This window comes from Notothenia rossii (genome assembly GCF_949606895.1).
Source record: "Notothenia rossii genome assembly, chromosome: 7".
NCBI classification, from domain to species: domain Eukaryota; kingdom Metazoa; phylum Chordata; class Actinopteri; order Perciformes; family Nototheniidae; genus Notothenia; species Notothenia rossii.
Genome location: NC_136905.1, coordinates 26957414 through 27101592, shown reverse-complemented (window position 1 = coordinate 27101592; position 144179 = coordinate 26957414). Strand labels below are relative to the sequence as shown.

Sequence of the window (144179 nt, the reverse complement as noted above, 5' to 3'; positions counted from 1 at the left end):
TGACGAAGCGATATTCACTCTTCATCTTTTTGAGTTTTTCCCTACACTGCACGACAGTCCTCGAGTAACCGCTTGTGAACATTAGTGTAGAGACCTCCTGAAACACTTTTAAAATTGCGAGTTGTCCCGTCGAGCTCCCGCTGGATCTTCTTCTTTTTTCTTTAATGGCGAATCGCTTCCCTCCCGCTTGATCTTATCATCTGCAATATAATGTAGGAACGTCGTCACTTCGTAGACCGACCATGGCATGCTTTTCTTTGCCATTTGTGTAGCTCCTCTGTTAAAAAACATGCTGTTTATAAAAATGCTGCAAGCTTCGCTATGTATATGCGACGCTAGGGATTGTGACGATTCTCTCTGACCAATCGGCAGTCAAGAGTGTTGACGTCACATACTCAGCCTGGTTGTTCCTGGCCCTAGAACCACGATTTTATGGGGCCAGAAAAACTGTGAATTAGGACCCGCTAGACGGTACTAGGCCAAGTGGAAACGCAACCTTTAACGGGCCGCTGACGTCACTGCCCTCTTAAACCCGGCTCCGCGCCGCAGTGGAAATGCGCCATTAGTGGACATGGTTACACAGGGCTCGACATTAAGGGCTGCCCGATGGCCCGGGGCCATCTAGTATTTAGCTCGGGCAATGAAGCCTCACCTGCTGGTTGCCCGATCGGGCAATCTATTATGCCAGTATCATGCAGATCGCGGATCCAGTAATGAGTGACCCGACAGTAAAACTAAACATATCTATAACTAGTTACGGTAGTTTGAGAGGTAATTAAAATAGCTATGTGTGATATTCTAACCTGAGGTGTGTGTTTTAGCTAATTCTAGGAGTAACTGCTTATTAAAAGACACCTAAACAATAAGTGTCGCTATGCAACTGGGTGAGGCCACAAAGTATAGCGCAGCATTATGCATTTGTTTACATGCCCACCGGAACCCCGAGGCATTACCAACAGATCAACGCACAATCAACCCATACAGGACATCTCTTTCTCCACATTAAGTGTTAGACATTAGAATTGACTATTCTTGTCTGTCACATACTCTTCTTGTCTGTCACATAAGTGGCGCAACTGAAGCGGTATTGTGCTAAAGGGAAATTATTGTGACCGAAGAGATTTAGATTTTGCCGGCCAACGGGATCTCGGTTATGGCTAGAAAGGATCCGTCTTGTGTAAAACTCTCGCGAGAGTTTGGCTGAATGTCACGTGGCTGAATGTTTACGTTTGGCAGGCAGCCTTTCAGTTACGATCGTTAACATCAGTTGGCCACAGCAAATGATGGTGAGAAGCTAAACTATCTATTAATTATGTCAATGACAGGGAGTGTGATTATTGAAATAGGGTGTTAGCAGTCTTTTTGGTGTTCAAAGAAGAATGACAACACTGTAGATCACCAACACTATGGTTTATTTTGTATTCACAGGCAAGTCAATGTTGTCGCAGTAAAAGTCCCAAGATAGCTCCTGGTACAATACAATGTTCCCTTGCAGTGTTTTACTATTAAGTCTGATGTTTCTCTATTAATATTGCTGCTGCATTAATGTGTATGTTGCATCATGTTACTGCTGTAGATGTGTTTCCGAGCCGCTCCGATTACAACGAGAGTTACAACGAGAACGTGACGCCATATTTACACTAGACGGATCCTTTCTAGCCATAACCCGGGAACTCTGACGTCGCCATTTTGTATGCTTCGCGGATGCGCTCTGCTCCTCTCGACTGCTGCTCGGGTCTGCTCGGTCAGCTTCCGGATGAGGAGGCATTCGTTCGACCAACTTACAGTAGATAACATTACAAACATTTTTAACAGGGGCCATAATAGTGTAAATAATGTTTGTTTTGGCAGTTACAACTGAATGTAATGTTTTCTACTTTTTTACCAACAACTTAAGTATTTCTTATAGCTATGCAGGGCATGCAAGCGAGCAAACACAAACAAGAACAAACAAACAAGTGAAATGAAGAATAAAATTGAAATTGTACAATATAATATTGTGCTGGTTCATCTTATAATTCAGTCTAGAGAATGCACCAGACAGCATAGATCTAAGACCTGCAAAAATCGAAATGCTCTAGGGGGAGGCCCCCCAAACCCTCCGTGGCATTTCGTCCGCACGCATTTTTCAGGGCAATCTCTATTGGGCTCAGGGCCATCTGTAAATTAGCTTAGATGGCCCACATGTCATGCACTGTTACATCACTTACGCGACTCTGGGATTTAGTCTTTCTAGTTGCGTATTTTTCATAGTCTTATATTTCAACAGTCTTACGACAAACTGTGACTTTTTTGACATGGAAATTATTTTTTAAGATTGACAAACATCATATGTGTAATTCATGGCACAATTCAAAGGGAATCGAAAGATAAGTTTTCTCTCTCCATTGACTTCAATACATTATTTTTCCGAAATAAGGTCCCATGGACCGGAAGTAGATGGGCGTGACTTCGCAACTCATATTTGCTCATATTCCACTAAGCTGTGGTCAATGCCCCTTCAATTTGCCACAACAGGTGGCAAAGCAACGTGAAGACCACCGCCAAAACCACAGACAATAGAGTAGTGCAGTGACTTCACCTCCCTCTGCTCCACACACATTAGGTCTCCCTTGTAAATGAGATCGATGATCTCAAGGGACCAATCTGTCTAAATAAAGGTTTGAAATGAAATGAAATGAAAGCAACACGGATACACGCTAGGCTAACGCGTTAGCAACGGTTAGCCGCGGCTAATTTAGCATCGATAATTTCATTAAAATACATATTTAACATCCGTATTTTCTCATGCAACTCACCAAGGGTATCATAAAAGAGGCAATGCTCTTGGGGAAAAGTAGCAAAGTCGGTCAATCTACGTCAAAAGTTGTCCAAATAACTACAATCAAAATCCACAGTGCTAATGCTACTGAGTCATCTTCCAAAAGGATGAACGGCGCATCTTACTTCCTCGTAGACGGGCAGACACGGGGGCGGGTCTAAACTTTGATTTGATTTGATTTATCTAATCACACTAATTTAAATGTTTTCATGAAGAATTGTCTCAATTATGTTGTCCTAAATTGCATATTGTGTATATTGTTTCTATTTTAGTTTCAAATAATTTATATTGTTTGTGCATTGCTATGCCTTAAAATAAATTTGACATGTTACTCAGTGTTAGGCTATTTCTCAGTGTCTTAGTAACCGGGGGTTACACAATGGTTTGGAAACCCTTAAAAAAGCTATAAAATGTAACAAGTACACTGCAGGTCTGTTAAGTGACAGAGCGATGAAAAGACAAAGACAGGGACGTGCTCTGTGAACAGTAGCATGCAGAGAAGCTTTCAGTGGCCTCTCCTGTATGCTGACTAATGAGTGAATAATTGAGTGCAGTGCGTCGGCCCTGCGGCTCCCTGATTAGAGCCAGACTGCGCCCCTGAAAAGACAGAAAGGCAGGAGTCAGGTCTTTCTTTCTTTCCGTTTTATCTTCCAATCTCCGCTATACTCTCTACTCTCCACCGCACAGATACTCATCACATCAGATAATAAATTACAAGCATACACGCATAGACACAATCCCTTACACATACAGCCACACAGTGGTACTGATTGCTGAAACAATATGTAGCTCGATCAGACAATACACGCTGCATAATTGGCCCAGAGGACAGTGACAATGTCATGAGCAGCACAGAGCGCGGAGAGAACGAACGCACCAAGAGCAGGACTCGTGGTTTTTGTTTTGGAAATTAGGCTTGAGCAGCAAAACCCCGTCTTGGTGGATCAGCAAACTGCGTCCTCAAAGGTTGAAAATAATGGCGTAGGGACTTTTAAAGCCTGGAGCTGAACTGGTAGTTGAAAAACAGAGAAGCTGTCAGCTGAGGTAAACCAAAAAAAAATGATCGCCTAGGATGGACAAACTCAAAAACATTCTGCAGATATAAGATAATAATAATGTTAAAATAACTAATTACTATTGTAAAACATTGTCATATACTGTAATTATTCTGTTTACCAAAAGATCGTTGTGAGAAAAGATTGCTGCCATGATAATTTGTTGTAACATCTTGTGTTATAGTGTACCAGTGTTTTGGCCTTGGTTTTTGTATATCTTATCATATTAAACTATTAGATCAACATGCTCTCATCAGTGGTTTGACTCTGAACACACATTTACCTAAATCAGGTTCATCCTCTTCTCAGTACTGATGAATGCGTGGCGATAAGCAACTTTGTTCAACTGCATTATCATCTGTAAAAACATTCCTTAAGGCAGCATTTGACAGAATTAAGAAACTCTTCTTTCTGCATGTCATTGTTTTTCCAAGTTACTGCTTGTCCACGCCAAGGCTGCAACCATGGACAGGAGGGGAGAAAATATCTCTATACAAAACAACCATGTGTGAAAAGAATGGAAATGAAATGTAGCAGCGTGAACCACAACCATACACAGATATCTGAAGTTAGCAATGTTCAATTTCTCTGTGTGGAAAGGACTGCTATGTCTTTCTCATGCTCCCAATTCTTCTGCAGTCGTTTATTGTAGTCTGTACACACACACACACACACACACACACATACAGACAGACAGACAGACAGACAGACAGACAGACAGACAGACAGACAGACAGACAGACAGACAGACAGACAGACAGACAGACAGACAGACAGACAGACAGACAGACAGACAGACAGACAGACAGACAGACAGACAGACAGACAGACAGACAGACAGACAGACAGACAGACAGACAGACAGACAGACAGACAGACAGACAGACAGACAGACAGACAGACAGACAGACAGACAGACAGACAGACAGACAGACAGACAGACAGACAGACAGACAGACAGACAGACAGACAGACAGACAGACACACACACACACACACACACACACACACACACACACACACACACACACACACACACACACACACACACACACACACACACACACACACACACACACACACACACACACTGCAGTGCCTGCAGCCAAAGTGTAAAAGAAGTGTGTGTGTGGGACTAGTGCCAGTTTTGGCATGGCTGGATGCCTGTGTGTGAGCCTCCTGAGAGGGGACAAGGGGCACAACAAATTGGCACACTACACTTCTTAGTCCCACCTGCGTGTGTTTATGTGTTTATGTGTGTGTCTGTGTAGAGAAGAGGCTAATATGTGAGTGAGCATATGTGCATAGCCAAGGCTACTTTGTGTGTTTTTCTATAACCCTCTGGCTGAGAGTAGCATCAGTCTTCTTCTTATTCTTCTTCTTCTTATTGTTTACTCAAATTACAACTTAAAGTATAATGCCTCTATATTTATCTAACCGTCAAAATAACTTATCAAAACACAAAAAAAGTTAGTATATATTTCCGGACTACCCCCCCAGTATATTTGATGCTCGTGCCCTAATAATGTGTTCTTCTAAAGATTCAAAACACTTTTTTTTTTTGTTTATATTACCATTTCATAAAACTTTTGTGCTTTTTGTTAAAGCATGGGCAAAGGGAGAACCCCTTCAACTTAAGAGCGGGTTTGAAACACAAGGAGGACACACACATTATATTTAACTTATGGATCAGCCTTGTGCACAAGCAGCAGGAGAGAGAGTGGGTAACAGGGATTGAATCCTCGGGGCAGAAAGAGAACACATGTGGTTGCAGAAGCAGGAGTCACGACCACTCGTCTATCTTTTAGCACCCATGTCAGTAACTTTTACAATCACTTACTGAGTCAGTGCCAGCAGAACAATAACATCTCAGTAGAAAATACATTTACAAAAAAAATCACTTTAGATCCCTTTCACCCGTAAACCTTTTGACCTGTAAAATGGTGGGTATGGTTTTGGTCTCGTCTGACTTGAGGTCTGTAAGGTTTTTGGATCAAATTTAGATATTCACTGGGGGAAAAGACAGTCTTTTCTGTTGTTTTGATTATCATGGAGTCATGTGGGAAACGTCAAGAGGAACACCTTTAATTCAGAGACAATAAAAATCAACCAGCAGCACTTGTCAGCAGGCCAGTGTTTGCCAAATACATTACTATAATACCTTTAGCTTGCAGTAAGTGCATTGTTTGCACACATCTACACAATTTCATCAACAGAATATGGCAAAACATATTTTAGATGGCCTCACTTAACTTCTTTAAAAAAGTTTGGACAAACTCTTCTGAAATTGTTGTGACTGAGGCACACAGGAAGACAAATAGTAGAAAAGCAGAATGAAGGAGACGACCAGAGTGTAGAAGAGAGAAAGCTTAGCAGGCAGAGAGAAAGACTTTTGGACAGGCAGGCAGACAGATAATCTGTGGACTCAAAGGAGGGGAATGTCATTGATCTCCCAGAGGATAATACAATACCAAGCCCTCTGCAATGCTACCCGACACACACACACTATCAGACACACACGCACCGGGTCAGACCTTTTGGGTGTGGTGGTGAATGGAGTCTAATTTCTATTCAGTCAGATGGAAGATAGAGAGTCCTTGTCAAGATGCATTACCCAGCATGCCACACACCACATCAGGCTACATAACCACTATGCGTTACTCAGACTTTTAAAAGCCCCAACTTTCATGACTTTTTCATAAAATACACAGCACGTTTCGAAAATGTCTGCATCCAACCATAAGCCAGTGTTTAATTATATAATAGGGGAAAGTTAAATCAACCACGAAGCACAGTTCTGTAGGAAAGCTAAACAAAAAGATCAGATTATTCACTTTTCATCTTTAAAAAATTCAAATCCAGAGTTAAAGACAATTATGGTAAATAATATGTTCCAACAAACAACGCATAATCAAGCGGACAATATCAGTGCTTCCAACTTTACTTCCTCATACACCAATTTAAACACATAGCCTATGTTGAGTATACAGACTGTGTAGAAATTGAGAGACATGTCAACAGCCAAGAATCAGAATACCTTTATTAGTCCCACAGAGGCGACATTTACATTGTTACAGCAGAAAAGAGCCAAAGACAGCTTAATGTTACCTAAGAAGCATGCATAAAAAAGTGTTAAAGATAAAACTAATTATAATAAAGAAAGTTAAGCAATTTACAAAACACACATCCTGTAACAGTTCTGAGGATTTAGCAGTCAGGTATATATTTCACAGTTATTGACGGCATATATATATATATATATATATATATATATATATATATATTGTACATAGTTGGTTGGTATTAATATTCACACTTAGGTGGGAGTATGTTAACAACAAATTATAAGTAAGAACGTTTTTAATTATTTTGGAAAACCTACAAACCCTGTTAGACCCATGCAAAGTGTTTTAATTGTTTTACTTGTTGTCAAGGTTCATCACATGGCAAGTCCCAATATTATAAATTATACATGAGTAAAAAAAACCTGTGGGGGTAAAACCTCTTTAGTGAACTGAAGTGTGCCATGTAAATATGTTTACTATCTATGACATGACTGAACATGCTTTATAAAATGGCAAAAGAATATACATCTGCAGTTGGAACAGAGACATCTAAAGCAGCTCTCTAGGCCTACTGCATGTTTTCTGCCATGGGATTCCAAAAATACCCTAAAACAAGAGAGAAAAACTGAATCCTCTCTTGACAAGGCATGTTCCCATGCATTATCAATGGTTAAGCCCGGCCCCATGGTGATAACACATTCTCTACACAAGAGACACAATGTTGGCTGTCAGTTGCTTAAGAGAAATGTTAAAATTGCAGCCATGGTTCTTGGAAACACAGACAATAAATAATGAACAACGGCTGGAAAAAAAAGGAGAGCAAATTACAGAGAAGCTGTGAATTCGACTGATCTCCGTCGATTTGAGAAAGAAATGGAAACATATCGATGGACGGGGCTACAGAACATATTTACAGGCTGACGAGTCAATACAGTGAGAAGAGGAGAGAGTGAATTTAAGGCCGAACAGAAGGACGAAAACATGGCGAAACAAGGACTGACAGGAATGTAATTCCACCTCACACTGAGACACACACACCCAATAATGCGCAACACACTGTGATAATGGTGACATTTGCAGGCTGCCAGTGGTTGTGTGCGGCTGGCTGATGGCCCACAGCGATGGCCTTTAGAAGAGTGGCAGGCCAAAATTACCATTAAGAGGCAGCAGTATTACCCCTCCATTATACATCCACCACACACTCTCACACACACGCACGGCCCATTGCCATCTATTACCGCTTTCTATGACTTCAATAGCCTAATAACGTCCGTGTTGGAACGATGTGATTGCTCCCTCTTTCTCCTCTGCTTACCTATCTATCCCCCTCTCATCTGCTCCTGCCTCCATTTTCTGCTCCAAGCAGCCGCAGCTCTCCACCTCCGTCTCCACCTCCTCTGCTTTTATCAATCCTGCCATCTCTCCTCTTCGCTTATCTATTTCCTTTCCCATCTTGCTCTCTTTCCAACTTTTTTTTTATTCTTTCATGGTTTGAAAACACAAAATACACATCAAATCATGTACAAACAACCGTTTCATTCACAGCAATTCACACCATATCTTTTAATATATAGAAGTACGACAGAAATAAATCAGCTACTTTCTTTTGACTAAGAAATGTTAACTCATATTTATGTATGTGTGTGTTCTACTTTCAGAACGCCAAGTAAAGAAAAAAAAGAAAATAACTGCCTTTGCTTTGGTTAAACCTGGTGTGCCAAGTTTTAGCCTTTACATTCTATTTGCTCAACCCCAAACCTACTGCAGCACAAAGTTTCACTGCCTACGCTACTGTTCTAATGGACTGACAGAGAGACAGACAGAGAGACAGTCAGACACAGTATTTACTGGTCTGTAAAGTTAGGGTGGAAGAGGGAGGCTGTGCATGCCCTTGGTTCGTGTGTGTATTTGTGTGTGTGTGTGTGTGTGTGTGTGTGTGTGTGTGTGTGTGTGTGTGTGTGTGTGTGTGTGTGTGTGTGTGTGTGTGTGTGTGTGTGTGGTGTGTGTGTGTGTGAATCTAACAGTGTGAGAGAAAGCTACTTGTATCTGAGACTTTGTGTGTGTATGCAATGTGCATCTGTGTGTTATCAGGGTAGTGCAGACTGTGCTGTCCAGCGGTGTGTGAGATGAGACAGAATGAACGATTTACCACCATGAAACACTAAGCAGACTATTAAACACACACAAACACACACACACACACACACACACACACACACACACACACACACACACACACACACACACACACACACACACACACACACACACACACACGCACATCAGTCATACTTTCCAACTACAGACACACACTTTCACTCTTATCTGTAATTGAACACACACACAAACACACACACATGCACGCAGACACACATACTCATATTTAGCAGCGATGTTATCAGAGGTCACCATTGGTCCATATCTTGGCCGGGGGCAAGCACTTGGGCCTGTATGATGTCAGGCATATCTGCAGATGGAAAACTAACCAGCCAGAGCCCCACCACTCAGCCTTACACAGAACACACACAGCACTTTGCTAATACCGAATTGGGGTTCAACGATGGCTCTGTGAAGAAACTCTTTTAGCTCACACCCTTCAACAGGCAGGCAGGTCAGGGCCGGGTCGGCAGCAGACAGAACCGTGAGCTGCAGCCAGCGTCCAGCCCAAGAAGGAGAGCACAACTGATTTTATGATACTTACAGAGTAAAGTGAGAAATCAATTTATTTAAACCCATTGCACCCTTAGCTGTCGTTTCTTCTTAATTTTTTATTCCTTTCTATCAAAAGTTAATTATTGGCTTTGCACACATTATTTATACTAAGCGCGGGTTGTGCAGCACATCTGCAGCTCCCTTTGAGTGGTTTTGTTCAGCATTAATGGGAGAAGCAAAGTGGGCCTTTTCATTCTGTATGATGCAAACTCAACATGTTATTAACTATGAATCAGAGAACCGCACAGGGAACACAAGCAAGAACTCAGCGATGTTCATCAGAAGTGGCACGACTTGAACAAAAACAAGGCCAACGTGACCACAAAAAGACGGGGGGGGGGGGGGGGAAGTTTGAAAGACAAGGGCATTTTCCGTTACGGAGGGCCATTGAGGGAAACATTCTTATTTGCACCATGGGAAGTGTAGGATCCACTTGTTATATAAAGGCACTCGGAAAGTGCAGGGCCCCTAAAAGGCCAGATCCATCAACTTGCAACGTAAACAAAAAATAAATAACTTGTGTATCTGTCCCATGGTTTGGATTCACTCCAAAAATTAAAGGGTTCTTCAGTGGCCCTTTTCCACGAGTTTCATGAAAATCGGGCCAGTCGTTTTTTCCGCAATCCTGCTGACAGACAAACAAGCCGACCACATAAACTCCTTGGCGGAGGTAATACGTGTCAGCCAGCTTCAGACGGCTTGGCAGAAACACTGATGGAGAAAAAAAACACATACAAATAATGAGGCTGAATCTGTACAGTATATCTGGGTTGGAGGCTATTTGGCTGGCTGCTTATATTGGCACTATCAGCAACGCCTCTGTTACAATCCCAGCAGAAACGCACTGATACAATAGGCTGAGATAACAAAACAATCCGAGCAGGGGAATAGATCCATTATGATAAACCATTATGGCCTAAAGTGGTGTTCCACTTTCCTTTATAGGTTCAAGGCACTGTAGGTGACACAATTTAACCAGATTGCAAATCTAAATAATTTTTCCTCTCACATCAACCACGCCAAAGTCCCAAATGGAAAAATAATATCATCAGTTCTGCTTTCTTACCAGTTAATCAGATAGATATCCTGAAGAACCAATTTTATTATGCATTTTATTTGGGTGATGTTTCAACTCGTGGAACTGAATAAATCAACGGCAGCTTTTAAATTGGCTGCATGAAACACATTAAATCCCTATTCCCAAAAAGTTTCACATGACAAACTCCTGGCAACACAAGGGTTTTGTTTATTATCAGTATGTTGGCAAAAATATGAGCTAGATACTTCTACACAGCTCAAGTTGGAATATTATTCAAGTGAACTTCCTAATCTCAAGTGACTTGTCTTACGCAAATTTTAAACATACACTTTCTAGACAAATTTAAAACAGTGCTTTTCTTGTTGGCAGTTCCAATCACACAGACTGCTGCTCCAGGCAACAGCTCACCTTTATCGTGCGCTCCGCATCCAAATGTTGAACCGTACAGTAGGTATTCGTTAGTACCAGAAACATTAGGTACTATTGATCGAAAGGCTTTAATTGATCAATTTGTGGATTTTATCACATACACAAACCAGCTCTACAGACGCAGATATAAAAACACACAGCTAAATCGAAAATAATTAGCATGATTACCAACAATGAAGAGCAGCTAAGGAAAGGGGTTGTTAAATTATTGAACAAAAAGAGCAGTTAAAAATCTATTTGGGTCTCCAGAGAAAGTAGTCGCCTGCTGATATTTGTTTTGTTCCTTTCGTTCAGTTTTTATTGTTTAACTACCCCAGGCCAAACCATCACAAGTGTCTAGCAGGGGGGTTGGGGAAGCAGCCAAGTTGAAGAAAGACTCTGCTGCTGCTGCTGCTTTCCCAGATTTATATTCAGGAGCCATTTTCTGATACCCAGAACGCAGTCCGGGCAGGTCTGTCTTTTCTCTCTGTCTCACTCTCCCATCTCTATCACTCCCTTCATTATCACTGTCCACTCCACAAGAGAGTAAAGGGAGAGGAGCAGGGGGGTGGGTGGTGGTGGTGGAGGGTTAAGAGGGAGGGAAGTGGAGAGACAGAAAAGGTGAGAGACCGATTGAGAGAGGGAGAGAGAGGGAGAGAGAGGGAGAGAGGGGTACAGAGAGCTGTAGCGATCTGCTGAAATATTCATGTTGGTGCCAGCAGCTTTTCCATTCCCCGCTCAGCAGGGGGCTGCTGTTTGATACATCCATCGCTCTCTCTCTCTCTCTCTCTCTCCATCTTTGCTCGCCCCCTCCCTCCTCTCCCTCTCCCTCTCTTAACTAGTGAGGTTCGTAGATAGTAAATACTCATCGAGAAATGGAGGGCCGATCCCTCCTCAACTTGGACGATGCCTTCTGCCTTCACACTAGAATGAGAATTTGTCATGTTCTACGATTTTACCAAAAACATTCACCTTGAAAAAAAAACATTAATTGACCCAAAATTATCGAAATTTAGATCAAGTGAAAAAAACACTATTACCAGATTGGATTATTCTGTTTGTACAAGGCTTCAATATCTTTGGGTGTATGCTGAACATTGGAGGCAATCAATGACCTAGACTGCTGTGAGGAAATACTGCATTTGATATGGTTTCTGCATCAATGTGTTGAATAGTGAGGAAGTTGATTTGTTTGCTTTTTGATACACTTGGCTGGACAGACATGGATCTTGTTAATTTATCCATTAAAAGTGTCTCTATAGTCTTAATGACATACAGATATATCACGATATAGAAGGAAATATAACATGATTTGGGATTTTATAAATGTCACCAATGTTACAGCTGTCAGATAAAAAAACATCAATAAATACATTTAAAAAAAGTAATGAAATCCTGCCATTTCAGGTCCCATATAAAAATCACAAGCTGAATTTGTCAATATCAGAAGACTAAAATAATATATATTTAGTTTGAACATACAATAGATTAATGATCTTAAAATAATTAAAGATTCAATCCATTTTAACTTTAGCTAAACACATTTGGGGGCGGCAGTGGCTCAGTCTGTAGGGACTTGGCCCTGGGACCGATTGGATTGGTAGCTGGAGAGGTACCAGTTCGACTCTTATAGGCACTGCCGAGGTGCCCTTGAGCAAGGCACCAAACCCCTAACGGCAGGCAGCCTCTTCGCTCTGGCTGCGTGTGTATAACTTTGTGTGTATTGCATTTGCATGTGTGTTTATTAAAACAAAAAGTACATGACAGAGTGAAAAACTGAATTACCCTAGGGGGATTAATAAAAGGTTAATCTCTCTTCATCTCTTATAGGTAGCATCACAAGTTACATAAAACAAGCTAACCAGGCTGATGGTGAAAAATAAGCTGAAGTGGAGTAAACGACAAGGTGAGTATGATAAGTGAAGAGGAAAGAGCAACATAGGAAGACATTTAAAGTTCTGATATAAGACTGAACAAATGTTTTTGGTTTAAAAGATTATATGTTGTGTTCTACACCTCACAGTAGGGCTGTGACTAATGATTATATTTTATTATTGATTATTATATTATTCTCACAGTCTTGTTGTTAGATACAAAAGTTCAGACAATGGTGAAAGTATTTACAAAAGCCCAATATATTGCCAACAAACACTTGTTTTGCCCACAATTCAAACATATGCAGTTGATCGTAGGGGAGCAATAGAAACAGAACATATTATGATTTTAGATCCTTAATCAGATTCATATCTTCTTAAGAAAAATAATCAATTCATCTTTGATCCTTATCCACATATTTCAAGACATAACTTTATATATGTTGGTGTCACAAAAAAATATGTATTCCCTCGAACACAGAAATGTTTAGAGTCACATGATTCACACACTGCTCCTGAGGCCTCTCCACACAGCATAGGCAACAATCCAAGGGAAACACTGCTAAAGGAAAAAAAAAACAGCAGCTGGATCTCGGAGGGCGAGGTTGTGCCTTTCGGTGAACAACCACATCATTTTATTTAGAACTGATGTCAGGGCTGGTGGTTAAACAGGGAGGGGTTGCCTGCATGGTTACACTGTACGTGCATGACGCATGTGTGTGTGTGTTTGTGGCTGCATCCAACCAGCACATGTGTTGGGGGATGTGGCCAGATGTTGCAGAGGCAAGGATTAGCGTGTGTGTGCGTGTGCGTGTGTGTGTGTGTGTGTGTGTGTGTGTGTGTTTGTTTAAGTGTGCATTACAAATATCTTCTCCACAGCAGGAAGCCACAGCAGCCAATTACAGTGCAGCATCTGGGCTTGCACACATTTCTGTGTGTGTGTGTGTGTGTGTGTGTGTGTGTGTGTGTGTGTGTGTGTGTGTGTGTGTGTGTGTGTGTGTGTGTGTGTGTGTGTGTGTGTCACAGCAGCGGAATCTTAACACTCACCATGAAAAAGAAGACAGAAAAGGGGAGAGAGAATTAGAAGGAAGGAAATATGAGTAAATGCAGTGTAGCAATGAAGACAATGCTGAGAAAAAAATCTTTAAGGAAGGTAGGTCAGGGGAGAAAACTCACTAACAGCTCTGTTATTTCCAGCAGAGATGTGATACTGCAATCGTATTCCTCTACACACTTTCAGAAAGTAAGGTATAGAGTGAAAGCACATCCCAAGCAGCAAAATGTACAACTGCACCTTTTTGGTCTATTGCATAATTCTCTCTCGAGTCAGTGGCCTTGTGGTCAAGTTAATTTTTATTTTGAACGACTGTTTTGAATTATTGCTAGATACTGGTATGCCTGGGTTCATTTGAATTATATTGAAATTAAATAAGTCAACACAGAAAGTGAAATGCTACAGCATAAAGTTCAGATAATGTGATAATCTTTCAAATACATATTTAGTATTCTCATTTTCCATTATTTCACATTGTTTGATTTGAAGTTTAGTCATAGTTGTGGCACTAAATACATTTTAATTCCTGTCCTGATAGTTTCGATAACATTATAATAACACAAAAAGCTGCTGTTAACAATAACATGAATAGACTACTTTCTATAATTATAACAAACTATGATCAAATATCTCATGCATGGTCAAGTTAATCAGCATGTGTGTGCAAACACACAACATGATCTAAATCCAGGAAATAACCATTAATCACCTGTGTACTTTTAAGCCTTTATGGTATCTCATGGAATTAAAGGAGAACCAAATCGAGAAAATAGAGCATTATAATAACTGGAGAAGTAAGTGGAAAATACAAGCACTTGGGTGGAAAAGCCTCCTGTTTTATTATATTAGACTGTGAGATTATGCTGGCTACATCCAACAGATATTTATTTGTTTGATCCATCCCCCAAATACCTGCTTGTTCATGATGAGAGGATCTTTGGGTATGAAAAAATGCTTTCCTACAATTCACTGGGACATGTTTTAATCTGGACTCATAATGTTATGAAGGCTGCGATAGGAAACCAGAGGATAAGAGGTGTAAGTAGAGGAGTCATTGAACTTTAGGTGGAGCCAGTAACAAAGAGGAGAAAGGAGTAATAGAGGACGATGGATGTAGATGGAGATGAATGAGCAAGAAAGTTTACAAAAAACTTTGAAGCAACTCCTTTTGAATATGTCGTTAATCAAGGTTTTTCGGTGAAAATAGTCTATTCTATTGAAAGCACATCGGCAAAACTTGCTAAGTGCACTTTGTTGGACAGTCTAAACAAGTGTGATAATTTTCCCCCTGTAATTCTGTTCAGTGAAAACACAAATACATCCAAGTAATTATGTCAGGCAAAAACATAATATTATAATATACTAATTCTAAGATCATAAAAGCAACTGATGATGTCCAGCAAAATATTTCACAAAAATGTGCAACAGATGAGGATTATCCTATAATAAAACACACACATTATATAGTCTGCAACCTACACATGTGGACAAATGTAAATTCTGAATGAGTCAAACCAAAAACGTTATTAAGTTGGACATGTTCAATCTGCCGCGAAATAATTAAAAATATGCTCTGACATTAGTTAATGACATTGAGATTGCGTTTCAGTTTTTAACTAATAATATGAAAGTAAAAATGACCCCGGTCCTGCTGTGATAATTACCTGTTAATACAGCTCATATAGGAAAAAACGATTGGTCCCAAAGAAAGAATGTTTCAGGGTGCAAGCCTTTTTATTTTTATTGTATCGGCTACATGTACCCACTAGCCAGCCAGGGAAGACAAACGTTGGTTGAAGGAAATGGAGAGAGAGAGAGTAATGCAGGATATAGATTGCTGCAGTGGATATAAGCAGAATGTGCTCAGCAGGGCAGAATTAGTCGATCAAGTAGCATAAGATAAAATACCACACAGATAATGCATGGCCCAGGCTAACTGCATCAGAGCCCCACAAAGCATCTTAAACGTCCCATGTCATGCTTTTCCAGTTATTACCCGTCCCTTTGTGTGTTATGAAGGTTCTTCTGCATGTAAACAGTCTGCAAAGTCACAAACCCTCAAAGTACACCCTGTAGCGAGTAAAACTCTAACAAAGAAAATACCTGTATGCTGGCGTGCCTACACTGTAGGTGCACCGCGTTTGGGCATGCAGGGACGGGGACGGGGACGGGGACGGGGGGACGGGGGACCCCACGGAGAAAGCAGGAAATGAACCCAGCTCACACTGTCCGCTCCTCGCAGCAGCGAGTCACGCAACGTCCCGCCAACACGGCACCCAGACCCCACGCAGCATTTTCATCAGTTTGTCATTGCTGGTGTCATTTTCTGGTTGCTAACTCCATTGTAACACATAATCACTGTCTGATGTTCCGCTGTAACGGTTGTGGACTCATCAGAACAGAGTTGGCTATAGCTGACCAGTGGTGGAGCTGGGGGGTGGCTGTGTCCAACCTCAGCTGAATCCTGGCCACCCTATTGGCCACCCCAAACACCCTCAGGTACCTCATTCACACCAACGTAACTCCGGTTCAAGCTCCGTGCTAGAGCTTTTTAGGTTCAGAACCGGTTCTTCGGTTTAGCTGCGGCTCTTTTCACACTGCCCAGAGTCCGACTGGTGCTGCATCATTGCGTCATCGTTTGCATCATGACGTAACCGTTAGCGTGCCTGCTTCATAAAGCCAAACCGCGGAAACCCCTCACAGCTGACACCGACAACAACAACAATGGCCGATTGTGCTCCAGCTTCCTCTGTACCTCTTCAGAAGACCAGATTCCAGTAGCTGGTCTCTTCAGTGGACCACTGCTACTTGTTAAGTTTCTCCATCGTTGTGTACAAACTGGATAAAACGTGGGCTTTTTGTTGTTGTTCAGGAGTTGATCCCGCCCCTGCCCCTGCCCCCGCCTCGACGTAAGCGTGACGTATGTGGTGCTTTTGCTCTGGCCGGACAATTTTTTGGTGCTTGAAACGAACCGGATTCCGGAGCTAAGAGGCTGCTCCACTGTGGTGTGAAAAGGAAAACATTGTGCCTTTCAAGCTCCAGCTCCGAACCGGCCCTAAAACACAGTTGGTGTGAATGAGGAGACCAAGGGGGCCCAAACTATTTTAGAACATTAAGAAAAAAATGTTTAAGTAACCTTTCATCATTCATCAAGAATTAACATTAATAGGACGTTATATATCGATAATGTAATCACTGAACTTACAATTCATTGAACTTATTTTCTTCCAAAAGTTAATTATCCACTTTCTGCCAGAGAGTGATAGCATGTGAGGAGCAGGGATGGTAGTACTTACGTGTGAACGATCTCTCAACGACTCACAAAGTTAGGCTTTCAAAAGAGAAAATAAAGGAGAGAAAGACAAGAGAGAGGGACTAAAGGGCGACAGTATGTCACCCAGTTTTTCAAAGAATAGGTGGGTGTGGTCTATGAGTGGTGGAAATGTGTCTGTTAGTTACAAGCGTAGTCCATTGTAAATAATAATTGTTATGTTTTTTTTTACTAAGCTGACATTAAGTACTGTTAATATCTATACAGGTTTTTCATTTCACTCCTCTTTTAGCTGACATTTAACAAATGCAGGTAGATTTTTAGCAGCTATTCATACTAAATCAGTTGTCCCTCCCCCTGGTGCCAGGACCAACAGACCCATCTCTAGACTTAGCAGCCTTGTCCCCCCATAAGTGTTATATTTTCACAGCTCAGTGTCAGTAAATAGTGTGCGGTTAGTATTGGACTACAAGATAGATGCAAGCCTGTACAGGTAGTAGGAGTTATTTAAAGCATAAATTAGGCGTGTGGCGCAGTGGATAGAGCCTTGGTGTGGAGATCAGGGGGTCACAGGTTCAAACCCAACTGCAGTCAGCATGTCGTTGTGTCCCTGGGCAAGACACTTATTGAGTAGTCCACAGTATTGAGTATGTTAGTCGCTTTGGATAAAAGCTTCTAACAAGTACAGATGTAGCGATTCATTTCAGACAGTTTGAAACGCGAGGGCTGTGAATGGTACGTGATCTGCCCTCGCTCAAGGGAAAACCTCCAGCTTGACTTGAGACCGCCCCCGTGATAGATAAATGTAATTATAATGAAGCCAGCTGCAATGGATCATTGATCCACCAGGGGGTGCAGTGGGGTTCCACACTGGAGCTCATGTGAAATAAAGTGAGATACAGTATGCTCGATGTACACCGGAACTTTGTTAAGATCCATATGTCACGGATATCATACTACTGTGCTAAATAAGAGACATGTAATCATTTACAAAACATCACCATGTTGTTATTTAACAAAATAATTTTGTTATTCGAAAAAAAACGAACGGGAGGAAATGCAGCCCGGCTCCCGATTTTTAATCCTAATTTAATCATCATCTTCACCACGATCATTTATGTTTATGTTCGCCGAATTGACATGAAATCACTGACACATATGAATATACTGTATTCAACTTCATTAAAACGTTATTAACGTGCCTAAACTCAGTAATTCACCAAAAATATGTATATTTTAATGGAGCTTCGTCGGTCGATCAGAATCCCAAAGTGTAGCGGAGGGATCCTCATCTGGATGAAGGGTGTTATTTTCTCCATAAGGAACAAGTCGCTGCAAATAACCCACTTATTACATGGCCACATTCTCAACAAAGTAACGACATGACTCCCAATATTAATTTAAATGCTTTTATGGATTTAGAAAATGTTTTTATTGATTTAAAAAATAGTTGTATGTATTGATTTAAATTGACATGCATCCGCTAAGAAAAATAGTCCGTTGTTACAGTTTTTTGAAAAGTCTGAATGAAACGGCAGCTCTCAGCTGTGTATTTACACAACAAATGGCCCATCAACCACAGCTCTCTCCCCCCTTCCCCCCCTGATCTTTCTTCTCCAGCAGCTAAATTAACAGTAGGTTACTCTGAGTGACCATAGACTGTATGTGACAAGTTTACAGTTAGTGACGTAACAACACCATAAAAGCTGGTCGGTTGAAAGCAATACGGGAGGTAAAAATAACTAGAATAATTGTGATTTATTTATTGTGGCTTTTATGTTTTTAGGTATAAAATGTTATGTAATTCAGGCTTATAGTTCACCCTTCTCTAAAAGCCTTCAACAATGACAATATTCATTGTAATTTAATAAATCCTTCCAACACACATTGTAAAAAATAGCCTACTGTAAGTTAAGAAATCATTTCAATATGTACATCTTCTGATGTAACAACAATAACATTATAAATAGTAACATAGCTGAACATGGTATTGCACATTTAGCTTTGAGTGTTACTGACCTGAGATGTTTTTATTACATGAATTAAGGTGACTGAGGCTTTTTAACATACAGGGATGCAAACTCATCAGGTATGAAAAAGGTGACAAGGATCCGAGCCCCCGGCTCCCCCACCCCACGGAATGACAGAGGATTTTAGCAGTCAGAACAACTAAAGCAGCAGTGTTAATAATAACAGAAACGCCAAAGAGTCACATCTAATAGAAATATATAAAAGCATTTATTTTAAATTGTGTAGCAGTCAGTTTATAATTTTGGCAGCACTGTTGAGCATTTTGAAAATGTATTTTCGTGCCTCTGTGCAAGGCTTAGTCTTTCTATCTTTATAGCCACATGGTGTAAAGTAACTAAGTTCATAAACTCAACAAGTACTATACTTGGGCACAATTTTGAGATACTTGTACTTTATTTAAGTATTTAAATGTTTTGCTACTTTGTTCTTCTACTCCACTACAGTTCAGAGGTACATGGTGTACTTTGACTCCACTACATGTATTTAAAGAGCCTGTGACACGATTTCCCCCCATAATCCAAACCCATCAATTTGAGTAAATATTGTCCCCTTGAAAACCGTTACTGAACTGATTTTGGATATTTGTACTTTGATAACCATTAATCTGCCCTTCAATGTTGACCATTTCCTGGATCTTCTCGGGGATTCTTCAAGTCCCGCCAAATTATGGGTGACGTCAATGCGGGCACAGCGCTCCAGCTGCACCGTTCAGGATCCCAGCATCTGCATGTAAACGCACGATGGCGCACACAGCAGCAAGCTCAGACAGCGATGACAGTTTAATTTTGAACGTGTCTGAGAGCTCATATGAGGCTGAAGGATCGGTGTATTTTGTATCTGTTAGAAGTTTAGGAATTAGGTGCGTCAATATGGGCGATCATACGGTCATGTAGCCAGTGGTGGACTGGGACTAAAAATCAGCCCGGGACTCTCGACCGGCCCACTTCGGTACCACTAGTAAATTGTCAACTGGGGGAGTGGGGGATGTGCTAGTGACTTATCCGACCGGCCCACTTCGGTACCGGTGGCCAGTCCGCCACTGCACCCAGCCCAGCCCACGTAAACTGTCAACGGGGGGAGCCTCGCTGCGGGGAAACGGTGGACCTAGTGTCCCGATCGGAGTGGGAATAATAATAATAATAATAATAATAATAATAATAATAATAATAATAATAATAATAATAATAATAATAATCCGTGCATTTTATCCATTAATTTCCCCAACATTGTGGTAAAAAAAAACACACGTTTAATCCATGTTGGTGTACTACTACAACCAGTGGTGTAGTGGGGATGTTTTTACTGGGTGGACGGGGTGGTGGGTGGACGGGAGACACTATGGACGCGCTCGTGAACTGTCAACGGGGGGGGGGGGGGGCTTGGGGACCTCTGTGTCGCCTGTCAGCGCAACTTACATGATGCCGTTTAGACAATATAATAATAAAGGGCGGTGCCGGCTGTCAGCGAACCGATCCGGCCTTTCTGCGCGACTATCACTCAAATGCGGGACATAGTCTCAATGTGTGGGACGCGGGACAAATAATAAAAATGCTGTGTGTGCAGTCCTGCACAGTGCGGGACACCTGGTCACCCTACACACACAGTTCTGCCCCTCACACACACACGCTTCAAATCAAGTTGCATAAATGCTTGAGCTACGTTTCTATTATAATTACTGTAAAATCTGCCTATTATGTTTTCGACATTATTACAACAAACACACACTTGCAACTGATAACACTGGCAACGATTTTAGATGTATTAGACTATTAAAAAAAGAAATCATGCTTCAAATAAGTGGGGGTACGGCGTACCCCCGCGTCCTACGCCCACTACACCACTTACTGCAACTACAAAAAGCTAAGGTTTGTTTTCTCATCAGGAAATGCAGACCGGCTCAAACAAAAGATTTTTAAATCATCAGCCTCACGATCATTTAATGTATCATATGTTTGCCGAATTGACATGAAAGCACTAATAAATGTAGTTTCATCCACTTGAGTTTACAAAAATAATCGATTTGTTTTTATATCACATCCGACGGGAGGAAATTCAGCAGCTCTCACTACCGATTTTTAATCCTAATTTAATCATCATCTTCACCACGATCATTTATGTTTATGTTCGCCGAATTGACATGAAAGCACTGACAAATATTAATATACTGTAGTCAACTTCATTAAAACGTTATTAACGTGCCTAAACTCAGTAATTCACCATTTCTACGCATGACAACACACTTTGTCCGTGTTTGGCTCTCTCGCCGCACAGTGAAGCGTTCCCGCATTGACGTCACTTCCGGCTTCCCCCAAAACCTCAAAATGAGTCGAAGGAATTTTCCCGCGATGTTCGAAATGATTGATATTTATCGGAACGGTATCGCTTTTTCTTTTTTTAAACTGACGGTTCGAGATTACTAGTAGCCCACTATTTCATTGCACAACAGTTGTTGGGTTCGTGTCACAGGCTCTTTAATACCTTTAGTTACTTCACAGATCTGGATTAATTAAGTGAAATATAATCAAGTGTTAAATCAGACTTTAGTTCCACCTGGAGTAAATCCACAAGCTACCCTGCAGTATACAAAGTCATTCAAACTAGCTGCACCTTTACCAGCTTTGAGAACACTTTCATGATCAATCATTATAAGACATATCATATCTATTATTCTGAAATGGACCAATCTGCACAATTACTACTTTTACTATATTTTGATGATAATACTTTTCTACTTTTACTTGAGGAAAATTTTGAATGCAGGACTTTTACTGTAACAGAGTATTCCTACACTCTGGGACTATTACTTTTACTCAATTACAAGATCTGAGCAGTGCTTGAATTGGAATAAAAAATGTGCCAGTACTCTAAATCAGCAACAAGTATTTGGCACAAAGTCATAGTATATCCTATAATGCTGGTGGGTTTGTCTCTTTACTGTATATTTTTAGAAAGGCTCACTGTACTTAAACAAAATGACTCAGGGTGCATCTAAGATTAGAGGGGGTGCAGTGGTAAAGTGCTATTTTTATAAGTGGGGAGTGGACCTGACACCCTCTAGTCTAGGGGGGTCCAGGGGCATGTTCTCCCGGGAACATTTTTTTTTTAAATATTGAAGTTAGATGCATCAATCTGGTGCACTTTGAGAGCAAAATGAAGAGATATATGGATACCTCTCAACATCCATATGAAACAACTGTAAACAGATTTACTTTTTCTTTATGGATATAAAAGAAAGTAAAGCTTGACTCCTACTGGCTGGTTAAATGACTCCTCGTCCCTCAGGCCACTACCAGTTTTTTGTGCCATTTTGCTGGATTTATTTGTCAATAGCGTTGCTGCATAAAGTGATAGCCCTCTAGTTTAAATCTACTACCCAAAAAGAAACATATGGAGATGGGTTACTATTTAAAAAAAATTGCAAATCTATTTGGGAACAGTGGGGCCGGGCCTCAAATCCTATAGGGGGGTCCGGGGGCATGCTCCCCCGGTAAGATGTTTTTTTAAATGTTGGACTTAAATGCATCAATCTGGTGCATTTTGAGGGGGAAATAAAGAGACTACACCCATATGAAACAAAAATGTATACATTTAAATAATCATAAAATCATAAGTACATGGCCATAACCAATAACATACAATATCCAATATGAAAAAACATTGAAACTTGTTTATTTATTTGTTTTTGGTTCATTTATAGTTGTGAGTGTGTCTGGGCTCCTGAATCGGCCTCTCCTGTCTCCCTCCTCTCCCCCCTGCTCCTCTTTGAGGCAACAGCAAAGACTAGTTTTAGCTCTCAAAAAGTTTATCTTACCTTTTTTCACCTAGTTAACATTTTGTTTGTATTATTCATGCATATTTTACTAATCACTACCCCCTCAAATGGAAATATGTGTTTACATAAATGGTGACCGAACCGTTTGAGACCCACTGAGATAACTTAAACTAAGTTAACTATCTAAAGACTCAGAGAGTAATTTACCTCACCAGAGCTGTAGTTCTATTTCATATATGGCTTCGCCCTCTAAGGCTATCGCTATTGGGTAATCCCCCTGCGCCCCCGCGCAGCACTGAAACACTTGTAGTCCACGCCCACCCGCAAGGTGGGCCCCACCCTCGGGCCTCCTTCCGGTATAAATAGGAAGGTGGCCCGGCAATCTGCTCCCTCTTTTTTTCAGCAAACCAGCAAAGTTACTGAAGCACAGCAATTGAGAATCATCATGAGCAACAACTGCGTCTGTGGTTGTCCCTCATGTGGCTCTGGGTTCATAATGAGTTATGACCTGCAGAGATAAAAGCAGTATGCGAATCCTGCCGGGGGTCAGAGCACGCGTACGCGGCTCTAAACCAGCAGGTAGCATGCACTGCGCTCGTCTCCCCTCGGGCGACAGGAAGCGGAGAGCGGACACTCTTGCTGCTGTGGCCGAGGAGGACGATTGGCCCGTCCAGGCTTACGAGCCCGCGGACGGGGCCTCGTGTCCCTGGGGCAGAGTGCCGAGCAGGAGTCCGAAGCAACTCCTGGCCCGCCTCCCTCCACGGTTCACCGTTCGGTTCTCCCCTCCCTCCTCTCCCCCGGACGGGGGAGACAGAGTCGGAGCAGGGTGCCAGCTTTGCGGCCGAACATGCTTTCCCCCTCTCCGTCACCACAGCGCGGCGGCGTCTGTTACGGAGACGGCCAGAAAAGTGCTACTGGACGCTCCAATCAGCCCGGACGGGCTTTTCGGACCCCAGTTCATGAAGACGGCCGCGGAACAGGTGGACGGCATTCGCCAGCATGTACAGCTGGCTCCAGTCGGCTGAGCTGCCACAGCGGCACCAACGCCCGCAGCAGCCGCGGCATCCACGCCGGCCACAGGAGGCCGCAAGCGGAGAGACGCCCACAGCAACCGCCCCGGCGGCTGCAGGGGCTCCATCCCACGTCTCCGCACCCCCGCCACCCCAGAGACAGGGTCTCCCGGCGGCGAGTCAAATGGGAGTGAGGCTCCCCCGCTCCTGGTCGGCTCCGCGAGAGCCTCCGAGGAAGCGGAGCCGGTAATTAAGCCGGCTGCCACTAATCTGTTGATTAAGTAGGCAGCAGGGCTCCCTGCAGAAGCCTGCTAGTTTTAACCTATCGGTTAATAAACCTGCAGAGCTCGCGGAATTCCTCTGTCCGAGATACGCCTCCTACACACGGTCATAACCCATGAGCGCCGGTATAACGCCTCATGTGGACAGCACTGCACACACCTCCACTCATCCCCTGAGCGTGTACACGCCTCATGATGACAGCCGGAGTGAAACGCAGCGTGTGGAGGTTTCCTCGCAGCCCTTTCGCCTCACGGGCAGCGGCGGCGAGGGCAATGCCCCGCCTCCCTCCACGGTTCACCGTTCGGTTCTCCCCTCCCTCTTCTCCCCCGGACGGGGCAGACAGAGTCGGAGCAGGGTGCCAGCTTGGCGGCCGAACATGCTTTCCCCCTCTCCGTCACCACAGCGCGGCGGCGTCTGTTACGGAGACGGCCAGAAAAGTGCTACTGGACACTCCAATCAGCCCGGACGGGCTGTTCGGACCCCAGTTCATGAAGACGGCCGCGGAACAGGTGGACGGCATTCGCCAGCATGTACAGCTGGCTCCAGTCGGCTGATCTGCCACAGCGGCACCAACGCCCGCAGCAGTCGCGGCGTCCACGCCGGCCACAGGAGGCCGCAAGCGGAGAGACGCCCACAGCAACCGCCCCGGCGGCTGCAGGGGCTCCGTCCCACGTCTCCGCTCCCCCGCCACCCCAGAGACAGGGTCTCCCGGCGGCGAGTCAAAGGGGAGTGAAGCTCCCCCGCTCCTGGTCTGCTCTGCGAGAGCCTCCGAGGAAGCGGAGCCGGTAATTAAGCCGGCTGCCACTAATCTGTTGATTAGACAGCAGGGCTCCCTGCAGAAGCCTGCTGGTTTTAACCTATCGGTTAATAAACCTGCAGAGCTCGCGGCATTCCCCTGTCCGAGATACGCCTCCTACATACGGTCATAATAACCCATGAGCGCCGGTATAACGCCTCATGGGGACAGCACTGCACACACCTCCACTCATCCCCTGAGCGTGTACACGCCTCATGACAGCCGGAGTGAAACGCAGCGTGTGGAGGTTTCCTCGCAGCCCTTTCGCCTCACGGGCAGCGGCGGCGAGGGCAATGGCGTGGCTCTTCACCATGACGACCATTACAGCACATCACAGAGAAGCCAGAACGGGGGAATGAGCAGTATTCCAGGCTGAGTGCCCCCAGCGGAAGCGCCCGCAGCGCCACATCGCCAGGGCTCGCTGCAGAAGCCTGCTGGTTTTAACCTATTGGTTAATTAATTGCAGAGCTCGCTAATTAAGCCGGCTGCCACTAATCTGTTGATTACCAGCAGGGCTCGCTGCAGAAGCCGGCCCGTTTTAACCTTGGTTAATAAACCTGCAGAGCTCGCGGCATTCCTCTGTCCGAAATACGCCTCGTACACACGGCCTTAATAAACCCATGAGCGCCGTTATAACGCCTCATGTGGGCAGCACTGCAGACACCTCCATCCATCCCCTGAGCGTGTACGCGCCTCATGACGAGAGTCGGAGTGAAACGCAGCGTGTGGAGGCTTCCTCGCAGCCCTTTCGCCTCACAGTGGCGGCGAGGGCAATGGCATCACAGAGAAGCCAGAACGGGGGAATGAGCAGTATTCCAGGCTGAGTGCCCCCAGCGGCAGCGCCCGCAGCGCCACGCCGCCAGGTCTCGCTGCAAGAAGCCTGCTGGTTTTAACCTATCGGTTAATAACCTGCAGAGCTCGCTAATTAAACCGGCTGCCACTAATCTGTTGATTAAGTAGACAGCAGGGCTCGCTGCAGAAGCCTGCCGGTTTTAACCTCGGTTAATAACCTGCAGAGCTCGCGGCATTCCTCTGTCCGAGATACGCCTCCTACACACGGTCATAATAAACCCATGAGCGCTGTTATAACGCCTCGTGTGGACAGCACTGCACACACCTCCATTCATCCCCTGAGCGTGTACACGCCTCATGATGAGAGCCGGAGTGAAACGCAGCGTGTGGAGACTCCCTGGCGTGGCTCGTTGCCATGACGACCACAGAACATCTCGAGCATGTGCGCCCGCTCTTAGAGTGTTTCTCAGAGTGGCAGTGCGTGTGTCTGATAGACAGATGGATGAGCAGGCTGATCAGCAGAGGATACGTCCTGCAGTTCGCCTCTCCCCCACCCCCACAGTTCAATGGGATACAGGAAACACTCCTGTCCTCCCAGAAGCTATGTCTTGCGCTCCAATCCGAGCTGCTGGAACTCCTGTTGAAAGAGGATATTTCCAGGTTTCCTCAAAGGGAGGAAAATCAGGGGTTTTCACTCCCGTTATTTTTCTAATCCCGAAAAAGACTGGGGGAATGAGACATCCTCGATCTGTCAGTATTCCACATGCTGACGATCAAACAGGTGCTGGAATGTTTTCACCAGGACGACTGGTTCACTTCCACCTGAAGGATGCATACTTCCACGTACCCATCATCCCGAAACACAGGAAATTCCTGCGTTTTCCATTCAGGGAATATCAGACCAGACAATCGTCTGCCGTTCGGATATTTCCTGGCTCCTCGCATTTGTGTAGAGAAGGCTGGAGCCACTACACAGAGGAGGGATGAGAGTGTGGTTTTCCTCTGGACGACCTGCTATTTAATGGCTCCCCCCAGGGAGGAAGTCGCTTTACAGACGGTACATCTCGTATCGCATCTGTCAAAGCCTGGGTTTCATAATAAATTGGAAGAAGAGCTGTCCTCTTCCCTTTCAGACAATCGTTTATCTGGGAGTGGAGTTAAACTCAGCCAGCATGAGAGCGCGACTCTCGCGGCAGCGAGGGGAAGAACTGACAGCTAACCTCCGGCGTGTCACAACCCACACAGCCCTCTCCGTGACGCAGCTGCTCGGCGTTGGCGTCAGCTGGTCACGTGATGATCCCCCTGAGTCTCTTCCAACAGGGGGACACTCCAGAGGCGGTTCATTCGCTGCAGAAGCCTGCTGTTTTAACCTATTGGTTTATAAACTGCAGAACTCGCGGCATTCCTCTGTCCCAGATATGCCTCCTACACATGGTCATAATAACCACGAGCACCGTTATAACGCCTCGTGTGGACAGCATGCACAAACCTCTCATCCCCTGGGCGTGTACGCGCCTCATGAGGAGAGACGGAGTGAAAGGCAGCGTGTGGAAACTCCCTCGCAGCCCTTTTGCCTCACGGGCAGCGGCGGCGATGGCGTGGCTCGTCACCATGAAGACCATTACGGCACTTCACAGAGAAGCCTCTCCCCCCAGCAGTTACATGGGATACAAGAAACACTCCTGTCATCCCAGGAACAGTGTCTTGCGCGGTTTTTACCCCCGCTATTATTCTAAATCTCCTCTGTCCGGTGCGCGTGCTGTCCTGCTATGTGTCGCGCACGGCGGCCTGGCGCCGTTCTCAGCCCCTGTTCGTGCACTATAGAGAGAGCTCGATCGGGCAACCTCTGTCTGCACAACGGCTGTCACACTGGCTGTGTGAGGCTGTGTCACAGGCATATGTCTCCTCTGGGGTGGAGCCCCCGGAGAACATCAAGGCGCACTCCACCAGAGGAATTTCCTCCTCCGCGGCTTTGCACGGAGGAATGTCAGTGGAAGATATTTACACGGCTGCCTCTTGGTCTTCCCCCTGTTCATTTATTCCTTTTTATTTGAGGGATGTCTCCCATTCCTCTCTGACACACCCTGTACTGGGTGTCCTGTCGGGGTGAGTGACGTCAGGGAGCCAGCTGTGCGCCTCTCTCCTGCCTTTTGGCACGCGGAGAGCGGCCCATTTCCCCTCTTATAGGAGGGATGTTCCTTTTTCCTCTAACACACTTTGTACGGAGTGCCTGGTCAGAGTGAGTGACGTCAGGGATCCAGCTGTGCGCTCTCCTGCCTGTCTGCACGCAGAGAGCTGCTGTTCCCCCACTACGATCGCAGGACAAGGTGGGACTTTCGTCTCTACTTTCTCACAGCGGCCGGTATGTATTGTTCCCAGCCTTCACCCCGTCGGGAAGATAGGCATGTTTTGCTATGTTCCAGGTACGGTGATGAGCCATTACGCATGGCACATCAGGCAGGGGGGTGTTATTGAGCAGGTATGTCTGTGCTTCTAGTGCCGGGCGGACCCAGTGGGGCGCAGACTACATCATGCTTCGCCCTTAACCCAATAGCGATAGCCTTAGAGGGCGAAGCCATATACGAAATAGAACTGAGGTTACCTACTGTAACCCCAGCTTCTATGAGTAAATGGCGCAGCCCTCTAAGTGCGGGGCCCCACTGGCTCTACGAATAGCTGAAGAAAAGTTATGTTGTATGGGAGCAGATTGCCGGGCCACCCTCCTATTTATACCGGAAGGAGGCCCGAGGGTGGGGCCCACCTTGCGGGTGGGCGTGGACTACAAGTGTTTCAGTGCTGCGCGGGGGCGCAGGGGGATTACCCAATAGCGATAGCCTTAGAGGGCTGCGCCATTTACTCATAGAAGCTGGGGTTACAGTAGGTAACCTCAGTTATCAGTCTCTCAGTCTGACAGCAAAGGACCCTCCACCTTGTTGTTGAAACAGCTGCTTATATCCGTTAGCGCAGCTAGCTAGCACCAGATGCTAATAACAATACACGTAACCGGTGCGTGCGCTTTCTCGCTCGCTCGCGCCACACATACACCAACACACACCCTCCCGAGCTTGAATGACACACAGAGACCAATCGAGGGCATTAGTATGATCTGTATGAAAGTGGCAATGTCGGCAGGCCACGTCATGTAGACAGCCAGTCACCCTAGTGAGGCAGAGTCAGACCCACATTTGCGCTGCGTTGCGTTGACAATATATACGTATATTGCAGGCGGCTGAGTACCGGCATTTTACTGAGTACCGGCACCTTGCCGGTACTCAGTAAGAAGTGCCGGTACCACATGGGTAAAAATCAGAAGTGCTGGTACTGCGTACCGGTGAGTACCGGCCCAATTCAAGCACTGGATCTGAGTACTTCTACTTTTACTGAAGTACAAGACCTGAGTACTTCTACTTTTACTCTAGTACAAGATCTGTGTGCTTCTACTTTTACTCAAGTACAAGACCTGAGTGCTTCTACTTTTACTCAAGTACAAGATTTGAGTACTTCTACTTTTACTCTAGTACAAGATCTGTGTGCTTCTACTTTTACTCAAGTACAAGATCTGAGTACTTCTACTTTTACTCAAGTACAATATATATATATATATATATATACTTATACCACCTCTGTTTATAGCCTATAAAAAAACTATTAGAAATAGAAGGCTAAAGCTAACGTTAGCAGATAGTGACAATGTATGCTAGCTAGCTAGCTCAACGATTCCTTAAATAATATTGCCACAGAAAAACTTTTCAGTTCACATCACGCTCTGCCGCTCCGACAGGGAGCTCTGCTCTGAACACCTGAACGGCCCGTTCTAACAGCTGTTCACCAGCGATCCAGTCTGTGCCACAGTGACTCCGGACGCACAGTTAATATTAACGAACGCACCCGTAGGTAATATAGCTGCTGAAGCTAGACCATCATCTCGGAGCAGCAGAGCCTTATTATACATCCATGAGCAGAGCCGACAGGCAGGAAGACTCGAGCACACAGCTCGTACTTCATTATAATATATAAAAAAAGAACACCATGCGTGTCATGATGGCACATAACAGCTCACGGCCGCAGATTACTCCGGGTCCCAGCCCCCCCCATACCCCAAAAATATTTGTATTGCAGATCTACATGAATCACACAAACGACTTATTTTGGATTCAAAACCGCGAATTTCGCCGAAAGGTGACAAGTTTGCATCACTGAACATAGACAGAGCACAACTGAAACATAACATCTGAGATGTAACAACATATTACACTTTTCGGTGATGCTTGGAATGTGAGGAGTGAGGGACACGGCTTAGAACGGGCGTGTCGCCTAGCAGGACAGGAGAGTGTGTGCACCAGTCTGCCTTGATCTATGAATTCATGTCCGTGACACTCAATGCTGCCCACAGCTGTTTTATAGAAGGAAATTCCTTCACTTCATGAATGTGTTTTAACCACACACACCTCTACACACACATGACGGGTGTTATTTTCCCCATAAGGAACAAGTCGCTGCAAATTATCCCGCTTATTACACGGCCACATTCTCAACAAAGTAACAACATGACTCCCAATATTAATTGAAATGCTTTTATGAATTTAGAAAATGTTTTTATGGATTTAAAAAATGGTTTTATGTATTGATTTAAAAAATAGTTGTATGTATTGATTTAAATTGACATGCATCCGCTAAGAAAAATAGTCCGTTGTTACAGTTTTTTAAACAGTCTGAATGAAACGGCAGCTCTCAGCTGTGTATTTACACAACTAATGGCCCATCAACCACAGCTCTCTCCCCCCTCCCCCCTTGATCTTTCTTCTCCAGCAGCTAAATTAACGGTAGGTTACTCTGAGTGACAAGCTTACAGTTAGACACAACACTGTCATTGCAAGTGACCCTCATTTGTACTTTTATGTTCAACTGCTAAATTCGTTACTGATAAAAAAGGGCTTCTACTGTACCTAATTACCTTAACACTAGAACCGCCAGAGGTTTTTGTATAGGCCTACCTAAACCCGTCAAATCCCGCTATTAGAATGCAATTTTTTAACAACATAGGGTGCAACATAACACACTTTCAGGAAAAGTCACGGAGTGGGAGACTATAATATTTTATTGAAAAAAAGTTACATTGCACACACACAACACACATCACACAAATTGACCCGATTGGCGGTTCTAGTGTTAAATAAACTCACTAATGAATTAAACCAGTTCAATACGCATTATTCTTATTCTTATCATTCTTTATGAGTGCAGAAATAGTTTTAAAATCAGATCTGTTTTTTAAATGAAATCTGACAGCAGGCAGTTAGCTCTGATCACCTATGATAAATGCGCTGCACCTAATCGCTGGCCATTCAGCCACAGACACTGTTCGAAATGGGGGGGAGCTAGGGGGAGCTTGGCTCCCCCGAAGAGGGAGGGAGCTCCCCTGATGGCTGACTTTGAGATAAATAGGGGGAGCCCAAAACAATCGTGCATATTTGTGTCACACAGATTAAAATGTTGAGTTTCTGTAAATAAAAGTTCTTGAAATAAATAATAGTTATTGTTCATTACAGTTTCTGAATATTTGTTTTATATTTGTGAATATGTCTGGGTGTTGCCATCTGCACGTGGCGGCGCTGCATTCTTACTTACGTTGCTATGGTTATGGCGGTGATGCCGGCGCGGTATTTGAAATGTTCATATTGATATTTTTTTAACTCTGGCTGTGTAATAAAAAAATATGGCAAAACGAAAACAGCCAAGCGTCACAGCTTTTGGATTCACAAGCAAAGAAGCGAAGGAGTCTAAAAATGACAACGTGAACGGAAAACAACTTTTAGTTGGCCGGCTGTAAGCGGCGTTAGGGTCGAGCTTGACAGCTCCACACCGAGGGAGAGGCCTGCCGATGCGGAGCCTGAAGAGGCTTCAACAACGGCCACATCCGCCGCCATAGTGACACCGTCTGTATTAGTAGAAGAGTGTTTTTATAGCAATTGATCGCATCCGCGCTGCTGCGCCAGTCAACAGAGCGTGCGTGTGACATATTTAGTAGCAGGATGTGCTCTGAAAAATAGGGCTCCCCGAAAGCAAATGGGTAATTCGAAAACTGACAGAGCTCCCTCTATACAAATCAAACTGTAGACGGTGTGAAAGCACCTATTGTTTTAAATAATGGTCGGAATGTGACCTGTGAGCCTTCTGAATTACCGTGGGACAGCACATTCTAAACTAAAATGTTCAATCAATAAAGTAACATCTTATCTTATCTTAATAATATCTTCATATTAATAATAAATCATACAGTATGTGTCCGAAAGGGAGCAGGAGGAAGCAAACACCAAAATATACTGCATATTAAAGCAAACGATTGTAAAGGTTAAAGTATGAGCATAACAAATAAAGAAGTGTAATGTAAACATTTACATTATGATTATTTAATATATAAAGACTATATATTATTGAATTACAAGATTAGATATACTTTAGTTGATCTAAAATATTGATGTGTTCAAATGCTCTTCAAAACACAACTGAAAGTCCATGAAACTTGTCTTTCTGTATTTGTGAATGAAGCGCCATCTCCTGGTTAAAACCTGAAATTGAAAATCTGGCAACGCCCTCTTGGAAAATAGTGGGAGGGCTTAACATTCCTCTATACTGGTATTTGGCAGGTAGTAGGCAGGAAGCTGTAAGCTGGAGTCCGAAATGCAGTGCTACATCTGTAACATGTAATGTAAAAAACGAGTGGGTTTGGTTCTGGAGGGGTGGTTACATCAATTGCTTGGTTGGCGTGGCCTGGGCCTGGTGGGGCCAATGTGATATATTTCCATGGGGCCCAAAATCCCTGGCGTGTATGGCCAGAGGGCAGGACCTAAACACATTTACTACCCAATAGCATTGTGAGGCTGAACAAAAGGACCTTTTGACTATGTAAATATAGTCTTTTAAAAAACAAAACATTTACTGATTTTTTTTTAGGATAGCTTAAAGTAATGTTGTAAAATTACAACCGGGGGCCTTACAGGGTTATGGGCTATTATTTATTGTTATTTACTTTAAGATGTTTATTCTTAACCTATCATTGAATTTAAAAACTCTTATTTAAATGATGTGTGTCTCTGTATTCCTGATGATACACTGAGAGAATGAGCTCATAGTGCTGCTGATCACCATAAGCTAAACAGTCTGTATATTGCATTCCATTACATTTGTATAATGTAAGCTTATTTGTTACTTTGCCTGTGGGAATACGAAAAAAATAGTTAGATATACTGAATATTATTTGATCTATTCCACCACTTAATCCCAAATAATGTAGAGGTGTGTTGTAGGTGCCTTAAATAACCCCTTATTTTATAGTGAGATGTATTTTTATGTTCACATAATAGTGATTTCAATGCCACCCCAAAATGATCACTGGTTCCACCCTGGCCACCCCACTGAAAATGTCCTGGCTCCGCCACTGTAGCTGACAGAGCAGGAGCTCCTACAAGCCGTTTAGGACAGAGAGTGATGGCCAGCAAGCTTTTTGATTATCAAACAAATAGACCAATAGTCTTCACATTAAAGGTCCCATGTCTTGGCCATTTCTACTGATCATAATTCCATTGTTGAGGTTTACTAGAATAGATTTATATTGTGCAATTTTCCAAACTCACATTGGTTTCTCATACAGCATCTCTGTATGTGTAGGAATTATGATCAGTAGAAATGGCCAAGACATGGGACCTTTAATGTGAAGACTATTGGTCTATTTGTTTGATAATAAAAAAGCTTGCTGGCCATTAGATTTTTTTGTATTGGTATTGTTTTGTATGTCCAATCAGAGTTAAGGCAAGAACTGCTGCCAATTCTGAGAAACGTACAACCTCACAGATTCAATTTAAATACAAATGTAGATCAGTTTTATTATGCAATAGTTCATTTTAGTGTTTTTATGTATTCTTTCTCTGATCTATTCTGTTTTACTATTATCTTTTCTGTTATGAGGTAAAGACCATCAGCACATGCACAGTAATTATATATCCATGCAATGGTCAAAGCTAAATTAAGCATTTACCAATCACATTTTCTGCACACACTCTATAAATTATAAATAGGATTAGCCATGTTGTTATGAGCATAGTGTTGCCTTGTGAAACATAAATGAGAGAAAACAGAAATAAACACACCCACCGTAATAACAGTTAACCTGCCCAGCACCTTGTTGGCTTAGCCTCTCATCTTTTGTCCTAAACTCTGCTGTTTCCTACGTAATCAGGTTTATTTTTTATCAATGTGTAACTACTGCCCCCTAGTGGCGAGAGCCACTCACTGCACTGCAGCACGATCACAATCTTGATATAGTAGCCTACAGGTTTTATTTTAAGTACAAAATAAATAATCTGTTGTTTGACCTTTACTGTACAGTATGAAGTAACTAAGAGTAGAGTTGGGTACGAAGCCGTTTCAGGTTCATCTGCTGAAAGGGGAAAGTTAACTCACCACCTTTAGTTTGTATATTTGTAGGCTACTAATCATGGCTTAATATGCGACTTGCACAACTGAAGTAACTTGAGCCTGCCGGTGCACATAGGCCTACTGAGTGAGGGTGCACTGTTCACTAAACTGTCACATAACACACTATTTGCATATTCATAGATGATACATATTAATCATCCATATTTAAACCATATTAAACTTACGTTTATATCCAACGCAGAACATTTACATAATGTCAAAAATACAGAGTGAATCTTTTAACTATTATAACAGAATCAAATGTTACAATGATACTTTAGATATGCTACACACTGCATTGTATGGTTGTTGCAATTTTCTACAAGTTAAAGTCACATTATTTTTAACCCTCACAGTAAACATTGTAGGCCTATTGTAGTTTTTGTACTCACCTGTCAGTTGTGATTTTCCTCATTATCATACAGGCTCAACTTGCTTGTTTATTCCCATTGCAAAAGTCCAAACATTTTGAACAGAATAGGCTCCCCTTTCAACACTGTGACTGTGGTTTTCTGTCGCAAACAGCGAACAGACTATTAACAACTCCCCGAAGCTAAAGGGCCCTCGGTGAAATCAACAATGGTCCCTCGAGAGTTGTTTTAAACTAGCATTTTGGCACTAGCCTGTTAGCCAGACGGTCAGACCCAGCATGCACATGTATGGTGTGCTTGAATTGGGTCACTCTTAGCGTGCTGGCCGGGTGGTGCAGTAAATCAGTGATTCATTAAGGCAGAACCTTTTTAAAACTACAACAAGGTAGTTACAACATTAACCCTTAAACGTAGGCTACTTCTTCATTTAGTGGGAATGCTGTTAACAGCATTCCAACTAACTGTTATTCTACGGACGAAACGTTTATTATTCCGCCGGTATTTTGGCCCTCTTCTCCTCCCGCATTGAACATCGCAGAAACTCCGTTCAAACATCAAAACGTTCAGCTCGGTCGGGAATCGATGTCTATTACTTTTCTCATTCATAACTTTCATAATTCCAGAGATACATCCCATAATACATCACATTTTTAACATTGAAGTCAATGGAGAAAATCTTCAGACTTCAACAAATCTTCATGCAATTCAACTGCTAACTGTTCATTCACACTTTCACTCAGACACCTCATTCCAACTTTAAAATGTTAGACATCTTTCTGACATTATTCGTGTAAAATAACTTTTAAATCTGATTCTTACTTTTAAAGATATTAAACATTGTTCAGACCTTGTTTTAGAGGTTTTCTTCAGATTTTAACATTATCTAGAGTGTGTGATGTCACAGCTAGAGTGGAGGACAGCTTGAAATTTGCATTCATATTTCTTTTTAGAACTGCCATAATTCCCAAACCCTACATTCTTGAGACATAATTTATTATGATAAACGTAGGAAAACATCTCGTAGCTTGAAAAATGACAAATAATTAAGCAAAAAATAATTAAACAAAGTGCCTCTTGAGGGCATGATGTGACAAAAACGTTCAACATGTCTCCATTAAAGCGCATTGTAATTTCAGGCAGATATTTCCTCACAGCAGCAGCCGCACACCTTTAGTTAAACGGCCAAAAAGGTCACATTATTAACCCGAAAGTACACAAAAATTACACTTCAGATACTCAACTTCCTCGACATGCTTCACGTTTTGAAATTTCACAGATATCTGTTATCGTTCTTCCACAAAACGTTCACATGTAAGAGGTTCATCTCTCATTCAGAACAATGAAGCCTTTGAAGTCTAGGCACCTCTTTAGCTCAACTATAAACACCTGTGTCATGGAACACGATGATGTCATTACTCCAACTGACATGCTCAGAGCAGCAGACTTCACATAGCAGTGTGCAAACAGTCCAGCCGTGAAGACATCTACGGGACAGTTTTGAGATTTCTTCAAATGCCGTTGCCATGGCAACACAATGCTCGCCTTGAAACACGGTTTTCTCATAACTTCAGTGAAAATACTCCAAACAGTCCAGAACTTCACAGGTTTGGTAACGATGCAGCCATCAACGCATCTAAGCGTAGTATGGGGTGTCATCCAATGCCGTTTCCATGGAAACGGCGAGGGATGCGTATCCCTCGCCATAAAACATGATGTCGCTATAACTCCTATGAAAATGTTCAAAAAGTGCTCAAACTTCACATGTGTGCTAACAGTCCAGCCGTGAAGACATCTACGGGACAGTTTTTAGATTTCTTCAAATGCCGTTGCCATGGCAACACAATGCTCGCCTTGAAACACGGTTTTCTCATAACTTCAGTGAAACTGCTCCAAACGCCCCAAAACTTCACAGGTTTGGTAACGATGCAGCCATCAACGCATCTCAGCGTATTATGGGGTGTCATCAAATGCCATTGCCATGGCGACAGATCATTCGCCATCAAGTTAGTTCAGAAGTTTGCGGTTCAAATATTCTGCTGCCAAGCCTTTTAACTTTCTTTTCTTCTCTCATCACACATTCCAGCCCCCAGTGTTAATGTATCATTTCAATCTAAATTATTCACTTTTTTTCTTACACATTACATTTCAGCATAGAAGTTTAGCGTCAGATTTTCAGCATAAAGCATTCCCACTAGCAATTTCTTCAGGAATTGCATTCTCTAGTTACATATAATATTGTAACGTTATAAACTGCTGCTGGGACAGCACGGTTTCGACTGTACCATCCACCCACCTCACAACTTGGCGATGAACATAATGGTTTTCCGGGATGCCAGCTGAGTGTCACCTCTCATAATGCCCTTCCGTGGCCGCTTACACACCTTCAGACCTTCAGACTAAACGATAAAGAGAAGGCTAAAAAAAAAAGAAGTTGTTACATAAACCAAAGTAAATGTATCAAAGTAAACTTTAATGTCAATCTTTCAGTTTGTGTGTAGGCCTACAGACAGAGAGATCAAAATAACAAAAATACAATAATACAAATATATATACAAATATGATAATACTTTATCCCTGATTATTCCTACAATTCAGCTTGCCCTATTAACCAATCTTCCTTTTGTCTGCTCCTGTTTGTCTTTCTAATGATGCCACTCTGTTTTAGCGGCCATCTATTATATCTGCAAACTTGAATGCACCACACAGATACATTGTTCATTCCGTGAATCAACCTAGACTGAATCTTTGTACATTTATTTTTATAGTATTGGAAAAAAAATGACTGCCAGAGATTTAGCATATCACCTTGAATCATCAATAATTGTTGTTGGTCTCTAAAATATTCTGAATTCTGCGCAGCGCTACTTTTACTTTTTATATTCTCTATTTTTATCATTGACCTTCTACTTTCCCACTATGTGTGTACTCTTGATATTTTTTTCATCAAATATAACATATTAAAAAAACAATTCAATAACTCGCTTTAACCACTAGGCAGTGCACACAAGGTACAGACAGCCATAACAACTTTGTATTATTATTAGTGTAGGAATTATGTATGTACAAAATCTGAAAATGTGTAGTTTTATTCATGTTTTCACATAATTTTACAGGATATTGCCATATTATTTCACATGTTTTACTTCTACACATTAATATCTGATTTGTAAAACATCACAGACAGAAAGGTATATCCGTAATTTAATGGTAAGCTATTGAAATTCTGATTCCATAGATGTGTCTCCCATCACCCAAAGCCCCTGACTATTCTCTCAACTCAGTATTTACATTCTTTAATTCAAAGAAAATCAGCAATATCTTTAAAAACGACAAGTCCTTTTATATCAGCTGTGCACCGTTATGGTGTAAATATAACCTATCTACCAATTGGATCAAATGTAAAAGTCAGCCGGATTAGTGTTGATACTGCGAGGAGACGTATTTTGTGAAGAGAAATTGCTGATATATTTATGATCAACGTCACATATTCAGTTTCGGTGGCATTTCTTCCAGTTTGTCCAAAGGTCTTCTAATCAGGGCGCTAAAAAATAACTACGGCAGATGTGTGCTATTTAATGCAGCCGAACCGTGTATTACAATGCCATTATGTGATGGCTTTCAAAGAGAAAAGCAAGCACACTCGGAATAAAGTATTATTTTCTTCTTTAAAAAAAAGAAAAGTTTTTCGGATTTCATATCGCATTAACACCATATCCCAACGTGCATTGCGGCTAAACAATCCAATCATCGAGCTTAAACCATAGCTGAGGATCTTGGGTAATCAGTTCAGTGGGTGTGTATCTGTTTCCGGTTATTTTATTTTGAAATTCAGTTCCTGACGGACGCCAAAAAAGCCAGAGATTATAGAAATAAAAAAATAAATAAAAAAAAGGATAATTGTGTGTTATTGTTGAGTAAATAACAGTGCGTTATTTAGAAAACAATAACAAATTAGAAGGAAAAAAAGATTTAAAAAATACAGATTTCAGTATTCTGAGGCTCTGAGCCCCATTTCTTTTCCTCACGGACGGCAGAAAAAGTCAGACATTGTACGATTTAAAATAAAAAAATAATCGTGGCTTGATATTGAGTAAGAACATGTTTTTATGAACCCCACAGTTTCCGGTCTTCCAAGACCCAACCGGACAAAAAGACGTGTTGCAGGCACGAAACATACTACCAATAGAAATACATTGCTTTTAAAATCGTTCGGTGACACGAAAAAAAAGGGGGAAATCGTGTTGGTAAACACGAATCAATAGATTAAATGTCGTGAATACAACACGAAATGCCGTGAGACTGGGTTCAAATAATACAGCGCACAAGTCGAAAGTTTCATGCAATTTTTGTTAACATGTGAGCTGAAACAGTTTTTATCCATTCATCGAGGGGTGGCCTTGTTGGATTCCGGGACAGGGACTCAACTCCCTCTGACTGAGCGACAGGCTGTCTGCGTCAGTGCACCATGAACCGAGCTGCTGTGGGGTCGTCCCTCAGCCCCAGTATGCAACATCCATACCCCCACCTTGGCCTTCGACCAGCACTTCACCACAACTGCCACAGGAAAACTCCACCTGGCTGAGATAGTAAGTATGAATATGGATTTTAAGATGTTGTCTTCAGTGTTTGAAGAGAAAATGCTATTGTTACCAAATTAGACATAAAAGAGACGACTTGATCTGCGTTTGGGTTGTTTCTGAGCTACAGGACTGCCCATATGAGATTCATGTGAATAATAGCATAACTTTTATGTAGTTTAAAGAAAAAAAATGTTTTCTATGAAAATAGGAAATAAATCAAAGACAAAAAAAGCAAACCTCGTCTTCCTCCTTTTTCTCCCTTATTGTGTTTCTTCCTTTCCCAATTAGCTGAGGAAAAGAGACAGGACAGCGTCTAAATACAGTCTGGCTGGCTGCCATGCAGAGGCTGGGCAGGCCCCATTGAGTCATTTGATGACAATCAATTGAAACATGGGGAAATCCTATAAGAGTTTCTATTTTAGGATAGTAGAAACCAACCATGCTTAAAGGCGCATTCTTTGCACGAATCTTGTATCATGATACAGGAAGAGCGGGTTTAGAATAGGTTTGGGTGTTCGGAATTTGGTGTTCGCCCCAGAAGGTTTCTATCAACATTGACCTGATGTGACACTTCCTTGTGGTGCTTTATTTATAGAGCACTTTAAACCTCGAGACCAAAGTGCTGTACAGTCAAATAAATAAAACAAAACAAAAAAATAACACAGCACAGCTCACACACCATAACAAAAGTACAAGTAAAAACAATAGACAATTTAAAAGCAATAAAAGCGACGCTCTAAAAGATGTTAATACGCTAAGGAGTAGAAGTGGGTTTTAAGAACAGGCAGTGTGGAGGCCTGTCTGATGTGCATGGGCAGATCGTTCCACAGTGTGGGAGCCACGTTCTTGTGAAATAAAAAAAACGTTGCACGAATCTTGTATCATGAAACAGGAAGAGCGGGTTTGAGGTTTGGGTGTTCGGAATTTGGAAATGATTCATTGATCAACATATACATTCGCGCAAAAGATTTCTATCAACATTGACCTGATGTGACACTCCCTTGTTGTGTTTTTTTAAGTTAGATATTTTTCAAGTGACGCTTCAAAATAATTCACTTTGTGTTCCATATTGGTGACTTGAAAATATGTGTCTGGTGAAATCAAGGAGGGGTTTGAAGTGTTCTCCTGAATATATTCTTTCTTTTCTCCACACTCACATGCACTCTTTCTGTCCTCTCTCCTCCAGGTGTTTGGTATGTTGGTGTGGATTCTGGTGGGGGGTGCAGAGTATTTTCATCCATCTGCTCTCTGCTGGGTGATGTTTGTTGCCATTTTGTGCTGGGTTCTGACAATTTGCCTGTTTATAATGTACCTCACTGAAGCCCACAACAGGATACCACAGGTCCTCTGGACTACACTGGTAAAACAAACACTCACACACATTTCAGTTTTCGGCTTTCTTTTTTGCATTTTTACCAACTTGTGTGACTGCCTTGTCTCTTTATCTGTTGATCTTCAATGCGCTGTGCTTGAACTGCAGTGCTACAGCTCTGTATCTGGTGTAGTAGATTCTCTCTCAGTCAACCAGGCTGTCATGGGGGAGACATAACTACAACTGCTGGGCAGCATCTGCAGTAAGGGCATTTCTCCCCAATGTTGTAATGGTATATGTGTTTACAAAAGATAAATCACCAGGACTCTAAGATGGTGTCCTCAGTGTGGTATTTTTATACATTTTTCTTTTAGGAAAGCCTCAGAAAACAGTATTTAACAGTTTTTGTATGTCCTTGTGACAAGTATAGCAGTCTTTGTTTGTAAAAGAGAATTTCAAAAATATTTAAAAAAGGAAATCAAACTCGTCATCTCCTGATCCTGATTCCGATATTCAGGGTATCTTCTGATTGGACACCATTGTTCTCTTGTCCTTGAGTTAAAAAGTATGTATCTCATTGTGTAGAACTTCCTGACTCAGCTGTCAATGTTACAAAAAGGGACACTTGTTTACTTTTTTTAGCAAAAGACCATTGTAGTTTCAGGCTTAATTTTTGTTTTATTTATAGTGAACAATGGTTTCGGACTTTAAATAAATGTCCTCCTTTTCATTGTTTCCCCGCCCCTCTTTATTTCCACATGACCCATGTCCATTTTTTTCTTTTCTTCCCCTTTTCACCACCTCTCACACTTCAGTTATTTGCATTTCTGACCACACTGTGCTATGCAGGAAGCAGTTACCTGAGCTACTGTGCCTGGAAAACCGCAGAAGAAGGACAGTCGTTTGTTACTTGCTGAAGGCAACGATGAGAAGATCTTCTCCGAGTAATCTTTCTGATGCCTTCACAGCAGGTCAAGGCTGCAGTCAAATTAACTGTCATATGGTCAGCAGAACGTCATAAAGTCAGATGTCACATGTTTTATGTGAAGTGCAGCGATACACAGACAAATACAAATAATATGTCCACAATCCTGCACACAGTAGTTTTCAGTAATTTTATGTTAATACCATACTACAGCTTTATTTATAGAGCACTTTAAACCTCCAGACCAAAGTGCTGTACAGTCAAATAAATAAAACAAAACATACAAAAAAATAGTACAGCACAGCTCACACACCAACCATACAACAAGTACAAGTAAAAACAATAGACAATTTAAAAGCAATAAAAGCAACCGCCTAAAAGATGTTAATACGCTAAGGAGTAGAGATGGGTTTTAAGAAGCGATTTAAAAACAGGCAGTGTGGAGGCCTGTCTGATGTGCATGGGCAGATCGTTCCACAGTGTGGGAGCCGCTACAGAGAAGCAACGGCCCCCTCTGAGCTTGGACTTGGTTCTGAGCACGTAATCCAAGTATAATTTGCCCCTGACACACAAAATATAGTTAAAGACATTGAGTATATACCTTTTGCGGAAGACCAGAGTGTGTTTGTTTACATACAACCAACTTGCTTTGAAATTGTTTGTTTTTATTCATTTTGCATAATAGCCACAATGTCATAAGAGAAACGGAGTACCTTAAAATGCAACGAACGGTAATGAGGCTGAGATTGAAAATCACATTCAAATCAAAATAATTTGCATACATAAATACATTGTTATCCTTACAGTGGGCATTCCTAAACCTATATGAGGTATTTATTAAATGAAAATTAATAACCGCTTTTCCTCCTTCTTTGTTATTTCAAAGCATTGTCTATAAAGTACAGGTTTAGTAGATCCTGTGTGTTTCACTTCACCACACAGTTTCTTTTGGTGTAGTTTAAAAATAATCCATTAATAAACAGAGGTATTGATACATACAGCCATATAATATTATCACACTAAACAAACCTTATTCATTATTATTCCATGATAAAGATAAAGGTTGATTATTCCCAGTTCCTGGATCAGTCCTGGCTGGTGCTGTTGTATTGAGCCTGGGGGACGGCCCAGTGAGCAGCAATCGAAAGGAGCCCTGCAGTGTTGTAGGTGCCGCTCAAAATCACTAGCTCTTGGCCCGGGTGGGACGGGTAGAAGTTAAACGACTTCTGTAAGAGATCATCAACAAGTTAATACCTGGCAATAAGTACTTGCATTGATAATTGCAGTGGTGGAATGTAAGATAATTAATCAAATAACCATTGAATGTATTTTTTATTTGTTTCTGCACTCTGCTGGAGTAGAATTCACAGACAAATATTACATTTCTTACTTCACTACATGTGTCTGACAATTTTAGATCCTTCAAAAATGCATTATTTCCCAAACAAAACATATAGAAAGATTTAAAAATAAGATGTTTTGTAATAAATTAGCGACTCATCAGTTTACACAAAGCAGCTAAAATCATTTGTCTATTTATTTGACGGAATATTGAGAGTAATATCCTGCATTTAAATAAGTGCATACAAAAATAATCTAATTATTTAATATATATATATCACCGTATAAAAGTCACAAGGAGGTGTTTCTCTACATTATTTACATTTACTTTTAATAGTTTAAGTGCAGATTAATCTTCATTTGACTTAAATAACATTTAATGCAGGGCATTTACTTGTTACATAGTTATTTTAAAGTGTGATCATTAAAGATCAGAATACTTCTTCCATCATGGTGTGATTGAAACAAACACAAATTGTAGAGGAAGGTATTTACTGTAATGGGCTGGCCGACAATCAGAGAGCGCCCACTGGAAGTCACGAAGATCAGCTGATAGATGTAGTTGGAATGGTATTTCCCAGAGACCTGAAACATGTCCGTGAGAGCACAATGACATGTTAGTGCATGTGGTTTGTCCCCAGTGAGTAAACAAATGATGTATTACTTTTTAACGATAGATGAATATAGTGTTATTAAATACAGTACAAATTTAAAAAATACTACTATTCATATTTAGCCAACCTTTATTACAGATGATGTGTATGATCTTTAGAAAGTGTGTTTATAAATGTCAATACATATTACAATGCATTGTCTTGTCAATGTTCAATGTATTACTTTAATATTATAAAGTCTCTCACCTGAATAAAGGACTCTCCTTCATTCAGGATCAGCTCTTGTACAGAGTTCAGTTCACGACCAACCCTTTGTCCCCAACCAAATCCATAGCGCAGCTGCAGACTGCAAGGACACAGTCAGGAGTGAGGAAACACAAACAATGATTTATACAAGGGCAATATTTGACAGAAGAATGATCAGATTGAAACTATTTGGTAACCACATAGATGGATATTGTGCTAGAACAAGTAGAAAAACGTTGAAATAGAAAGCAGATCAATGGGGGTGAACCCTATGGTTTACTTTTGCACTTCCATAGCACATTAAACTTTCCATGGACCCTCCCCTTAATGCAGAAAATGTTACTGCAACTATCCATGCTAACAGCGTTGGTTACCTAAATAAAAGCAATAATACTACGCTGTACAAAAAGTATGAAAGTATGAGGAAAATGTATTTCAAGTATAAGGAGTCAAAAATAAGTAAATGCAGATGTCTTTTTAAATATGTTAAAAATAAATGTAAGTATTCATAAAGAAATGCAGCAAATCTCAACATTTGAAAAGCTGGAACTGTGAAATGTTTGTACACAAAATGATAAACAAAAAGCAAAAATAACTGGCCAAAATCTTTTTTGTCAACCTCTTCATTGTTTTAGGTGTACCTAAATATAACCTTGGATAGTTTAATCTACATCAATACATATTATTTCAAAAGTTCTGTATTTGTTTTGTGTCTTAAAATCTGAATCCATACAGTAACTAGTTAATAAAGCTATGAAATAAATGTAAAGTAAAAAGGACAATATTTCACTTTGAAATGTAGTGGAATATTATAATGTGCACATGAAGAAAATACTTAATTAAAGTCAAGGTACCTTAAATCTGAACAGAATTTAAGTAAATATACTTTATTACATTTCATCACCTCCTGCTAATATTTCTTAAACAAGAAAAATCGATTCAATAGTTACGACCCATAAAATGATAGGATCCCCCATATATTGCACATGCAATATGGCATATATTATTCGCATTTGTGTTAAAGAAGGAGGACAGACTGACCCAGTGATGTAACTGTTGCTATTTTCCCAGAGTCTGATCCCTGTGATTGGTCCATTTTCATTTTCTGTGGCGAATGCCGTGCCTCCACCATTACCAACAGCGGGGGAGAAGGAGTACTGAGGCAAGGGAGCTGGAGAAGTAAAATATGTGTTATGTGAGAGGAAGCCATATGCATATACAAATATCTTATTTAAATCTTTATATCTTACCTGTCATGCAGCTGGCCCAGAGCACCGCAAGGAACAGGAAGGAAAACATTCTGGTGGGTGAATGAGTCCAGAACAACACTGAAATCTGATTAAACAATTCATCAAAACACCATAATGATCAAATATCCATCAACATTTATTTAAACAAAAAAACAGTCGGACATTCTTCTTTAAGAAGCAACAATCTGTACATGAACTAAAGCCAGTGTGAATTATAATAAAGGCATTGGAATTTAAATGAACTCTACCCGTTAACACAGTAAGATGCTAATACATTTGATTTGAAAGTCCATTTTCAAATACTGCACAGATGCTCACCTGCAAAGTAGATCTCCTGAAACAGCTTGAGTCCTGAGCAAAGTGTGAGATGACACTAGAAGACTGGCATTTATATATGCTTATACACACACACACACACACACACACACACACACACACACACACACACACACACACACACACACACACACACACACACACACACACACACACACACACACACACACACACACACACACACACACACACACACACACACACACACACACACACATTCTTACATGACAGTCTTTGAAAGCTGAACAAAAGCAGATAAGTGTCAGATGGTTTAAACAGATCCAGGAAGACATAGTGATGACCATATTGTTTAGTGTCACACACTTACAGGAAAAAGAGTCATCTGTGCTTTACCATGCTAAACCAGTTTGGTTTCCTCCGTATCTTCAATTAATGTCCTACAGTATATACCCCAGTTTGTTATTATTATTTTGTTTCATTGAGATATATTTCAAATTCGTTTTTTTGTTGGAGAAGTAGTTTGCAAGGCAGTCCCACCTTGAAGACACTTTTTATAGAGTTTCGAATTTTCCATCTTTATTGGCAAATAAAGGTTAGCCAGTTTTGAAAATGTAGATTCTTCCATCCAGCAAACGTATTCAGGGTCAGGTCGCAGAGGACTTCCCTTTCCCCGGCTACATAAACCAGCTCCACTGGGATTCCAAGGTGCTCCTAGGCCAGCGTTGAGATTTTATCCCTCCACCTGGTCCTGCTGCCCCTTGGTCTCCTCCCGGCTGAACATGCCTGGAACACCTTACCTAAGGAGGCAGAAAAACAAGTCTGCTTGTGCTGTTTTGAAAAGGATACATTGCAAGTATTCAAAGGTGTGTCAAGGAGAAGACACAAAAGCATTACAAAATAAGGCTTTAACTTTGAAACATGTTTCCCTGTGAAATAACCCTTGTGGAGTAGGACAATAATTGCTCAGGTCTCAGAATTATTTGTACATTTTAATTTATAAATGAATATCCTTCAAATATTGGCCTTTTTATATGGCCTGATATGAAATCCATTTGAAAGTTTATTAAGCCAGAATTCAATTAGCAAAACATATAATTCTTCTGTTAAAGTGGACATTGAGATTGTTTCCCTGACTTGAATACATGATGTCCAACCCTTCAATATAGCCAGGAAATGACATGCGAGGAAAGTTCCACAGCCGTGTTTTAAGTGTTTCTACTGAAATAACCTTAGCATTAAGACACACACTTTCCAACAACAGACTGTAGGTTCCTGCTTTCAAACTTGGCAACAAGTATGTATATGAAAAAAATATATAATAATAATTATATATTCAACATGTTCCTCAGATCATGTTTGTGTATGTGCGTAGGCATGAACAGAAAAACTTGCTAGGAATTCCAAACAGATCACACCCTTTTCTTTTTGCATCTTTTTATATTTCTTCCCTCCCTCTTGTTTTCTTTTTGCCTCTTCCTCCCTTCTTCTTTTTGTTCGGTTTAGTCATTACATTATTATTTTAACTTTTTAATTGTTCTCTTTCATTTCATTTCAAACCTTTATTTAACCAGATTGGTCCCATTGAGATCATAGATCTCTTTTTCAAGGGAGACCTGCAGCATATAGGTTCCACATGAAACATAAAACAATAAAGGACATCATACATTATATTTACAGGATATATTTACATAGTTATAGACATTTACAAGTGCCCATAGTATCAACGAGCATTTCATTTAGCCTAGCTTTAAAAACATGCAGAGGAATGAGATTGCTCAGTTTAAATTCTTGCTGAAGATTGTTCCAAGCAAGTGGAGCTGCGCACATAAAAGCTGTCTTACCTAAGACAGTCCTTGCTCTTGGCACATCTAACAATGCTACATCATGCGATCTCAGACAATAGCTGCTTGCAACTCTCTGTGTTATCATAGAGCAGATATAATACGGGAGTTTACCCAACAAAGCTTTATAAATAAACTAGGGCTGTCAAGTTAACGCGTTAATAATGCGTTAACGCAAAAAAATAACGCCACTAATTATTTTAACGCAATTAACGCATGTGCATCTTTTGTCCTTGCCCGCCCCGTAGTTTCAGAGCGCGAGTTTAAAATACCATATACCAGGGGTCGGCAACCCCTGGCTGGCACGCGCCACCGTAACCAGTGCAACACTAGGAATAAGTGGAATACATGTGCAATAATATTTAAATTGTATTTTCGGATCCTGAACGAGACCGCCGCCAGAGCGCGTCTCCCCGTTACCTGCAGAAGGAAGCCATGCACGCAACGCAGCCCCGCTGACTTTCTGCCGCTTTCCTCCGTGGTGCAGTGCTGATCGTTTCACCACAGACGAAAGCACTTCACAAATTGCAGTAGGCCTACCCATAAGGAGCTGTACAAATGCCGCAGTTTTTGCGTGGCTGTGTCTTTAGTTGAAAGCCCAGTGGCGATCTGCTCATCGAAATAATATGCTACAAAGGGGCGGACTGGCCATCTGTGTGTTGAACTATCCTGTCGGCTCCCAGACCGTAGTCGAGGAGGGCAGCAGCAACAAGGTTCAATAACCCACTTTAGCTTAAATGACTGGAGAGAGGCGAGCTCTTCTTGGGAGGCCGTTGCATTTATTTAGCTGTTCTTCTGTTTCACAAAATACATCACAGATCTCTGTTTTTCTGCTGCCTCGTTTCACTTCCAGAAACATACACACGTGCACAAGCCACACCTCTCTCTCTCTCTCTCTCTCTCTTAAAGGGACAGCGATCTCATCTCACTCTGCATGACCCTAATATCATAACATGTGTGTTCTGGAGAATCACAGAACGGACGATTGTCCTTATTATTATGCCGTTTAAACCAATTATTTAAATGTGGTAGATGTGTAAGTTTCGTTGACAGGTCCACACACTGCTTCCCCGCAGCGAGGCTCCCCACGCCCTCCGGCTGATAGTTCACGAGCGTCAAGCTCCTCAACCCCAACCCCCCCCCCCCCCGTTGATAATTCTCGATTGTCGGCACGCTGATAACAATTTTTTTTTAAAATGGCACTTCATATCAAAAAGGTTGCCGACCCCTGCCATATACAATCCAAGCACACTGCTGACAGCCCCGCTCCTGCCGCCCGCTTGCAGCAGACCACCACACTTGAAAGTATGCGGGGGAGACGCCTGGACACGTCTACGAGCAGCAAACTTTCAACAAAAATCGCTAAATGGGTGGCGACAGCTTGCAGGCCAATTAACATTGTGGAGGACAAGGGGCTGCGTGATATATAATTCGGGTCGCATCCAACGACTGCACTTATGAATTGCCTTCCAGAGCCACCACTGTGTCGAAAATACACACATCTTGTATGAAGTCCAAAAAGCGAAAGTAGAGGAGGATTTAAGAAGGACTCACCGGAGACTATTGGATTTTGCTCAGTTGACAGTTACCTCGGGGTCACAGCGCATTATTTTGATCCACATTGGGAACTTGAGTCTCATGCTTTGACAGAATGAAAACAGAGGAGCGGCATTTCGCCGACAACTGCGCCGACACACACACACACACACACACACACACACACACACACACACACACACACACACACACACACACACACACACACACACACACACACACACACACACACACACACACACACACACACACACACAGTATTATTGGATTGTATGAGAGAGGCTCCAGGTTGAATTGAGGCGAATATTTGTAATGTTCAGAGGTTGTTGTGTTTAATATTCATGAGAATATTTGTCATTGTTCAAATGATAATAAAGAAAAACATTTGCATTAAGCATATTTGTCCACTCATATGTTGATAAGGTATGACGGTATTACGGTATACCAGGGTATTTCGAAATACCGTCGGTATGATTTTCAATACCGTGACGTCACAGACTGTGCGCCAAATCACAGATGCGTTTCATTCTATTACACTGACACGGAGTTTTGACAGGGACGACATTGGTTGTAATGCACAGCACGCGCCAGCAGAGGGCAGGGGAGGGCAGTCCGTCTTTCCCGCTCTCAGAGCTCAGCACAGAGCTGAGCTGAGCAAGATGGCGGCAGCATTTGCCGGCCCCGAACTCGAACAACTAGTAAAAAAGAAAAATACCTCTGCGCCTGTTTGGGACTATTTTGGGTTTACTCGTCGCCAGTGACTTCATCCAGCACAACGAGAGACAGAGGCACTTCTTTGGGAATGTTTAAGACGGGGTGAGTGAGTGTTGACATTTTTTAATCCTATGCAACTGGTTGCTGGTTTTGTAGTCGAGGTCGGACGGTTTTAAAAACGAAAGCATTTACGTGCTAAACATTCACGCGAGTAATCCAATGAATCAAATGGAAATAAGGTTTTTAACACATGCACGGAATAATATTGCCAAACTAGTTAGTGAATATAGCAAACTTTATTCAATAAGTCAAGTATTTACTCCCGGAAAATGTTTATGTATGATGATATATTGTTAACTTAGCTCACTATGGAAACAACGTCGGACATCTACAAACGCGTCCTGTATCCGATCTCAAAATGTGCCATTTGCACAATGTGTCATGTATGCAGCCCTTGTTTTGCACTTGCGCGCACGTCGCGGCACTTTGCGAGCATCTACCGCTCGGGCTGCATTTTACACCGAACATATAATATACCGTTCGAAACATGTATTTGCCGCCGAACGCCACCTCACTCAAGTCGACCCAAGTCATACCGTCAGTGGCGGCTGGTGGAAAATATTTTTGGTGGGGCTGTTGATATAGTGAGTAAAACAATTTTTTGGGGGAGAAATTACCCCTTAAATTGGGACTGATACCGTCATATACCGTATACCACGGTATGATGTCAGCAAGGTATGACGGTATGAAAAAAATTATACCGCCCATGCCTACCTCTAAGGTACATTTAGAACAGATAAAAAATGTGCGATTAATTTGCGATTAATCGCGATTAACTATGGACAATCATGCGATTAATCGCGATTAAATATTTTAATCGACTGACAGCCCTAAAATAAACATGTGCCATGATGACTGAGCCTCTTTACAGTAAGTGATGGCAAACCTGCCTTGGCATACAGGGTACAGTGATGTGTAATGGGTTTACAATTAGCGACAAATCTCAGTGCGCTGTGATAGGCGGCATCTAACTTGTTCAGGCAATGGGCAAGTGCATTCATATACAACAAATCACCATAGTAAAAGGTAATAAGGTCACAGTGACTAGCCTTTTCCTGGCCTCAAGCGAGAAACAGGACTTGTTTCTGAAAAAGAAACCTAGTCTAACCCTCAGCATTTTATGCAGGTTATTCATGAAGTTTAAAAGTAAGACAATCATCAAGCCAGATACCTAGGTATTTATAACAGGTAACCACTTCAAGCACTTCAAGCACTTGTCCTTGCATAGTAATAATATCTAAAACAGGCTCTGGTGTCTTTTTAGCTTTTCAAAATAGCATTACCTTGGTTTTATCAACATTTAAAAGAAGCTTAAGCTCAGCGAGCTGAGTCTGAATAATGTTAAAAACAGCCTGTAATTTAACAACAGCCTCCTTAATGGAGGGACCTGCACAGTACATAACGGTATCTTCCACATAGAAATGTAAAGTAGCTTCATTTGCATTTTCACCTAAACTGTTGATATATATGGAGAATAAAAGTGGACCTAAAACAGAACCTTGAGGAACACCATTAGCAATGTTTAACCACTCAGAAGACAGCCCATCAAAGTGAACTCATTGGGACCTTTCGGAGAGGTAGTTCACAAACCACCCCACTGCATGGCTGGATATGCCAATACTGAGTAGCCTCTGCTTTAAGATGATCGACGGTATCAAACGCTTTGGAAAGATCAATAAATAGAGCTGCACAACTCTGCTTATTATCTAAAATACTCGTAATGTCATTCACCAGTTTCATTGTCGCAGCGATGGTGCTAGGTTGCTTTCTGAAGCCTGCTGATGTTTAGACAGGATTTTATTTTTGCATAAAAACCTTTACTTGTTCACTCACTAGGCGTTCGAGCACCTTCGCCAGAACTGACAATTTAGAGATTGGCCTATAGTTATTTAAAATAGTTGCCTCCCCTCCTTTTAGTAAAGGCAAGACATAAGCTGACTTCCATATTTTTGGAATGCATTTTTGCTGAGGGAGAGGTTAAAAAGAATAGTGAGAGGAGGAGCAATACAATCTGCAGCTATCTTTAAAAAGAAAGGTTCTACGTTGTCCGGGCCAGCCGGTTTCTTAGGATCTAGCTTGGTTAAGGCTTCATGAACAACATTAACAGTAAAAGGAGTAAAACTGAAAGGGTTTTCCAGACCACATTGTTCAGAGTCACATACTGTGGTGTTCACAGAAGCAGAGTTAGAAACGGAATCAAACAGAGAACCACAGGACACAAAATGCTTGTGACGAAGGTCACTTCGCAACTATGGACTGACGGCTTTGGGCCGGGTAATATTGCACTTTATTAGCGGGATTGCACAGGACAGTTAACATTGGATTGGTATTTGCACATAATGTATTACATAAACTGTATTTATTGAAATGTCGACTGGATGCTGGTATAAGGGTGACAGCGGTTGAGGGTAATCAGGGTGCAAATAATATGTTGAATGTCTGATGATTGTGTGCACCTGGGGTTAGGGTTGTCTCCTCCCCCCTCACCTGTGTTTAATTGCTCCCCCTCACCTGTGTCTAATTAGTCTGTATATTTAAGTGCTGTTTCTTGTTGTGCTGAGGGTCACAAAAGGAGAGGGAGTAAAAGCTACCAGAAAGGCACTGTTTACATTTTTGAGTGAAACTGGGGTAGGAAAAATAATTTAACATTAGGTCAGGAAAGAACATAGATTTGTTTTGTTTTATTTATTTAATGGTTTTATTAATTTATTTTAATTTAATTTTGATTAGAACATAGGTTAATGAGTTGGAATGATGTGATGATGCATACTCATGTACAGTAGGTGGCGGTATGCACCTTTTTAAGTTGTTTGCAATCCGCCAAAAGCAAGAGAAGAAGAAGAAGAAGTGCTGAGGGTCAGTCTGTGTGAGATGCTGGTGGCCTCAGGCTGGGCACAGGAACCACTTATTGAGGCTGTGTCATTATGTGTGATCATTTAATAAATGCCCCGTCGGGCTATATTTTTGGACGTTCTGCCTCTGCCTCCTTGCTTGGTCAGGCCGCTCAGCGGTCGGTATTACAAATGGTGGCAGTGATGGGATTCGACCAAGTGAGGAGGTAAAATTACGAGAGGAAAGAAGAGGGACCAAAAACAGGAACCGCGGCTGGGGGTGGCTATGCCTGGAACTGACCAGGGGGCCACGGCTGCTGAGGCAGCAGGAGACGTGAGACAAAGAGAACGAGCTAACGGACGAGCTAACGGTCGAGCTAACGGACCCACGAGGAGGCGACGGAGCCTGGGTTGGAGTAGGGGCGGACCAACGCCTTACAACAGGACAAAACAGCTTCCGGATAATGGCTGCACTGGCTTCAGCGGCCCCGCTGAAGGTGCCGGAGGAGGCGACGTTGAAACCGGGTGGCTGACTGGTTGTCCCGAAACCGAGACTGTAAAGACAATGTGCTTCCTGGGGAGAGGGGGAAGGAAATGTGACGAAGGTCACTTCGCCACTATGGACTGACTGCTTTGGGCCGGGTAATATTGCACTTTATTAGCGGGATTGCACAGGACAATTAACATTGGATTGGTATTTGCACATAATTTATTACATAAACCGTATTTATTGAAATGTCGTCTGGATGCTGGTATAAGGGTGACAGCGGTTGAGGGTAATCAGGGTGCAAATAATATGTTGAACGTCTGTGGCTGATGATTGTGTGCACCTGGGGCCCTGGGTTGTCTCCTCCCCCCTCACCTGTGTTTAATTGCTCCCCCTCACCTGTGTCTAATTAGTCTGTATATTTAAGTGCTGTTTCTTGTTGTGCTGAGGGTCAGTCTGTGTGAGCTGCTGGTGGCCGTAGGCTGGGCACGGGAACCACTTATTGAGGCTGTGTCATTATGTGTGATCATTTAATAAATGCCCCGTCGGGTTATATTTTTGGACGTTCTGCCTCCTTGCTTGGTCGGGCCGCTCAGCGGTCGGTATCACAGCTTATTAAAGCAATTTAACATGGTGGCCCTGTCCAATATAGTGCCAGATGCTGTGGTAAGGGAAGGAGGTAGCTCATTACGGATCTCACCGGTGGATATCGATTTTATGGCTTTCCAAAATTTCCTAGGATTATTTAGGTTTTCTGTGGTAACTGACAAATAGTACTTCGACTTAGCACTTTTGACATGTGAAGTGAAGCTATTTCTTAGCTGCCTAAAACGCAGCCATTCTACCTCTGAGCCTGATTTCTATAGCCTTTGCCCAGGCCTTGTTTCTCTCATGTAGGAGACTAGACAGTTCAGCAGAAAACCAAGGATTGTCTCGTCCCTTTACTCCAAATGTACGCAGGGGTGCATGTCTATCAATGATCTCCATAAAACCAGGATAAAAATAAGACCATGCAGTTTCTACATCAGCACACAGATCGATTTTCCCCCCAATCAAACCCAAACAGATCATGAACAAAACCCTGCACCACAAAATGTTTTATGTCTCTCTTAACAATAATACGAGGTTTAACCTTTTGGACCTTAGTGTCCCTAATTGTGGCTACAGCACAGTGATCACTTACATCATTTGCAAATACTCCCACAGATGAGTATTTATAGGGAACATTAGTTAGAATGAGATCAATTAGGGAGGATTTATTAGGGGACTTAATGTTAGGGCGAGTAGGACTGTCAACAATCTGAGTAACATTTAAAGAGATACAAAGGTTTTTAAAATCCTCTGATACTGCAGTTAACCAGTCCCAGTTAAAATCACCAAGTAGCACTATTTCCTTGTCGTCTAGTTGCGATAAAAGATCTGCTAGCGAAGACAAGGAGTCCTTGACAGCTGAGGGGGGTCTGTAACAGCCCACCACCGTGACCTGTTGCCCCTTTGCCACTTCTATATTTAAGGCTAAACATTTGAATTGCATACTGATAGATTTGGAAACTAATGTGGATACACTGAACTTCTTAACATAAATGGCAACGCCACCACCTTTAGTAGGCCGGTCGGAACGATACAAATTATAACCATTTAAGGCAATGTCAGAGGCCAAAATGTAATTATTTAGCCATGTTTCTGATAATACAATGAAATCAGCATCAATCGAGCTTGCCCAAATGCGGACAAAATCTAGTTTACCTAACAGACTGCGCACATTCAAATGAATGAAACCCAACCCAGACCTAGCTTTAAAATCAGCAGGAGTAGCGATCCGACTACTACTACTGGGCGGACCAGGGTTTGGTTGTACATTTCCTGACAGTAATAACAACGAAAATACCAGGCATCGTTTCCTCTTAAAATCTACTTTAGAATCACCGGAAAAGTCTGCGAGAGTGTGATTTGAGCTTAAGAAGCAGTCCTGAAGAACCATCATCGCAAGAAAACAAAAAAGACAAACATATTTTGTCGAGCAGATTGTCTGTGACAAGGCAACCGGTAATTGTTTGTGTAACACATCCGAACCTTTGCAGGGGATGCCCACTGCGGGTGGCAGAACAGACCTGAATCCAGTAGACTTCTCAGAATTACTAGAAATCTTCTCATAGTCCAAAACAGTTAACAGGCACGGCAGAATCACGATATGGGCCATTTTCCCAGACCAGCAAACAGTATCCGCGATGTTCCTGGGGCAAATCAGCACAGCAGCAAAGGACAGGGGAAAGCAGCAGCGTGGAAGCGCCCCGGTTCCTCCGTGGTATCCCCGGGGTGAAAGGTCTCCTCAGCAAGCAGCGCACAACACCGCAGCACACGACAGGTGGGAGCAGGCCTCTGCAACAGCAGAAACAGGACAGGTGGAAAGCAGGCCCCTGCCGTGGTAAAATCCTCCTCCGCACAGCAGCACACGCTGTTCCCTGTTACCTATCTGTGTCCTTTTAATGTTTGCAAACCAATTACATCTGTTGTTGACCCTAACCCTACACCCTAACCCCTGACACCCTAACCCTACACCTTACCCCTACACCTTACCTCTACACACTTCTAGTGGGGAATAGGAGTGGGTTATCAAGCCCTCCAACAGCAAGACTGCATCGGTCCTGACTTACCACCTGCACTACCTGACCGGACACATGATGAAACACGCTGTTTACAAACAGCTCCATGCAAAAATGTATTGGAAAACCACGCAAAACAAGAACCACTTCATGGTTGTGAACATGCACAATTCTGAAAATCTCAAACTATTCCTTTAAGTAGGTCATGCTTCTTTTTGAAGACCATTTGCAGAATTTGACATTTTCACATAATGCAGAAAACATAAGTACCCTGTATCAAGATGGATGCAAAACAAGTGACATTTGACCTTTTTAGAGAGGTTAAGCAAAAAAAAAAACTCAGTTTTTGACAAAAATGGAATGATAGATTATCATTAGTCATTTCAAAGTGACACAGACACATTGGATTAACCTTCAGCAGCACAACTTTTGATCAGAAAACAGCAAAGGTAAGACATATTTGCCGTTTTGGCTCAGTAAAGCTACGCTGTGTGTTGTCTGGGTTTGCCTGAGCTGCCAAGAGTTTTGGTCGCACAGTGATGATACATATACCGCTAGAATCTGTGGAATCTCAGCTTTAATCTGATATCTTGTGAAGTTCCGATAAGTAATACATTATTTATACCGTGAGTTCTGTGCTAAGTGCGTTAGCATTTTTTTCGCTCAGGGCTAATTCAGAGGCTCTGCGTAAGACTTGTGTTTTGTTTCGGTAAAAATGGTTCATATCGTCAGGTAGCTGAGTTTCTTCCCGTTAAGTGGGTATGACACATTCATAGTTTGTTAAATGTTAAGAAGCCCTCATACCAGTGGCGGCTGGTGGAAAATATTTTTGATGGGGCTATGGAAATGGTGACAAAACCATACTAGGGCATTTAAAATCAGGAGACTAAATACGAACATTGTGTGTGTGTGTGTGTGTGTGTGTGTGTGTGTGTGTGTGTGTGTGTGTGTGTGTGTGTGTGTCATACTTGCCAACCCTCCCGATTTTCGCGGGAGACTCCCGCATTTCTCCCGATTTCTGACAAAATCAGATTTACTCACAACTGTTTCCACTCGGACTTTAATACAGCTACACCATTGTTTGGTTTCCATGGTAGCACGTCTCTTTAGCAGCGCGGGCAACTCAAAGTCTGAGAGGTTGAGGAAGATGAAAACTGAACAAGAATCGACAACTCAAACCTCTGATCACTCCTTTCCTGTAAAATACAGGTCCAGCCCACACATATGCTCCATGGTGCCACAGGCATTGCCCTTACAACTACAATAAGCATGCAACTGTTAATCTACAGCTCCGGCGATCCACTAGCACCGGAGTCTACACCTGCAGACGCAGCCATCCCCTACTGTAGCGTCACCTTGGATATGAGTCTAAACAACTCAGACACACAGGCCAGGGTGCTGAAGGGGCGCCCTTTGAGCATCAGATCTGACGACGCTGATTGGCTGAAATTATGTTTCGGCGGCATAGTTTTTTTTTTTAAAATATATTTTTCTATTTATTTTTAATTTGTAATGACAATCAAACATGTGGGAAGAGGAGGGGCGGCGCCCCTATGGGCCGGCCGCCACTGCCTCATACGCTGTTTCTTGCAAGATGTTCCGTGAGCCCCCGCCCCTGGCTTAACAAGCCCCAAGCCTGTTTTTCAGGTTTCTGGCTCGAAAATGAAATTCCCAGAACAAATGACCATATCTTCCCTTCTAAAAGGGTTAAATTAATTAAACCTGTGAGTTGGATTTAGAAAAGTCAGAATCAATATAGATGTGTTTTATTTTAAAGAAAACTCAGATTGAACATGTAAATGATAGTGTCCGTCCCAAATATATTTTGTACTTATAGTGAAAACAAACATTCAGATTGAACATGTAAATTATAGTGTCCGTCCAAAAGATACTTTGTACTTATAGTGAAAACTAACCTTGGATGATGGGTTAGTAGACTAAAAGCTTTAGGAATCCAAAGTACAACATATAATAAGTACCCTTGTGATATAATTATTTTAATGTCACCTTATATATTTGTGTTTGTTAAATTTGAAGGGACAAAGTACATTTACAACCGGACTTCTGCCTTGAGTGAAAAGATTACCCTTAATTATTCTTCAGAAAGTCCTGTTGCAATTTCCAGATATCAAAAGAGGCTCCTTGAGTCTCTCTGTTAATTATCAATAGACTGTGCAATTAACAGGGGAATTCCCAGATACATTTTCAGATAATGTAGTTACCGTATTTTCCGGACTATAAGTCGCACTTTTTTTCCTAGTTTGGCTGGTCCTGCGACTTATAGTCAGGAGCGACGTATATATGTTTTAAATGTCAATTCATGCTGACTGACATGAACCGTCTACAGCCACCAGAGGGCGCTCTAGGCTTGTGACAACTATATGCTGCTCCTGTACCACTGAAAAAAACGAAGAAGAGAGCGGACGGTTCTTCCGGGTTAGCTGCTTGTTAGCCATCTGTTGTTAGCCGTCTTGTTAGCTTGTTAGCCGTCTGTTGTTAGCCCGCCGTCTTGTGTCCGGTGCGGCGCAGGGTCCACCCCTACCAGCCCAGCGGCCGAATGCTCAGTGGGTGTGTCCGAGATGCCCCGTCTGTCCCAGCAGTCCTCCGTCGGAGCGCGTCAAGGGGTAGAAGCATGCCACCCTAGCCCGACTCGCAGAGCCAGCCTCCAGGTAGAAGGTATGTGTTGCGTTAACATACCGGACCTGTGTAGTTAATAACTTCCCTTTCCAGTTTACCGTAAATGTCTGTTATTGGCTTGGATTTGAAAATAAATATCTGAATAAATACGACTTATAGTCCGGTGCGACCTATATACGTTTTTTTCCTCTTCACGACGCATTTATTGGCTGATGCGACTTATACTCAGGAGCGACTTATAGTCCGGAAAATACGGTAGTCTTGTTAAATTAATGATTAATTTCCTGTAGACTAGTGTTAATTTTGTCAGCTATTTTTTTATTTAGTTTTAGTCTTAGTCCTTTGTTAAATTTCCTTTTTCGTTTTAGTCATATTTAGTCACCTTCATCCTGTTTTTATTTCGTCAAGTTTTAGTCGACTAAAAGTCTGAGCATTTTAGTCTTATTTTAGTCAACTAAAACCGAAACTATTTTGGTCAAGGTTTATTCGACTAAAAGTCTGAGAATTTTAGTCATATTTTAGTCAAAGAAAACTCATTATTTTAGTCTACTTTTTGTCAATGAAAACTGTTGAGTCTTTTTTAGTCATCAGATTATATAGAACATTTCAGTCAAACTAGTCTAGCCAAAACCAATAATTTTTCATTTTAGTATATAAATAAATAAGATTATATCTTGTCCTTATTTGATGAAAAACACAGGTTGAATGATTAAGAATGCAGCTTTGCAGAAAGTATCTGGTCAGGTTTGTGGTGTTTTTACCAGCTGTGTTATGGCCACATTGCTTCCCTTCTGATGAAACAATGCATTCGCTTTTTTTTCTCCGCCTCCTTGTAGCGAAAATGGGCCCAAATATCACATCGTTTCTTTCTCCCAAGCAGTGGTGGCTTTAGACTTTTTCGTTGTCAGTCATTTTGACGGACAGGATTGTAACATTTCCGTCATAATCCATTATTACCCGTCGAGTGCACAATTTATCACTCACTCGCGCTGACGGGGGGGTATTCGGTTAGCGCGAGTGCGACCACTGCTCCCAAGCCCTGTTGTTGCCATTTTATTTTCTGTTAAATAAGGTTGACCATGAGTAAAGGCCGAAATCGGCAGTAAATGGGAGTCGGGCCGAACATGAGCGTGGGCACGCCCTATTCGGAGTGGTGTGCGCCGCACCGTCGGGTCTTTTCTGCCGACCTGACGCCTTTTCATGCCGATTCGCGTCGGGAACACCACCGGAAGTCGGACAAAGGGATAACACTGATTGGCTGTTCGGCTAACGAATCAGTGCATGAGAAGCGTTAACGGAAGTGAGGGAGGTAAACAAATGATTTAAAATGGAAGATGGAATACACACGGACGGCTATTTCACCTCATTGGTTTATAGAGCTCCTGTTCGTTCATGTTTTAAATGGACGAGAGTGAAAATGGAAAGAAAAACGCTATTTGTTGTTTGTTTATATCACGGAGTCTGTTCTTCTTCTCTGTCTTCCGGTTATTGCCTCTTTTGAATGATGAATACACAATACCGCCGACTGCTGGTAAGGAGAGTTATTGCCACTCACGCATACGCGATTCATACGTGCTCGGCTCGGATTTGCGGTGTGTTCCAGTGCGCGAAGTCGGCAAATACGCAGGAAAGTCCGGCGACGCAACAGTCGGTGTCGGCGTCGGCGACTTCTCAGGTGACTGGCCGGTGTATCTGGGCCTTTAGACCCGAGTCTTCCTGACAGTTCACATTGTGCCGCTGCCCGGTGTAATTCAAATGTACCGCCAGCACAGAGACAAACAGCTGCTGCCCTGCCGCAGCACCGGAAATAGAACTGCTGGGAGAAAAACTGACTATCAGAAATGTAACGTTATCTTTGATAATATTTTGTCTCCTCATTTTTCGCCAACGAAAGTAAAAACAGATTTTGGCACAGTTTTTATTTAGTAAACTACATTTTCGTCTCGTCACTTTTTGTCAACGATATTGCATGATGATTTCGTTGCAGTTATTGTTTACTGCCGTCGGTGCTGTCTCGTCATCGTCTCGTTTTCGTCATGGAAAAAAAGGTCGTTGATGAACATATTTCGTCATAGTTTTAGTCAACGAAATTAACACTACTGTAGATCCATAAAAGAGGTCTTGGGAATTAGGCCACACAGTTTGCTTTTGTTCCTATTGCCATGTGTGTGCGTGAAAGATGCTTTAGGGCTGTTGCAGCAGCTAGAAGGGGATTGCTGCTCAAATTATAACTGTGTGTTTTATTTGATTTATTGGTTTTATTATTTCATGTGTGGGTACTAAATTACTACAAACATTGTGGAGAAATTAGCTTAAACATGTTTTATTACTCTGTATGAAGAGAGAGCAGTTCTGCATGGCAGGAGACTAGAAGAGCTGGGGGATGAGACATTCTCCATTAGATACAGCATGTGAAAATATCAGGGAAGTCTATATATCTTGAAATATAGGTGTGTGTTTGATTACTTTGTATCAATAATAGCAATATGTGTAACAAGAAGCTGGAAATAGGAGAAGTGAAACTTTGTATTTGGATGTATTCATGATCTTTGTGAGTGAGACTCATTTACACCCAGAGGGGATATTCTTGCGTAGATAACAGCTCAAGTGGCTGGAAAGGCTGCAGGACAAATGAGTGTGTGTTCTCTATACTGGGCCTGTGTAAAGTTTGACTATTTGAAAAGCATCTCTAGGACTCCTTGAGAGCAAAGGTAATGTTTTCCTCGTTATTATTTGATATGAAGGTAATTTACATGTATTACGTATATTTAGCCAACTATAACAACTATATCTTAAAACATATTTTTAACTTGTGTGTGGTAACCTGAGGGGGGAAGGTGGCCACAGACAGAGAGCCATATAAGGGAATGTGTGTGTGCTGGCTGCAAGATGTGAAATAAGATAAGCAAACTTGTTATTTGGAGCAGGTTGGTTCCAGACACCAAGAGGTGTCTGTTTTTCATCAAACTGAAGAGACTTTTTTTTTCCGGGTCTCCTAGCTGGCTCGCGCTGATTGGGTACGACAGGCCATGTGTTGGTCTCTCCCAATGGGAGACCCCTCTGGGGGAAGCATTCACACACCTCCTCCTATGTTTTTAGTATGATAGCCTGTGTTTTCTCTAAGTTCGCTCTCTTCTTCTTCATGCTGGCCAAGGGGTAAGACCTCTCCCAGCGAGAGGAACTAGAGCCGGAGTAATCCGGATTACTTCGTGATTGAGGTTGTATTTGTGTTGTATTTACCATTAAAGCAGATTATTGTTTAACCCTTATCCTGGTTGCTTTGAATTCTTCCTCTGTTGATTTGACCCACTCACAAAAGGACGCGCGGAGCAGAAGGGAGGCCTCAGAGCCCCCCGCCAGAGTGTGACCCTCTGCTCCAACACCCTGTATCAAGATTAATGCAAAACAAGCGATATTTGACCTTTTTAGACAGATTTAGCACAAAAAAACTCTTCTGGGGCCATTTGGGTGGATTTTCCTTATCTCTGGCCCCCCTTCTTCGATTTTGACATGTGACATCTCTTTCTGACCGTTAGAGCCAATAGAATCTAAGGGAAATCGCCCCGCACACACTCATGTAAAAAAAAAGATGGCGTCTCTGCGCATTCAATCTTGCTACAGAGCGTAGGGATGGCCTGCTCTACTATTTGAAAACGGAATTGCAGTTTTATTGCTTATCAGAGCTCTCAAGTCTCAAGCATTTGGCGTGAGACACACGCATTTCACTCCATTCACACGCTCACACGCCACACCTTGTATTTCTCACGCAAAGGTTTCTTTCCAGGGTACCGCCCACCAAGTTGCGCCGCAATTTTGTAAACAAACTAGGCTTGTTTTGAGACGCGTGCACTCCACTAGCCCCCCCCCCCCCCCCCCCCCCCGTTGACATGCGCGGTACAGAGGGCTTCATGGGAACTTTGAGGGGAGCCAGAAGTTGGAGTAACAAACACCGCTGCCAAAATCTTGTTATCGTTTTGATGCCATTGAAGACCAGTTTTGACCAGACAAAACTAAGGTAAGCCATGTTAGCGTTGGAGGCTACCTAGCGCCACATGTTTTGATGTACGTTTTTGTTGATAACGTCGCGAGTTTGTATCTTTCAGTGTTAAGGTGGGCACCGTTAGATTCTGTGTCTTTACGATCATAAACGATGTGTTGGATGTGCAGCTATGATAAGTAATAAGGGAGCTAGGAGTGATTTTCGGTGCAGTAATAGGTCAGCATTTTTCGCTCGGGGCTAATTCAGAGGCTCACTGTTAGCATTGTGTGTTTTTTTGAGAGAAAAAAAAGGAAAAAGATCAGTTAAATTAGTTTTTTCCCGTTATATGGATATAAAATATTCATAGTTTATTAAATATTAAGGTTCCTTAGACGTTGTTTCCTGCAAATGACGCGATTTCGGCCCCGGAACCGGGTCCGTGGGGCTTAAGAACAGGTTGAAGAAGATAAACTGGTGTCCTGGTTGCCAATAATACCCTTCCATCCTGAAAACCATTGGAGAGCTCGAGACCAGGCTCGCCAAGGTGGACAAAACAGGCCTGCCAGGGAGGCTCAAGGCATGGATATACCAGCACTCCATATAGAGTGACGCGTCCTAAAACCCGGAAGTAAATACTAAATCTATCGATCATAAATCTATCGGTCATAAATCTATCGATCATAAATCTATCGATTAGATTTATGATTCAAAAATTATAAAAGTAGGGTAGACATGTGGATATTATCCGGCTGAACAAAATGTGATCTGTCGCTTCAATTTGTGTCAGCCACAGACCTTATTTCCAGCTATTTTCAAAATCCTATGAAGAAATTGCATTGGTTTTTGTCGAAGGAACCGGAAGTGGTAAAATGCTAACTTACTTCCGGGTTTTAGGACGCGTCACTGTGGCACTAGAGTGGCGAAGTCCCTCCATTTCCGGGGGACCTCCATGGGACCTTATTTCGAAAAAATTATGTATTGAAGTCAATGGAGAGAGAAAGATTATCTTTGATCCCGTTTGCATTGTGCCACGAATTACACATATGATGTTTGTCAATTAAAAGATAATTTTGCAAGTCAAAAAAAAAAAATGTGTCGTAAAACTGTGAAGTAACACATTTGTTTGTGTGAAACGCTCAAAGAAGTACATCTCTGGTCTCGCAGAACAACACACGTCACCAAGATGGCCGTCACTACTGTCTGTCAACAAAACAATTGATCACCACAATGAAACACGTCCAGAAGAACGTTATGGAAAGCTGCCTGCCTTCCTTTGATTCTCTCTGAACAGCCTGGTCTTTTGAATGTTTAATGTCAACCATTTGTTACGCTGATAGCTTGAAGTAGAAAAGATTGGCGATCGCCGATGCTAGCGTTAGCATTTGTCCCCCGGGCTTAAATTGTGTATTATAGAATGATCACACGGTGACAGTACTCTACAAAGGGTTCACGAAATATGACTACTACTCTTACTGTTTAACATTTTGGGTTACTTAATGTTACTTCATATTAAGGCTAATAAAAATGACAAGGCTGTAATGCTAACTAACGTGCTAGCTACTAGCTAGGTAGCTAACTTGATCCAGCTACTCCTGGTCCTTTCATCAGACAGGAAGCGAAAGGGCGAGCAAGACCCATTGCTGGTATGATAACCTGGTACTAAGCCAACCCTGTCTCCTAAAAATTACGTTCCCACAGAAGTAAACTGCATTCTCAATTACGTTTAGCTAACAACTTATTTTCTCCCTCGTTACGTTCGATATGAACGTATCTCAAATACGTTTATTTTCTAAATATCTTCTTGAAAAATATTTTCTCCCACGTTACGTTTCTTATGAACGTATCTTAAATACGTTTATTTTTTACATATCTTTGCCATTTATTGTCTTGCTTATAACAATGATAATAGTCATTTATAAATATCATTTTAGAGCACACATTTGAAATCAGTAGTCGAGGCTGTACTTTCGCCAGCTGTTACTCTCATGAGCGAGGCAGAAAATAACTTTTAACATGCCAAAAAGCTGCTGTGTCGTTTATTGCACCTCAAACATTAAAACAAATCCAGAGTTACGTGTTTCTGTACTTCCTCTAAGAAGAAAGAACAGTAACAGAAGATCTCTGTGGCTTCAGGCTTGATCGCCGTTCAAATGACAGCGTTGGTTTCCCCAAAAGCGGGCGGGGCTGTAAAGTGACGTAGATTTTACTCTCATCTATAATTCAAAACCATTCTATTTATTCTATTAACGTAAATTACATGCCAGTGTTTTATCTTTTTATTTATTTGTTTTTATTTTAAATCGTATAATGTCTGACTTTTTTTCCCATCTGTGAGGAAAAGAAGTGGGGCTTAGAGCCTCAAAATACTGAAATCTGTATTTTTGAAAATCTTTATTTCTTTCTAATTTGTTATTATTTTCTAAATAACACACTGTGAGGAGGCGGGCGTGTGGTGCAATGGGTTGAGCGTTGGTTTTCAGATCAGGGGGTCAAAGGTTCAAACCCCACTGCAGTCAGTCAGCATGCCGTTGTGTCCTTGGGCAAGACACTTCACCCCAAATTGCTCCTGTGGGGATTGTCCACAGTATTGAGTATGTAAGTCGCTTTGGATAAAAAAGTGTCTTACAAGTGACATGTAATGTAATGTTATTTACTCAACAATAACACACAATCCTTGTTTTTATTTATTCGTTTAATTCTATAATCTTGGGCTTTTTAGCATGCTTTTTAGCCGTAAATAAAGTCACCAGAAACAGACGTAGGCCTTTAAGGGACATTTCGAGCGATACACACCACAAACCCACTGAACAGATTACCCAAGATCCTCAGCTTGAAGCTCGTTGATTGGATGTTTTAGCCGCAATGCATGTTGGGATATGATGTTAATGCGATATGATATCCGAAAACATTTAAAAAAAATAAAACAATACTTTATTCCGAGTGTTCTTGCTTTTCTCTTTGGAAGTCATCACATAAAGGCATTGTAATACACGGTTCGGCTGCATTAAATATTACACATCTGCGTTAGTTCTTTATTTATATAGCCCTGAGTAGAAGAATTCTGGACAAACTTGAAGAACTGCCGGCAAAACTGAATTATGTGACGTGGATCATAAATATATCAACAATTAAACAACATCTTGCATTTCTTTTCACAAAATATGTCTCCTTGCAGTATCAATAGTAATTCGACTGACTTTTATATTTGATCCAATTGGTAGATAGGTTACATTTACACCATAACTGTGCACAGCTGATAGAAAAGGACTTGTAGTTTTTAAAGATATTACTGATTTTCTTTGAATATAAGAATGTAAATACTGAGTTGAGAGAATAGTCAGGGGATTTGGGTGATGGGAGACACATCTATGGAATAACAATTTCAATAGCTTACCATTAAATGACGGATATGCCTTTCTGTCTGTGATGTTTTACAAATCAGATATTAATGTGTAGAAGTAAAACATGAGAAATAGTATAGCAATATCCTGTAAAACTATGTGAAAACATGTATACAACTACACATCTTCAGATATTACATAAGTGTCCTACACTAATAATACAAAGTTATTATTAGTATGCTGTGTGTACCTTGTGTGCACCGCCTAGTGGTTAAAGTACGTTATTGAATCATTTTTGTTGAATAATGTTATTTTTGTTGAATAATGTTATTTGATGAAAAAAATATTACTTTCATAGGGGGAAAGTAGAAGGTCAATGATAGAAATATAGAATATCAAAAATCAAGAAGATACTGTAAGTGATCTCTACAATAATACAGTTTAGTGCTGGATGTACAAAGATATTAATATGAGGATGTGCAAAACAGACAAACTAATTAACCATTAATTCAAACATTAAATAATACTTTAGGTTAAGGTCTTCTTTCGAATAAGAAAAAAGCTTTGGGGGTATCTAGATAAATATTAAGCCTGACAAAGTACTTAACGTCTAATATATTGCTTTCCTGCAATGTTAACTATATTGAAGCACTTATTTTAACTGATATTATACACATTAATTATACTCTTATGTATGTAGATAGTATAAGAAATGTGCAGAATTTGACAGTTTAATGGTGGAGGTATACACACATATTGATAGATGTCTTGTAATGCACTGTTGAGGAATCTGTGACCCAAGTTTTTCATTCATTGCATAACACTGTAGTTGTGTATGATATGTCAATAAACCTTAGAAAATCTTGAAATCTTGAAAGGGATGTGCAAAATAGCAATTATATACAGTTTTTAATTAATTATTAGTAGTATTGCGGCAGTAATCTTAAACAAAGTGCCGCGAGGGACTAAACAAGAGAAAAAACACTGTGGACGCGCACAAACTCAGTCTTTCCAACACAGTATGCGTTTGACCTTTTATTTGCAAAGCAAAAATACAATATTCCATATCCATATGCGTGCGTGCGTGCGTGCGTGCGTGCGTGCGGTCAACAAAAATTGTCCTTCTCTAGCTCACCCCCCCATCTATTACCAAGTGCGCAGGTAAAAGCAACCGGATATAAGCACAAACGTCACCACACAAATCCAATGACACGCCCACCACCTATAGTGACTCAAAAAACATGTATCGTAACAAACACAGAAATGGCTTCATATGTGGCTCCTACATTCCGGCCCCTAATTATATCAACATAATAATTACACAACTGAAAAATTATGTAGGAGACAATCAAGGAAAAAACTTTTAAGGATAAAAACGTCCTTTGTTAAAGTGTCCTTTTCTTCTTTAGGCAAAAAATAGAAAATAAAATAAAAAATATAATTTGTTAGCCTATGAAGGAGTGATCTTTACTATCACGTCGGAAAAAACGACAATGTCAAGGTCTATGAAGTTCAATAACCCACTAATTTCCTCACGGCTCTTCTGCTTCCTGTAGAAGGCAGATCTTTGTGATGGGCCTGTCCAGATGGCTAGTTTTTGTCTTCACTCGCACCTGACGTACAAGTCCTCTTCTGTCTGGAATGGTTTGTACAATCCTTCCTGTAAGCCATGAATTGCGAGGTGCTGAGTCATCGACTATGAGCACAATATCTCCTGGTATGAAGTTGCGCTTGACATTTGACCACTTCTGTCGCTCCTGGAGTAGAGGCAAGTACTCCTTAATCCATCGTTTTCAAAACAAGTCTGAGATGTACTGAACTTGTTTCCATCTTCGACGAGCATATATGTCCTCTTTATGAAACAGTCCAGGTGGAAAAGATGGCTTGGTTTTTAGCAGCAACAGATGGTTAGGGGTTAGTGCTTCCAAGTCATTGGGATCTGTGGATGCTCTCGTTATGGGACGGCTGTTGATGATGGATTCAGCTTCACAAAGAACCGTGTGAAGACACTCTTCATCAAGGTTCTGTGCCTTCAGGCTGGAATTCAAAACCTTCCTCACAGATCTGATCAACCTTACCCATACTCCTCCATGATGGGATCCAGTAGGGGGATTGAAAGTCCACTTTATTCCTTTCTGAAGGAGGGTGTTGTTGATTTTAGCAATATTCGACCTTTCTATTGCCTCTGTCAATTCACGCTAAGCTCCGACGAAGTTGGTTCCATTATCTGAGCGTAATTCCAATACTTGTCCACGTCTTGCGATGAAGCGTCGAAGAGCATTAACAAAGGAATCTGTATCCAAAGATGAAGCTCAGTAATGTGGATGGCTCTTACTGCTAAGCATGTGAAGAGAACACCATACTTTTTAACTGTACTCCTTCCTCGTTTGACCTCAAAAGGTCCAAAATAGTCAACTCCAACACGAGTGAATGGAGGTTCATCTGGAGTGACTCTGTCTCGAGGTAAATATGCCATCTGCTGCATTCCTGGAGCTCCATTTAGTCGCCGACAAACAATACATTTTGACAGGGTTTTCCTTATAGCCACACTAGCACCAGGAATCCAGTATATTTGTCGCAGGCTAGATAGCATGTGGTTACGACCACCGTGTCCCACATCTTGATGTACTTACCGTAGAATGATGTCAGAAATGTGAAGGTCTTTTGCCAATATAGCAGGATGTTTAGATTCTTCAGGCATTGCTGCTCTACTGAGACGTCCTCCCACTCTCAGAACACCATCTTCAAGTACTGGGTGGAGCTTGTAGATGTGACTAGTGATTTTCACACCTTCTCCCTTTTGCAAGCCTTTGATTTCATCAGGAAACCTTTTTCTTTGGCAAAAGCAGATAATTTCTTTCTCAGCGTTTCGGAGGTCCTCAATAGAAAGAAAACCAGAGACCACCTGAGCCTTGATAGTCTGCATTTCCTTTTTTATCTCTCGGTCTTGTTGTTCCTTATTCAAGCCAGACTGAGCAAGAGTCAGACTCAATTGCTTCCTCTTCCGACTAAGGCACAGCAGCAGGTTTTTCAACCTAAGGATCCAACCAACCGTCTTCTTCAGGTGGATCCAAGAAGAGAAGTGATTGATCAATCGGGTTACAGCATCCATCTCTTTTTCAACCTGCACAGCGTTCACATTCAGACTTATCTTGACCTCAGGGTCTTCTGGTGCCATTTCAGAGCCATCAGGGTTCACAGGCCACTGTTCTTCAGGTCCAGTGAGAAACTGAGGTCCAGACACCCATGTGTCATCTTTCAGGAGCGTTTCCACTTTGACTCCCCTGGAAGCCCAGTCGGCAGGATTGCTTGCGGTGGGAACATATCTCCACTGAGATGGATTTGATAAGCTCCGTATTTTTGAAACCCTGTTTGCGACGAAGGTTCGAAACCTTAAGGTCTCACTACTGAAGTACTTCAGTACAGAAGTACTATCAGTCCAAAAGATGGAGTCTTTAAGTTGCATTTGCAGCTCCTTCCTATACATCTTGTCCATACGATTTGCAACCACGGCAGCCGTCAATTCCATTCGAGGGATGGTTATTGGTTTCAATGGGGCCACTCTAGCTTTTCCCATAATGAAGACACAGTGCACTTGTCCTTTGATGTTATGTAATAACAGGTAAGTCACTGTTCCATAGCCGTCTTCGCTTGCATCTGCGAAGTGGTGTAGCTGAGCAGAGGTCACTTCCCCAAAATCCACCGGTTTTAGGCATCTGTCAACTTTAAACTCTTCGAGATTGCAGAGCTCCTTCAGCCAACTTTTCCACTCTTGTGCAGCTGAGGCTGGTATAATATCATCCCAACCAAGTTCTCTTCTGCACAAGTCTTGAAGAATCATCTTGGCTGATAGGACCACAGGTGCCAATATTCCTAATGGGTCAAATATTGAGCTAACCATGGAAAGGATCCCTCTTCTGGTTATGGCTTTGTCCTTGATCATGATCTTGAACTTAAAGACATCTGACTCAACACACCACTGTACGCCCAATGCTCTTTCCACAGGGAGTGTGTCATTATCCAAGTCCAGATCCTTAACTTCTTTTGCTCTCTCCATCGTAGGTATAGCAGCAAGCACGATACGTCTGTTGCTAATCCACTTTGTGAGATGAAAGCACCCTTGAGCACAAAGTCCACAAAGGTCATGCTAGAGTGCCACTGCCTCCTCCTCTGAGACCACAGATGTTAGACAATCATCAACATAGAAATTGTGCAGGACGGTGTTGATTACTTTGGGGCTGAACTGCTCCTGATGGTCCTCTGCACACTTTCTAAGGGCAAAACTAGCACAACTTGGCGACGATGTTGCTCCATTCTGTGCTCTTCTAAGTTCTGATGATGATCTCCATTTGGCAACCAGAGAAACCTCAGCAGATCTGAATCCTCAGCCGGTACTCGAACCTGATGAAACATGGCTTCAATGTCTGCCATTAGTACAACAGGTTCCTTTCTGAATCTTGTCATGACTCCAACCAGTGGGCTGGTAAGATCTGGTCCCTGTAGGAGCTGCGCATTCAGCGATGTTCCCTGGAATGTAGCTGCACAGTCAAATACGACCCTGATCTTTTTCTTCTTTGGGTGGTATACACCATGGTGTGGTATATACCACACCCTGCCGTCACTGCGTTCCAGATCCACAACTGGCACTTTCTCTGCATAGCCCTTCGAAAGGATGTCATTCGTGAAAGCGGTGTAATCAGCATGAAATGAAACATCTTTATCAAACCTTCTCTTGAGGCTCAGTGTACGTTGTTCTGCTACTCTCCTTTTGTTTGGCATACTAACATCCCTTTTCCTTAAAGGTAAGCCAATACAGTAATGGCCATCCATCAACTTAGCAGACTTTGTGACATACTCCATAAAGTGACAGTCCTCTCTTGACGGTCCCATCTGCTCATCCTGACTGAATTCAGGGAAATCAGCCTTTAGCTGCTGCTTCCACAGATCTTCAAGGCTTGCAACGGATATCCTATTGACAGTGACTTCTGGCTGTCCACAAGTCATTTCAGTACTCCCGTCTCCTCTGAGAGGTCCATTGACAGTCCAACCCAGCATAGTTTTGACTGCATATGGGCCCCCGTCTACACTCCGAATAACTTCCCATGGCTACAGTGCCTCAGGAACATTAGTCCTAATCAACAGGTCCACATCTGAATCAATCTCAGTAATCATTACATGTTTCAGGTGAGGCCATCTCTGAAGGTCTTTCTGCCGAGGAATGTTGCCTCGATGAACTGGCATAGTTTTCTGGGTGTAGGTGTCAGGCAGCTCACAATAATGACTGCTGGCTAATCCAGCCACATGCAGGTCAGAAACAATGTGACTTCCAACTATTTTCTCCTGACCCATTGTCCGAAGGAGAATGTCTGTTCTTCTTCCCCTGAGATTCAGTTTGTTCATCAGCCGCTCCGTGCAGAATGATGCTGAGCTCCCAGGATCCAGGAAGGCATATGTTATTAATGTTTCATGTCCCTTCTTAGACTTTACTTGAATAGGCACTATGGAGAGAGTACAATCTGGCTCACCGGCCCCTGTAAGACCACTGGACTGAACGGGGATCAGAGCACTGCTTATAGCTTTTCCTTTAGCTTGCGTTGTGTCAGTTTCTTTCTCTTTCTGATAGATATGAAGTATGCTTGGGTGCTTCAGACTGCATATTTTGCACGAGAGGCGTTTCCTACAGTCTTTACTCATGTGCCCAATACACAAGCATCCAAAACACGCACCATGTTCCCTTAAGAAAGCGATTTTCTCACTATGAGCCTTTCTTTCCAGTTGAAAACACAGATCCAGTATATGTCCACCTCCACAAAACAGGCCAACACTTGTACCTAGTGAGCCTCTCTCCTTCATTCTTATTTCAGGTTCCACTTTCTTTTCCGCTGTCGTAATAGTAGTAGCAAAGTTGCTTCCCCTCATCCTTGAACGAGGTTCAAACTTAGCTTTCCTCACATCTTTGTTGGCTGCTGGTGGAGTATCCTGTATATCTCCAAACAGTGGATCGCTCACAATATCCACCTGTCTTTCAACGAAGTTAACAATATCCATGAATGTAGCTCTACGGCCCTGCCTTTTCTGTAAGTCATAGGCCAGAGTTCTCCATTATGAGATAAAAAGTCGAAATAATGAGATAAAAAGTCATAATTATGAGATAAAAAGTCGAAATAATGAGATAAAAAGTCGAAATAATGAGATAAAAAGTCATAATTATGAAGTCGAAATGATGAGATAAAAAGTCATAATTATGAGATAAAAAGTCGAAATAATGAGATAAAAAGTCATAATTATGAGATAAGAAGTGCGCATGCGCTGCAGTGGCGCTGTCTTCAAAGGTCCCTTCATCACCTTGCTGCTCTCCACCATGCAAACGGCATCTAGTCCTAAATAAGGTGTAACTACTCTGGTCTTGAAAGAACATTACAGTACGCATCGAACCAATGTCCACAATCACGTTTATTCTCTTCTTTGCACAATCATGAAACACAGTGAAAACGTGTTTGCTTGGTAGACCAGCAGTAGAATTACGTTATCACATCGTTGACACTTTTACCGCACACAAACACAATATAAACATCCGGGGCAAGAGGTCACATGACTTCCGGAAAGACAACTCTTATCATTTTTACAAAATAAAACAAAGTTCAAGCATACATTAAACACTCTTCAAAAAGGACAAAACAATAATAAGGGACCTTTGAGCGTCAGCTACATAAGGTAACTATTACAGGTGACTTTTGTAAATGTTAGATGTTACATATAGCCTATATTGCAGCTAAACAACAATGCAGTTCATAGCTTTGACATTACCTGTTATGAACAATAATATTGCCAATAGTTTTGTGGTAACGTTCACGGGTTAGATTCTTAGGCTTACAACTCACAGCAGCAGTATGCCTACTGTACACTATTGTCATTAGTGGCGTGAACGTTACCACACAACTATAGGCATATATATTATAGTTCATAACAGGTCATGTCAAAGCTATGAACTGCATTGTTGTAGTTTAGCTGCAATATAGGCTATATGTAACATCTAACATTTACAAAAGTCACCTGTAATAGTTACCTTATTTAGGACTAGATGCCGTTTGCATTGTGGAGAGCAGCAAGGTGATGAAGAGACCTTTGAAGACAGCGCCACTGCAGCGCATGCGCACTTCTTATCTCATAATTATGACTTTTTATCTCATTATTTCGACTTTTTATCTCATTATTTCGACTTTTTATCTCATTATTATGACTTTTTATCTCATTATTTCGAATTTTTATCTCATAATTTCGAGTTTTTATCTCATAATTTCGACTTCTTATCTCATAATTATGACTTTTTATCTCATTATTTCGACTTTTTATCTCATAATTTCGACTTTTTATCTCATTATTATGACTTTTTATCTCATAATTTCGATTTTTTATCTCATTATTTCGACTTTTTATCTCATAATTTTGACTTTTTTATCTCATAATTATGACTTTTCATGGGGATTTTATTTTTTTCAAGTGGCGGAAACGGGCTTCCATACTATAAGTCTCAATCATGTTAAGAAATAAGATAAAGGTTATGTTTGTCTCTGTAACTCCGCCCACTGAGCAAATACATCAGCAGCTTGCTCCGCAGCCGATTACTCAGCTTCTAATTATTATTTACAAATATTTTATTCACAAATTAATATGGTCGGACTCAAACCCGTACTTTAATAGTTTCGTAATTGAACCTGAACAATATGGCACTTTAATGGACAAGATGTAAAGCAGAAAAAAATTGCAAAATATATTTATTTCTAAAAATGTGAAGCATTTTCTTTTTTAAACAAAGGAGGGGGGGAGGGGTTCTACCATTTTTTCTTCCCGCATCGGAGGAGTAAGCTTGTTCTGTCCCGAGAACATCTCTACAAGGTAAAAGTTATTTAAAGTTATTTAATGTCATCAAATGTTCGTCATAGTTACAGGTTATCACAAGACGCATTGTTTGCAAAAAGCAGAGTTCACATTTGCCATTACAACGAGCAACGTAAATACAGCTGTCAATTTGTAAACATTGTCATTCACTGGTGTTAGCTAGGATAAAGTCATGAAAATCATAAGATGAGTTTATATTGATTGACTTATGTTTAGCGTGTTTTTTTATACTATGAGTATATGTAGAGCGTAAGTCCGACAGTTGCTTGATTTACAATATTTAAAACTATGAACCTTGCCCAAAGTTATGCATATTTAAGCTCAGTGGGGAGGGGGGGGGAGTCAAATCTGATGGATGAGCTAGCGGCATGTTTGCATGTCTATAGGCTACGTTTTGTTTTAAATTATTGTTTCATGTCTGCTGTCAGGCGGTGTAGAACTTGACTGCGTCGGTCCGGTGTCGGTACCAGATGTGTTCGGGGTACCATATGTGTTCGGGGTCCGTCTCTTACCAGTGACGTCACGACGTAATGACGTCACGCATTGTGATTGGCTCTACGGTAATTTACCCACGCTGTCTAGAGTATAGAGGGGTTTTTTGATCATTACATTACATTGTATTTAGCTGACGCTTAAGTGCATTCGACCAACAAGATAAAAACTTGAAGAAATACAATAAAACTTGAAGAAAAACAAAGACGAATGAGGAAAAGAACAAGAGAAATCGAAGGTAAGAAGTATAAAACGTAATATGGTATGTAATATGTAATATGTTCAGTGCCGTTGGTACGTTAGTTCAAACAGTAACAACGGACTATTTTTCTTAGCGTATGCATGTCAATTTAAATCAATACATACAACTATTTCACATGTACAATATTTTCTTAGCCCTAATACTTAATACTACTTATTTCGTTTTGATTGTTATATTTGATTATATTATATATTATCAATAAATTATATATTATATATCAATATTATATACTTTTCTATATAATAGATTATCAAAAAAAGTATTTATTAAGTAAGGGATAATGTGCAGCAATCACAATCAAGTCCACAATCGAATCCATAAAGACAAAGTAAATCTGTTTACAGTTGTTTCATATGTATGTTGAGAGGTATCCATATATCTCTTCATTTTGCTCTCAAAGTGCACCAGATTGATGCATTTAACTTCAATATTTAAAAAAAATCACTCCAAAGGGAGTGCTTGTTCTTCCTTCTGTCTGTCTGAATCTGTGTATTCTCATGTTCCGATTAACCCAGCCAAATTTTTCTTCTTTTGTGTCTTGATGTGATCTTGAGTCGAGGCTGATCCTCTTGCTGTGGTCCCGCATCCTGGATCCTCTATCCTGAGTTCTGGATTAAATGTATTATCTCCTCGATTTACACACGGCATCTATTGCACGTCTGTCCGTCCTGGGAGAGGGATCCCTCTTCTGTTGCTCTCCCCGAGGTTTCTCCCATTTTTCCCTTTAAACTGTGGGTTTTCTCTTGGAGTTTTTCCTTGTACGATGTGAGGGTCTAAGGACAAAGGGTGTCGTTTTCTTCTCATACTGATATTCTGAACAAACTGCTGTTGTATTAGCTGTAAAATGTCTTTACTGTAGGGTATTTTTTATTATTTGTACAGCACTTTGGCTCGACCAAAAATCGTTTATAAATGTGCTATATAAATAAAACTTGATTTGATTGATTTGATTTGAAAGGGTGTGCGCCAAGGTTCCATATTAGGACCAATAATTTCACCATATACTGTATGTAAATAATCTCGAATAATCTTTCAAATGCTGCTTTCCATTTTTATGCAGATGATACTGTTATTTATTGTTCATCCTCTTCTATAGAGCAAGTCTTGATTTCCTCCAGTCTGCCTTTGATGTTATTCCATCCCATTTATCTCAACTCAAGTTAGTATTAAATGCAGACAACTCCAAACTCATGATATTCTCAAATCGCAAAAAGTTAACTTATTTTCTCCCCAACATTTGTACTGTTCAAGGGACTGACATTGACATTGAAAGGGTCACTACATACACATATCTAGGTTTTATTATTGATCAGAACTTATCTTTCAAGTCACACACTGAAAATGTTGTTTTAAAATTAGGTTTCTCCTTTCAGACAAGGAAACATTTGATCTCTGCACCGTTTTTACCAGTATTGGATTCTGGTGATCTGCTTTACATGAATGCCTCTGACCAGTGCCTAAAGATTGTGGATACTGTGTACCATTGTGCATTATGTTTTATTACATATACATATATATATATATATATATATATATTGTGAGTTTGGAATAAATATGCACTTCATGAAAATTATTAGTTGGTTACTGTTAGTAAAAAAACAGTAAGGTTAATACTGGATGTTTGTTACACTTGGATATGTTTTCTGTAACACTTGTAACATAATTATTCTCCAGTTTATGCATTTGAGTGACTTGCAGTTAATGCTCGACATTCAATTCAAAACCTTTATTTATCCAGGTAAAATCCTATTGAGATCAATGATCTATTTTTCAAGGGAGACCTGCAGCAGTAGGTTCCACATGAAGACATAAAAACATAAACAACAGAACAACAAAAGGACATCATACAGCAAAAAATACAGGGATTACAATTTACATATCTATCCACATGTACAGGTACCAACAGCATCTGACTGTGGAGCATCCAACCGAGCTTTAAAAACATGTAGTGGTACCAGCTTGGTCATTTTACATTATTTTTGCAGACTGTTCCAAGTTAGTGGAGCTGCACATCTAAAAGCTTTCTTCCCTAAGACAGTCCTAGCACTTGGCACATTTAATAAAACCACAGCATGAGATCTCAGGCAATAAGTACTTTCAATTTGCCGAGAGATCAGGGAGCAGATATAAGATGGTACTTTATCCAACATGGCTTTTCTAAATGTAAATGTACCAGTGACTGAGCCTCAGTACAGTAAGTGATGGCAAAACCGCCTTGGTTTACAGTGTACAGTGATGCGTAAGTGCTTTACAGTTTGTCACAAATCTCAGTGCACTGTGATAGTAAAACCTTATTGTGGTGTAATTATATATCCAAAGCAGTCAGAAGTCAGAAAATCTTTAGTGATGTTTAACCACTCAGAAGACAGCCCATCAAAATGAACACATTGGGACCTTTCAGAGAGGTAGTTCATCTTCTACATATAATAACGGACAAAGTAAAGAATGAAGTGTAGGCTATGTTTAAATGTTCGGAATTTGACCGTGTATGATGGTCCTCTTGAGTTGCCGTACAGCCAATGGCGTACAGCCATTGCTCCGTTTTCATGTTTTTTTAACATGTTTTTCACAAACATTTTCACACGCTAGGAGCATAGGAATAATTCAATTCGGTTCGTCATGATCTGTAGATGTGATTTGCCCCCGAGCACCCCTGCGTAAATTACCGTACAGCCAATCACAATGCGTACAATGCGTGACGTCATTGGTAAGAGACGGCCCCCGAACACATATGGTACCCCGAACACATCTGGTACCGACACCGGCTCTGCATGTCTACTCTTGTGCCGACTTTTAAGGGCGCTGATGCAGGTTGTAGGCCTACCTTACGTTAAGCGATCATCTTTACTAATTTAAGGTGTTGATTGTTAAAGATACAATATTGTCTGTGGGACCGCAGTGTTTTCCCTAAATAACTGTGTTTATGTCTCTGCTTTGATCCACTCTGTGTTCATGTAAATACCGTAAATACACACAGATCAAAACAGAGACACAATATTGTGTGTGGGGGTTTGTCCCGGTGTTACAGTATAAGTTGAGTCATGACAACTGGCGACATTCTATTATTTTCGTCATAGGAATCCGGGGCGTGTACATTGAGGACCCATTGTTGACTTACCAGGAAAGAAACATCGTTTGTCGTTTACGTTCATCTTTTGCTATATCTGCCTTCCTAAGATCACTTTGCTGCACATTCAGTATTCGTATGTGAGGTTGTGGGTGAGAGTCCGATATCGTGAAGCTTACAGGGAGGTATCGAACATTACAAAGTAGGTGACTGTGTGGATGCCTGTTCAAAACATTGCAAACTTCAATAAATCATTTAAATTATATATTTGTGTCCGACTTTCATTTGTTCATCGTTCTTAATGTGATGTATAGTAGCTTTGATAGCTGTCCATACCTTCAGACAGCCTAAAAGTAAAACACAAGTTGTTTATTCACAGCCCGAACGCTCATCGAGATGACTGGATCAGTCATGACAACTTGTGATCAGCTCCGATTAAATTGTGATATCAATTCTGTAGCTAACCTCCAGGGAGCACGTTTATTTTATGAAATAAACGTTAAACGTATAGGCTTAAAGGCATAATAGAACTACCGTATTATATGTATTCAACTTGTGCCCCGCTGGACTTACTTTTCTGTGGTTTACCGTTACTGTGACATATCAGTATAGCCACGGAAGATAGTTTGTGTGTTTAATTCCCATGCATCAAGGTTATTTTCATGTATGTAATTGTTTTTCCTGCACAGTGTAGAGTCTTGTTGTGATGAGAGGGATACAGGTATTTCATAAAATAAACGTGCTCCCTGGAGGTTAGCTACAGAATTGATATCACAATTTAATCGGAGCTGATCACAAGTTTCATGACTGATCCAGTCATCTCGATGAGCGTTCGGGCTGTGAATAAACAACTTGTGTTTTACTTTTAGGCTGTCTGAAGGTATGGACAGCTATCAAAGCTACTATACATCACATTAAGAACGATGAACAAATGAAAGTCGGACACAAATATATAATTTAAATGATTTATTGAAGTTTGCAATGTTTTGAACAGGCATCCACACAGTCACCTACTTTGTAATGTTCGATACCTCCCTGTAAGCGTCACGATATCGGACTCTCACCCACAACCTCACATACGAGTACTGAATGTGCAGCAAAGTGATCTTAGGAAGGCAGATATAGCAAAAGATGAACGTAAACGACAAACGATGTTTCTTTCCTGGTAAGTCAACAATGGGTCCTCAATGTACACGCCCCGGATTCCTATGACGAAAATAATAGAATGTCGCCAGTTGTCATGACTCAACTTATACTGTAACACCGGAAAGCAATACTTGATACTGGAAATTGGAGGATATTAATGATTGTGTTAGATTTTAGCAGCGGTGCACATACCATGAATATGGGGGACATGCCGGACAGATCAAGTAAGGGTGACGATCCACCCGCTGTGAAATGAACTCTTCCATATTTGCCGTACACTTGTGTTTACGGAAGTTGAGATGTTTCTCGGTTGTGATTGGTTGTACCTCGTCACATGACGAGTGGTGCGCGCTGATGCAGTGCACGTCTCCATTGAAACCAATGCAAATGAGCTCGCAACGCTGATGTGTATGGCTCCGTACAAAGTTGTACTCATTGCATTAGTATAGACAAGTTTACGCGCCAAAACACGGGTAGCGCCATAACCCTACACAAATGCACTTCATTTCCGCCGGAAGTCTTTTGCACAGCGTCTGTCGGTGTAAACCGGTGTAAACCGGTGTAAACCGGTGTAAACAGTCAGACGGGCACTGGTGTAAACACAGCGATTTCGATGCTAACAGTGATGCTAGCTTGGGAACACGATTCTACTTCTTTGACTGGAGATGGCGTTACTCTCCCCCACCCGAATTCAGTGCAAAACTGGGAGGATAACATGAGGACGTGGCCCAGCATAACGTACAGCAAAATTTGCTCCTACTTCGTTCAATCCATGGCAATAGATGGAAAAGCAATGGACAGTCTGAAGGCATATCATAAGGCTGCGCACATTCTACTTTGCCCACATGCTCCCGAAAATTGTTGACGATTTTGTTGAGGGAAGGTTACAGTTCTGCAGTAAATATCTCAGCATTTTAAAACCAAAATAAACTGCCTTATTTAGGTCATGCCCACAGGAGCCAACAGTTGTCTGTTGTTTACATAATGCACAATTTACATGATCTCTTTATGCTGTGCAATATATCATATGTGCCTGTACTGTTTGAGTGAAAATAAAGTTTGATGTAATTTAATTTCATTATTGCACTGTTATTGCATTATTGCATTTCATATGTTCCTTAGAGTGCTACAATTTCTTTTAACACAGTTCATCATTCATATTAAGCTCATACTGTACATAAATAACACTGAATGAATTAATTGTTGAGAGGAAACTAAAGAAATGGCTTCAACAAGAAAGATCACATGTTTAATCCTAACAGGTATTACAAATTAAAATATAAAAGCAGCCCACACAATTACATCACTATGAAAATATTCATATATAATATTAAAAAATACAATGCATGCAGTATTTGTTGTGTTTATCTGTATTTAATGAACAACATGGCTGGGTGCTGGTTTGTGGTCGTAGCACTCTCTATCTAACCACTCGTTCAGGTGCTTTCTCGAGTGATTGCAACCAACTACCGCACACGTAGTTCCCGAACCACTTTTCTTCATGTTGTAATTGTTATATCCTCTTTGTCTCTGCGATATCAGTGCTTTGTCGGCACAACGGAGCTAGCTAGCAAAACAAACCCAGTCCGCCAAAACGGAAGTGCATTGCATCGAAGGGAGGAGTTCAGGATGTAGAGCGGAAACGGCTCAATAACTTGTGTATAGGCTACTGTAGCTTTTTACACTAGAGGCGCACATCTCGGCCGAAGTCGGTTCATATTAACCTAAAGGTACATAATTAAATGGTAAATGTCGCCTTTAAGGAGCAGAACATTTTTGTTTTATTTGTGTGTGAATAATGAAATAGTTTCAAATATTTTTTCTGTGATAGGTAATTGGTGTGGAGAAGATTGACCAGCCTTTCTTTGAACATTGTTCCAAAGTCTCTGTAGTAAATGGTGAGTATTCAAATGTTTTGTGTGATTTACTTGACTAACTTAAATTTGATCTTTAACTCATTGAAAACTGGTATTAGTCTGACAATTTCTGAATATGTATTCATAACATTTACATACTGCAAACATTGCAGGGATATACACATTTTCTCATTTATTAGGCAAAAGTGATTCAGAAAGTGAGAGGCAAAAGCCAAACATTCTGTGATAAAGCCTCCTTCACAAAAGTGATAATGTTTTGTTTGTTGAAATGGCTATAAGGGTGTTTCTTATATGTCGTCTTATATTACAGTAATACTTATTTTAAGTCGCTTTGGAAAAAAACGTAAACTAAATGAAATGTAATGTAGTCTAACCTGGTTGTTCGTACTTGATATAAAAAGTTATTCTCATTATAGTGCCAAAACAGGAGTAATGTGGTCCCTTTTCCGTGCTCTGGTCAATACATTTTGAATCAGCTGAAGCAACTTAACTGAGTTTTTGGTACACCCTGATAATAAAGAGTTACAATAAGCTAGCCTTGAAATAAAAAATGCATGGACTAGTTTCTCTGCATCGTTTTGAGGCAAGCACACAACTACAATCATAACATCATTAGAAAATGAAATGATTTCATGATTTTTATGACTGATATTTTGTTTTCTTTGATAAATGCGGAATTTAAGCGCATAACAACCCTGTCCCTCCAATCAAGATTTCTCTCTCAGCTGGATGTGCTATCTGACAAACTTCTGAAGGTTTTTGAGAAGAGAGGAGGACAGATAGGCCAGCGTCTGAACTGTATTATGTCAAACATGACTCAAGTAAGAATTCATTTTAAGGAAATTATACATCGAGTCAATAGTGTACACATTTCATTGAGCAAAATAGATTCTTTCTTTTCTTATTCCCTTTCACTTAGGTTGATGATGTCGATTTAGGAAGGGATTGTCTTCTCGAGGGGCTGTGTGTGTACCTCAATGAGAGTTTGTGGTCAGTAGAAGTAATATTTGACCTTTTGATTTTTTTGTTGGGCTTTAAAATATGTATTTATTGAAACACCACATAGTATATAGCCTAAAGTATGTGAACACCCCTGTTTTTTGTTTAATAGCCAGACTACACTGAAAAGCTAGAGGGCTTTTAATTTTAAACGGATACAGGAAATGAAACATTTTTTATCAGGTCAGACAGGAGTATATCAGATAACAAAGAGTCTTAAAAGTACAGAAATCTGACCAAATGTACTTGTTAAACACAGGGACTTAGTAATGGGTATATATATGTATTGAATTGTTAGATCTCACTCTGTTCCTTTTGTGACTGTGCGCTCTGCAGGCAGAAGATGAAGACGTCATTCTGCGGTCCATTGAGGGGATTACAGTGGGACTTTATCTCGTCAAACACAATTCCACCATGAGACCAGAGGACAGATTGTCCTGGAAGGCCAACAGGTACTAACCAAGCGGCAAACTCTGGGGAAGAGCCGGGACGCCAATGCGGAAGTTCCTCAAACTGTAGTTCATCTAGTGGCCAGTAGGAGCAGTCTGCAGAAGGGAGCAATTTCCATAGACCCCAATGTTAAAATGCCCAACTTTAGAGCAGAATTAAACATGTTTACATCGTGGTTCAAAAAACCATATTCTCTGTATAGTTAGATCCCCCCTTGTTAAGTTACGCTTAGTTCTGCAGCTTAACGTTGCATTCGGAGAAAAACACGGAGATGTAATCCATTTAGCCAAGCCTGGCATATTTTATTATAAGGGCTGCACGCATCACTCTCACGGGGACAGCCTCCACTGGAATGAACTGGTTCCACACACACGTGGCAATCAAGAGCTGTGATTAGCCTATAGGAGGCAGGCATGCATCCTATACCCCTTGTCCTTGCGCCTCACTGTGGCACAAGCACAACATTGCACATCACATGGAACAGTACAGTACCACATACAAGTGAGGACATATATCCCATCAAATCTCAACACCCCCACTTGTTCTCAGGTTGTTATAATCTTAAACAAGAAAAACAAAACAAAAACATCAGAAAAAAAAATACAGAATGAATGTGAACCCCTGTGTCTTGTTACACATTTCAAACTCCAAAAATAATTGCACCAAACCTCTTCAGTTTCAATTTAGTTGCAGGTTTCGTCATTATATCAGCAACCATATCATCTGTAGGACAATACATCAGAATGACTCTCCCCTCACTCACAGTGGATCTGATAAAGTGGTACTTTATGCCCACGTGCTTACTCCTCTGTCTGTTTACAGGGTTTTTGGCGAGAGCAATCGTTCCCTGATTATCCTCATGTACTACAGTTTGTGTGTACTTGTAGTTATCTATACCTTCTAGTAACTGTTCTAGGTATAGACACTCCTGTATGGTTGAAGCCAGTGCCATGTACTCCGCCTCGCATGTGGAGAGCGCTACTGTGGGCTGTTTTCTAGTTTTCCATGAAACTAGACAGCTGTTCTTACTAAGACTCACACAGTATCCTGTGGTACTGCGCCTGTCGCTGACATCAGACGCCCAGTCAGCATCACTGTAGGCCTGTATACCTAGCTTCTCACTATTGTTTCTTTTGAAACTTAACCCTTTCTCAGAAGTACCGTTGAGGTATCTTAGAACATGTTTCACAGTAACCCACTGCTCTTCTGTAGGCTCAGCAAAATACTGTGATAACCTGCTTACCACAAAGCTTAAGTCTGGTCTGGTACAAGTGGTTAGGTATATAAGGCTTCCTACAGCCTCCCTGTACATCCTGACATCATTCATTTTTACTGCATCCTCAGTATATTCTAGTTTTGGTTCACAGGGCGTTTCTCTGGTTCTACAGTTTTCCATATTAAAACGCTGTAGTATCTTGTTAGTGTACTTTTCCTGTGACATGGTTACACATCCATCAGATTGGCTGAAATCGATACCCAGAAAATGTTTGAGTCTGCCTAGATCTTTCATTTGAAACTTTCCTGCGAGCATCTCTTTCACCTCTCTCAAAATCTTCTCATTGCTGGCTGCAATGATTATGATCGCCTTTTTGTCTTTTGACTCTTTGGCATAAACACAGTGGTCGGCTGGATTTTGTGTGTATTCGTTTTCAGTTAAACAATCGTGCAAGACTCTATTCCAATTTCGCCCTGATTGTTTGAGACCATAAAGTGATTTTTCTAGCTTATACACTAGACCATCATCCTTCTCTTCATAACCCTCTGGTGGATTGATATATATATCATAGTCTATGGGAGCGTGCAAATACGCTGTTTTCACGTCCATCTGGTGTAGGAGCAGGTCCTCCTGCGCTGCTTTCTGTAACACCACCCTTACACTCGTCAGGTTTGCTGTGGGTGAAAACGTCTCCCCATAGTCTATTCCCATTACCTGGCTGTAACCCTTGGCCACAAACCGTGCTTTGTATTTGTCTCTTCCCTCTACATCGCTCTTGATGGAGTAAACCCATTTACCCCCCACTGTTTTCTTGCCTATTGGCAGGGTTGTTGGGGTAAATGTTTTGTTCTCATTTAATGAGTGGACCTCCTCATCCATGGCTTTTACCCACTCTTTTGAGTTAGCCGACCTCATAGCCTCCCCAAAAGTCTGTGGAACACCATATACCGCTCTGTAGCAGTAGTCTACAGTGGTATGAACCCCATCACTATCACTGTCTTCATCTACGAAGTCATCTAAGTGACTAGGTTTCCTCCTTCCTCTAGTTGGATACCTCCTAGTCTCAGGTTCATCACCTGTCACACTCTGTTGTGTTTGGTTATGGCCATTTGGCTTCATAACTGCACCTGGACCACCACTATGTGTACTTCTACTCCGCACACTTGGCTCTTGAGCATTCTCCGCTCTCCTATTGACCTCTTGCGTGGTCTCGCTAGTCCTAGGCTGTCTCATATGGCCATAGCCATCATTTGGGTCTGTCTCTCCTGTCTGTGTCTGTTTCTCTACAGCTGCCCTGCTCACAAACTTCACTAGCCTGTGTTTGTGTACTTTATTAGTATCTGGATTATATACCAAATACGCCGGGCTGTTTTTGTCATATCCCACAAAACACCCCTGGTCACACCTGGAATCCAGTTTACCCTTATCCTGTTTGTACATGTAGCATACAGACCCACATTTCTGCATGTTAGATACATTAGCCTTCTTGCCTGTCAGCAGCTGGTAAGGGGTCTGCCCTGTACGCCTATTAAAGCATCTGTTACGTACCACCGCTGCTGTTTGTATTGCATAGTGCCATAGCTGTTTTGGTAGCTTGCTTTCAACTAGCATGCACCTGCCCATCTCAAATAGAGTACGCCAACCCCTCTCAGCAGTCCCGTTCTGGTGCGGGGAATACGGAGCTGACGTTTCATGTCTGATTTTATTTTTCCTCATCAGTGTTTGGAAATCATTGCATGTATACTCCGTTCCGTTATCTGATCGCATGCACATCACTTTCCCATAAGGGGATATATCTGCTAGGAACTTTTCCGTAGCTTGTACTGTGTCGCTTTTCTTTTTCAGAAAATATACGAACACTGCGCTCGACTAATCGTCAGTGAACGACAGCGCATATTTGTAACCATCTGCTGACTGTGTGGCTACAGGACCTGCTAGGTCTGTGTGCACCATCTGTAAGGGAGCCCCTGCTCTGGTATCAGGGTTTCTATTTTTCGTTTGGGCAAACTTTCCTTGAATACACACCTCACACTCATGTTCTGGCCTAACTGCTTTGCCCTTGATCTGCATACCCTCAACCACATTCTGCAACTTAAGAACATCGTCATAATTACAGTGGCCTAATATCTCATGCCATGTCTGAATGTCATGACATGCATTACATTTGTCATTAGACTCACCCTCAGTATGCAGATAGTACAATTTTCCATAAACATGAATGTCAAATCTGGTACCGTCTCTGGTTATCAGTGCGTCTTCCTCTTCTTTAAAGACAACCGTGGCCCCACTGGTAGTCGCCGCCTTTACCGAGAAGATGTTCTGGGGGTACGACGGTATGAATAAAGCGTCTCTCAGCGTCGCCTTGTGTCGCCGTCCTCCGCTGTCGATTAGGGAAACCTCAGCATTTCCCCTTCTCTGAGCGACCCCGCTGCATCGGGTGCCGTCTGCCAACTCGACGCTGTGCTTTTCTGGTCTGAACGCGCTGTCGAAATCTTTGAACTGGGTCACGTCGGTGATGATATGTGATGTGGCTCCCGTGTCCACCATCAGGCCCTTCTCCTGGTTGCCGCTCGCCGGCTGCTGCTCCCCGTCCCTCATCTTGAACGCGAAGTCGGCGCCGTCATCGTCTTCTGTGATTTTACACGCTCCATCCCTTTTGTCCTTACCGTCCTTATCCTTACGCCTACATGTGGCGTCTTTGTGTGTGTCGCTTCTGCATCGACTACACCATGTCTTCTGTCGACAGTCTTTCGCTCGGTGACCTTTGGTGCCACACTTGAAGCACACCATCTCTGTGTCTTCTTTGTACCGGTCACGTGCGTTTGTCTTGGCGGGTCGCCGCCCGGTTCTCCCCTGGGTCTTCATCACACTGTCGCCCAACTCAGCTGCATTTGTCTTCTCTGTTTCTTCAAAACTTCGTAGCTTAGTCTTGAATTCAGCAAATGTGATATTATCATTTGTATGTGCCACATGTATTGCGAATGGCTTAAAACTCCCAGACAGTCCTTTTTAAGACCATAGCTACTAGTAGACCATCTCCCAACGTCTCACCTGCATTTCGCAGTGCTGTGATGGCTGTTTCTGCTCTGATGATGTAGTCCATAATACTTTCGTCGCCCGCTTTCTGGAGCGATGTAAGCATGGTGTACAGGTTAATTATCCGGGGTTTTCCCTTCCCGGCATAATACTCTCTTAATATGTTTAGAGCCTTTCTTCCATCGTCGGCAGCATCCCTCGTAACTAATGAGAGGCTCTTGTCGTCCAACAGTTGAATCATCTCGGCATACGCGTCGGCATTTTTCTTGTCGTCTGCCGCTCTTTCCGCTTCAGTCCTCGGTTCTCCCAGGACCGTGTGTTTTAGTCCAATTAAATGGAAATGTCCCAACATTTTGGTCTCCCAAATCTCATATTTGGTCTCATCTCCGTCGAACGCCAGTCGAGGCAACCTGCTTGTTCCTCGTTGATCCATGATGCTAGCTTGCTCTCCTTGCTAGCTTAGCAACCCGTTAGCACGCTGTTTGTTGCGACTACTACACGGTGGAAACCGACAAACTTTTCTTCCGAACGACTCCTGGGCCCATAACCTGTTAAGTTACGCTTAGTTCTGCAGCTTAACGTTGCATTCGGAGAAAAACACGGAGATGTAATCCATTTAGCCAAGCCTGGCATATTTTATTATAAGGGCTGCACGCATCACTCTCACGGGGACAGCCTCCACTGGAATGCACTGGTTCCACACACACGTGGCAATCAAGAGCTGTGATTAGCCTATAGGAGGCAGGCATGCATCCTATACCCCTTGTCCTTGCGCCTCACTGTGGCACAAGCACAACATTGCACATCACATGGAACAGTACAGTACCACATACAAGTGAGGACATATATCCCATCAAATCTCAACACCCCTTCATGAATATGGATTGGGGGGGTGAATTTTTTCTCAACTCATCTGTTTGATTAATATAAAGCCTTAAAGCTTTTGCATAAATTAGGGCGTGGTCACTTTGATGGACATGTACATGCCTCACTGTCAGCTAACAGCCACTTTTCCACTCTGCTAGCCTACAACCATAGAGGCTACAACGTTAGTTAGTTAGTTGTAGTTACTGTACTTGACCCTTTAGCTTTAGCCGTGTTCGTGGTGATTGTGCCTTTTAGGGAATATTGTTAAAAATACCAGACAATTAAAATGTTGTGCTGTGCGCTTGAATGTACTAACAGAACTTCCAAGAAGTCTAAAATGATAATATTATACATGTCCCGTTCGCAGGTGTTTGTGTGCTTGGTAGCTTAGCTTGTTACTTATTAGCCAGCTAAGGACGTAACCCTTTATACATACATATACATTTTAGTTTATGATTCAGCCTTGGGTAAGACTTTTATAGTCTATGGCTATGACGCCCATAATGCTAAACGGGAGCAAATGTTAATAGGGGACCCAATTATCCCAGTGGTGGCCGCTGGAGCTAACGGAGCCGCAGGGGGCTAGCTCCAGCTGGCGTCCCGGAGCTAGCCCACTGCGGCTCCGTTAGGTCCGGGCGGTGGAGTCCTTCTTTTCTTAAAGTGTGAATGACAAGCATTAAGAATAACAAAATATAGCTAATTCTCTTGCAGATTGTCTCATTTGATTATGAATGTAACGTTTATATAGGGGAACTACACCGTTAGCAGTAACTTGGTATGCATGTATTTCATGTTAGCTTAGCTTCTTAGCCTGAGCTAGCTCTGTTTACTTCCAGTTCGGAGGCAGCAGGTCCCGCCTCGGCTCCACCTCTTTGCCCTTATTTGGAGCAGGCGGGATTAGACTCTGACGTCGCTGTCAAGCCGTTAGTGGCCGACTCCGCCTACTAAGGGCTTCTCGGCAACTCTGCAGAATCCTATGGGTGACGTCACGGACACTACGTCCATTCAAATATACAGTCTATGGTACTAACTGATGTGGACAATATTGCATTAGCTGCTACCATGCTGTTTGGACTAATGTATGCAATGAACCTGAACGACCCCCCTAAACTGAAGTGCACGTTCGAAGTGCCCCAGCAAATGTTAATGGAGCTAGACGGCAACATGCTCTCCAAGAAAGCCCAAGCGTTTAAAAACAAACTATTTGAGTGAGCTGTTGCCATGGACCATTGTGCACTTTTACAGCATGCATACTGGACTTTCATCGATACAACTGTCTTGCACTTCCTTTGCTCATGCTTTTTGCTTGATTTGCATTTTTCAGAAATGTGGGTTTTTCCTGGGGTCATGTGTTTTCAGAATGTACCCCTTGTCATGTGTTTCAGAATGTACTAATTGCACTAATTGTACTAATGTACTAACTTCAAAATGTCAGTTCTTGTTTTTATTTGTAATACTTTCTTTAGTGCAAATGTGGTGAGAAACCAGGCCATTATTATACTTCCATGTATTTTTCCAAAGCAATGCCATTGCTTTTTTGTATTAAAGTGCCCTTTCATATTAGCAGGTTACTATTTAAATAATGGATTTGCAAGAACATTTCCTTTTTTCGGCTAGGCGTTGACATTTTCTGTTAATTGTTTACTATGAATGAGTTACAAAAATAAGCCTTTCTTTGCCATTTGGCACAATAAACCTTTATTTTGGTCGGGAGAATAGTTTCCTTTAAGCTTGCTTGCTGTGTTCTAACACAATAATGTGTATGTACGTGCATCACAAACATTTTCTATTTCTTCTATTTCTTTATTTTCAGTGTATTTGTTAATTCTCCTTGGGCTGCATGATGGAAAAACCAAAAGCTCATCTGGATGTGTGGTGGTTATTAATATTGTTTTATTTTTTGAGAAAAATACATGAATGTTGTTCAAAGAAATGTGTTTGTCTTTATTGACTATTTGTTTTAAAATGTTATGATAAATGCTGTAGATATAAGAGATTAGGATGGATCCTGTAGAAGAATGTACGACATGCCTCTATTCCCATGAAATAAATAATTTTATGTACCCCTTGAGCACTAGGTAGATTAAACAGAAAACTATAGCATGTAGTTTAAACAAAACATTAATATGGCTTTAACAGGTACAAATGAAATATACTGAGTATATTAAAAGCCTTAAATGAACATTAAAAGTCATGTTGGTTAAACATAGGGTAAATGAATATACCTATATTAAAGGAAATATTCAAATGAACATAACAATTTCATGTTTCTTTGACATAACATAGTTGTGTGTCTTTAACATAATGGAATAGTTTTGAGTACACATGTTTTTAATGTGTGCAACCGCTTTCCATATTAAAATCATGTTAATCCAACGGCCTTTTTTTTCAGTGCAGGGCTGAAAAGTGGGGGGGCCAATGGCCCCCTGGCCCCCCCCCTGCTTCCGGCGCCCTTGGTGTAGAGAGAGAGAGAAGGAGAAGAATAAGAGAAATCTGGGTTGTTAAAATGGTGACCGAGTCTTCTGCTAAGTACTTCTCACAGGAAAAGAGGGATGAAGGAGGGATCAGAGCTCAGGAGACTAGCAGGAGACTGATGTCCAAGAATGAGTCAAAGCAGGACTTGTGCAACCTGGCAAAGTTCAAGAAGCCAGAAGATTGCTCTTTGTAATCTTATCCAGTTATATATATGCAGTTCACCTGTTAATACATATTTAAAAAGGATTTGGCTTTGTCAATACAAATTATTTCCCTTATATCTTTTACTATCTTATATAGAGGTTCGAAAGGTTAAAATTGCCAATTTAGAAATATAGTTTAGTATGACCCGCCCTATTGGTGTATAATCAAATTTGATTTCTAATTGTAAATAAAAGGAAATAAGTTCACAGTTATTGTCAAACAGGAGTTAAATCAATTTCTCGCTTATTGTAAGAATGTATTTCACCATATTCATATTTAAATGATCGGGAAATTACGTTGTAATGATAATAAATCACCTCCCTCATTCAGATTAATGTCGATTGTTATTTTTTATGTTTGAATGTTAAAAAAGAACAATCGACAGTGTTGTAGAGCCGATGAATGGGAGTTGGAGGCGGCGTGTTTAGTTTGGAACACCACACTTTATTTTCCATCACATTACAGCAAAGGCCTGTTACGAAGCTGGATTTTTGCTTAGCCGGCTAACTTCAGGGAAAGCTCGGGGTTTCCGGTCCTACGAAGCTGGTTCTCTTTTTAGCAGGCTAGATCTCCATGGTAACTTATGCTGTGCGGCTAACCTGCCCCGGAGCAGGGGGGTATACGAATCTAGTTCAACCTATCCTGGATATGTTTTGAGTCATCCGGTTGACTTAATCTAAAACAAAGCCGCTCTCGCTAAACTGTCCTACAATGCTGGCTATCAACTCGTTCGCTCAAGCCGTGTCCTATCTAGTTAGGTGCGCGCTCACATTAAAGGGGTCGTATCTGGAGCATTCGACCAATCACAAACATGGAGAAGCGTACTGACAGCGCAGCGTCATACCTCCTGAATGATTAGTCAACTATAATATTAGTCAAATATGAAGAAGTTAAACTTTAAACATCCATGACTTAAACACTTTATCCAGGATCAAAGCCACATAGCTGCACCTGCAGGGTGAATACAGCTGGTAAAAGAAAAAGTGTTTGAATACATTAACATGTTTATGATATCACTGACCCGTCTAAGACACGAGTGGATCTGACTTTAATTAGATTTGACTCGAGTGTTTCGTCAACTTAATGTGTTCCTTAAAATAATACTTCTGCATAGGCCTACAGCAGGCCTATTCAACTGGCGGCCCGCGGGCCAGATGCGGCCCAGAACCAACTCCCGAGTGGCCCAGCCTCCCGTCGCCAAATTCCTACACTAGTACAGACCATGAACGCAACACTCCGTGTTGCATAGAAACCACCAAACCACAACGCAGCATGTTTTTTGAAAGTGCATCTAGTGGTGCTAGTAACGGTGGTCCTATGATAGCAACTCTAAAACATGTCTCTCTCAACTCTGAAGCGTAAACAGAGACGAAACGGTCATTTATCTTGTGGAGCAGATGATCCAAGTCAAGCTGGACCTTTTCGCGACCGACTTGAGCACGGATCGGATGCTACATTTTCCGACGCTCCCCAAACACATCACATCTCCGGCACAAATCACGGATGTGATGACAGATTTCATTGCGAGGTTGAAAGAGAACTTTGCCGGTCGATTATGGACTTGCTCTGCCCACAGAGGTGATGATGGGCTTTGCCAGAGACCCCTTCACTGTTGCAATAGAGAGGGACGTATCAACCAGAGCAAAGGAAGTGGTCCCCTGCATCGACAAGGGGAAATATACACTGGAACTTATTGACATGCAGCGCACTAACGGACCAGCGAAGTTTTGGAGTGATGTCAAAAAACAGCAGTTCCCTAACGTTCAGAAAGTAGCGATCTGTGTGCTCAGTATGTTTGGATCAACATACACATGTGAATCAAGCTTTTCACACATGAACTCAATCAAAAGTAGCACTCGCTGCTCCCTGACTGAAAGCACTCTTCACCAATGTCTTAGGATTGCATTGACATCCTATGAGCCAAAAATCACTGCTCTTGTTCAAAACAAAACATTTCCCTTCTCCCATTGAGAAAGTCAGCGATGACAAATCACAAATGAGGTGATAGTAAGCACCTAGTTTACTATAGTAGACGTGTAGTGTAGTATTCATTCATATAGTTACCCGTATCCCTTGTTATGGGTTTGTGCACTGAAGGGTTTGACAGTTCTTTCTGTATTCATTTAAATGCACGTTGTAATGTGTCTGGGTCAAATGTGATCAAACGTATGATTTTTTTGTTATTACTTGAAAAGTGAAAAAATAGTATTGCTACAGTACTACCTCTTTGTGTTGCATTGGAGCTCTTTAGCTGTTTTTTTTGCATGTGAGGACATTTATTAAGACTGCTATTATTGTATTCAGTAAATGCACTTTGTGATGTGCCTGGTTCAAAAAAACTAACCTGAATATTTGACTTCTCAAGCAAACAAATGTAATGCTACAGCTGTGCACTTTTTTTTCAGATTCTGTTAAATTAATGCTAATTTGTTGTGTTTTTATGCACTTTTTGACCTACCTTTGTTAGATGAACAATGAATACAAATTGCATGTTTTTCATCGCAGTAATATGTGTCACTACCCGCTTTTTACAGGCCGCTGAATGTCTGGCCCAGCTGCATTTTGTAGTTATAAAATCTGGCCCAACTGAATGTGTAGTTGAATAGCCCTGGCCTACAGTATGTGACACTGTGAGTGTTGCACGGCCAGATACGGCTCGGCTGACTCAGATAAGGAAATATATATGATACATTATGATGCATGATATGATGTGATATGAATGATAATGGGACACATTGACGTCTGCACTCACAGTGCCGCGGACTGCTACGTAATGTTACTTTGATCTGGTTACTTATGTTGTGGCAGATATTTAATTAAGCTTTCTTAACATAATAGTATAATAATTGTGCTGCCTTGGAGGCATTTTATGGTGTTATGGTTTGTTTGCTGTTCATGGGGTCACCAATAGGAGTGCTAATGGTCATATTATCTTTGGGTTCGCCGTTCTTAGCATCACTTCCGGTTCACGGCATCGCCACTTCCGGTCTAACGTTAGAGAAACGGCATGGTCAGAGAGTGTATTCTCCAAATATAAAAGAACATTTCACAACAGATCGACAGTCAGCTAAAGCCTGTAAAGAGTGACAATATTCATTTACCTGCCCCAGACGAACCTGAATGGACTAAGGTAGACTAGAGACAAAGTCTGAAGCCAGCAGACCAAACCCCACCATGAACATACATGCTCAGTCATATACTCCACAGCATATTCCTCCAGCTAGCTCACCAGCTATGATGGAGCCTTTGGCACACTATTTGGCACGATGAGACCTTGTCAGTTCAGGACTGTACCAATTTGAAGATAAGCCTGAGAATTTCCGTGCATGGTACTCCTCATTCACCAGTGCAGTCAGGGAAGTTCACCTCACTGCAACTCAAGAATTGGACCTCATGACAAAATGGCTGGGATCAAGGCTCCTTCAACGTCACAAGAGAACGGCGGGGAGGGAGAAGATTCTAACCAGAACGTTGTTAGAACTAGCTGCACAGAAGTTTGTGGACTAGGTCAGTGGAGCCGCTCATGCTCGAAAATCTGCCTCGCAAAGATATACCCCAAGGGTTCTAAGGACATTGCCATTAAAGCCTATATAATTCTGGACAACCCGAGTAATCGCTCATTAGCTACCCCTCAGTTCTTCAAACTATTCAACGTAGAGAGCAAACGATCCTCATACTGTCTCAGTACTTGCTCTGGCATAGTTGAAACATCTGGCAAGAAGGCAGAAGGATTTCAGATCGAGTCTCTGGATGGAAAAATCCTCATCTCTCTTCCACCAATCATTGAATGTCACGAGATCCCAATTAATCAGTCTGAGATTCCCACACCCAGTGCCGTTCTTCACAAGCCTCATCTTCATCATATTGCCAATCACATCCCAGAACTGGACCAAGAAGCCGAAATACTTCTGCTCCTTGGAAGAGACGTTCTTCAGACACACAAGGTCAGGCAGCAGGTCAACGGACCACACAACGCCCCCTTTGCCCAACGACTGGATCTGGGCTGGGTAGTGATAGGACAGGTGTGCCTGGGTAATGTTGATAGGAGAGGTGTGCCTGGGTAATGTGCATAAGCCCATAGTCAACGCGTTTAAAACCAACGTGTTGGACAGTGGTCGCCATTCAATGTTCGAACCATGCACAAGCTTTATGCATGTTAAAGAGACACAGCAAAGCTTCAGCAGACCTGGCAAGGCTACTGAGAAAATGCTGGGACAGACAGTGTTCAATCAAACTGAACATGACAACAGACCAGCTCCGTCAGTGGAAGATGTCACCTTCTTAAAGATAATGGACAAGAGTGTCTACAGAGACGACGCCAACAGTTGGGTCGCTCCACTACCATTTAGAGAACCACGCAGGCCTTTGCCGAACAAAAAAGTGCAGGCATTGAACAGGTTCACTTCCCTGCAACGAACCTTAAAAAGGAAACCTAAGACGCAGGAGCAGCATGTGGCGTTCATGGAAAAGATCTTTGCCAACGGACATGCTGAGTTAGCACCGCCATTGAGAGAAGATGAGGAATGCTGGTATCTCCCAACCTTTAGGGTGTATCATCCTAAAATGCCAAACATTATCAGGGTGGTCTTTGACTCCAGCGCCAAGTACTCTGGTGTGTCCCTCAACGACGTTCTCCTCACGGGTCCAGACCTCAACAATTCCCTACTTGGTGTCTTGTTACGCTTCCGGAAAGAAAAGATTGCAATCCTTGCCGACATTCAGCAGATGTTCCATTGCTTCCTGGTGCAGAAAGACCATCACAACTTTCTCCGTTTTTTATGGCAAAAGGACAACGATACCAATAAGGAAATTATTGAGTACCAGATGAAGGTTCACTTCTTTGGAAACGGACTGTCCCTTGCTGTGGCCATTTATGGAATGCGAAGAGCCATCAGAGAAGGTGCACAGGAGCATGGGCACGATACTGTCAAGTTTGTGGAAAGACATTTTTATGTGGATGATGGTTTGGTATCGTTACCATCTGAAGCTGAGGCTATCGACTTACTCAAACGAACGCAAGCCTCACTCGCCGAATCAAACCTTTGTTTACACAAGTTTGCATCAAACTCTCAGGCAGTCATGATTGCCTTCCCACTTGAAAACTGTGTCCCAGTAGTCAAGGACCTGGATCTGAGTGGAGAAACTGTACCCACCCAATGGAGCTTAGGTCTGCTCTGGGAAATCAAGACGGACACATTCACATACTCAGTGTCGAGTACAATCAAGCCATTCACTCGCCGTGGAGTCCTTTCCACAGTCAACAGTGTTTTTGATCCCTTGGGTCTGCTGGCTCCTGTCACAATCCAGGGAAGAACTCTTCTCAGAGAACTTACTTCTGAGCTGTCTGACTGGGACACACCCCTCCCAGAAGGAAAACTAAGCAGATGGGAGGCCTGGAGAGATTCTCTCCAAGACCTAAAGCAACTTCATATTCCACGTATGTACACAACAACCTCACTCTCTAAGTCAGTGCACACAGAAATTGTGTGTGTTCTCCGATGCTTCTACCAAGGCCATCGGTGCTGTGGTGTATCTGAAAGTGTTGCAGGAAAATGGACAAAGGGAAGTAGGATTTGTTATGAGCAAAGCAAAGCTTTCACCACTGTCAGAGCCTACAATCCCAAGGCTAGAGCTGTGTGCTGCCGTTTTGGCAGTAGAGATGGCAGATCTCATTCAGGATGAGCTAGACTTGAAGCTGGATGCTACCAATTTCTACACGGACAGTAAAGTAGTACTTGGCTACATTAACAACGAGACAAAACGATTCTACACTTATGTTCAAAATAGGGTTTTACGTATCCGTCAGTCCTCGAAGCCCGAACAATGGCACTATGTACGCACAGATGAAAACCCTGGAGACCACACTAAGAGTGCTGATTTAAATGCTTGGTGTTAGACTTGTGTTTTGTTTAGGTACAAATCTCTCTATCCCTCTCTATCGATATATCTGTAATGTTCTGTTCTATGAACATATAATTGTCTACATAAATAGACGACGCGGACTACTTCTCTCATTCCGAGTGTCCATATTTATTCAACTGGCACGTTACCTGCACACATGCATTACGTCCTCAACGTGAGCTCAGTCATCCAAGATCTTGTATTCTCCAAGATGTTACACTATCTATAACTACAGATGTAGCGATTCATTTCAGACAGTTTGAAACGCGAGGGCCGTGATTGGTACGTGATCTGCCCTCGCTCAAGGGAAAACCTCCAGCTTGACTTGAGACCGCCCCCGTGATAGATAAATGTAATTATAATGAAGCCAGCTGCAATGGATCATTGATCCATCAGGGGGTGCAGGGGGGTTCCACACTGGAGCTCATGTGAACGCTGGATGTACAGCGGAACTTTGTTAAGATCCATATGTCACGGATATCATACTCTGTGCTAAATAAGAGACATGTAATTATTTACAAAACATCACCATGTTGTTATTTAACAAAATAATGTTGTTTAGTCGAAAAAAACGAACGGGAGGAAATGCAGCCCGGCTCTCGATTTTTAATCCTAATTTAATCATCATCTTCACCACGATCATTTATGTTTATGTTCGCCGAATTGACATGAAATCACTGACACTTATGAATATACTGTATTCAACTTCATTAAAACGTTATTAACGTGCCTAAACTCAGTAATTCACAAAAATATTTATATTTTAATGGAGCCTCGTCGGCAGATCAGGATCCCAAAGCGTAGCGGAGGGATCCTGATCTGCATGACGGGTGTTATTTTCCCCATAAGGAACAAGTCGCTGCAAATTATCCCGCTTATTACATGGCCACATTCTCAACAAAGTAACGACATCACTCCCAATATTAATTTAAAGGCTTTTATGGATTTAGAAAATGTTTTTATTGATTTAAAAAATAGTTGTATGTATTGATTTAAATTGACATGCATCCACTAAGAAAAATAGTCTGTTGTTACCGTTTTTGAAACAGTGTGAATGAAACGGCAGCTCTCTCCCCCCTCCCTCCCTGATCTTTCTTCTCCAGCAGCTAAATTAACTGTAGGTTACTCTGAGTGACCATATGTATGACTGTATGTGACAAGCTTACAGTTAGTGACGTAACAACACCATAAAAGCTGGTAGGTTGAAAGCAATACGGGAGGTAAAAATAACTAGAATAATTGTGATTTATTTATTGTGGCTTTTATGTTTTTAGGTATAAAATGTTATGTAATTCAGGCTTATAGTTCATCCTTCTCTAAAAGCCTTCAACAATGACAATATTCATAGTAATTTAATAAATCCTTCCAACACACATTGTAAAAAATAGCCTACTGTAAGTTAAGAAATCATTCCAATATGTACATCTTCTGATGTAACAACAATAACATTATAAATAGTAACAGAGCTGAACATGGTATTGCACATTTAGCTTTGAGTGTTACTGACCTGAGATGTTTTTATTACATGAATTAAGGTGACTGAGGCTTTGGGATGCAAACTCATCTGTATGAAAAAGGTGACAAGGATCCGAGCCCCCGGCTCCCCCACCCCACGGAATATCGGCTTTAAAATGAGGAATAATAACAGAGGATTTCAGCAGTCAGAACAACTAAAGCAGCAGTGTTAATAATAACAGAAACGCCAAAGAGTCACATCTAATAGAAATATATAAAAGCATTTATTTTAATTGTGTAGCAGTCAGTTTATAATTTTGGCAGCACTGTTGAGCATTTTGAAAATGTATTTTCATGCCTCTGTGCAGTGGTTAATTTGAGCCGGATCCTGCCGGAACAGGATCCGGCACCTCTTCATTTTGGCCACCCTGTGTTCCGGCACCTATTTGGGCAGATCCGGTACCTCTCACAAAAAATAAAAATTGAAATGGTTAAAATGAAATAAAATATGCAGATATTAATTTACAGAAAAAATCCCAAGAATTTCATGTCGTTTATTAAGATTAAGATTTGAAAGAGTCGGAGATCTGTGTTGACGCACTGAAAAGCTGGACCAACGGACAAACGTCTTTCACTTTTGAAATTCGCCACATGAGGAGCACGTCGCAGAGAGGAAGAAACGGTGATTCAATGCAAGCATGTCAAAAAGACAGTTAAATTGACTGTCTTTCTTCAAAAAGAAGGAAGAGGTAATAGACACTTCAAAACGAGTCAGAAAAGCCTCCACAAGCAGCGACGAGGGCAGCTGCAGCGGTCATGTTGATGGTCAAAACCAGGAGGAGGTTAGCGCCGCAACAGCTAGCCAGCTAGCTAACCGACAGCTAGCCAAGCCCGGGCAGCGGGTCAGGTTCACCGCCAGCCGGAAAAGGAGCCAGCTACCGTCAGCCAGGTGGACCACCAACAGCAACGGGTGGGTACCCTGGCATCAACTAGCCCGGTACAACAGCCGGAGCAAGAGGCGAGCGGAACCGCGACATCAGCTGGCTTACAGCAGGAAGATTCAGTAGGAGAGGAGAGCGCATTGAGCGTAGAAGAGTGTGGGACGTCCAGCGACAGGTCAGTTTTTTCTAACTGTGGCCAAGAACTTGGAGGACCGTATGTTATCTCAAGGAGGCCGGATGCCAGATAAAACTGGATATAACAAGTTCATTGAGGAGTTGAAGGTGCTTTACGCACAATACTGGCCCGAGGACGCAGGTGCGCTGTATGGAGAGACTGAGGTCGAGTCACTGTGTCAGCGCTTCAACATTGCCAACCCGCGCGCAGTCATACGGGCCTACAGAACGTACAGAGACTCAGATGGTAAAGACACCCCCGATGAGCTGATGGAGTTACTTGTTGCTGTCAACAGCATTCCCATTGCAAGTGCTGAATGTGAGCGCGGATTTTCTCAAATGAACTTGATTTGCACTCCCAACCGTAGCTCTTTGCTCACATCCACCATGTCATCTTTACTCTTCCTAAATCTTGTTGGACCCCCCCTGGCTAAATTCAATCCAGTCCCGTACGTGAGGTCCTGGGTGGCCAAAGGACACAGAACTGCCACAGACACACGCAGTAAAAGCAGAAAAAAAGAGATAGAGGACAATCCGGACATGCTCGTGATATGGGGTGTTTTAAACAACTAAATATGGTGAGCAAACATACTGTCTATTAATAGGCCGCCGTGCCAATCTTTGAATAGGCCTAATAAATATTTTTTTTACACGTTAAACCTGTTGAGAAATTAATTGCTGGCTGTATACTGAAGTCCCACCTGTGGTGATGTGGGCATTTGCCTATGTTGTGCGTACTAGCCTAAAAAATTATAAATTATCGTCATAACATTTATACCATGGATACTATTTGAAATTGAGGCTTGTAAGTCCCACAGCGTTGCAAGTGGACATTTTCATGTTGTTTTCAGCACCTTTTCTGTATACGTTCCGGGACCTGTACGCGTCTCGTCATCCCTGAGCTGTCATATGTACTTTGCGTTCCGGCACCTTATGATTTACAAATTAAGCACTGCCTCTGTGCAAGGCTTAGTCTTTCTATCTTTATAGCCACATGGTGTAAAGTAACTAAGTTCATAAACTCAACAAGTACTATACTTGGGCACAATTTTGAGATACTTGTACCTTATTTAAGTATTTCAATGTTTTGCTACTTTGTTCTTCTACTCCACTACAGTTCAGAGGTACATGGTGTACTTCTACTCCACTACATGTATTTAATATCTTTAGTTACTTTACAGATGTGGATGAATGATGTGAAATATAATCAAGTGTTAAATCAGACTTTAGTTCCACCTGGAGTAAATCCACAAGCTACCCTGCAGTATACAAAGTCATTCAAACTAGCTGCACCTTTACCAGCTTTGAGAACACTTTCATGATCAATCGTTATAAAACATATCATATATGTTATTCTGAAATGGACCAATCTGCACAATGACTACTTTTACTGTCGCTACTTTAACTATATTTTGATGATAATACTTTTCTACTTTTACTTGAGGAACATTTTGAATGCAGGACTTTTACTGTAACAGAGTATTCCTACACTCTGGTACTATTACTTTTAAGTACAAGACCTGAGTACTTCTACGTTTACTCTACAAGATCTGTGTGCTTCTACTTTTACTCAAGTACAAGACCTGAGTACTTCTACTTTTACTCTACAAGATCTGTGTGCTTCTACTTTTACTCAAGTACAAGACCTGAGTGCTTCTACTTTTACTCAAGTACAAGACCTGAGTACTTCTACTTTTACTCTACAAGATCTGTGTGCTTCTACTTTTACTCAAGTACAAGACCTGAGTGCTTCTACTTTTACTCAAAGACAAGATCTGAGTGCTTCTACTTTTACTCAAGTACGCATACTTATACCACCTCTGTTTATAGCCTATGAAAAAAACTATTAGAAATAGAAGGCTAAAGCTAACGTTAGCAGATAGTGACAATGTATGCTAGCTAGCTAGCTCAACGATTCCTTAAATAATATTGCCACAGAAAAACTTTTCAGTTCACATCACGCTCTGCCGCTCCGACAGGGAGCTCTGCTCTGAACACCTGAACGGCCCGTTCTAACAGCTGTTCACCAGCGATCCAGTCTGTGCCACAGTGACTCCGGACGCACAGTTAATATTAACGAACGCACCCGTAGGTAATGTAGCTGCTGAAGCTAGACCATCATCTCGGAGCAGCAGAGCCTTATTATACAACCATGAGAGCAGAGCCGACAGGCAGAAGACTCGAGCACACAGCTCGCACTTCATTATAATATATAAAAAAAGAACACCATGCGTGTCATGATGGCACATAACAGCTCACGGCCGCAGATTACTCCAGGTCCCAGACCCCCCCATACCCCAAAAATATTTTTATTGCAGATCTACATGAATCACACAAACGACCTATTTTGGATTGAAAACGGCGAATTTTGCCGAAAGGTGACAAGTTTGCATCACTGAATATAGACAGAGCACAACTGAAACATAACATCTGAAACGATGTGATGCGTGTCGCCTGGCAGGACAGGAGAGTGTGTGCACCAGTCTGCCTTGATCTATGAATTCATGTCCGTGACACTCACTGCTGCCCACAGCTGTTTTATAGAAGGAAAACCTCCTTCACTTCATGAAAGTGTTTTAACCACACACACCTCTACACACACACACACACACACACACACAAACACACACACACACACACACACACACACACACACACACACACACACACACACACACACACACACACACACACACACACACTAGGGGTTTCACAACTACCAATATTTACTAGTCGACATATTTTTCAAAATAGCAGTCGACTAGTCGTTACGTCATAATAAAGACACACAAAGATAGGTGTAAAACTGTATTTTACATTGGAACTCATACAGTTACATTTAACACTGCATTTTAATTTGTGTTACATGGCTGAGTAAATAACAAACAGTAACTGGACCCACCAAAATCTACAGCAAAAAACTCTGTTTACATAAATGCCACGTAAATCCAGTGCGCAACAGCGCATTGCGCAACATTTTACTCGCTGTCCTCCACGATAAAGTCCACCTTTCCAGATTTTTGGTTTGCGTTGAGGAACACCAACGCATCAACATGTGAGGGAAGGAGGCTTGACCGCTGTCGGGTGACAGTGTTGCCTGCCAGGGAAAAAAAACTCTCACTCGGGGTGCTTGTGGCTGGAATAGCCAGGTAGCTCCTCGAAAGCTTGGCTAAACGGGGGAATCGGTGCGCGTTTTCTGCCCACCACTCCAGTGGGTTATACATTGTGGGGATATGCGGTGTCCGCTGGCAGTAATCCCGTAGCTCATCATCAGCATCACTGTTTACCCGTTTTGTCTTGCTGCTGCTCTCGAAATGAGCTCCAAACAGCTGTTCAAAGTCACTCTCCAGTCTCGCCTTTTTGCAACTTGCTTCCGCCAGCTCCACTCCAACGTTGTCTGCGATCTCCTCTTCACCTACAGCAAAAATGAACCACATTAATGATAAACACATTGTTTTACAATTTGGCCGGTTTAAGTAGGACTTTTTTGTAAAACAATTATCGCTAGTTCAACTCTATTCCCGGCTGTTCCACCTCTCCGTCTTCACGCACTAATTGAGTTAGGCGCGCCTGGGCTTCCTCTCTGACATCGTCGGGAAGGAACTTCAGATGCTTAAATCGTGGATCTAGCATGCATGCCGTGATCGGGATGGATTCTGCCAGCAGGCGAGACAACAGCTTGAAGCGGGTGATGAGCTCTTTCCTCACGGTATTCTTGAAGGAACAAATAGCCGCCAGATCGGACTCATTTGCACTTAGCGTGTTGTTAGCCATGTTCAGTAGGACGGGGTAGATGAAGGACAGCCCGACGTGATTTTCTCCGCACATGATAGTTGTCGCCTTTGCTAGAGGCCTGAGCACCGGGATCAGCTGTTCCACCAGTTCCCACTGGCACTCTCTCATGGCGAGGGATCTTCGGATGCCAACTTTTGTCACTGTCTCATCTGCAAGGAGTCTCTGCTCATACAGTCGCTCGAGCATGGTGAACGTTGAATTCCAGCGGGTCGCACAGTCGTTTTGGAGTTTGTGTACTTTTACTCCAAGCTGTTCTTGACGTTTCTTCAAAGCACAAACTGCTACTGAGGAGTGACGAAACTGACTGACAACACGCCTGGCAGCATCTGTGGTCTTGGCGATTTCTGGTAAGTGCAACCCTGCTTTTATTGCTAGTTGAATGGTGTGTCCGGCGCATCCAAGGTGGTGGGGAAACTGCTCGCAGAGCTCCATTGCCAGGTTCATGCTGCTTGCATTGTCATGAATAGTGCAAAACACAACGAAGTCCCTCTCCTCAATTGTTTCTTTGAGCCTCTGGGCTATATTCACAGCGGTGTCTCTCTGGCATGATAGTGGTTCGCAGCACTCTGGATTTTAACTCCCAGGTGTCTGTGATGTAGTGGGCAGTTATGGTGATGTATGGATCCATGGTGCAAGATGTCCACAGATCAGTGGTTAGTGAGACACTTTTATCTTCCATCTCATTGGCAATCCTCGCTTTCACAATGTTGTACTGATGCATGATGTTGCTCCAAAGTGTAGCATGTGACGGGATCTTATAGCCTGGCTCGAAAAACTTCATAATGTCCCTGAAGCCTTCTCCAGAAAGGGCAGAAAGTGGTCGAACATCCTTGACGACAAAGTTGATAAGCAAGTCTGTTATCTGCTGTCTGCGCTTGGAAAAATCAATAATGCTCGTCTGTCTCTGTCCAGTGCTGACGGCGGTCCGTTGCTCACTGGTGCTAGCATTACTGCTAGTGCTAGCTGTCGGCAGCGGGTGTTTCATTTTAAGATGGTTGCGCATAGCATAGGGTGACCAAACGTCCTCTTTTGCCCGGACATGTCAATCAATCAATCAATCAATGTTTATTTATATAGCCCAATATCACAAATGTTACATTTGTCTCAGTGGACTTCACAGTTTGTACAGAATATCAGTATGACAATACGACACCCTCTGTCCTTAGACCCTCACATCGTACAAGGAAAAACTTCCAGAGAAAACCCCACAGTTTAAAGGGAAAAATGGGAGAAACCTCAGGGAGAGCAACAGAGGAGGGATCCCTCTCCCAGGACGGACAGACGTGCAATAGATGCCGTGTGTAAATTGAAAAGTTAATACATTTGCAACATAGGTAGTCCAAATGTTTTGAAATGCATGTGTGTATAATAAGAAGATGAATCCACGAGGATATCCATCCAGGACTTATGATCCAGGACCGCAGCCACGACTCAAGATCCAGGACTCGCAATCCATGACACAGGACCGCAGGATCATCCATGACTCCGGATCCCGGCGTATATAGACACCAAAAAGAAAGAAATTTGGGGAAGCTGGGTTAATCGGAACATGAGAGTACACAGGTATAGACAGAGAGAAGGAAGAAGTAAGATGTCCCCCGACAAACTAAGCCTATATCAGCAAAACTAGGGGCTGAATCTAATCAGCCCTAACTATAAGCTTTATCAAAAAGGAAGGTCTTAAGCGCACTCTTAAAAACGGATAGGGTGTCTGCCGTCCGAACACAAACTGGAAGCTGATTCCACAAAAGTGGAGCTTGATAAGAAAAGGCTCTGGCTCCCATTGTACTTTTAGAGACTCTAGGAACAACCAACAACCCTGCATTCTTGGAACGCAATGCCCTAGTAGGACAATAGGGTATAATGAGTTCCTTAAGGTAAGATGGCGCCTGCCCATTAAGGGCTTTGTAGGCGAGAAGAAGAATTTTAAATTCTATCCTGTGTTCTATAGGGAGCCAGTGTAAGGCAGCCAGAACAGGAGTAATGTGGTCCCTTTTCCTAACTCTGGTTAGTACACGAGCTGCAGCATTTTGAATCAGCTGAAGCGACTTGACTGACTTCTTGGTACACCCTGATAATAAGGAGTTACAATAATCCAGCCTTGAAGTAACAAATGCATGGACTAGTTTCTCTGCATCGTTTTGAGGTAAGATATGCCTGATTTTTGCAATGTTACGTAGATGGAAGTAGGCGGTCCTTGAAATTGATTTTATGTGGGTGTTAAAGGATAAATCCTGATCAAATATAACACCAAGATTCCTTACAGTCTCACTGGAGGCCAAATTAATGCCATCCATAGTTAATATATCTTTAGATAATTTGTTTCGTAGATTCTTCGGGCCAAGTACAATAACTTCAGTTTTGGTCGTGTTTAACATCAAAAAATTTAAGGTCATCCACGTTTTTAAGTCCTTGAGGCAGTCTTGAATTTTATTTAGATGATTAATTTCATCAGGCTTGATTGATAAATATAGTTGAGTATCATCCGCATAACAATGAAAGTTTACAGAATGATTCCTTATAATATTGCCTAACGGAAGCATATATAGGGTGAACAAAATAGGTCCAAGCACTGAGCCCTGTGGCACTCCATGGCTAACTTTGGTTTGCATGGAAGATTCATCGTTGACACGTACAAACTGAGAGCGTTCAGATAGATAAGACCTAAACCAGCCTAAAGCAGTTCCCTGTATGCCAACTAAGTGCTCTAGTCTTTGATATAGGATATCATGGTCGATAGTATCAAATGCAGCACTAAGATCGAGCAAGACAAGAATAGAGACAAGTCCCTTGTCAGAGGCTATTAGAATGTCATTTGTGACTTTAACCAGAGCTGTCTCTGTGCTATGTTGTGTTCTAAAGCCAGACTGAAAATCTTCAAATAAATCATAGTTTCTTAAGTAATCACACAGCTGTTTTGCGACTGCTTTCTCAAGAATTTTTGAGAGGAACGGAAGATTAGAAATAGGTCTATAGTTGGCTAAAACCTCTGGATCGAGGTTGTGCTTTTTAAGAAGCGGTTTTATCACTGCTACTTTGAATGATTTTGGAACATAGCCTGATAATAAAGACATATTCATAATATTTAATAAAGAAGTGCTAATTAATGGAAAAACTTCTTTTAACAGCTTAGTTGGAATCGGGTCTAAGATACACGTTGATGGTTTAGAAGAGAGAATCATTGAATTTAATTGTTCAAGGTTTATGGCTGAAAAGCATTCTAGTTTACTATCTAGTGTAATATTATTAGAACTTACGTTTCCGGGAGCTGTTGATAACACTATACTGGTCAAAGGCAAGAGGTCATTGATTTTGTTTCTAAGAGTAACAATTTTATCGTTAAAAAAGCACATAAAATCATTACTACTGAGTGCTATGGGAATAGAAGGCTCAGTCGAGCTGTGGCTCTCTGTCAGCCTGGCTACAGTGCTGAAAAGAAATCTTGCATTATTCTTATTCTCATCTATTAATGAAGAGTAGTATGCTGCTCTCGCTTTACGCAGTGCTTTCTTATATTCATTGAGAGTAATATGCCAAATTAAACGAGATTCTTCAAGTTTAGTGGAACGCCATATCCTTTCAAGTTGTCTCGACTTTTGCTTTATTTTGCGGGTTTCGGCATTATGCCATGGAGCTAATCTATGTTGTTTTATTTTCTTCTTTTTCAAAGGAGCAACAGAGTCTAATTTTATTCGCAGCGCATCTGTAGCACTATCAACAACATGATCAATTTGGGGTGGTGTACATTTTGTATAAGTTTCCTCCCCTACATGCAGACATGCTATCGAGTTAAGTATTGGTGGAATCTCTTCCTTAAATTTGGCTATAGCACTAACAGATAGGTTTCTGCTGCAGGAGCTTTTGGCTAATGCTTTGTAGTCTAGTAACAGTACTTCAAAAGTTACTAAGAAATGGTCGGATAAAGCAGGATTATGCGGTTCGACTAATAGTTGCTCAATTTCAATACCATAAGTCAGAACAAGGTCAAGAGTGTGATTATAGCAGTGGGTTGGTTTATTTACACTCTGACAGAAACCAACAGAATCTAATATAGAGTTAAATGCAACAGTAAGGCTATTTTTATCATCGTCAACATGAATATTAAAGTCACCTACGATAATTACTTTATCTGTTTTAAGTACCAAAGCTGATAAAAACTCAGAGAATTCTGATAAGAATTCTGAATAAGGACCTGGTGCACGGTACACTGTAACAAATAAGATTGGCTGCAAAGTTTTCCAGGTCGGATGCGTAAGACTGAAAATGAGGCTTTCAAAGGAGGTATAATTTAATTTTTGTTTAGTATTGATAAGTAAACTTGAGTCAAAGATTGCTGCAACTCCACCTCCTCGGCCCGTGCCTCGGGCAATATGAGTATTGATATGGCTGGGTGGAGTGGCCTCATTTATGCTGACATATTCTTCATGTCTCAACCAAGTTTCAGTGAGACAGCATCAATATTATAATCTGATATTAAATCATTTACCAGTATTGCTTTAGATGCTAGAGATCTTATGTTTAAGAGACCACATTTAATCTTCCTGTTTTGTTGCACTGTAGTAGTTGTTACATTTACTTTTATTAGGTTATTATGTATGACACCTCTATTAGGTTTTACCTTAAATTGTCCTTGGGCAGACACACACACCGTTAATATTGGGTATTTTATTGGGGTCGGGATTCCTATGGATGACTGCCTAGGAGAGAGCGCAGAGAAGCGTGTAAGACTGCGACTCTGCCTCCTGGTCTCAACTCCAGTTTGTCATGGATTAAGTCCACAGAGCCCTGAAATGTTTGCCGAAATGAGATTTGCACCTTCCAAAGTAGGATGAATGCCGTCTCTCTTAATCAGACCAGGTTTTCCCCAGAAGGCTGTCCAATTATTCACGAAGCCCACATTGTTTGCTGGGCACCACCAAGACAACCAGCGCTGAAATGATGACATGCGGCTATACATGTCATCATTAATCAGATTGGGGAGGGGACCAGAGAAGATTACGGTGTCCGACATTGTTTTAGCATAACTACACACCGACGCCACATTAAGTTTGGTGCATTCTGATTGGCGTAAACGAACATCATTACCACCGACGTGAATAACAATCCTACTGTATTTACGTTTATTTTTAGCCAGCAGTCTAAGATGCGCCTCAACGTCGCCCGCTCTGGCCCCCGGAATGCATGTGACTGTGGACGCTTCGGTCTCTAAATTCACGTGTCTCATAATAGAGCTACCAATAACCAGAGTTGGCTTCTCAGCGGGTGTCTCGCTGAGTGGGGAATATCTGTTAGATACGTGAACGGGTTGGTGGGGACCTGCGGGTTTCGCGTTATGCCCCTTCTGAACAGTCACCCATTCTCCCTGCTGCTCGGGAGTTGCCGGGGGACGGCTAAGAGGAGCTACCTTTTGCCGGTCCGCACCGGCTAACATGGGCTTTACTGTAGCTGAGTTATTTTCTAAGATGCGGAGCCGGGCTTCTATGGCTATGATTCCCGCCTCCAACCTAACAACTATACTACATTTAACACATGTATCGGTACCAGTAAAGGAGGTAGGGGAGTAACCAAACATGAGACAGTTAGAGCAGGAAATAGCACCCGAGGGTGGGGAAAGAGCCATGGCTAGCTATCAAGCTAAAGTAGCTACCGTTAGCAAACCCGAAAAGAGTGTAGGCAACTGTGGAGTTACAGTCGCTAAGAGAAGGAGAGTTTGTGAGTGCTTAAGCTGTAGTAACGTGTGATTACAACGTCAGGCAGTTGCCGTGATCAAGAGTTTTAAAACGATCGATTAAGTTAAGATAACAAGCTATCAGCAACAGAACAGGCACACGGGATACCCGGAGATGACAACAACAACCGGAAGTTACAACATGCTTACCGCAATAGTGGTCCGTGTAGAAAAAACATGTCCTCTTTTCACGCCCTGTCCGGGTCGTCCGGGGGGGGGTTTATAAATTCATGAAAATGTCCGGGTTTCGCGGACCGTTTGCATGTACTTAAATTGACTGGCGAATTGCACAGAATACTACGGTACTCTGTTGCGTGTGTGACGTAATCCCTGAGTCTGAAGCTTTGTGGGCGGCTCTACAACTACGCTAACACACAAACAGAGGAAGGGGACAGAGCGGACCGCCGCTCACATTCACAATGCCAAAGCGCAAATGTACTTTTACAGATGAATTGCAGAAGAAATTCCAAATATTCCGGTCGGAACAAATGGGAGGCGGAGTGCACCGTGTGCAAAGCTTGCACATACGTGTGTGTGTCCAATAAAGGTGCAGACGATCTTAAAGCGCACATGGACACAGACAAACATAGGAAAGCTGTGCAAGGTGAGAGTTTGTCGGCAAAGTTGACAGACTTCTTTGTTAGACCAGGCAAAACAGAGGATGCTGTAAATGCAGCGGAGGGTGCGTTTGCATTTCACACTGTGAAACATCACAACAGCTACAGATCTATGGATTGCACAAGTGCCTTGCTAAAAAAAGCATTTCCAGACTCTGACACTGCCAAAAAATTCAGTAGTGCGCACACTAAAACCGAAGCCATTGTCAATGGTGTTATAGCGCCCCACTCGATTGATGTCGCACATGAAGCACTCAAAGAAATCCAGTACTGTGGTGTTTCTACAGACGGGAGTAACCACGGAGCAGTGAAAATATTCCCAATCATAATCCAGTACTTTGACTGGAAGAGGGGTGGCATGCAAACAAAATGAATCGAGTTTAAAGACACACCAAATGAGACAGCAGAAACCATTGCACAATATCTCATTGAAACATTGGCAAAAAACAATTTGTCTGAAAAATGCATTGCATTTACTGGCGACAATTGCAACACAAACTTTGGAGGAATCCGACGTGATGAAGGGGGAAAGAATGTGTTTGCAAATTTGAAGAGGTTGCTGCTAAAGAACACTGTGATCGGTGTGGGTTGCCCAGCACACATATTGAATAATTGTGTTCATCATGGGGCAGAGACACAATAGATATTGACCTTGAGAATATCATGTTCAAAATCTACCAGTTCTTCCACATTTACACTGTGCACACTGAGAGCCTGAAGGAGTACTGTGATTTTGTTGACATTGAATACAGAAGGATGCTTTCTCACAGCAAGACAAGGTGGCTGTCATTGTTCCCAGGCATTGAGAGGATGATACAGATGTTTCCAGCCTTAAAGACATTATTTCTGTCTCACTAAAAACCACCCACAGTGATCAAGAAGTTTTTTGTAAACGAATTCAGTGAGATCTACCTCTGGCACATGCACTCACTCATGTCTGCGTTCCACACCCACATTCAAGACATGGAAAAGGAGAAGAACTCCATTATGGAGGTAAAGAAAATCATGAACAGCATCCACACCATTCTTCTTGAACGCAAGAGCAACAACTTCATGTCCCTTAAAGTTAAGGGACTACTGGCACAAAAGCGTAGTGATGGACTTGTTAAGGAATATGAACAGTTCTGTGCTGATGTGCAAGGCCTGTACAGTACATGTCTGGAGTATCTGGAGAAGTGGATGACTCCCATGGAAGAGTTCTCCACATTCACGTGGATGGATCTGAGTGAGCCACCAGAGTGGAATGATGTGGAGGCCTGCATCAAGTTCCTAGGAGAGAAAGGGGTGGTAATTGATGATGTCAAGTGTTTTGACCAGGTCACCAATCTGAAGAGATTCACAGAAAGGTGCAACCGTGATGAGGAGTTCAGTGGCCTGCAGGTGCACCAGAAGTGGACCAAATATTTTGAGAAGGCCAAAAGCATTGCATGTTACTCAGAACTACTGAAGATTGCACAGTTTGTCTTTGCACTTTCCTCTCACAATGCAAATGTTGAGAGGGTTTTCTCACTGATGCAGAGCCAGTGGACCAAGGAGAGGAACCAGCTGTCTGTTGAGTCACTGAAGGGGATTCTATTTGTGCAATACAATTTGAAAGACATGTCTTGCAAAGACTTTCATGCTTATTTGTTGAGCAACCGAAACCTGCTGGGAAAGATCAGCTCCACAGCTAAATATCGATGGGCAGACAAGGAGGATGAAGAAGAAAAGCAGGATGAAGAAGATTGAAGTATGCAGCTATGCAGAGAGAGAAAGCTATGTAGCTGTGGGAGAGAAACTTTAAACTTTTCATTTTAAATTGGGACCCTAGAAAACAGTTTGAAGCTAGAAATATGTGAAAAGTTGTCGTTTCACTGTGGTTGTTTACAATGACAGGGCCTGGAATTGTGTTTACAAACATTTAAAGTAGGCTTATATTTGGTTCATGATGCCTCAAAATGTGTTTGGTTTGATTTAGGTAATCAAATGTTATGTTATGTTATGTTCACTAATGGCAATTATGCAAATGTGAAATCCAAAACTGCATAGTGCACTTTTAAAATAATTACATTAGTATCTTTGTGAGGTTACTGTTTTATTGTTTACATTGACAAGATACAAAGAGATTATTTGTTAAAGCTGGATTTTCTATTTTCTACTATTTCATATATTTTGTTATTTATTTCTGTCCAGTAAGACTTGAAAAGAGAGCTATTATTTTGTTACAGATTGATGTTTAAGTTATTCTTGTGCATTTGAGATTTGTCAGAGATAATTCTAGGTATAATAAAGCATGTTGATTGTTGAGTAACCTTGGTTTGGTGTGTCTTTGGTTATAGAGAGATATTATTGTGTTATATACAGTAAAATAATATAAATAGTAATTGTATATCCATACAGAGGAGGCATACTTTAAAACAATAAGGCATCTTTGAGTAAATGTTGAGTATCATTAAGTATCTCGAGGCTAGGGGCAGCATGTCCTCTTTTTTGGAAATCAAAATATGGTCACCCTAGCATAGCAGATGTATTTTTGTTGTACTTCAGTACAGCTGTACACAACTGACACTTCACTGTGGAGTTGGTTACATCCTCGTTGAAGTACTGCCATACATATGAATGTCGGACGTTTTTTGGAGCATTTTGCAGCACCTCGTTTACCTCCATTTTGTTCACGACTAGTTGACTAGGGCCTACAGCGCCGACTAGTGGTAAAAGTAGTCGACTAGTCGACTAGTCGATTAGTTGGTGAAACCCCTAACACACACACACACACGCACGCACGCACGCACACACACACACACACAATTGACATGAAATCACTGACAAATATCCGACTCCTTCTTACCGGCACTACAAACTGTATTCAACTTCATTAAAACATTATTAACGTGCCTAAACTCAGTAATTCACTAGAAATATTTATATTTTAATGGAGCCTCCTCGGCAGATCAGGATGCCAAAGCGTAGCGGAGGGATCTTGATTTTGAAAAATAGTCCGTTGTTACCGTTTTTTAAACAGTCTGAATGAAACGGCAGCTCTCAGCTGTGTATTTACACAACTAATGGCCCATCAACCACAGCTCTCTTCCCCCCTCCCCCCTGATCTTTCTTCTCCAGCAGCTAAATTAACTGTAGGTTACTCTGAGTGACAAGCTTACAATTAGACACAACACTGTCATTGCAAGTGACCCTCAGTTAGTCGACTTTTATTTTCAACTGCTAAATTCGTTACTGATAAAGGGCTTCTACTGTACCTAATTACCTTAACACTAGAACCGCCAGAGGTTTTTGTATAGGCCTACCTAAACCCGTCAAATCCCGCTATTAGAATGCAATTTTTAACAACATAGGGTGCTACATAACACACTTTCAGGAAAAGTCACGGACTGGGAGACTTTAATATTTTATTGAAAAAAAGTTAGATTGCACACACACAACACACATCACACAAATGGACCCGATTGGCGGTTCTAGTGTTAAATAAACTCACTAATTAATTAAACCAGTTCAATACGCATTATTCTTATTCTTATTATTCTTTATGAGCGCAGAAATAGTCTTAAAATCAGATCTGTTTTTTAAATGAAATCTGACGGCAGGCAGTTAGCTCTGATCACCTATGATAAATGCGCCACAGAGCTCCCTCTATACAAATCAAACTGTAGACGGTGTGAAAGCACCTATTGTTTTAAATAATGGTCGGAATGTGACCTGTGAGCCTTCTGAATTACCGTGGGACAGCACATTCTAAACTAAAATGTTCAATCAATAAAGTAACATCTTATCTTATCTTAACAATATCTTCATATTAATAATAATAATAAATCCTACAGTATGTGTCCGAAAGGGAGCAGGAGGAAGCAAACACAAAAATATACAAAAAATATACTGCATATTAAAGCAAACGATTGTAAAGGTAAAAGTATGAGCATAACAAATAAAGAAGTGTAATGTAAACATTTACATTATTATTATGATTATTTAATATATAAAGACTATATATTATTGAATTACAAGATTAGATATACTTTAGTTGATCTAAAATATTGATGTGTTCAAATGCTCTTCAAAACACAACTGAAAGTCCATGAAACTTGTCTTTCTGTATTTGTTAATGAAGCGCCATCTCCTGGTTAACACCTGAAATTGAAAATCTGGCAACACCCTCTTGGAAAATAGTGGGAGGGCTTAACATTCCTCTATACTGGTCTTAGGCAGGTCGTAGGCAGGAAGCTGTAAGCTGGAGTCGGAAATGAAGTGCTACACCTGTATCTCTCTGTCTATCTCTCTCTCTATCCATCTATCTATCTATCTATCTATCTAAACCTATCTCTCTATCTATAAGGAACCGCAGTAGACAAAAGGCGTTGCTATAGCAACACGTCATGTTTACGCTGCATTTTCTATGAGGTAAATATTACCCGCTGGCGGATATAGGTATAAATGGCATTTTTTTGGGCGATTTTTTCAATCTGACTTCATATTGAAAATGTTTAACAACAGAGGGTGCTACATAACACACTTTCAGGAAAAGTCACGGACTGGGAGACTTTAATATGTTATTGAACAAAAGTTACATACAATCAAAAAACAGCTGCGGGTAAAATTTACCCGTTGGCGGTTCTAGTGTTAAGAGGAGTAGCATTTCTGGTTCACATTGTGAAATCTTTCAAACACTCAAACCAAAACAAGAATTGCAAAGGTTGGCACAGATGTAACTTACCTCGCACAACAGAAGAAATTGATCAAGCAAGGAATGTTATCCTCAAAACGACACAAAAAACTGCCTTTGCAAAAGACCTTTCGGCTCTCCAAGAAAGCAAGACAGTACCAAAAAACAGTCCTTTGCAGAAACTCAACCCAACATTGGAGAATGATCTAATCTGTGTTGGAGGCCGACTCAAGCACTCAGACCTCACAACTTCAGAGAAGAATCCAATCATTTTGCCTAAAGACAATCACATCTCTTTACTACTCACTCGACATCACCATGAGCAAGTAAAACATCAAGGCCGTCACCTCACAGAAGGAGCAATCAGGGCAGCAGGACTGTGGATCTTGGGAGGCAAGACGCTAATCAATTCAGTACTCCACAAATGCGTAATCTGCCGCAAGCTGCGAAGAAAGCTGGAAGAGCAATTTATGGCAGACCTGCCACCCGAACGTCTGAAAACCTGCCCTCCTTTTACATATGTGGGGCTTGATGTTTTCGGGCCCTGGTCCGTCACAACTAGACGTACCAGAGGAGGACAGGCTGAGAGCAAGCGGTGGGCCATAATGTTCAGTTGTATGAGTTCCAGGGCTGTGCATATCGAGATCATAGAGTCTATGGACACATCCAGTTGCATAAATGCTATCAGGCGCTTTTTTGCATTGAGAGGCTCAGCGAAACAGTTCCAATCGGATTTCGGTACCAACTTTGTTGGAGCGTGCAAGGAGCTTGGGATGGACAAAGCGATGCAGAATTATCTCAATGAGCAAGGATGCAGTTGGGAATTCAATCCGCTACACAGCTCGCATATGGGAGGCTCTTGGGAGCGTTTGATAGGCGTAGCCAGAAGAATCCTGGATTCAATGTTTTTACAGCAGAACAGTCGCTTAAAACACAAAGTGCTTTGCACACTGATGGCAGAGGTCACCGCCATCATGAATGCATGACCACTACTGCCTTTGTCTGTGGATCCAGACAACCCCTTCATACTTTCACCATCGATGCTCCTAACATAGAAGACAGGAGCTCCGCCTCCACCAGGAGACTTCTCTGACAAAGACTTGTACACAAAGCAATGGAGACAAGTTCAAACTCTAGCCCAGGGGTTCCCAAACTTTTTCAGCATGAGACCCAAAACAGAAATGTTGTGGTCCTAAGGGACCCAAGCTAAAAAATATTCAAGATTTTCCATAATATCTACATTTATAAACAAAGAATGCAACACACCATGAATTTAAAATGTAAATGAAAATGTTTATTTAATTATAAAAGTGCTTCGCAGCAATTAGGTTTCTCACCATAAAAACCTTCCCTTTGAGCTTGCCCAGAAAAAATAAGGATCAAAGCAAAAAGACGAAACATGGGAAGTGCAGTCAAGTATATACAGTTCAAATCTAATTTAAATGATACAATTAACAAAAGTGCAATATTAAGTTTGTCACTAGCTCAAAAACTATGTACACACGATTTTAAAGTATTTTAAATGAACAAAGAACAAACATGTTGTAAACAGAAAGGGACAACACACTAACTATAGGAAGTGCAGTATACAGTACATCACAGGTGAAACCACATTTAAATTATCAGAAGTGCAACATTAAGTTTGCCACTAGATCAAAAACTATGTACACACACTTTTAAATGAACAGAGGTGTTGTAAAACACTCTGAGAGACAAAGAAACTCCAACACTTGGCAACTGATTAACTTTACTGACTTATTTACAATATGTTCTCATCTGACATGCTAGAAGGGGTATTATATCATATATTGATACATGATATAATATAATAACAATTACATCTAATGAGAGGTATGTGGCTGGTTGAACTTTTCAACCAGCTACTCAGTAGCAGTTTTTTTTTATTTAGAAATATTATTATTACCTCTTGGGTTGTCGTACAGCCAATGCGTGACGTCATTGGTAAGCGTAACGGACCCCGAGCAGATCTGAGAGGCTTCTCAATTCTTAAATTTCCCCTCCTCGACTCCCCTCCTCGAGACTTAGTCCCGCCCACAGGGGATGCGAGCGGAAGACCGAGGAGAGGAACTGAGGAGAGAGGACTTACTCTGATTAATTGACAGTGCGGTATAATGAGACAATAACAGGCTACAGATGTGGGCACACACACACAAATATATTTATATAAATATATACAATTTAAAGTCTGAGAGCACTCTCATAATAACGTAACACAATCAGAGACTGGATATATCCCCCCCCCCCCTCCTCTCTCTCTGGTCGCTGAAATGGGGAATTGAAATTACGGGCCAAAAGTTGTATTTACAAGTATTAAAAGTAAGCAGAGGACAAGCCAACTGAGACCCGTCTTGTCTGCCGCATCTACGCACCGTACAACACACACACCTACACACTGTACAACACGGACCTACACACTGTACCACACACACCTACTGTTCCTAAAGCATAATGTGTATTTTATTATGTGAAGCACTAAATGGTCTTAGAAAAATATCGACTCTTTGTTTGTAGTTATCTACTAAACTAAAGCAAATAAAGAGAGTAGGCCTGTTATACTGAGTGATATATATTATACACACACTGCTCTGCTTTCTTCACGGACCTCACAGCTGTTCTCTCTGGAAACATCGCAACGCGATGAAAGCAGTTTCTAAAATAATATCCAGGGGATGCATGCAGAGTTGTCATTGGCTGAGATGAGTCCGGCCGTGCGTCACGTCTCCACCGTTCCCGGAAATGCCTCAGTGGAGGAGCCGTGGAGGAACCATCAGTGTATCCTCGGTTATAGCTCCTCCAGAGAGCCTCCTCGACGCTCGATCCTCGGTGTGCATTTAGAGAAATGAGATGTCCTTCAAAATGGCGCGCTGAAATTCATTTCCGGGTCACTACCGGAGGACCGAGGAGTCGAGGAGGGGAAATTTGAGTATTGAGAAGCCTCTCTGGTAGCCCGAGCACATATGGGCCCTTTCTCATTTCTCTAACTCCCCTCCTCGACTCCTATCCTCGACTTCTATCCTCGAGACTTAGATCCGCCCATAGGAGATGCGAGCGGAGGAGCCGAGGAGGGGAGTCGGGGAGAGAGGAGGGGAAGCAGCAGGCGGTTAGAGAAATGAGAACTCCTCTCCTCTGAGAGGTCATTTTAAAGATACGTCCATTAATGATGACAGGAGGCACAGCAGATTTATATTTACTTTTAATTCATTCACAGTGCGGTATAATGAGACAACAGGCTACATATGCGGACACACACACACACACACACACACACACACACACACACACACACACACACACACACACACACACACACACACACACACACACACACACACACACACACACACACACACACACACACACACACACCTACAGTGGGGCAAAAAAAAATTTAATCAGCCACCAATTGTGTAAGTTCTCCCACTTAAAAATATGAGAGAGGCCTATAATTTTCATCCTAGGTATACCTCAACTATTAGAGACAAAATGAGAAAAAAGAATCCAGAAAATCACATTGTCTGATTTTTAAAGAATTTATTTGCAAATTATGGTGGAAAATAAGTATTTGGTCAATAACAAAAGTTAATCTCAATACTTTGTTATATAGCCTTTGTTGGCAATGACAGAGGTCAAACGTTTTCTGTAAGTCTTCACAAGGTTTTCACACACTGTTGCTGGTATTTTGGCCCATTCCTCCATGCAGATCTCCTCTAGAGCAGTGATGTTTTGGGGCTGTCGCTGGGCAACACAGACTTTCAACTCCCTCCAAAGATTTTCTATGGGGTTGAGATCTGGAGACTGGCTAGGCCACTCCAGGACCTTGAAATGCTTCTTACGAAGCCACTCCTTCGTTGCCCGGGCGGTGTGTTTGGGATCATTGTCATGCTGAAAGACCCAGCCACGTTTCATCTTCAATGCCCTTTGCTGATGGAAGGAGGTTGTCACTCAAAATCTCACGATACATGGCCCCATTCATTCTTTCCTTTACACGGATCAGTCGTCCTGGTCCCTTTGCAGAAAAACAGCCCCAAAGCATGATGTTTCCACCCCCATGTTTCACAGTAGGTATGGTGTTCTTTGGATGCAACTCAGCATTCTTTCTCCTCCAAACACGTCTAGTTGAGTTTTTACCAAAAAGTTCTATTTTGGTTTGATCTGACCATATGACATTCTTCCAATCCTCTTCTGGATCATCTAAATTTTCTCTAGCAAACTTCAGACGGGCCTGGACAAGTACTGGCTTAAGCAGGGGGACACGTCTGGCACTGCAGGATTTGAGTCCCTGGCGGCGTAGTGTGTTACTGATGGTAGCCTTTGTTACTTTAGTCCCAGCTCTCTGCAGGTCCTTGACTAGGTCACCCCGTGTGGTTCTGGGATTTTTGCTCACCGTTCTTGTGATCATTTTGACCCCACGGGGTGAGATCTTGCGTGGAGCCCCAGATCGAGGGAGATTATCAGTGGTCTTGTATGTCTTCCATTTTCTAATAATTGCTCCCAAAGTTGATTTCTTCACACCAAGCTGCTTACCTATTGCAGATTCAGTCTTCCCAGCCTGGTGCAGGTCTACCATTTTGTTTCTGGTGTCCTTTGACAGCTCTTTGGTCTTGGCCCTCGTGGAGTTTGGAGTGTGACTGTTTGAGGTTGTGGACAGGTGTCTTTTATACTGATAACGAGTTCAAACAGGTGCCATCAATACAGTTAACAAGTGGAGGACAGAGGTTGCTCTCCCTGAGGTTTCTCCCATTTTTCCCTTTAAACTGTGGGTTTTCTCTGGAAGTTTTTCCTTGTACGATGTGAGGGTCTAAGGACAGAGGGTGTCGTATTGTCATACTGATATTCTGTACAAACTGTGAAGTCCACTGAGACAAATGTAACATTTGTGATATTGGGCTATATAAATAAACATTGATTGATGATTGATTGAGAGCTGTCATTGGCTGAGATAAGTCCGGCCGTGCGTCACGACTCTTTGAAACATCTCTGTTCCCGGAAATGCATCTACGAAGGAGCCGTGGAGGACCTGCTGAAAAAACCAGCATGGACCAGCATGGACTTCAAGCTGATCCATGCTGGTCCATGCTGTTGTCCATGCTGGTCCATGCTGGTCGTTATGCTGGTGAAGCTGGTCATTATGCTGGTCTGCCGGCCAGCCCCGGCTCCAGGATGAAATTACTGAGGGGGCTGTTAAAAAATCAGAGGGGGCGATTTTTTTTTCACAACAACGAAAAATACTGGCAATGTAATGAATTGACACACCAAGCTTTTTTCCTTCTCACTGCTCTACAATCTCTTTGCTTCTCTATTTTTATTCTGGATTTACCCCTCTCGTTCTGTTATTTTCCTCTAATCTTTAATCACAGATAGTAGATAGTTGATAGATAGATAGATAGATAAATGGCTGCACTTTGGTTAACAGACTAACATTGATTTCCTCAATTTATAAATGGACAGGCTCTGTAATTATACCATAACCTGTTCTCCTCTATCCCTTAACTCATCTTCCTATACAGATTTACTTACCTCTAGTCAGGTCAGGATTAAAGAAACATTAATCTGGTTGATTTTTTATTTTCCGGATTGAATGTTCAAATCAAGGCCTAAAACCTGGCATTTCATAAGAAAGTGACTAATATATAAACCAAATGTAATATTGGATCAAATACTACACCAAATGGACAGACACAGATTAAAAATAAAAATAAAGTCCCATGGTTTGTCTCTAGAGTCGAACTGCCATGAGAAAAATCAAATCAATGTTCCAAAATCCGTCACTAGGTGTCGCTCATTGTACCAATACGGTTGATATAATACATAACATATTATTATTCTAGTAAAAGGGCTCGCTTTGGCAGAAAAAAGATTCATACAGGCAGCCCTAAATAATAACAAGTAACCATCATGTGTGGTGCTATCTGTAGTTGTCTGTCTTATTTTGTGTTGATGTCAAACAACATGGATTTCAAGTCAATATACGAAAGTAAATCAAGAACGAAAGTAAACAAGCTGATCTTCAAGTTCCTCAAAAACACTGCTCTGAGGACAAGGATGTAATATAAACATTTAATAAATCAACAGTAGGTGGCGATATATGCTCCAAGTGGAAGCGATTCGCAATTAAAGACAAAAGAAGAAGAAGAAGAAGAAGTAGTAGAAGAAGAAGAAATACGCTCACGCTACAAACAGGCACAACACAGTGGCCGTTTCTCAATCGCGAGGAAACTGGCTTCCAAGCCAATATTTCAATGATACTACGTCATCGAGTGCCGCCGAAGGACTGTTCCAATCTCCAGCATACTTGGAATTCCACCGAGGCCACGTCCTTGGTTTGGGGGAAATTTTGAGGCTGCACATGGATAGACTTCGCGTCCTTCAAATCCCCACAATGCTTTGCGCACGGACCAATTTCAAAAACCCTTGCGGAGAATGGCTGAACCGACGCAGCACACATTTAAATGTAAGTATGTAGTGGGGTAGAACATGTGTTGGTAAATATGTTACTTTGTTGCATTTGTTATCACCAAAAATGTGTTCTGTGAAAGTAAAGCAAGTTCATAATTAGATAGACATCGTGAGGTATTTATTTTCGGTACAGTTTATGTTGAAACCGTTAGAGAGTGGCACACTTGTTAGCCTGTTCCATTCTTCTTTGTTTTCCGAAGCCGTGGCTTGGAAGTATACTTGCTTCGTTTCTGAAGGAAGTGACTTGGAAGTATGTGACTACCAAGCCAGTATCCTCGTGATTGAGAAACGGCCTGTTACTCTGTTTTTACTGACATGTAACATTTTATTTCACCTTGCTCTATTTTTTTAACGCACGTTCAAAAACGGGAACATTTTCGGGAGTTTCAACCGGGTACCAGCCACCGAAAACGGGGACTTTGCCCGGAAAACGGGGACGTTTTGGTCACCCATCCGACTGTGTTTACAGCTAGCACACACGCTAACATTAAGACTACAAGCTCACTTGGGGTTGAGGCTTTTTTACACGTTGCTTGACTGCCTGCCCACATATCTGATCTAAACATAGTAACGTGTATTGGGGAAAATAATTATTTAAAGTTATTTCATAATTGTACTTTTTGATGGATGAATGATGCTCAAAGTGAGGGGACAAAGAATACAACTGAGGGGCAATGCCCCCTTTTGCCCCCTCGTGGCGCCGGGCCCGCTGCCGGCGCAAAAACCGTTATACCTGCATGGAATGAAAAAAAAAAATCTATTATTATTATTATTAAGATGGCATGAAATACAAAAACATAACAATATTTCAGTTTATATACATTTACGGAACATAAATAACTGCAAATTCATAGAATCTCTATATTAAATACATTTATTCACTCACACACAAAAGATTACCCTGTTAAACACAATATTAGATCTATCTTGCATCATAAAATAATTATGACATTGACTTCAAAATGTAGCTTTTTACTATTTTTGACCATTTATAGCAATTTCTCATGTTTGTCTTTACAAATACAAATGCATTTTGTTTTTGCGAATCATTGATCTATTCCATAAAGAAAAAATACCCCACAAGCAATGGCATTACGTAAACAAACATTTAAAGAGTTAAAATTCTGATAAATGTAGAATTTCTTTGAAAGAATTGCAATGATATAGGGTTGAAATAAGGAGTAATAGCATATAGAAAGCTTATATTCTTGCAATGCTATAATGCATTTTTCAAAACTATAGACCTTTTAAAAAGTCACTATGAGACATGGTCCATCTACATTGGCACAACCAACCCCCTGGCTCATTAACTAAGTATAGTTTATAACCTAAATTATTGAGTTATACATTCATATGTTATCAATTAATCTGTTAATTGCTTTTACAATGCTGAATAGCTTAACTGTTATTTCTACACAACAGTAAGAAAATACCAATTCAAATTTCCAGAGGCATAGACATTACATACAGAATGATATGATTTGAATCCCTCTCATACAGGTTTGGGAAGTTGCATATGTACATTCCATCAGCGGACTTCACAAGGAGACATTTTTGTTCAAGATCATCAACTCGAACCAAGTGGATCAAGGATGTACCTTCATTTACCCTAAAAATATGAGGCACAAAACCATAACCCTGTGGAAGGGGAAAGAACCTAGTCTGTGTGTCAAAGGGTTTGAAGAACATGGCAATTTCTGCTCCTGCTTCTGAGTTGAATTATATTATCTGCTCGATCTCCCCAGAGCTTCCATCTGTCAGACTTACACATTAATCATTGCGTCTTTAGGCGCGGGTATAGTTTTTACTTGTGTAGACCAAACCCTTGTGTGTCATTCTGTTGTGAAGAAGAATTGTAATCGGTGGTTTTATCAATGCTGTGAGGAAGGCATTCCTTTCGTGTTGTGTGAGGTGTTTGATCTTTCCATCATCCAAAACTGTTGTGTCCTGGTAGCGCATACATTTCTATACTTTTGAATAGCTATTGATCTCCTGACAAAATGCAAGGACACGGTCACTGACTGCATACTGCTTTGAGAAATGTGGTACAGCTCTGTGCAGCAAGAACTTGTTGACCACTTGAAGAGCAACACATTTGGTTCCATGCACCATTTTAAGGAGATTTTCATTTCCATTCTCAAACACAAAAGCGGAGTGTGCCCACAATGGACCCCACAGTTTCACAGACTTAGCCAGTTGAGTCAGGAGATGCATATTGAATGTCATTGCACTCTCCCCATACAAAGACTGACACTTCACAACAAACTCAGGGAGCATTACATCTGCTTTGTTCACGTCATCAAAGTGAATCTTGTCCTTCAAAAGGAGAAAAACCGCAGTAACGAGCAGGCAAAGGTGTTTGGTGTAGCGACCATCTAGTACACCTTCAAGGCAGGCCAAGCAATAAAACAATAGCCACGCCCGCCATTCAGAGGCTTTCCAGAATTTCCGCTCATTCAATGGTCTAGGTAACCGAGTGATCAGATATGGTGGCTGAATGCATCTGATTCGGTTTTCAATAACCCTCAATGTTGCAGGTCTGCCAATGTAATGTGGCTGATTGGTGCCCTCTAGCATTAGTTCTGTCACTTGTCTGACAACACCTAACAACACAGCATGCATATAATCAGGCACAAACCCCCACGCAATATCAAATTGTGGCATGTTGATCAAGGGAGATGGGACTTTGACACCCCGGACACTTTTTTGTTCAATTATTGCCACTCCATACTTCCTTCTGCATCTCTGTCACTGTTTGGATTTTCCCACATTGTGTGCTTTACTTGACGTTCCACAAGGTTACCAGGGTGGAGGCAAAAGCGACAGCCAAAGTAACCATTGAATTGTTTTGTGTTCTGCATGGTGGGCCTTGCCTTTGAGTCAACACAACAACAGACACCTATAACTTTGCTATTGACCTGCATTCCATTTTTTTTCCAAGACACTCCTTTGGATACAAGTAACTTTGACTGATCAACAAAAGGTTTAAGAAAAACATGCATGCAAGGCTCACTTGAACCAAACCATAAACCAGCCAGAATAATGTGTTTGAATCGCATTTTTGGTGGAAGTTCATTCAGGTGAAGCTGAATGGGCCAAATCGAAAACTTTGAGGACTTGAACACAGTTGAACCATCAGAGTTAAAATTATACGAGAAATTATTAACATCCGATAAAATCTCACCAGCTGCTGACAATTTTTTGTAGGATTCACCATCATAAATGTCTGAAATGACTCAAATGATCAAACCTGTAGCTCAACTCATTGTTTACCTCTGGATTTTCAAGCAGGGGCTGTATTTGAGGAGCAACTGGTACATTGATGAAAAACCTTGCACTGTTAAGGGTACTGACCACAACTGGGGCTAGGCACTCTGCACACATTGCTATATTGTTATCTTGTATTTCTTCCTTTGTGCCAATGTTTGCTTTACATTTGTCGCAATAAAAATGAAATGCTACCATCTCTGAATTATTCTTAAAGATCTTGTTAAAAGAATGTTTAGATCTGGGGCCAACATCTTTTCCAAACAGCTGATTAATGAGTTTGAGCAAATCACTGAGCTGAGAACCTGTAATATTATGTCGAGCAGCATGGCTCATAATCATGATTAGTGCTTCAGCCCTGGTTGTAGTACCTGTTGCAGTTAGCTTGGAGTCCATATCAGGATATTTTCCAAACATCCCAAATGGATTACCCACACTAGAGTCTGAGTCACTGTCATCTGAGAGAGATTCTTGTTCCTCTGAGAAACCTGAGTCATCGTCCGAGAGCGCTGCATCTGAGAGAGCTGAGTCATCATCCGAGAGCGCTGCATCTGAGAGAGCTGCATCTGAGAGAGCTGCATCCGAGAGCGCTGCATCTGAGAGATCTGCATCTGAGAGAGCTGAGTCATCAGGGCAGCAAATTGGTCAGGGCCGGCCCTGGTTGCTCCTATCTGTTGTTCTGTAGGCTACGTATGGTTATAACGTACAGAACAGATAGGAGCAGCTGTTGACACCGCCAACAACTAGGGGGCAGCTGAAGCGCCAGAGTGAGTGATTGACGTTTGAATGAGAGAGAGTAGACGGAGTGTAAACAAACTAGATAGCAAATATGGAGAAGGAAAATTATGAAACTTAAAGAAACACCCTTTGAGAGGAGGACACTGGAAGGAAAGCTGAGAGTAAAAGAGCTCGGACCTGATCAGCCTGACATATCAGGGTAGGAGTTGTACAGACTCAGAGGAAGGCAGTACACGCTCTTTTTCAAGAAGCGAGGCGTGGCTGTAGCAACACCATGCTATATTTTATGTTCCCCTGCCTCCCTTTTCAAACGTCAGGATCAGACCAGTCTAGACCCAGCATGGATCCAGACAGATGTGAGTGACTTAAAGCCAGTGTTGGGACTAACGCGTTACTGTAACGCCGTTATTTTTGGCAGTAACTAGTACTCTAACGCGTTATTTTTTTAATTCAGTAACTCAGTTACCGTTACTACATGGTGCGTTACTCCGTTATTTTTTGTATATAGTCTCGGCTCCCAGACGTTGGTGAGCGGCGCCAACAGCGAGGCGAACAGAGATGAGAACTGTACTTAAGTACAGTACTTGAGTAAATGTACTTAGATACTTCCTGTGTCACATGCGGAGACGCTTTGTGGGCGTGTTTGTGTTTAGTTAGCCTACTAACAATACTATCATGGCGACGGCGGAGCACAAGTCGAGTTTGTCCGCATGGAGATATGCTCACTATTTTACTTTTCTCGAGCATAAAGAAAAGAATGAGTTAGTTAAGTGTAAGTTGTGTCTTGGCGGGTCAAAGATCCTATCTACTGCTCAAAACAGCAATTCCAATCTGTTAAAACATCTGCAAAAACAATATGCTGGGACGAAGCTATTAGTTAAGACCACAGACCCAGAGCCATCCGACGCCACCCCACCTCCACCTCCACCCAAGCAACAGCGGCTGGATTTCAACCGAGGGACTGCTAGTCAGGTGAAAGTGGATAAAGCCATTGCATGGTATGTTGTTGAACACGTGCAGGCTATTTCTACAGTGGAGTCACCCGCTTTCAGGGAGCTAGTAAGCATGATACCATGTCCGGGCGGCACACGGCATATGGGACGCAAAACGTTTTCCAACTACCTGTAGAAAGAATATACCAAAATGGATAGCGAGCTAAAGAAAACATTTGAGGGGCTGGAATACATCTCGACCACCGCAGACATTTGGTCTGTCCACAACAGAAGCTTCCTCGGGATAACATCTCACTGGATAAACCCCCCCACTTTACAATGCCAGAAAGCTGCGTTGGCCTGTAAAAGGATAAATGGTACGCACACGTACGATCTTATTGCTAGTGAGATTGACCACATTCACTCTTTGTATGGAGTGTCAACAAAAGTTACCTCCACGGTTACTGATAACGGCTCTAACTTTGTGAAAGCCTTTGCCATGTATCAACCGGAATCGCTCTCTGACGACGATAAATTGGCACTTTGAAACATATCTTTGTTTTTGTATAGACCACATTGCTTAGCAGAGTTCAGTGATGCAAATGCATGTCAAGTTGATCAACAGATTGTATTATTCTCCAATGCAATAACAGTACTTAAATGAAGGCTATAAGGGCATTAACGGGAGTTTTTTTTTTTTGGGAGCCCTTTTTTTAAGTAACTAAAACGTTACTTCTCACAGTAACGCATTACTTTGGGTGTAAGTAATCAGTAAAGTAACTGAGTTACTTTTGAAATGAAGTAACTAGTTATGTAACTAGTTACTGGTTTTCAGTAACTAGCACAACACTGCTTAAAGCACATATCAGAAAAAACTAAAAGCATGAACAAACTAGAGTCCACATGGATGATGCTATGCGACTAGCCATGTTTAGGAAAGTAAAAACAGCTGTCCAATGAGGGTACAGGATAGGGATCACTCAGTAGCCTAAGCATAATAAGGAGGTTGACAAAAACAGGCACTAAAATAATAGACTGTATCGCGCCACTGCATTACATAATAAGATGAATGACAGCGCTTCAAGCTATAATGACAGCTCTAAGAAGAACATTCTACAATTCAAGATTCCAGAGCAGTGTCTCGTGCGCAAAAGAAATAGGTAGCGCATGAGGCCAAGAATGTATACAAGTAATCCGTTCGGCCCGACATCTGTCAGCCAGGATGTTTGCTTATGTGAAATACACGGACAGATTTAAGGCTATTGTAGCTACCTATAACAAACATCCAAAACTTCAACCTAAAAACATATCAAGCGGACATCCTCTATCCCATTCTTTGGGAAGAAAAATATTTCAACGGCCAGGTTCTGCTTGTGAAAGGTACGAATAATTAGGCTACCTTAACATTAATAATTAATAAGCGAGTGGCCAACAGCTTATTCTAACCGTTAGACTCTAACGGTTAGAGTATGCAGACTTCATAACCCGTATATATATATATATATATATATATATATATATTTATATTAGTTGTAATATATTTGTTACTGGTACGTTAAGATGTCTTACTCTAACGGTTAGAATAAGCCGTTGGTTTAAGAGAATCACTTTGCAAGCCAACGGATTATTCTAACCGTTAGACTCTAACGGTTAGAGTATGCAGACTTCATAAGCCGTATATATATATGTATTTATATAAACTACCGAAATTAAAGTAAGGTAAAATCATTACCATGGACATTAAACATTAACGTTAGCTTCACTTACACTTACCTTTTGACAGAAACCCAAGAGATTCAGGACTCATTAAATCCTCCAAAAACGAATCAGAGTTCCAAGGATCCAAGAAGATTTTGTTGATTTAGTCATTGTGAAGGGACATCCACAGAAATGGATGCTCTAAAAAAGAAATCGGTATGTTTTTCTTATTTTTAAGGGAAATAGAGAACCGCAGTGACGCGTCGTAAAACCCGGAAGTAAACTTCTTCCGGTTCCTTCGTGAAAAACCAATGCAAATTCTCCATAGGATTTTGGAAAATAGCTCGAAATAAGGTCTGTGGTTGACACACATTTAAGAGAGGGATCACGTTTTGTTCAGCCGAATAATCTCCACATGTCAACCATACTTTTATAATTTTTGAATCATAAATCTAGTCGCCAAAAGCGAAATGCTAACGTTATGCTATAAACGAACTACAAGCCAGTACAGCAGCAGGGTCGCACGACTTCAACGTCATGCCAACTTAAGATCGTTTCAACTGACTTGCACTGAAACTGCACTTTGAACACTTTAAATATATTAACATTTTAAACTGTATACCCCGGTTATCTAGGCCCGTTTTGTTTAATGTATATCACGTTTATCTAGGCCCGTTTTGTTTTATGTATACATGTCACACTGTGGGAAACGATATTTCAATATTTCTGGATGTATAACACATATAGAATTTTTGACAATAAAGCTGAATTTGACTTTCGCGTGCTTGCATATTTTAACAAAGCTTTTCATTTTAGCCACATTGAATTTAACTAGAAGTCATGGCTGTGTCAATTACCAGTCTGATATCGTTTTACAAAGATGACAAAAAGAGTGTAGATAGAGGAGAGAACCACTACAAGTCAGGACACGTAACAGTGCAGCCTAGATGAAGGTGTGCTTACCGGTGTTGTCAGGGCTAGCATGAGGGACAAGGTTTATAGTGTCGGTGAGTAGTGATAGCAAGAGTACCGTTAACCTAGAGTTAATTTATTCACATTAATTCCCATCAACAAATCAATTGTATGTGTCACATGAAATCTTTATTAGGCAAGGCAAGTTTATTTATATAGCACTTTTCAACACAAGGCAATTCAAAGTGCTTTACAAAAAAGGAAAGACATTAAGAAAATGGCATTTAATATCAGTCATTAAAAAGAAAAGCTAATAAAAGAAACATTAAAAGAAAAAATACATGGATAAAAGTTACAGTGCAGTCTAAGATATGAATAGTTCAATTAAAAGCAGCAACAAAAAGAAAAGTCTTCAGCCTGGATTTAAAAGTAGTAAGAGTTGCAGCGGACCTGCAGCTTTCTGGGAGTTTGTTCCAGATATTTGGAGCATAATAACTGTACGCTGCTTTACCATGTTTAGTTCTGACTCTGGGGACAGAAAGCTGACCAGTCCCTGAAGACCTGAGAGATCTGGATGGTTCATCATTTAGCAGGAGGTCAGAAATGCATTTTGGTCCTAAACCATTCAGTGCTTTATAAACAGCAGTAGTATTTTGAAATCTATTCTTTGACACACAGGAAGCCAGTGTAAAGACTTCAGAACTGGAGAGATGTGATCCATTTTTTTTAGTGTGGGTAAGGACTCGAGCAGCGTGTTCTGAATCAGCTGCAGCTTTCTAATAGATTTTTTAGTGAGACCTGTGAAGACACCATTTGCAGTAGTCCAGTCTACTGAAGATAAACGCATGGACATGTTTTTCCAAATCCTGCTGTGACATTAGTCTTTTAATCCTAGATATGTTCTTTAGGTGATAGTAAGCTGATTTAGTAACTGTTTTAATGTGACTGTTGAAACCAATAACTAATTTAACCCGCTGACAAGAGAGCCCACCTCCGAAGATCGTGACTGGCTGAGGGACAGACTCGGGGGCAGGTTTTCAGGAATTTCTTGGCTTCTCTCCCCCGAGCCAGAAGAGGAACACTACAGCTTGGAAACACTTACTGTTCCTGAAATTATCAAATCTGTTGGGCATCGGGGACCTGAGGCAATTGTGGCAAGCATGGCATTGTCTGAAGAGCAACAGAGGGCAATTCAGGTGGCTACCACTGGTCAGCAAACCAACCCAAACTGGCATTTGTACAGGAAAGGAAGGTTGACTGCCAGCAACTTTGGAGCTGTCCTGAGGTCAAAGCGTGTGACTGCTTCCTTTATTGCCAGGGTGCTAGGGCAACAACAGGCCCTTGATGGTGTTTTGTCTGTACAGTGGGGGACTATGAATGAATGTGAGGGCGTCAGGGCATTCACCACTGCAGCCCAGATGCAGGTCCATGAGTCAGATTTGTGGCTCTCCCTATCAGGATTGTTGGGGGCATCTCCAGATGGTCTGGTAGGGTCTTCCGCTGTGCTGGAGGTAAAGTGTCCCTACGGAGCCAGGGAAATGACAATTAGTGAAGCATTGCAATTCAAGGGCTTCTGTGTCAAGTAAGGAAGGAGAAACATTCAGCCTGCGTGAGGAACATCCTTACTGGCACCAAGTGCAAGGTCAGCTTCACCTCACTGCAAGGAAGAAGAAATAGAAAAATTGTGAATTGTTTTTAATTTACATTTACTCGCCTTTGCAATGTTGTGGTTTTAGAGTGTTAGGTTTCCTGTCAGCTCGTCTGTTGGGAAGATATAAAATATTAGTTTCATGGAAGTCACACCGTCACATATACTGTAAGAGCATTAAGACACATAGGCTAAAACAAAACATCTAAAGATATAACCTTGCACTTTGATAAGTCTCGTGAACATTTTCACTATTTTGACATTTTTATAGATGAAAATTGAACTAAAGAAATAAATGGTAGATTAATCCATATTGAAAATAGGTGTCAGCTGCTACACTAATTATAATAGTTATATTTCTTAATTAATTAAGATAAGATATTACTGTATTGATCCCAATTTGGGAAATGTTTGTGTTGCAGCAGCATAACAAGAAAAATAAAATATAAGTTATTATATATACAAAAGTATGTGAGGGATGGAATATTAAATTGAATATAAATGTAAAATGTACATGTGATTTTACGTCCAAAAGAAGCTATGGAGCAGAGAGTTCTCTGCCAGCCAGAGGTGATTTGTTATTAGTTCAATATGTCAAACTGATTTCCCTGACTACAATCTTTAGTTACATGGTGAAACGTTATGCTGCTTGTACTAATTAGACTTATCATATAAGCCACACAGGTTTTAATAGGATGTATTCATTATCTTTACTTATGTTGCGGTCTTTTCAGCAGCGCCATCTCTAAAACGGCGATACAGTCACTACCCATCATTTACATTTCACCGTGACATGGACAAAAATGTAACGTCAGCTTACCTCATGGCACAAATCCAGACTCTCATTTGGAAAACATTGGCCGGGAAACGATAGAACAAGCACGTTTCATGCGAAGACCTGTGGCTGCAACCCGGAGCAAAGCAACAAACCATTGCGTAGCTAACTAGTAGCGCTAGCTTTAGCTAACGTTAGCTAACGAAACGAACTGCCGAGTAAAATTGGAAAACACTGGTAATTAATTATTCTATAATTTGTAAAACTACGGTGTTAAAAACGACAATTTCAAAAATACAGATTCTAATGGTCAGATATAGATATACGGATACTAAAGATAGGCAGGTACTTGCTTTCAAGCAGAACACAGGGGAAAACAAACTTAGCGGGAGTGTTTACGTGTTCGGCGTAATGACGTACAACGGCCTCGACAATTTCTGTAGTCCTATTCAGCCACTCGTTAACAACCATCGTTTTTCAGACACGTAGACTCTTCAAAAATCACCAGTTTCACCGGGTCACTGCTGATGTATTTAATGTCGTAGAAAAAAACGTGATTTATCTCTTAAATTTGTGTCAACCACACACCTTATTTCGAGCTTCGAAAAAAAATAATGTATAATTTATTAAATAAAAATACTGTTTTGAACACTATACAATGTCTTCATTTTGATAGTTACCAGAATACATTGTATATTTAATACTAACATAAGCTGGTGATAGATAAATGCTGGTCTGCTGGTATGCCAGCAAAACCAGCATATGTTGTGTTTTGGTCGCTTGTATGCTGGTCTATGCAAGTATGCTGGTGACCAGCAAACCAGCATGCTATGCTGGTCCCCAGTATGATCCACCAGTCCATGCTGGTGGATCATGCTGGTCCATGCTGGTCCATGCTGGTCCATGCTGGTCCATTCTAGTGGATCATGCTGGTCCATGCTGGTGGTCCATGCTGGTCCATGCTGGTGGATCATGCTGGTCCATGCTGGTCCATGCCGGTGGTCCATGCTGGTCCATGCTGGTGGACCATGCTGGTGACCAAAACACAACATAGGCTGGTCCATGCTGGTCAACACCATGCTGGTCCATGCTGTTTTTTTCAGCAGGGAGGACTCATCAGTGTATCCTCGGTTATAGCTCCTCCAGAGAGCCTCCTCGACGCTCGATCCTCGGTCCTCGAAGTGCATTTAGAGAAATGAGATGTCCTTCAACTTGGCGCGCTGAAATTCATTTCCGGGTCACTACCGGAGGACCGAGGGGTCGAGGAGTCGAGGAGGGGGATTTGATGAAATGAGAAAGGGCCATGGTACTGACACCGGCCTCCTCCGGCGTCATACCCTACCGGGCGCGTTTCAGAAGCATTTCAGAAGCGGAGCGTCTTGCCTGCCGGCTCGCAGTTTTTGGTTGATTTGGGCATATTTCCTGGTCAGGCTACTTTGTACAGAAAAAGTTAATAATAATTGTAATATCCCAGTTATAAACGACATGAATCAAAGATGTGTTGCTGCATTTTAGTGGTAAAAAAGTGCATTCATCATCATAATTATTCTATATAATTTACACAGTGCCTGTAAACCGGAGGAGAACACTGGCATTTCTCCTTCTACTTAAAAGACTACGGAGGGATAGGGTCTGCAAAATTAGTTTGTGTGTGTGTGTAAATATATATATATATATATATATATGCTCTGTCCGTTCCACTTCTTGCCTACCGGACCTTACGTTACGGCTACGCCGCGTCAAAAATAGGATTCATCTTAATTTTATAGGAGCCCTGCACCGAGGCGCTTCTGGGACACTTCTGAGCCGTAACGCGCCGCGTGTGGTGGAATAGCACCCATTGACTAGAGTGGCCGCGATCGCCGTGAGCACTGCCGCGCAATAACGCGCCCATAACGTGCCCCAGACGGACCCGGTGGAATCTAGAGGTTAGCCTGCCTATATATAGATGCTGTCTCCCTTGTCTTGTTGCCAGTTCGTTTAGTCCCATGTGCCTGACTGCCAGCGTGAAGTCCATGTTTTTTCTGCTAAGAGCTAAGAACCGACTTTTTGAATTTACTTTATCCTTTGCATTTTTTATACTATGTTAACCTTTTCCTCGTAAGAGTGTTTTTTGTTACGTTAACCTGTTACCTCTATGGAGAGCTCACAGTGCCACTTTTTTCAGTAAAGACTTTCTTTCGTACTTTGTTTGTAGAGTCGTGCTTTTGGGTTCAGACTGGTTTGCCTAGCCGTGACAATGGCGTCACTTCCGGCTTCACGTTATCTTTGTTTTAGGCCGTTAAAATGTATTAAAGGTCCCATGACATGGCCATTTCTACTGATCATAATTCCATTGTTGAGGTCTACTAGAATAGATTTACATTGTGCAATTTTCCAAACTCACATTTGTTTCCTCATACAGCATCTCTGTATTGTATGTGTATTCACTGAATTTCACTCTCTGTCCAAAACGCCTTGTTGGAGTTCCTCGCCCCCCCCCCCCCTCCCTGTGAGCCCAGTGTGCTCTGATTGGTCAGCTCGCCCACTGGCTTGCTGCTGCGAGGAGCTGACAGTGTGAGCTGTGTGGTTTCCTGCTTGCTGCGATACAGCGAGACATCGCGAATGGACGCGGGAAGGGGGTGCTGAGGGGGCAAGGCTCCACTATCAAAAAAACCTTCATAACACACAAGGGGACGGGTAATAACCAGAAAAGCATGACATGGGACCAGGGCCGGCCCGTAGCACTGGCTATAGATGTTCGCCTAGGGCAGGGGTCTGCAACCTTTTTTACCTTTTCCACACATTCTTTTTGTCTGGAGCCGCAAAACATATTTGATAGCTTGATAGCTTATAAAGTTGTATATATTGTTACATCATAGACAAAAACTACAGTTTCTTTGCATTTATTATTTATTACATTATAGAAAACGGTTTACCTTTAATAAGAAACAAATAACTCTTATAAGGATGCAATACAAAAAAAGACACAGGCCAACTTTAAAATAAATCAACACAGCACTTGGGAGTCCTCTGCACATTTGAAGAAAATGAATATAATTAAAATGTGCCCACTTTGAAATAAATAAAACCTATAGCTGCACCCTAAAAATAGTTAACCCATTGAATTATGACTGAAGATCGTCAGCTGTCTTCCTCTTCCGTTTTTTTCCTCCAATACGTAAAGGATGCAGCACCTTTGACAACTCCTCTCCACATATCAAACTTATGGTAAGCCAGCATCGTTTGCTGTGAAAGCATATAACTCTAACCACGCAGAATTAAACACTCTGTGTTCCTCCGATACTTTTCTCCATAGTTCGCTCATCGAGCCAGGGGTCAGGTTATTCGTCAGCAAGAAAAGGCGCTGGTGCGGGACCGTAGCAGGATATGACGCATATTTTAGTTGACATAATTAAAACGGTTTTATTTATTTTGTATGTGTCACAGTATCACCTCAAAATAAAAGATACGAAACATTTTCAACCGTGTAACAAAATATAAATAGTCCTACAAATATTTTTATTTTATTTCTTTCTTAAATTCGTCTAAGCTCAAGGGAGCCAGAGTAGAGGGCTTAAAGAGCCGCATGCGGTTCGAGAGCCGCGGGTTGCCGACCCCTGGCCTAGGGCGCCAGATCTGGGGAGGCACTGCGCTCTAATGCTGCGTTCGCACCGGACGCGATGCGAATATTCGCTTCGCATTCCAATCGCTCAAGTTTCACCGCGGCTTGCAGTTTCACCACGGCTTGCAGTTAGTTTTATCGTGTCATTCAAAACAAACATACCGTTGACAGCCACAACGATCATCTCTTCCATCTTTACAACTGATCAACAGCAGCACGTCAGAGGGACGTCAGAGGGAATCCCAACGCTGATTGGCTTCCGCGTGAACGCGTCACGTGAATTTGACGCTTGAGTTGAAAAAATTGAACTCTCGCGTATGACGCGGCACCATTCAATCGCCTCAATCGCGTGATTCGTGCCGCGTCCACCGCTTCATGCTCGCCGTCGGAGCGAATTCGCGTGTGTCCACGTCTCTGCATTGACTTTACATGTAATCGCGCCGCCCCCAAACATCGCATCCCGTGTGAACGCAGCATAAGGATAGAGGGTGTCGCTTTTTCTCAAACTGATATTCTGAACAATCTGTGCTGTTTTAGCTGTAAAGTATCTCTACTGTATGCTATTTTTATTATATGTACAGAACTTTGGCTCGACCAAAAATCGTTTATAAATGTGCTGTATATATATATATAAAAATGTTTATTCATTGGGATAAACGCCTTGAGATGCACCATCTCGTTTTCAAGGGGGTCCCGACAATAGCAACAACTTACAGACTACATAAATAAAAAGACAAAATGAAAAACATGACACACAAGACAAACCACATACAGTCTGTTAAGTAAAATTTAAGCAATGCACACAATCATTACAATTTGAGACAGTCGAGCAAATCAGTTTCATCAATATCAGTTAATAACAAGTACAGACCAGTTGAAAGTGAGATAACAATGCATGTTTAAACATACCCAATGATGCAAGAGATCTAATAGCAGCAGGTAAAGTATTCCAGTCTGTTGGGGCTTTGAAAATGAACGCTCTTCTGCCAATCAATTTTTTTGCAGAGGGGACAGAGAAATAAATCAGAACAGAATGTCCAACTTGATGATTTGGTGAGTAGTGTTGAAGCTGGGGGCACACTTTGGTGGGGGCTCTGAGGCCCCCCTCCTGCTCCGCGTGTCCTTTTGTGAGTTGTCTTAAAAGAAGGAAAACTCAAAACACCAGGATAAAGTTATAACAAAATATGCTGATTTAATGGCAAAAGATACAATACAACACAATCACATCAATCACGAAGCACTCTGCAACAGCAGCTTCAAAATGCAAAGTACTCCGGGCTCAGGTTCTACCACCGCGTGAGACACTTCTCAGGAACGGCCAATCAGAACAAGAGCGCCGAGCATCAGAATATCACAGTTTACATACAGTTTCTGGGGGAGGAGTTATGCAGAGAGATTCAAGAAGGGGTTTTTTCATTGGTGTACAAATACGATGGGCTTGTCGCAGCCAATCAGCGCGAGTCAGCCAGGAGACCCGGAAAACAAAAGTCTCTAATATTTGAGGCGAAGCAGATACATTCGGTGTCCGGCACGAACCTGCTCCAAATAATAAGTGTGTTTATCTTATCTTACATCTTGCAGCCAGCACACACACATTCCATGTCTGTGGCCCCCTTCCCCCCTCAGGTTACTACACACAAGTTAAAAATATGTTTTAAGATATAGTTGTTATAGTTGGCTAAATACACGTAATACATGTAAATTACCTTCATATCAATAATAATGAGGAACACATTACCTCTGCTCTCAAGCAGTGAAATAGTTAGAACTTTACATAAACATATATAGAGAAAGCACAATCATTTTTATCCTGCAGCCCTCCAGATGTTCTGACAAGTTATGTCCAAATAAGGAAATCCCCTTCCTGGCATCTCCACTTCTCCTAACACAAATGTTTTCACTTATCATATTTCCAGTTTGTCTTTCACAAACTGCTATTATTGGTACAAAGTAATTAAACACATACATCTATTTAAGACAAGTAGATTTCCCTGATATTTGACATGCTGAAAATCTTAAGAAGAAGGTCTCCTGTCATCCACAACTGCTCCTTTTTCATACAGAGTAATAAAACATGTTTAAGCTAATTTCTCCACAATGTTTGTAGCATTTTAGTACCCACACATGAAAGAATAAAACAGAGAAGTCAATAGAACACAAACACAGATATGGTTCAGCAATAATCACATCTAGCTGCTGCAATAGCCCCAAACATCTTTCACGCACACGCATTTTCACCCTTAACAGGAGTTAATTGTTCTTGTAGCCTAAGGGCTTCTCTGAACTTCCTTTCACCTCCGAAGTCAGCTTACCGGAATGAATACATTTATTAATGAGAACAAAAGGACTATGGTTTTGTTAACTGTGTGACTCAATTCTCAAGGCCTGCAGGATGTGCATCATTAACTAACAAGAATGTAACTGCATTATCTCTGAGGAAAACTTCTCTTGGAGTTCCCCTGTTAATTGCAAAAACCATGGATGATCAACCAAAAAGACTCTAACACTCTCCTAATATTCTGGGAACTGCAACAAGACTTTCAAAAATGGGACATTTAAAAGAAATATAATATAATATAATTCAAATAATACTTCAGTAGGGTACAAAATACTGCTTTAAATAAGGGGGATAGTTAAGATAAATGCATTTAAATATCAGCTGAAGCCAAAGCGTGTGCCTTCTTACATTTAAAGAAGGCCATTTAAGTTGGTTATACATTGTGCAATGATGTGTACGAAAAGGACAACCAAGAACACATCTGCATAGTCTGTTGTAGGCTATGTTGAGTGGAGCAAGATCTGATTTATGTGCATTTTGGTAGACAACATCACAATAGTCCATAATCGGAAGAATAAGTTGAGAAGCAATTATCTTTCGGACACTGAGCGTAAAACAATTGCGAGAGCGGTGTAAAACACAGATTCCGTAATTGACTTTTTGTATTACATGCTTTATATGTAGTTTAAATGAAATTTCAGAGTCTAGCCATACACCAATATATCAACTTTATGCAGAGAAGTGCCATCCTTACATGTTATTACTACATTAGGTTTGGATTTGAGCTTCTGCCTGGTACCAAAGACCATGGTATAAGATTTTGTTTTGTTAAGCAGTAGTTTATTGTGTGATAGCCACTCCTGTAAGATATTAAAATCCGATTGAAGAGAGATCTGAATTTGTGAAAAATCTGATTTGGATGTATATATGACAGTGTCATCAGCATAAAGGTGAGTACAACAATTAATGAGACAAGAAGATAAATCATTTATGTAAATAGAGAACAGAAGTGGGCCCAGAGTTGATACTTGGGGTACACCCTTTTGTTGGATCGACAGGTCAGACTGTTTTCCCATTAACAACAACACATTGCTTTCTACTGTGAAGGTACAAGTTAAACCATAACACTGTATTATTAGAAAGGCCAATGCCGTGAAGTTCATCCAAGAGCAGATATCGATCAACAAAATCAAAGGCTTTTGCCAAGTCAATAAAAATGGCACCTGTGAGTTCACCATCATCTGCAGCAGAGTACGTAAAGTCATTCGTAAATTTAAGCAGGGCAGTTGTTGTGGAGTGATTAGGCCTGAAACCAGATTAAACCGGAGATAAAATACTATAAGTATTGAGATAATGTGACAGTTGATTATAAGATATAAATAAAACTTGATTTGATTTGATTTGCGCTGGTAGAAAAACATTTTTGACCATTGGTGCTCATCCTAATTTTCGGCCTTGATGTAACAATATTCATAATTAAGTAAATGTAACACCCTTTTCACCCCGGTTACACGTTTCATTTGCCCTGTACGATGGGCGCTGTAAGTGATGAACATGGGGGATGTTGGCTTATCACAGCCAAAGTGGGAGCGAGCGAGGGAGAGAGAGAAGGGCACACCGGTACCGGCGCTGTTGTTATTAGAATCTGGTGCTAGCTGCTCTAATGGGTATAAGAAGAAGATGTTTCTACAATAATGTGGAGGGAGAGTCCCCAGAGGCTCAGTGAGGTAAAGGACTCTTGAGTGTTTAGATAGTTCACTTTAGTCTAAGTTATCTCAGTGGGTCTCAAACGGTTTGATCACAATTTATGTAAACAAATATTTCCAAGGTACTCCTTTATAATTATTGGGATAAACAGGTTTGAAATCATTTCAATGTATACTATAGGACAGTAAACCAAAAATATCGTTTTAAACTGGAGAGATTAAAAAATTATGCACGAATAAATAAATGTTAATAGGTCAAATTAGATATGAAAGAACAACAAAAATAAAATAAGTTACATTTATTTTTTATTGGCTAGGTGATTGGTTATGTTCACATACTTATTTGATTAATAAAATGTGAACCGATCTTTTTCATATAGTCCAGCAGATATGTGAAAGAATTGTGCTGTTGATGATAAAAACATGAAATTTGGCACACTGTTAGAGCATGCCCTAAGGAAGAGTTTTGGATATAGGGTCATCGCAAATGTGTCCTTGTGACTTGGACTTGTGAATTGGTGACTTGACTACAACACTGAATTGCACTTTCATTAAGCGTGCCACCTGTCAAATATTTTAAAACCTGTTGCAGCGGCAATAATTCATTTGGGTTGCATGGCCGTCTTTTAATTCCCTGATGGGAACTGTGTGTGTGTGTGTGTGTGTGTGTGTGTGTGTGTGTGTGTGTGTGTGTGTGTGTGTGTGTGTGTGTGTGTGTGTGTGTGTGTGTGTGTGTGTGTGTGTGTGTGTGTGTGTGTCTTAAAAAATGCCCTTGTCACACTGCTCATTGCTAACCACTAAAACCTGCTTGTCCCAACCTTGTGAGTTTGTGCGTGTCTCATTACAGCAAATTTCAGAAGTAATTTAACAGATGATCTGTCTGATAACGAGGATATGAACAGGTAAGGGAAAAAGAGGTTGAAGTTCACATAAAGATCACAAATAATCCTCCAAAGTGCTTTCACAATCACTGTACATAACTACTCTTTGAAACTGCACAGTCCTTCCACATTTCAATTTGTCATGTTCTCAATATAGTTTATTCTTGTATGGTTCAATTTCCTGCATGCATGCTGTAGCAGTTTAGCATCCAAATGTAATAATATAGCGACAAGCGGGAGACAACGTGTGATGTGGATGAATTGTTATGCTATAATATAAATAATTTATATAATATAATAGATAGATGAACTCAGACGATTGCTAACAAACATCATGTAGGATTTTCTGTGAAATGGCAAGATGGGTGGGAAGGGGGAGGGACAGCGTGGCACGGGAAAGGGATTTCATATATTTTAGTGGGAATGCTGTTAACAGCATTCCAACTAACTTTCCTTCTACGGACAACATTTTTATTATTCCGCCGGGTTAATTTGGCCCTCTTCTCCTCCCGCATTGAACATCGCAGAAACTCCGTTCAAACATCAAAACGTTCACCTCAGTCGGGAATCGATGGCTATTACTTTTCTCATTCATAACTTTCATAATTCCAGAGATACATTCCATAATACATCACATTTTTAACCATTGAAGTCAATGGAGAAATTCTTCAACTTCAACAAATCTTCATGCGACTTCAACTGCTAACTGTTCATTCATACTTTCACTCAGAAACCTCATTCCAACTTTAAAATGTTACACATCTTTGTGACATTATTCGTGCAAAACAACTTTTAAATCTGATTCTTACTTTTAGAGATATTAAACATAGTTCAGACCTTGCTTTAGAGGTTTTCTTCACATTTTAACATTAACTAGAGTGCGTGAGTGAAATCTTGAAATGTGCCTTGATATTTATTTTAAAAACTGCCATAATTCCCAAACCCTACATTCCTGAGACATAATCGTTCCTGATAAACGTAGGAAAACATCTCGTAGCTTGAAAAATTACAAATAATTAAGCAAAAAAATAATTAAACAAAGTGCCTCTTGAGGGCATGAAGTGACAAAAACGTTCAACATTGTAATTTCAGGCAGATATTTCCTCACAGCAGCAGCCGCACACCTTTAGTTAATATGCCAAAAAGGCCACATTATTAACCCGAAAGTACACACAAATTACACTTCAGATACTCAACTTCCTTGACATGCTTCACGTTTTGAAATTTCACAGATATCTGTTATCGTTCTTCCATTAAACGTTCACATGTAAGAGGTTCATCTCTCATTCAGAAAAATGAAGCCTTTGAAGTCTAGGCACTTCGTTAGCTCAACTATAAACACCTGTGCAATGGAACACGATGATGTCATCACTCCAACTGACAGCAGTCAGTTCTAACTGTTCATTTCATACACACACTCTCTCTCTCTCTCTCTCTCTCTCTCTCAATTCAATTCAATTCAATTCAATTCAAAGGGGCTTTATTGGCATGAAAGTTAAATTAAACAATGTTGCCAAAGCATCACAATACAAAATAATTAACAACATTAACAGACATTTCAAATTTTTACATATTATTGATGATATATATATACAGTGATACAATTACATTTCAACACGTGTGTGTGTGTGTGTGTGTGTGTGTGTGTGTGTGTGTGTGTGTGTGTGTGTGTGTGTGTGTGTGTGTGTGTGTGTGAGTCTCATTCACTGTCCCTCAGGTTGTGGCATGTGTATACATATTGGGCAGCAAGGTGTGCCTTGTCTCCTTCTCCTAGGAGTACTCTCAGTCTTGAGAGGTCATCAACCTCCTTGAAACCTGGGATTACAGAGTTCAACTTGTTCCAGTAAATGCTCCTTACTTCGTTGAATGTTTGGCACTTCAGGAGGAAGTGCATCTCTGTCTCAGTCTCACCTGTCGTACAGTGACCACATGTTCTGTTCTCTTTTGGTTGCCAGGATCTTTTGAGTCTTCCTGTTTCGTCTTCTGTTCTCTCTCTCTCTCTCTCTCTCACAAACTCTCTCTCTCTCTCTCTGCCACACTGGTCCATTATGGCGTTATATTTGGGCCGTTCGAAGCATTTTCACTGAAGTTATGAGAAAACCGTGTTTCATGGCGAGCATTGTGTTGCCATGGCAACGGCATTTGAAGAAATCTCAAACCTGTCTCGTAAATGTCTTCACGGCTGGACTGTTAGCACACATTTGACGTAGAGCTGTTGACGCATGGACTATGGCGTTATATTTGTGCCTCTATCCTGAGCACGCAATGAAACATGTTAAGCATAGAAAATGCTATTGAGCGTGCACTTGAACATTTTTGAGCACAGAGAAATATATTTTCTCTCATAAAACTCCTGCTCCGTGCGCAAGCAGACCGCTGCACGCGCTCTCTCTCCCTCCCTCCCTCGCTCGCTCTCTCTCCCTCGCTCGCTCTCTCTCCCTCGCTCGCTCTCTCTCCCTCGCTCGCTCTCTCTCCCTCGCTCGCTCTCTCTCCAGCCTGTACGCGCTCAGCTTTGCCTGCGCTCGCTCAAGTTGTCACTGCGTTACAAATGTACCACAAAACCAACCAATCGGAGAACTCGAGAAGGTCAATTCTGATTGGCTGGTCCAGCGCCATGTAGAGAGAAGAGTTGCGACAGCGGAAGTCCCGGAAGTTCGTGGCCGGCCATTTGAATCACGATTTTAATGCATTAATAACAGGATAGAAATACAATTTTTGGTAATTAGTGGTCAATAAAGGTTTTGATTTGCAATATGTATACAACATATCGATATGTGTATGTAGTTACATCAATGTGTTTTTTAAGTAACGTGCTAATATTTGAGGATTAAGATAAAATAAGAAGTACTTTATTTATACCAATTGGGGAAATGTTTACGCTGCAGCAGCAAAAGACAAGGCATTGTACATTAGACACTTAAAAGACTAGAATTAAACAATCAAAAATGTAAACATCTTAAATAGAAATAACATAGCATTACAAAAAGTAGAAAATATACATTGATAGTGTGAACAGCTATCTCACCTGTTAAAATATACATGTTAGGCTAACGTTGCCTTGGTTACAGGGCCTGTTTAAAACAAATATTATCCTCTTAAACTTGTATGGTAGTCAGGAGCATCACATCCTAATGTTTATTGATAAATTTAGAGGGAGGGAAGGAAGGTTTCAGAATTCAGATTATAATCATTTCTACCATTTCTTTAATTCATGGTGGTTTCAGTAATCCCCTGGTAATTGATGACATAAGTAATCTAAATGACTAATGTAATCTTTATGACTTTCAGAAAGGACAAGAGACCCACAGGTGCCTATCAATGATGGTCAACTGACAGCACAATGAGTCAAAGGACTAGCAGCAGCAGCAGCAGCATGATGATGTTAAATGTGTTGTTTTAGGAACATGTAAATAAATGGAATTCAATAAACGTTGAATAGCATGTCATGCAGTTTGTTTGTGCCTTTTCCACCGTGTTTTCCTGGCATATAGTCTCCCCCATGGTTTGCTGTGCTGCCGGAAGATGCTCAAATCGCTCAGAGAAAGGAGTATGAATGTACGGCTTCCCCACTGACACAGAGAGGAGGAAAGAATGGCTGGCTCAAGTCAGCAGGAGCAATTTAACTATCACAAAAGTGATACAATATGTGAGGTAATCATATTTTTCACAAAACAAAGACCACACCATTGGGAAGCTTAACGTCTGTTTAATCAAAATAAGGAACAGGGAGAGGCTTGCAAAACTCTGGGAGGTGAGTTCTTGTGCTGAAAGAGGGAGACAAAGACAGGAGAAAGGGTTAGATACATCTAGCTACCCATAGGATGGGAAATTGCTGACCTATTTTAAACTTATCTTGTGTTTTCACTCTCACTTAAGTCCCTCTCCCTTTGCCATCAATCCAACATCAGCTGAGCTGCAACATTATACAGACGGGTAATAATCAACAGAATCACAAGGACAATATGGCTCTGCTAAAAACACTCACCCATAAGTTACGTTTTTGTTTACTGTTTGGAAGTCTCAAATATGCATTCTAAATCCATATCAATAGCGATGTATCACAAAAATAGCTCTCTTCCTTATTATTGTGTAACGTTAACTATAATATACTAGCTTGAACTCCAAGATGGATATCCTCATTTCCCCACCTCCACCCACTACAATCACATGCCCCAATGTTATATTTAACTAATATGTAACTCCCTTCACCCTGGATAAAAGCACGTTAAAAAGCCCCTTTTCTCTAATTCCACAACGTTGGAAGAAATAACATTAAGAGAACGGATTAAAAGGCTGTTCATGGTTAACGTGTGTTGCTAACTTTATCCGGTATCCTAGCCTAATCTTTAGTTGTCCGGTTGAAAATTAACGCAAGCTCTATGCCCATTGTAGAACAGGAAACAGAAGTTGGTCCAGGTTCTGGTCAACCCAAAATGTTGATAGAGAGGGAAACATGTTTTGTCCTTCTGCCACCTCTAATGCTTACAGCAAGTAATCAATACCTCAGAAGGGTTCATGTACATGTAGGCTACGGATTAAACTACCTCTATAGCTATGTTGCTGGCTAGCAAACTCAGGCATTGACAATAACGTGATATCAGAAAACTAGAAATGTATAACTCACCTGACACTGTGGCGTACTATTCTCTTCATTTGAGTCTGTCATGTCCTGTAAATGCATGTGTAAATGTCAACGATGGATGTATATAAGAACGTCAACAGCCTGATGGCAACTGAAAATCCCTCTCTCATCTCAGATTGGAGACGACCAGCCAATCAGAATTGACATTCTCCAGTTCTCCGATTGGTTGGTTTTGTGGCACATTTGTAACGCTGTGATAACTTGAGCGAGCGCAGGCAAAGCTGAGCGCGCACAGGCTGGAGAGAGCGAGCGAGGGAGAGAGAGCGAGCGAGGGAGGGTGAGCGCGTGCAGCGGTCTGCTTGCGCGCGGAGCAGGAGTTTTATGAGAAAATATATTTCTCTGTTCTCAAAAATGTTCAAGTGCGCACTCAATAGCATTTTCTATGCTCAACATGTTTCATTGCGTGCTCAGGATAGAGGCAAAAATATAACGCCATAGTCCATGCGTCAACAGCTCTACGCAAAATGTGTGCTAACAGTCCAGCCGTGAAGACATCTAAGAGACAATTTTGAGATTTCTTCAAATGCCGTTGCCATGGCAACACAATGCTCGCCATGAAAAAACAGTTTTCTCATAACTTCAGTGAAAATGCTTCGAACGGCCCAGAACTTCACAGCTTTGGTAAGGATGCAGCCATCAACGCATCTAAGCGTATTATGGGGTGCCATCAAATGTCGTTGCCATGGCGACAGCCCACTCGCCATGAAACATGATGTCGCTGTAAATCCAATGGACACGGTCCAATCGTCCCCCAATCTTCACTTGTATATCACCGGTCCATGCCTCAACAGCTCTACGCCAAATCTGAAATCTCACCATATGCCATTTCCATGGAATACACGATGCACGATGTCCCTTTAACTCCTATGAAAATTGTCAAAAAGTGCTAAAACTTCACATGTGTGCTAACAGTCCAGCCGTGAAGACATCTAAGGGACAGTTTTGAGATTTCTTCAAATGCCGTTGCCATGGCTACACAATGCTCGCCATGAAACAGGGTTTTCTCATAACTTCAGTGAAACTGCTCCAAACGCCCCAAAACTTCACAGGTTTGGTAACGATGCAGCCATCAACGCATCTAAGCTTATTATGGGGTGTCATCAAATGCCGTTGCCATGGCGACAGATCATTCGCCATCAAATTAGTTCAGAAGTTTGCAGTTCAAATATTCTGCTGCTTTTCCAAGCCTTTTTACTTTATTTTCTTCTCTCATCAAACATTCAAGCCCCCAGTGTTTATGTATCATTTCAATCTAAATTCTTCACTTTCTTCTTACACATTTCATTTCAATCTAAATTCTTCACTTTCTTCTTACACATTTCATTTTAATCTAAATTCTTCACTTTCTTCTTACACATTACATTTCAGCATAGCAGTTTAGCGTCAGCTTTTCAGCATAAAGCATTCCCACTAGCAATTTCTTCAGGAATTGCATTCTCTAGTTGTTATTTGTTTTTATTGTCTATATAATTTGTGTCTGTGTATAAAGTTCCCTCTGTGAGGGCAGAAAAAAAAAAGAAAATACAAAGTTGGTCACAAAAAGAAAATAATATATAAATAGATACATAGATAGATAGATAGATGGATAGGTTGATAGATAGATAGATAGATAGATAGATAGATGGATAGATATAGATATATAGATATAGACAGATAGATAGATAGATAGATGGATATAGATGGATAGAGATAGCTCTGTTTTCTAGCCTGAGTCTATTTAATTTATTGTTTTGGTTGTGTGTGATTTAATTAATTTATTATAATTAATTTAATTTGTTTTATTTATTATATATAATTTATATATTTTATTATAATTTCACATTGCATTTGCAATGTTGAATGTTCAACAAAAAGTTATGTTAGAAAGGATGTACTTTAATTATTATTATATATTATCATTATGTCAGTGGTCTAAAATGGTCT

At 41.5% G+C, this 144179-nt stretch overlaps 2 protein-coding genes and 1 long non-coding RNA gene across 5 annotated transcripts; 2 read left to right on the top strand and 1 right to left on the bottom strand.

The window, feature by feature from the left end:
• Positions 1 to 39297: 39297 nt before the first annotated feature.
• Positions 39298 to 41693, top strand: cmtm8b (CKLF-like MARVEL transmembrane domain containing 8b; the record flags this gene model as incomplete). Its single annotated transcript, XM_079692756.1, is given in 4 exon segments — positions 39298 to 39414; positions 40595 to 40945; positions 40947 to 40982; positions 41536 to 41693. Coding segments are annotated over 4 exon segments (606 nt in total), but the record flags the coding sequence as incomplete, so codon positions are not given.
• Positions 41694 to 41821: 128 nt separating this feature from the next.
• On the bottom strand, positions 41822 to 46381 carry LOC307045483 (zymogen granule membrane protein 16-like). Of its 3 annotated transcripts, none has more exons than XM_079691167.1 (6): positions 45415 to 46381; positions 45097 to 45146; positions 44888 to 45017; positions 43847 to 43946; positions 43482 to 43571; positions 41822 to 42871 (listed from the first exon to the last, which is right to left on the bottom strand). In XM_079691167.1, exons 2-6 carry the CDS (start codon positions 45143 to 45145, stop codon positions 42731 to 42733), a joined length of 510 nt encoding a protein of 169 aa, XP_079547293.1. In that variant the 5' UTR covers position 45146; positions 45415 to 46381; the 3' UTR covers positions 41822 to 42730. The 3 variants fall into 3 exon arrangements, with proteins under 3 accessions (XP_079547293.1, XP_079547292.1, XP_079547291.1); XM_079691166.1 differs by having other exon boundaries at positions 45097 to 45174; positions 45415 to 46380; XM_079691165.1 differs by having other exon boundaries at positions 45097 to 45181; positions 45415 to 46375.
• Positions 46382 to 80158: 33777 nt separating this feature from the next.
• LOC307013139 lies at positions 80159 to 141050 on the top strand. The gene is made up of 5 exons (XR_013800866.1): positions 80159 to 80207; positions 80899 to 81007; positions 81106 to 81176; positions 81522 to 81637; positions 140903 to 141050. It is a non-coding gene; the product is annotated as an uncharacterized lncRNA (long non-coding RNA).
• Positions 141051 to 144179: the final 3129 nt, after the last annotated feature.

Excerpts from the sequence above, each read along its gene's own strand:
- LOC307045483 (XM_079691167.1), bottom strand. The coding sequence starts at position 45,145 with ATGTTTTCCTTCCTGTTCCTTGCGGTGCTCTGGGCCAGCTGCATGACA. Across the intron at positions 45,018-45,096 it reads CTGGGCCAGCTGCATGACAG|CTCCCTTGCCTCAGTACTCC; the intron begins GTAAGATATAAA and ends TTACTTCTCCAG. Across the intron at positions 43,947-44,887 it reads AGCAACAGTTACATCACTGG|TCTGCAGCTGCGCTATGGAT; the intron begins GTCAGTCTGTCC and ends GTGTCCTTGCAG.